At 42.3% G+C, this 144,179-nt stretch overlaps 2 protein-coding genes across 2 annotated transcripts in view; both read left to right on the forward strand.

Moving 5' to 3' along the window:
- Window positions 1-27,407: 27,407 nt before the first annotated feature.
- FAM20C (FAM20C golgi associated secretory pathway kinase) lies at window positions 27,408-107,029 on the forward strand. The gene is made up of 10 exons (XM_039493241.1): window positions 27,408-29,076; window positions 31,510-31,688; window positions 43,712-43,790; window positions 89,419-89,511; window positions 92,666-92,781; window positions 102,036-102,216; window positions 102,871-102,980; window positions 103,735-103,816; window positions 104,649-104,708; window positions 105,907-107,029. The coding sequence occupies exons 1-10, from the start codon at window positions 28,520-28,522 to the stop codon at window positions 106,157-106,159; spliced, it is 1,710 nt and encodes a 569-aa protein (XP_039349175.1). The 5' UTR covers window positions 27,408-28,519; the 3' UTR covers window positions 106,160-107,029.
- A 35,560-nt stretch (window positions 107,030-142,589) lies between these two features.
- The window catches only part of FOXL3 (forkhead box L3), a 3,439-nt gene continuing 1,849 nt past the window's right edge, over window positions 142,590-144,179 (forward strand). Inside the window, exons 1-3 of the mRNA XM_039492717.1 lie at window positions 142,590-142,678; window positions 142,816-142,944; window positions 143,863-144,031. Of these exons, the coding sequence (XP_039348651.1) occupies window positions 142,838-142,944; window positions 143,863-144,031 (276 nt within the window). The 5' untranslated portion in view covers window positions 142,590-142,678; window positions 142,816-142,837. The remainder of the gene's footprint in view (window positions 142,679-142,815; window positions 142,945-143,862; window positions 144,032-144,179) is intronic.

The raw sequence follows: 144,179 nt of genomic DNA on the forward strand, positions 1-144,179 counted from the left end.
CTGTTTCACTCTAAATGTGCCAGGCAGTGTAACAGCAACGTATCATTACACAGACCATGAACCGTTCAGACCATTGACAAGTTGTGACAACTGCACCAAACCTTCTGAGAGTGTAAATATAGCTAGCTTGCTACCCCTGTGAGTTTGCTCTGTTGCCACAGAGGTGTTATCAAAATTGCAACAAAGGTCAGTCCACGTATCATGAAAGTTGCCCACTATGCTTCTAAAATAAGAAAGGGGAGTAGTACACACACACACACTGCTCATGAATATAAACAGAGTCTATATTCTGAGATTTTGAAATGTGCTTTGGTTCCCAGTTGGGTTGAAAAGTCGAAGTCTCAGTGTTTTTCACAAAATGAAATATTCTAAAAATATTTTGTTTCACCCTTATTGAAACATTTTTGTTCCACTTTATTGCTTTGACATTTTAATACAATACAATATTAAAGATGATCAAATGGAAATGAAGTATTCTGATCTAACGGAAACTAATTTCTTGCCAAATTTTTGATGAAATCCCTGTTCCTGTGAAATAATTATTTTTAGTCAAATCAGCATTTTCTGACAGAAAACTGTTTAAAAGTTTTCAACTAGCTCTAAATATGAGTAATGGGCTCAGAATCTGGCTGATTAGTTTTAATTATAGTTGGTGAATCATAGAATATCAGGGCTGGAAGGGACCCCAGGAGGTCATCTAGTCCAGTACCCCTGCTCAAAGCAGCACCAGTCCCCAACTAGCCCCCTCAAGGATTAAGATCACAGCCCTGGGTTTAGCAGGCCAATGCTCAAACCACTGAGCTATCCCTCCCCCCATGCCTTCATCATTTCTGGGTTTGTAACCTGGCCTTCCTAATTTGCTCTGTACTGACACTGGGCTTACTGGGTTTTTCACTGGAAAAAACAAAAACAAAAGAAAAAAACTAGTACAGTTTTCTTAGGGGGAGCTTCCCAGATTCCCCACATTTTCCTTACACATCCTTACTGGTGTCCTGATGGGGTTTTCAGCCCACAAGCTGTAGGAATCTGGACACAGCTACCCTCAGAGCCCACCAGGGTAGAGCTTTCAGCCTCAACAACTGCGTGTTGAGTTTTTTTGTAAATTAGAAAAACTGAAGCCAAACTGGGTGGATTGAGGTGGTTGTATGATGAGTGGGACTGGAGAAAGAACATCAGGCGTCAGGAGGAACCAAATTCGGTTTGACACATGGAGATCAGGAATGCAAGCTGGTGGCCAGGCGGCCAATTCTGCCTGCCTCATCACTTATTGCTAACAAAACAGAGGTGGTTGTGGTCTCTCACAAATTAAACAACTTTTTTTTTTAGATGAAATCTAAGTAAAACAACGTGTGCAGGCCTTTCGCCTGTAGTGAGAGCCATTGTATGGCTAGGTATGCAGGGGTAGGCCAAAGAATTCCATCTCCCTTGGAATCTCAATCACTTAATCCCTGTTCCTTTCTTGCACCCCACATGGGTTCTAGGTAGAGCTGACTGGAAAATGTTCTGCAGGCAATTCTGACATTTCAAAATTGGGTTTGGGGTTGAATTAGAAGAAGTCAAAATTTCCCAGAATCTGAATTCCAAACATTTTTTATTCCAAAACAGCAAAACATTTCATTTCACTAACGTTGAAACATTATTATAGTATATAAAATATTACTCTAAATGTAATGAATCAAAATGATAAAGTCAAAATGAAACATTTTTTACCACTCCAGGCCCCTGCCCCTTCCCCCACAGCCCACCCCCGTCCCGCCTCTTCCTGCCCCAGGTCTGGCCCCCATCCCACCCCTTCTCTCAAGCCCCCACCCTCACCCTGCCTCTTCCCACCCATTTCTGCCCCTTCCCCTGAATGCACCCCATCACCACAAGTCCCCCACCCCTCCAATACCTCCTGCATGCTGCTGAACAGCTGATCATGGCGGGCGGGAGGCACGGGGTAGGGGAGAGTGGGAGCTGGCTGCTGGTGGGCCTGGAGCATCCATGGAGTCGGCACCTATGTTTTTTACTTTATCCCAACAGAATGTTTCAACATGATCAAAACAATGTGTTTTGCCATTATTTAAAAAAAAATGACTAAGTCAAAACAATTTGTTTCAATTTTCTTACCAAAAATTTCATTGAAATCAATATGTTTACGTAAAGAATTTTGATTTTGACTGCATTTTCCAAGGGAAAACTGTTCAGGCAACACAGCCTGGGAGTTTCCCCAAGAAATTCTGGGGAAATTATTCAGAATTCTTCCCAGGAACTGCATGGCCTGTGTCTCCATGTACCTTCTAATTTTCCCAAATGCAGTTGTCTGGCTCTAAATCAAAGTGCCTTTGGGTACTTGAAAAAGATATATAAAATAAACCATGTTACAGAAAATAGCAATTGTGCAGAGGTAGTAACTTCATATGGACCAACAATACCATTAGGGTTCTTACTGCATGGCCTTAGTAACTCATGTGCATCAGCCACTTTGACGTGATATACTTCCCCCACTCCCAAAGAGCATTCTCATATTATGCAGTGTCAATAATCTCCATGTTTAACTGTCCTCAAGGCTTCATTTGCTGCATACTGCAATAACTCTTTTCCAGAGTTATTGTTATCGATAAATGGGTCAACTTCTCTCTGGGCTGAGCACTTTTTCTCTGGAGGATGTATTGTTTCCATTTTTATGCATCACCTGTATGCATTTATCTGAAATCACAACACAAAGAACACATGCAAAGAGGTAATGAAATAAAAACATGTAGTATGGGATACATTGGGTACAAAGCTAAACTCCAGTCCTGCAAGGTGGTAAGCACTCAGACCCCAATCCAGCAAAGCTCTTCAACACTTGCTTACTTTTAAGCATGAGTAGTTTCATTGAAACTAACAGGACCATTCGCATACGCAAGTGCTTGCTGGATTGGGGCTGTCATATCTTATTGACAAACAAACCAGTTTTAGGATAAACCCTTTATCAAGAATGGAGACCATGTGCAAAAATAAGGTAACGACACTTCCTGCTGCTCTCTGGCTGCAGCCTCGCACTGTCCTGTTCTGGGCTCTTTTGTTTCTGCCCCAGCAGGAAGAGTGGTATCTCTCCACTCCATAGCACAGGGGCCAACTCTCAACACCTTGCAAGATCGAGTCCTCAGAGTATAAGGGTCCCATGTAATCGCATTTGACATTAATCGACCAACTGTAAGTAATGCAGCATTTAGACTGTTCTTCCATCCATAAGGCAACCATTATAATTACAGCAAGCATAGCTACCACCCACCACTATTTCTCCTTTAAGGGGCCCTTTAAGAACTCACAAAGTGTCCAGTTGCCTTCTCAGCCCACAATGCTTTAATTCAGTCTTTACCAGGCTGGCAACAGAGATTCAAAAACAGAACTCAAGAGTCCCAAACAAATACAAAGTCTTTCATCAGCTCCAGCTCCACACAGTCTCCTGGGCTTCCCTAGCTTATTGCCAGGCTTTCTGCCTCTGCAGTCTCAGCTGCTTCTCTCAACCACCCACCCCATCCTGCAACTTCCTGCTACCTTTAATACTGGAGTACCTGACTCCCCTCAGGTAGGTCTCATCTTGTAATCAGGGTTGGCTTAGACCCAGGTTCTCCAGCCCAAGGGCAAGCCATCCTGTTCAGTGGCCCTAGGTCTGGATAATCCTGCCTGACTCTGTCCACCATGCCTCAGCCATTTCATCTAAGTCCCTTCTCAAAGCCTCCTCTTTAAGCTTTCATATAAGCTTTGGCTGCAATCAAAACAACTAATACAAACTTACCAAAAAAAAAAAGGGAAGTTGGAATCGCCAAGATGAATACACTAGCCTCCCACATTACTCTGTTTTCACATTGTCCTCTCTGTCATCCCACCCCTTCCTTATCTTTTACATGCATTGTTATCTCCTCCTGCTATACCAGCATCTGGATAGTAAACTTTTGGACAGGGGAAACTGCTGTTACTTGTGCTTTGAAACTCAATGCACATCTATGGAGTTATACAAAAAAATAATAGAGACCCCTGAGAAGTCATATTCCTTCCTCCATATATAGAGTTTACATTAAGGACAGGATTTCAGCTTCAACATCTCCATGACCTGAGGAACAGTACTCTTGATATATTGAACTTTTGACTCAACCTCTGAGCAAAGGGAGAGCACTGACACAGGATAACAGAGCCATTATCAGAGATAATGTTGTATCTCAGCATTAGCTGCTGCAATCACCACTCCTACAATTGCTCCTAAAACACAGTCCATTTCAAGATGTTGACAGAAATCGACTCATGTGGACACATCTCAGAGTGCATGTGAAATTAACCAGTCTCCGTTGTATATTCCCTAAAACACAGCTTTGGAAGGTACAAAAATGGCACTCCTTTGGGAATGCATCAGACAATTCAGATTGGTGAATTCACTTACATAGAAGAAGTAGTGGCCTTTTGAGGTTTCTAAGTAATGTAACTGGAATACAGGAAAAGTGGGACGAAAAGTGTCCCATTCTGCATGTGCATAAAATTACTCACTTTAGTAAGTCTGTTGAATGGGCAAAATTATACTCTTATAAGTAGTGCAGAAGTGTTAGCTGAACTGGGCTCTAAGCCAGATCATGGTACACTATTTTCCTCATTAAAACTTTCCTAACTGAAATAGGGTGATAGAATCATTGAATGGAAAAGAGAAGAAGGGACATTTCCAGAAATACAGAGCATGTACATAATGTGGTATGTCTTATACTACAATATTACTTATGACTGCCAACCTTTATCTGGAGATGGGAATTCAAATATACAATGTCGCAGCTGTGAATGAGTGGTCCTCAGATATCCTACTTGCAATAAATGTGAATATGCCCAAATTAGGAGACTATAATCTTTTTTGACATCATTAATGGCATGCTTGTTTTTCGCAAATGATCCTCAAATACTATTGGTGGCCAAATACTTTTTTTTTTTTTTAAATATTTTGCCTCTTTTTCTGTATTGTCCAGAAAAAACTGAAAAAAATAGGAAATACTTTTAAAACTTTTCACAAATGTTTGCCACAAATAATTGCTGTTCCACAGAGAGTTGGCAAACATTTAATTGTAAATATTCAATATTTGCATTGTCATTGATTAGTTACACAAATCAAATGGTATGGTTTCTGTTCCCTCATATACATCATTTGAAATCCACATCGGTTTGGGTTATGTACATAAGTCATGCAGTGTTGTTTCTGTCCCCTGGTTGGATGATTTATTTAACTAGCCAATAATAATATGAATTTGATTAATTTGAATCAATATGAATTTGAAATGAGATCTTTAAGTGTAAAATTCACAGTTTGCAATTTGTACTGCGGTTAGTTAGCTGTATGATTCATGATACATGTATATGGCTTGCTTCTGCCAAGAGAAATTAATGGGATTACTCTTGTGCTTAAAGTTAAGCATATTTTTAAGCACTTTGCTGGATTGGTTGTTCAATGAATACATGAGCACAAGAGTTTAAAACTAGTTTGTCATGTGCATTCACCGAAGTAAAGCTTGTTTTCTAGAATATATGTGGAAAAAAACATAGGAGTAGAAAACTTATCCAAACAAAATTCATTGGAAAATTCAAATGCATATTAAAAGCAATATTCTTGTACCACTTACTCAGGTCTGTCAAATCAATTTCCTTGACTTTGCAGTGGTAATCTATACTAGGTTGTATTACTAAACTACAGATACCAGCTGGATAAACATTTTCTATATGGCAGTGCCTATTGGAAGGCTCCTCTATAAGGCAGTTCCTATGCAAAGTAGGTTTTGCTCATTTAATTTTAGTCATAATACATTTTTGAATCATGTCTACTCTGAACAGTGTTGTGTCAGTGATGCAATACTAGCTTTTCTGCAAGGCACATGTTCTTTGAAAAGAACATAGAAGGAAAGAGAACAGACAGGAAAAGGTTTAGACTGCTGCAGCCTTGGTTTTGCAGTGCGTGGTAATTACACTGAAGAATGCATGACTCACTTTGCTGCACTCCCGTGTGTTGCTAAAGTAGAGGTTTAGCATACTAGACAAATGATGAAAGATATAGTATTGGTTTCTCCAACATGGCCCATCACCGCACATTCGTGGTGTTTCAAAGGTCTTTTTTTAGCACTCTATCCTAAGGAAAAATGTGGGGGGTTTGTTTTGGTATTTTTTTTAAGCCAGAGTAACCTACTGAATCAAAATATACTATACTGAAATTACAGCATACACATAAATGGACTCCTCTAAAAACAGTATTTTGGATTATTTGGCAAAACCTGTTTCCTAAGAATTGTTTCGGAATGTGTGCGCAATATTCTTAAATGGAAACAAGATCATATTAACACTGTGTTGAACACTACAACAGAAATGTGACATGGAAAGTAAAGCCAAGGCTTTGTATTAGGAGATGGGCAAGCGGAGAAAATGTTTTTATTGCAACAACTTACAAATACCAATTGTCAGGATGGCTTACATAAAAGACACACAGCTGCTGCACAGAGGGTAAACACATTGGAAGATGTACAATTTGGGATAACACTTTAATTAACCTCTTAGGCCCAAATCCTTCTCTTGGTTGCACTGCTGTTAATCTGGAGTTATGCAGCGCCGTGGAATTACTCTGAATTTATTCTGGTGTTAACTGAGAATAGAATTTGGCCTTTAACCGTATTGCTGGATTGCTGTACTGTAGTGATTTATAAACAGGACAGAGTGTGAACTAGTGATTAAGGCAGGGGACTAGCAATCAGGAGTTTGAGTTTGCCAGTGACTTGCTGTGTAACCCTGACCAAGTGACTTAACTTCTTTGTCTCTCAATTTCCCCACATGTAAAATAGGTATAGAAATTCTTACCTCCCTGAAAGGGTTAGGGTGAGAATTAGTAGTATTACACATTTTCAGATTAGAAAGAAAGACTATGTTATAGAAGTGTCCGTAAAAGGGATTTTTACAGATCACTGCAGTAAGAGTGACTGAACATGAAGAGAGTGCTTAAAGTGCTATCAGAATTTCTACTTGTGAAACTTACTGTTCAGTTCACAGCTCCACTCAACGAGCCTGTGAATTTCCAGCCGTAGAGACGTGTTTAATCTGCATATACTAACCAAGCATTACTTTGTATCTGCTCTTTACTCTGTTTAAAGGCTAGCATGGTGCTTGCAAGTGGTTATTTTTGAACTCTTTTCTATATACAGTACAGCTGTTGTAGTTCTGATTTCCAAGCAAAAGCAAAGTAGTCAGTTATTGTCCAGACTTGTACACGGACTAAGCATCGAGTAACACTGCTCTGTGTGTATGTATACTGCACATTTGTGTAGATAAGCAGATGATATGATTAAATATGCAATTTTAAAAATGTTCAAGCGCATTTGAAAGGCCAGTCTATTATTTATTTTAATTTATTTTATTTATTTGGATTTATAAACATTAGGGGCAAGGCTGTGAAACTCTTATCTATACTGAAGAGCAGCTACTCACACAAGAGGTCCCGCTAGCTTCACTGATTTGAGTAAGGGTTTCTTAATTGGGCTCTAAACAGGACACGTGTCCATATACTCTAGGGATGCTGGACATAGCTTTAAAGTGCACATATCAAGAGAACACTGACATAAATGAACTGCAGAAATACCAGGGCACTATGGCCTCTCTTATTGTAATTTATTCTCTCAGCTCTCCTATATATACACTACATATTGTACTAATTTTACAAACAGAAGTACAGAGAAATTAAGTGACATTGACATGGTCACCCAGGCATGGCAGAGCTGGAATTAAACCCAGGAATTCCAGATGTCTAGCTGCACACTTTGACTGCTGGCACACCCTCTTTCCTGTAATTTTACTACTGGTAGTCAGTAGATAGGCCTTCCAGACCTACAGCATATTCTTAACTTATTGCAATACCGATATTCTGATTTATCTCCAATGTCATTTAGAGCTTTAACTTTCATGGGAGATTATTGCTGAAGAAATATGGTTTGCATATGTTCATGCTGGAAAGCTGTTTCTCGCTACATCAGGGACTCTGTGTGTGTGTGTGTGTGTGTGTGTGTGTGAAAGAGAGAGAGAGAGAGAATCAAGAAGACTAAGTAGACGTACAACTTGGGTCCCATATATACTGCCAATGTGCATATTCAACATATAGGGCAAATTCTCTGACTTTTAGCATATGGAGTTACAGCAGCTGGAGAATTGGGTTTATAGCAGTCAGAATATCTAACTGCCCCTTGAGTGCTAGGGCCTGAAGAGAAAAGTTGTGGATAAAATAATTTTCCAGAGATCATTCCATTAATTAGAATGAAGAACATTTTGCCGTCCCTCCTGCTTTTCTAAGCTGCAGTCCTTTCTCCTCTCTTTCTCCTTCTTCCTTCTGTTTCTCAGCCCTTCTGGTTATCAGGTTCCAGCAAGTGAAGGACTACATTACTTTAGACAGTGCCTACCCTGTTGTACTAACTGAAGTGTGATAACAACCCTAACCAGCTGCTCACAGTTGCTATGAATGAGTGAGGGACAAAATGCTGCTGCCGATGAACATGATCTCAATACATTTCAGATAGGAAAAGAAGCTGCCACTAAACCAGGGAATGCAAAGGGCCAGCGTTTTCCCCTTGGGTGCAGCCATTTGCACTTCAGTACCTTATAATGCTCGTACCCCCTCACAGCTGTTTTAAAAAGTGCTCATCTCCAGGAATAAACCAAAACATTTGGTTATGCACAGAGGGTCTTTGGCTCTTTTCGTTGAAGTTCTTTAAGAGAAAAGGGTCCTGGGACTCAGAAGATCTGGTGACCACTATATTCCCGTTTTGTCCCAGGTTTATAATATAAAAGCAGGTGGGCAATCGTGTAAGTTCTGTGATATTTGTGCTGATTCCATAATGTGTCCACCCTGGGGTACCTCTGTGCATCTGTCAGGCACCTGCTACACCTGTTGTATGCAGTTTCCTAGGTCAATGCTACACTCTGTGCACTGAGCTTCAGTGGGAATTGCACATTTGGAGCAGTTGCAGAATTGGCTCTGTCGGCTCTAATTCTCATGCCAATGCCCATCTTCTTTTCCTGGGTCCACAGAGTCCAGGAAGCTATTGGCAGGAAAGTTGCTACAGCCTTTACACAATGCCATGTGGCTAGGGGACTGGAGGAGCTGTACCTTGATGGAACCTCTGCCACCGGCCCTACCCCTTCCCTCTCTTGGACAGCCTCCAACCTACCTTCATCCAATCCTTAAGTACTACTGCCGCGAGAACCTCCCAAATCCTATCCTAATACCAAGGAACACTTTGCATTGTTCTGTATGGTTTCACTCCCCAGAGGGAGCCCTTAGCTGCAGGTCCTGAGGGCACAGTCCGAGGGCAGTGGGGGCTGGAGACCTCTCACTGCTGCCCCAGGGCAGGCTGCACTAACTGGAGGAGGCAGAGCGAGATCCCCTGCAGGCTCCAGGCAATGTCCGGCACAACCCTCCAGCTCGCCCAGGGCAGCTCAGCAGCGCCTGTACCAGCCCTTTCCCGCAGGCAAACAGAAGAGACCAGCACCCGAAGCGTGACTACACTGCCTGCAGGCTCCAGCCCCAGGGTGCCCCCCGCACGGCCCGGGATAACCAGTGCACCCAGAGCAGCTGCAGGGCATCTAGGAGCTGCCCCAACCTGGAGCCACGTTCCAGCTCAAATAACAATAGCACTGAAGCTGCAGCACCACAGGTGGCAACATGGGCTAAATGCTCAAGTACATGCCCAAGAGTCCCACGTGCTGCAGCTTTCCTGCAAGCTGGATCATTAATCAACACTAGCTCAGGTACGTCTACACTTGCTGTAGTCACACATCTGATTGTAGTGTAGACTTAGACCCGGTCTACACCTAAAACTTAGGTCAACTTAGCTATGTCACTTGGGGCTGTGAACAATTTTGCACCCAGAGCAATGCAGTTAGGTTGATTGAGCCCACACACAAACACAACCAGGTTGACAGGAGAATCCTTCTGTCAAACCAGCTATTGCCTCTCTGAGAGGTGGATAACTACTTAGATGGAAAAAACCCTTCTGTTAACGCATGGAGTGTTTACACTACAGCACTGTTGCACTGCCATAGCTGTGCTGCTGTACAATAGACATATTTTTACTCTAAAGGCATGTTTACACTTATCTCCAGAGTGATCGATGCACCGGGGGTCGATTTATCATGTCTAGTGAAGATGCGATAAATCAACGGCTGAGCGCTCTCCCGTCGACTCTCGTACTCCACTGGAGCAAGAAGCGTAGGCGAAGTTGACGTGGGAGCAGAGCAGTCGATTTACTGCACTGAAGACACCACGGTAAGTAGATCTAAGTATGTCAACTTCAGCTACGTTATTTTCATAGCTGAAGTTGCGTAACTTAAACCGACTTAGCTCGCCCCCAGTGTAGACCAGGCCTAAGATACCAGATACAGTATGGAACCTTTAATTCTCTCCTATTTTAAGGAACCACAGGCAATATATGAAAAAATAGAATAGGAAGTACAAAGCCAGTGTTTGCTGTCGACCATGTGCACTTATGCAAATGATACTCAAAGCTAGCATCTCATATTCTTTGTTCTTCCCTTGTGTCTTTAATTAGTCATGTCCTTTATTTTCATGATCTCATTATAAAACGTTTTGTACTTTTAATTTATTTCTCTCCATGTCCTTTTGTTCCTTCTTTGATGTTTATCCTTTTAATGCTTCTTTCCAAATGCTTTCTTTTTAACCTTCCCAGTTTTGATTTGCTGTCTTTGAAGCATTTTAGTATTTGCTACCTCTTTCCTCCACGTGTTATTATTTTGATTGATGATTTATTTATTATGTGCAATGAGGTAGCAATCAGGGCCCCACTGATTTAGTATCACATACTATTATAATAATACATAGTATTAAATACTAAAAATACACCTATTACAAAATAGATGATTTTTAAAATTATGATAATTTCCGCTTCATTTTCTACAGTACTTGTTGTATTCATGAGAGCGTTTCTTTATGATGGTCAGAATGTAACACTGGTCCTTATGGGTTCAAGCCAATAGAAAATATTTGTGACCTCACCTAGTGTGAAGGTTACAGAAGCTCTGAAGAACATTGATCTTTGCTTTTAAGGCTCGATTCTGCAAGCAATCGAGCCTTCGTGTGACGTGTAGAACACCCTCAACTCCCACTACCTGCAATGGGGATGAGGGAACCCAGCAATCTCACAGTGATGCTCTGCACCTTGCAACATCAATCCCTACAAGCAAAGGCTCATTATTATTAATTACCGTATTATGATCATTGAATTGTATTATCCTAGTGCCTAGGAGCCCAGGACTGGACCTGGATCCCACTGCACTAGGTGCTGTACAAGCACTGAACAAAAAGACACTTCCTGCCCCAGAGAGTTTACAATCCAAGTACAGTAACTCCTCACTTAACATTGTAGCTATGTTCCTGAAAAATGCAACTGTAAGTGAAACGATGTTAAATGAATCCAATTTTCCCATAAGATTTATTGTAAATGCGGGGGGTTAGGTTCCAAGGAAATTTGGGGGAGGCAGACAAAAGGCATTATACTGTACAGTACTGTACTGTGGTGGGGAAGTGCCCCTGGCTTACCCCTGGGGCTCAGGGCTGGGGGTGCACGGTCTGGGAGGGAGTTAGGGTGTGGGAGGGCGCTCAGGCATAGGCGCCAACTTTCTCCAGTGCCAGTGGGAGCTCGCGCCCCCTCCGCCCCTGGCCCCGCACTGACTCCACCCTGCCCCCGCCCCCATTCCAACCCCTTTCCCAAAGTCCCCGCCCCAACTCCGCCCCCTCCCTGCCCCTATTGGATCCCTTCCACAAATCCCTGCCCTGGCCCTGCCTCTTCCCCCAGCACACCATGTTCCCCCTTCCTCTCCCCTCCCTCCCTGCCCCGCGAAACACCTGTGGAGGGGCAGGGTCTGGGAGGGAGTTAGGGTGCGGGAGGGCACTCAGGGTGGGGGTGCGGGAGGAGTCTCAGGGCTGGGGCAGGCAGGAGGTGCAGAGCACTTCCCTGGGGCAGCTCCTGTTTGGTGCAGGGGGTGTGCAGGTGGCTCTGCGCAGCATGGCACTGCCCCCATGGCCGTGATTCGGGGAGCTGCCCTCTCCCCAGCAGGTAGGGCCACCCGGAACGCAGGGGCTTTAGGGGCTGCAGGGCTTCTCTCCGGCTGGCTTTGAAGGGGAAAGCGCTGCTTCTCTCCGGCCACTGGCTGCGCGGCTGCCCCTGCTCTTCCTGAGTCCTCCAGCCCGTGGTTGCAGGGCCACATTCCAAAAGAGGCTTTAAAGCTGCAGGCCAGGGCCCCGGGGCCCCCTTAGCCCAGGGCCCTGCAGCCCCTGAGTTCCGGGTGGCCCTGCCTGCTGGGGGAAGGGATAGTAGCTTCCCTGCTCCCTCCCTCCCAGAAAGCCCTAAGCGCCGCCAAACAGCTGTTTGGCAGCGGGGGAAGCACTGGGAGGGAGGGGGAGGAGGCAGAGAAGGGGAACTTGTGCAATGCTCCCTTGTAAAGTCAGCCAAATGACGTTATAAGAAGCCTTGCACAACTTTAAACGAGTATGTTCCCTAATGGAGCAGCAACACAACTTCGAAACAACGTTAAGTGGGAGGACCTTAAGTGAGGAGTTACTGTATAAGAGAAGAGAGAAAAGATGGATACAGACAGCCCAACAAGGGAGTACAAGGAAACAATGAGACGACATTGGTCAGCACGCTAGGCAGTGGCTTCGGCATATCAGCAGCTTAACCGTTGTCAGGTTTTTTGTAGGCATCACTTGAAGGGTGAGTTTTAAGGAGGGATGTACACTTCCGGGTTTCTCATTAACTTCAGCGAGCTTTGGCTCAGGCCCTTAGTTACTCAGTAGCAGAAATCAATTTTCTTCTGCACCAGGGTCCATTGCAGGGCCAGAATATGGTGATATACAGAAAGAAAAGTGCTGTTACTAAATGACCGAGCCCGTTTGGATCTATACACTCCAACCAGTAGCCAGTTTTAATGGAGAATTAGTAGGTGCCTTGAATTTTCTTAGCCAAGCCATTTACTCCTGCTTAATAATGCAAAGCTTTGAAAGAAACAAAATTAAACCATACACTTGGCAGGTGGCTTTCATCTCCTTCAGACCTACATGCACCTAACTGTTAAGACTGTTTTTTTTGTTTTTTAGCTTGGTTGAAATATTGAATCATTCAGCACATAGGCACTGACTCTGTGGGTGTTCCAGGGCTGGAGCACCCATTGAAAAAAATTAGTGGGTGCTTGGCACCCACTGGCAGCCAGCTGTCCCCCCTCCTCCCTCCAGTGCCTCCTGCCCACCGGTGGCCCCGCTGATCAACTCCTCCCCCTCCTTCCCAGCGCCTTCCGCCCACCACGGTCAGCAGTTCCACGGCATGCAGGAGGTGCTGGGAGGGAGGGGGAGGAGGAGGGATGGGGTGTGCTCAAGGGAGGGGGCAGAACTGGGTGGGAACAGATGGGGTGGGGCGGGGCCTGAGGCTGAGCAGGGGGCGGAGGTTGAGTACCCCTGGAGAAAGGAAGCAGCCAGGCCATTGATTCAGCGTTCATCCTTTTAGTGATATTTTATGCTGTCAGTCAGGAAAAGCTATATACTGCATGGCCAACATTTACTTCTACCTTCCAGTCAGTGAAGGGAGACAAGGCAAATAATCGGCACAGGCAGCGCTCCTTCTTGAGTCAAACAGACCTGTCATTCAGACATCCATAACTGAGGCTATGGCTACACTACAGAGCTTACGGTGGTGCAGCTACGCCATGGTAGCGCTGCTAGGGCAGATGCTCTCAGCCGATGGGAAAGAGCTCTCTCGTCGACTTAATCACTCCAGGCCCATGAGCAGCAGTAGCTATGTCAGCGGGAGAGTTGGCCACACCGGCACTTCGGTCTGTGGAACTTACATCGCTCAGGAGGATGGCTGATTCACACCCCTGAGCGACATAACTTATACCCACGTAAGCTGCTGCGCGTACATAGCCTCGGTCACCTCACCACGCTGGGAAACTGCCTCAGAATGCTCAGCATGCTGGTCTGCTGTCACTGGCATAGAAAGCACTATGGCTGGGCGGAGGCCAGGTCTCCACTTTAAAGGCGTAGCATGGCCCCAAAAGGGAGAGGATTAGTGTCTATGGCTGAAGAGGAGTCTGAGTATTCAAATGGAGAAGAGATTGGAAGCAAGGCATTAAAAAAGCAAACATGGTGGCTGTTATTTAGCATTGATCAGTATCGCCTGTGTCACCCATGTGCCAAAGGGCCCACTAAGAACTAACCCCAAGGGGTGGTAATTGTTGCAGGAGTGCTCTGTGCCTGTATATATGTAAACAGTTAACAGATAAGGTGCCAATAGGTGCAATTCAAGAACATGTAGCATAGCTCCTGGGTTTTGCAGGGCCAGTAAAACTTATTATGCACTGCAAATGGCTTCCTCTAGCACCTCTTTACACCAGTGCTTAACACCGACTCCCGAAAGGGCAATGTGAAGTGAAACTGGTTCTTTCCTCTTCTGAAGGGCTCCACTCCTAAGCAAAAGCTAGGCCCCTGCAGAAAACCACCAACCAAACATACAATGCTAGATTCTGCCAGCCCTTGTGCAGGTGCATAGTGGGTAGGGACGCGAGGGTATAAGGAGCATCCACCCCACACTGGCTACACAAGAGCCAGACAGAAGTCTAGTCAATGTGCTCTACTCATCAGCAGAGCAGACCAAGCATTCAGGGGAAAGCATACAGCACCCCATTAAGATGGATAGCAGTATGTGCATGTCTACTAAGCAATGGAGAGCTGAAGATGCATTTTGTGGGGCTCCCCACTGCAGGCTTTCTGCATAACCTACTCTGTGAAGAGAGAGAGAAAGGAGACAGATGGACACACACGTCCATAGGACAACTATTCCGGTGACTCAATATTGCACAATAATAAGTGTATTGTGCCCAGGAAATACATTAGCAGCAGAAGAAACAGCGTCAACGCTGTATTGTATTTATACATGTTGCAACCATGCTCAAGAGGGCCCAGCTGAGATCAGGGTTGCATCACGGTAGGCACTTATCTAGTTAATTTTACTTGAGCTGCCTAAATATTTTCAAACATATGAGCTGAGCTGGTCTGTGCCTGTTCTACATGGTTTCCACTGAGAAAGGGCAGACATCAGAAGAGACAGAGCATTAATTCAAACGATAATAGGAAAAACTTTACAAGGAGAGAATTCAATTCATCTCAATAACAAGAAAGTCTGTATTTCTCAGGACGGCACCTCAAATGGACAATACTTGACTCCTGTGGGCTTGGCTTCCTTGTGCAAAGGCCACGACATTTTGTCAGGAAATGAAAAGAACAAAGGAATTGAGGGGGACTGGTCGATAAACTCCTTAGCTGCATTACACAGAAATATTTGTGCCGTCCCTGACTCATAATATTGCAGTGAAATCAGTGAATCATTGCAGTGATTGCAGTCTTAGTGCGGGGTAGGTGGGAATCTGACTTTTTTTTTTTTTTTTGCCAAAGGTCACCCACCACGCAGGTCTATTTACCCTGAAGCGTACATTACACCTGGAGGACCCAGAACAAAGCACAGTTGATATTATCTTCTTTGGTTTCATAATAACCATGGAAACCCCTTAAAAAAAAAGTTACCTAGATCATTAAAGACTTGGGGAGGGGCAAAGCATGCACTAGAAACCACTTTCACTTTGTATTTTTAATGTTCATGTTTGCTGCCCACCCCAGAGTTATAGCTTTGCACATTTCTTGGCAACTGCTCAACATTTTTATTTTCTGACAGAAAAGGGAAGGGTCAAACTGTTTTCACCATGGACCCAAAGTACTCATGGTAAGGTATATAGGCAGGGTACATATATTACCAATTATTATTATTATTATTATAGCAAGTGCCAAGAAGGCCCAACTTAGACCAAGGCCCATTGTGTTTAGCCATTGTACAAACGTAGTAAGAGACAGTCCCTGCCACGAACAGCTTGCACTCTAAAGAGACAGGGTAGACAACAAAAGTATTATTATTCTCATTTTATAGATGGAGAACCAAGGTGCAGAGAGGTTAAGTGACTTGACCAAGGTTCCACACAAAGTCTGTGGCAGAACCAGGGACTGAACCAGATCTCCTAAATTCCAATCTAGTGACTTAACCATCAGGCCACCTCTCCTTCATCACAGCACATCTTCCACAATGAAAACCATATACAGTGTCTCCTCGCAATAAAGCATGCACCATGTATAGACATAACAAGGAAAAGATTCAAGAACTTTATGCAGTAAAGGCTCACGTAAAACATCATATCAACAACTCAAGAAATAAAATACTATTAGGACCTGGAATATGATGACCCCCCTCCCTCCAAAAAGCAATACAAAGCTGGACACACTGACAATAAAATGAATAAACTTTCTAAAAATCACATCCCATTCACAGTGAGGTAGAGTCTAAGATTTGGGCCTTGAACCTACTCCCATTAAAATTCAACAGCAACACTCCCATCGAATCAATGAGAGCAGGGCCAGGCCACCAATGGGCATATCTTAACACAGGTCATAATGGTTTTATTCAGAGATCAAAGGAGAATTCTTTTTACAAAAAATATCGTGCAGGCATGGATTAGAATTTGTGCCTTTACCAGCTGTTTCTGGATTACAATGGTATGAGGATCTACCCACCAGAACAACAGAAAGGACCAGGCTGAAGCAAAGGGTGGGAGGGAATGCATCAGAAAGGAAACTTTATTTAACACAGGTTTGGGTTTTGCTCTTATAATTATTTACTTTGAGGGAGTTGGAGAGTGGGCATTGCAAGTTGTTGTACTGTATTAAAAAACTGTTTTTATTGGCATCCCTTGTTTAGAGTAATTGTTCGAGGGGAAAAAAATCATTTTTGAGTTCAAATGTCCTTTGCAGGCAGCTGCCTTCAAAATCCTTTTTTCCAGATGGACAGTGGACTCAATGGAATTGCCTGCCCAGAGAACTGATCAGAAAACTGAAAATAATAAACGATGTCATCATTTTGTTCTGATTAAAATTGCCCACCCAGTTCTATCAGTCAGTAACAATAGCTCTCCAATAAGACTATATGGACCCCATTCAGCGAAGCACTTAAGCACATGATCAGCTTTAAGCATGTGAGTAGTGCCTCTGAAGTCAATATTAAGCACAGCTTCAGTATTTTCCTGAATCAGTATCATAAGAACATAAGAACATAAGAATGGCCGTACCGGGTCAGACCAAAGGTCCATCTAGCCCAGTATCTGTCTACCGACAGTGGCCAATGCCAGGTGCCCCAGAGGGAGTGAACCTAACAGGCAATGATCAAGTGATCTCTCTCCTGCCATCCATCTCCATCCTCTGACGAACAGAGGCTAGGGACACCATTCTTACCCATCCTAGCTAATAGCCATTTATGGACTTAGCCACCATGAATTTATCCAGTTCCCTTTTAAACATTGTTATAGTCCTAGCCTTCACAACCTCCTCAGGTAAGGAGTTCCACAAGTTGACTGTGCGCTGCGTGAAGAAGAACTTCCTTTTATTTGTTTTAAACCTGCTGCCTATTAATTTCATTTGGTGACCCCTAGTTCTTGTATTATGGAAATAAGTAAATAACTTTTCCTTATCCACTTTCTCAACATCACTCATGATTTTATATACCTCTATCATATCCCCTCTTAGTCTCCTCTTTTCCAAGCTGAAGAGTCCTAGCCTCTTTAATTTTTCCTCGTATGGGACCCTCTCCAAACCCCTAATCATTTTAGTTGCCCTTTTCTGAACCTTTTCTAGTGCTAGAATATCTTTTTTGAGGTGAGGAGACAACATCTGTACACATCTGTATATCTGTACAACTGTATGTATAGTTGGGGTTATTTTTTCCAATGTGCATTACTTTACATTTATCCATATGTTCACTCTAAGACCCCAGTCTTAGAAACTTTTGTGAACATAAGTAGTCTCACTGAATTTATTGGGAGTACTACTCTGGTTAAAATTATATGAATACATATTTGCATGATTGGGGATAAAGACAGGAGAAGGGTTGTAGGACTGTACCACTCATTTTATATTCCAGGCTGTGACACTCTTCATATGATACTGTGAATTTCTTTCAATGTAATAAAATATTTTTGACTTCTTGTTGACTGAATTTTCAGGCAACCTGTAAAATCTGAAGATGAGAAAGACTCGAGATAAGGAGTCAAAACATCCATAAGAAACCAAAACTGCACAGCAACAAAAGGGGAAAAAGCTTGAGGGAATATAGAGATTGCTCAATGAACAAATAAACTACCCTTCAATATTTAGGCAGCTCAAGTAAAATTAACTAGATAAGTGAGTACCATGATGCAACCCTGATCTCAACTGGGACCTCTTGAGCATGGTTGCAACATGTATAAATACAATATAGCGTTGACGCTGTTTCTTCTACTGCTAATGTATTTCCTGGGCACAATACACTTATTATTGTGCAATATTGAGTCACCGGAATAGTTGTCCTATGGACGTGTGTGTCCATCTGTCTCCTTTCTCTCTCTCTTCACAGAGTAGGTTATGCAGAAAGCCTGCAGTGAGGAGCCCCACAAAATGCATCTTCACCTTTCCATTGCTTAGTAGACATGCACATACTGCTACCCATCTTAATTGGGTGCAGTATGCTTTTCCCCGAATGCTTGGTCTGCTCTGCTGATGAGTTGTATGTGTGTATATCTATATATTCTGATTTAACATAAGGACACAATCTCTCCAGGCATAAACTGACGTAGCTCCATTGACGTCAATCAAGCTGCAAAAATGATTCTGTGTGTAATGTACTGAGCTATATTTTGTAATTTATATACATACACACATATGCTATGGTTTGAGTTTAGAATGTTTCAAGAAAGTCCACAAGGAATGCAATAGATATGATTTCACACCTTTTTATAGGAATCAATTTTAATATAGCAGGATGTAATTGTGATCATTCAAATTGCGTACACTATTATGTCAGCCATGTCAAGATAATTTGTTTTGACTTGGTTTAAAATAATCTTTTTTTAGATAATAACACATTTTCCTAACAGACAATCTTCTATATGACATCCTATTACTTAAGACGTGAAGTTTTCAAACCTACTGCTTTATAGCAATATATAAGATTACTGCTACACGAGAATGAATAGAGGAAATGTGCATACCTGCATAGTCCAAATCAAATTGCTTTAGAAACAACAATAACAGGTCTTGTTTTCTTACAGCCAGCCAATTCTTTGTTCTGCTCAAGACAAGAATGAAACATTCTAGGCCAGATCCTCAGCTGGTGTAATTAGACCACTGAAACCACTGCCAATTTACAGCAGCTGGAGAGCTAACCCTATCTCTGCAATTGTGACAGTTGTTCAGTAATAAATAAACAGGCAAGAGGGGTCTGTTTCACTGACCCAGTCAAGCAAATGGATTTTCTGGGTCCCATTTTCCAACGGTTTCTAAATTTGCACATACAGTTTAGGTCATACAAAACATTTGCACACATACATAAAAGAAAGTGTATATTCGAAATGAGAATGTGCCGTAGTTTGAAGATTTGGGCCCCCTGAAATCAATCAAAGTCAGTGATGTGTTCCCATAATGGGCTAAACTTTGCCTGGTATTGTGACATTGAGACAGGGCAGCCCGGCTTCACTTATAACAATGAAAGCCTATCATATGTCACTCCTTTCATTACTATTTAGCTCAGGCTCCCAGCTCAATGCACCTGCAATCAACCTTAGCAAACCCATTAGGGGAAAGGGATGACTAGCCAGGCAGTGTATTTGATTTTCTGGGAGATTTGGACATGATGGCAGAAAATATAAAGCATCTAACTAGGTCCTATGCTGAAAGGCAATGAAAATGATGCCTTGGGTATGTTTGCTTTACTATTAAGCATACAAGAACTGCAAACTTTTGAAGCTCATCTTCCATAAACAAGCCAGTAATCAGGATTATTATAAGGGTGCATGTTTGGGATCTTGTTTTTGAAAACCAGGAGACTGATGGTTCAAACACAAACCTTAAAAATGCTTAGCTTATAGTGGAGCAGCCCAACATGCAATCCCCATTTTATGCTTGTGTTACCTGCTGTTGGGTGTGTTAATAAAAATAGACACAGGACATAGCAGTGTGTCTTCACAAAAGGGAGCAGCAACGAAGAACTGAGTGAGCAGTCTGGTCCTTGTTTGGGGAGGGAGAGCATCCGTTCATCTGCATCCTAGTTTTGTAAATGACACTACCAGCAGAAGAGACTCTGCAAGCAACATCAGATCTGCAGAACTTTCAGCACCAGAAGGTACTTCCTGCAACCATGTTCATGTTGCTGCAAACCTTATTTTCCAGTAACAACAACAAGAACAAAATGTTGATGGAAAATTTTCAACCAGGCTTAGTTTACAATCTGCCCCACTGTGTTTGAACTTTACATGACAAGGTTGTAAAGAAGCCAGCAGAAAACAAAACAGGCCTGATCCTCAAAGGTATTTAGGCACCTAATTCCAATTGAAACCAATGGGAGTTAGGGGCCTAAATACCTTTGAGGATCTGGGCCTTAGTGACGCAGTATGTGTCCTCACAAAAAACTGTGCTTAATTAAGTTACCAAATTAAACTGTCATGTATTGCAGTCCTCCTCATAGCTCAGTAATGCAAGCAGATAAATGAGATAGATCAAGATTCCACTTAGACTTTATCAGCAACTGTTAATTCATGCTCAGAAGAAAGGAGGAAGAAATGCTATGATTTATGAAGATGATGGCCCCCTGAATTTCAGTGTGCTTATACAGCACTGTGAAACTAAAGCCAGCACATTTTTTTAAAAAAGATGCTCCGTGTTCATTCATGACACATGATACAAAACGTATCATATGCAAATCAATCGCACATTGTGATGATAGCTATTTCATGTGAAATTTCAATACAAATCAAACAATACTTCACAGAACGCAGAGGACTTGCATTTGTTGTGATAGCCAAAAAAATCAAATGAACATAATGGAAGGGACTTCAGTTCATTGAAATGATCTGCATGCAATAATGTATTAATGTCATAATATTCCATTAAGAGCTCATTATTTCCTTGTTTACATAATGCTAGGAATTATCAAGGGTAATGTTCATCCAACAAGCAACACAGCAGAAATGAAGAGCTGCTGGCCCTGTACTGCAGTCTCGGAGTTTAGATAAGGGGAAACATTTACATTTTTTTACTGAGCTCTACGCCTCCAAAATAAAAACAAAAACCAGAAAACCAAGCAACCCCACAACAAACAATCTTAACTAATTTCTGAACCGATCTAAGCTTGGTAGTATTATACCGGCCCTATGACTGTACAGGACATAGACCCGCTCGTTTGAGCAAAGCCTGTTTGATGCACCAGTTTGAATGGGAGAAAATAGTAAATGCAATCTTTAGTTTTCTGTCAGCCCCATAGGGACAGGTATGGCAAATGCTTGGAATGCAAACATAAACCAAAATCATCCCTAGCCCTACACCCACACATGGCAGTGAGGGAGTGTAAGCAGCCCCTTAATCCCCTACATGAGCTCCACACCCAGGAGGTTCCAGCTGAACCATTACTCTACCCCCTAGGCATGTGGGGCAGGAAGGCTGTTTCCCCACTGCATTGGAACCTGCTGGACAAATAGCCCACAGCAAGGAGTTAGGCCAGGGATTTTTGGCTCCATCCCCTTGCAGTACAATTTAGCTGGTGCAGAGGGGGATTTATGTACTGCTGGCATAGATCATTAACAGCCTACCTGAGTATCAACAGATCACACTGGAGTAAGAAAAGTGACAGGGAGAGAACTGCGACTCAGAGAGTCACAAGTCCCCACTCGGTCTGCTCCTGAGGCCAGGGACGGCTCCAGGCCCCAGCACGCCAAGCGCGTGCTTGGGGCGGCAAGCCACTGGGGGTGCTCTGCCGGTCGCCGCGAGGAGGTCCGCGGGAGGTCCTCCGAAGGCAGCCTGCCTGCCGTGCTTGGGGCGGCAAAATGCCTAGAGCCGCCCCTGCCTGAGGCAGCGCAGCTTTGGACTGCCCTTTACTCAGAGCAAAAGCCATAGAGTATTTGCTGGTCAAGCCACTCGCCAGTCCTGTTTATTTAGTGGATAACCGTTTTGGTGGATATATCAATCCACGGCAGCCATCCATCTTGAAAGGCGAAGGTGTAAGCACCAAAGCAGCTCAGTTACTGTGTGCCACGCTGCAGCATCATGAGTGGCTAAAAAGACCAATTCTCGAGCAATAGTCCTTACCACAGATAATGTAGGCATAAGGCGCAGAGCCAGAGGATGAAGCCAGCTCGTGACATGTACTTGAGACCTGCTGTGCTTTCCTCTTTGCTCGCCTCTCTCTCAGCCACATCTCTTCAGCTCTTTTAACTCCCTGGTGCAGCACAACCCTTCAGTGTGGCCCGTTGGTAGCTGCATCTTCCCAGCTTGTGATATCCAGCTTTTCAAGTCCCTATTGCAAATGTTCTTGAATCTGAGCCTAGGTTGGCCCATTGGCCTGGGAACATCCTGAAATTCTCCATACAAGAGATCCATATCCGTATCATCCATCCAGTGCATTGACTAAGCCAACGGAGAGGTCTGTCTTTAAGAATAGTGGTTAGACTTGGCAATTTTGCTTTCTCAAGTACTTTGGTGTCAGAACTTTGGGTTCCCGCTTGATATTTAGAATACGATGAAGCAAGTGGGTGTGGAAGGTGCTTAGACTTCTCTTGTGCATGCCGTAGGCAGTCCAAGTCTGGCCACCATACTGCAGCATGCTCAGAATACACATCTGGTAGACCCGTAACTTTGTGTTCAGTGTTAGTTTGCTGTTATTCCACACTTTTGGTCAGTTGTCCAAATGCGGTGGCTGCCTTTCCAATCCAAGAATTAAGCTCATCATCTAGAGATAAGTTATCTGATACAGATGATCCCAGATAGCATAACTTGTGCATAACTTTTAGCAAGGTGCTAGCTATTAAAACTTCCGGTTCTGTCCACGCAATTTGTGCCATAATCATGGTCTTCTTTGAAGTGATGGTTAGTCCAAATTAATTACAAGTGTAAAGCTATTACAAAGTTGCCAGAGTTCCTCTGCACTTTGTGCAACAAGCAGTGCATTGTTGGCAACAAGAAGTTCTCTTAGCATCAGGTATTTAACTTCACTTTTTTGGTCTTAGATGTACAATACTTAAGAGTTTTTCATTTGATCTCATATGGAGATGTACACCCTCGGCACTAGATGAAAAAGCATGACAAAGCAGCAGAGAGAAGAATAAACCAAAGGCTGTTGGTGGCAAAATACATCCTTGTTTGATAACACTGTGGATTTCAAAGCTGTCACGTTGATCACCATCATACTGTACTGTTGGCCTCATGTCATCATGGACGAATTGAATCAGATTGAGAAGGATTTGGAGGCAACCAGTTCTCTCTAGCAAATGGGAGAAGCCCTTTCTGCTGGCCATGTCTGATCTATGAAGGCCATGTAGAGCAGTTTTATTTGTTCTTGATATTTTTCTTGCAGTTGCCTTAGGGCTAGTCTACACTTACCTGCCGGGTCGACGCGGTGAGTTCGACTTCTCGGAGTTCGAACTATCGCGTCTAATCTAGACGCGATAGTTCGAACTCCCCGCGCGCTCCGGTCGACTCCGGTACTCCACCACTGCAAAGGGCGGTGGCGGAGTCGACCTTGGAGCTGCGGACTTTGATCCCGCGGCGTCTGGACGGGTAAGTAGTTCGAACTAGGGTACTTCGAGTTCAGCTACGCTATTCACGTAGCTGAACTTGCGTACCCTAGTTCGACCCCCGCTCTTAGTGTAGACCTGCCCTTAGTGCAAAGACTATGTCAATAATTGATCTACAAGCATGGAAGCCACATTGAGTCTCTGGATATACACATTCAGCAAGAACTTGTTGGCTTTTGAGAATGACGTGGGCAAATGCCTTGTGAGTAACACAAAGGAGATGGGTCCTCTGTGGATATATAGGGTTCTAAATATCAAAGCCGGGAAACACGGAGAATTCCTTGACTTTTTTATACATTTTTTTCCATGGAATAAAGACACCAATTAAAGATCTCTTTTGGACGGCACTGCCCAGTCATCCCAAATATGAAAGACCTGATCATGAGAGGCACAGAGCAGTTCAAAGGAAAAATGAGTGTGCTCAGCGCCTATAGACTACAAAAGGTAAAGGTGAAGGAGAGCACGTAGAATGGGGTCATGAACCAAGAGGAAGTAATAGGTTCCCAAAAGGTCAGATGAGGCTGAGAAGGGGATGATGTCAGGGAGTGTGGATATCCTCCTTCCCACACAAGAATAGTCCATGACATATAGGAGAAGTGAGTGAGATAAACAGGTGCGATCAGCATTTCCTTGTTCTTGAGGGCAGGATTCCCTGGTGTCCTTTACTCTACATCAGCACTAGCAGAAGCAGAGGATAAGCTACAACCATAAGGGAACTCATTCATAGTCTGTTTAAAGAACCCGACGTCTCTGTTCTTATTCAGACCCATTAAAAGCACCCACATTTAATGAAGAGACTGTTGTCCATTATGGGAAATCTCTTAAAGCAATTAGCAATGGACTTAGTAAACTATAACCCTGTTGCAAGTTCCAAAAAAAAAAAGCTTCAAAGTAGAGGATGCTTCTGTTGGTGACAATATTGCTATCTCTGTGGATCTGATCCAATAAACACATACATGGGTGTAATTTCAGGCATGTGGAATCTCACATAAACCATTACAGAAATGGGGTCTGTAACTGAGTGACTCCGCAAAGAAAGGTGAGGAGAGAATTAAAACAATTCTCTTTTATTAATGACTCCAGGGAACTTTGGCTCTGGCAAGATTAGACTGAAATCAAGGAGTGCTGGAGACCTCAGTATTCATTTTAAAAATTGAGTCTAGCCCTTTCCTTTTTCTGTGGATTAAACCTCAAAATGGCAACGGGTCACTTGAAAAGCTTGTCCATTGAAGAGCAAAATACCCATGAAGGGGGATGATGACCCTTCTAAGGGTCATGCGAAAGGGGAGCCCAATGAGGCATCTATGGCCTATAGGGCACTGGTGCCTTTATGAGCATTCTAATGCCTCAAAGAGTCTTCTGGCACCTTAAAGACTAACAGGTGTATTGGAGCATAAGCTTTTGTGGGTGAACACCCACTTTATCTGACAAAGTGGGTATTCAAGAAGTGGGTATTCACCCACGAAAGCTTATGCTCCAAACCATCTGTTAGTCTTTAAGGCGCCACAGGACTCTTTGTTGCTTTTTACAGATCCAGACTAACACGGCGACCCCTCTCATTCTAATGTCTGTGGGCTACGGAGGTTGGAGATGTCAGGGTGCTGAAGAATCTGTTACAGCTCATGGTGGAGCAAAGGGAGGAAGGGAATCTTCACTCCCCACAACCCTCTGCATGGTTACACTTACAAGAAACACAACCCTTTGGAAATATGGATATTCATATTTAGAGGTCGAGACAGCTCAGTTACCCTAACTCTCCTGCCATCTTCCCCCAGACCACTTTAGTTATGCATGGGCTACAAATCACCATTTGCCCGTTTTGAAACACGATTTTCCATGATGATCTCAGAGTGGTAGACTCCACAGCCATGTTTAAAAATATCATGGAAGGACTATGACTAAGCAGATCTAAAAGCAAATTCTTGGAGCTATATCCTGGTAGGTAAGTACTATTTCTCCCATTTGATGGATGGCTAAATGAAGCATTTAGAGGTGTACATGCTTTGCCCAACATCTCTAACAAATCAGTTGCAGAGTTCAGGAAATCCAATTCTCAATGGGAATTTTGCCTGAATAAGGAGAGCAGGATGTGCTCCAGAATGTATATCCTGTTCGTATTGTGCTTGCAGTGTCAAAAAAAACAAAATACTTCTTTACAAACTGATAATGCCCAATTCCCAGCATGAGTTCAATAAGCTTTACTTCAATAAGATTTACTGTAAGACTTATCTGCCCTTGCCCGCATTTGATAGAAATTTGGAGGCCTATCTACCAAAGATTATGCTCCACACTCCACACACAGAGTGCGAAGTTGTCAAGGTACTGATTGCTATATGGCAGCACGGCATTAAAAAATGTTCTGTGCAAATGATGGTTCCAATTCTGCAAGGCAGTCCCCGTGGATGGACCACTGCACCCACCCCAAGCTGCATTGAAGTCAGTAAGGTTTTGTAGGAGCACAAAGGCACACCTGCGTTGAACAGCTTGCAGGAGCAGGGCCTTGCACTTTTCAGAGTCATTTACAGTTCTCCAGTGTGGCGATGTTATAAGAGCAGAGATATATGTTTAATGCAAGCACAAGGCACGGTAATATATCTTGATGGCTTAACCATCTAATAATGAGGGTTCAGAGTCTGATGCATTTGTAGCACTCATTACATGTCAAAATAAATCAATAGATACAGCTTTTATGTGTTCCTGTGTAAAGATAGCAAGTAGTGGATATGAGTGTTTTAGCTTATTACTGTTATTCATTACTTTTCAGTATGACAAGGAGCCTTCAGCCAATATCAAGGCCCTGTGGTGCAACACCAGTAAGAGACAGCCCCTGCCCCAAAGACAAGACAAATGGAGTATGATTATCCCCACTTTACTGATGGAGAACTGAGGCAAAAAGAGATTAAAGACCCAGATCCGCCAAGGTATTTAAGCTAACTCCTAATTTCAATGGATTTAAGTGCCTAAATGCCTTGGGGGAATCTGGGCCCCAGTGACTTGGCCAAGGACAAGCATGAAATCTGTGGCAGAGCCATGAGCTGAAACCAAATCTTCCAAGTCTCAATCCTATCCTTCCCCTCTAATTTACCTTATTAGAAACTCTTGGTCAGTTTTCAGAATCTCTCCTGGATGGAGGACAATACTGGTAACCTAATCGCCTTTTCCATTAAGCTATGTTGTAAGCATGTGCAGCGAATGTAACCAAAGGGATGGATTCTTATACTGCAGCACCTTTAAAGATTGCTACAGCCCAGAGGATCCAGATTCAAAATAAAGATCATTCATCTGTTTCTTAGGAGGAACAGAAGCGGAGCTTTACATTTCGACCTTGTTATAGAAGGGGGAGGTAGGGAGGAGAGGGAAAGAAGCAGTTTTGCTTGAGAAAATGCTCTCTCCCCTCCAGACAATGACATAGCAAAATTCATGTTCCTGAGTCTAGGCAGCCAGACTGTACTAATACTTTGCAATGCTATTAGCATAGATTCCCCCTCTCTCCCCCCCCAAAAAACCTTTGAGAAACAGACGCCCTCTCCTTGCCCCAGTTGGAGCTGCAGTAGAAGCGGGGTGGGAGGGGAGGGAAGAAAGAAAAGCTTGTGGTTGAGGCTTTCCTGTTACTATCATTGTAACGTTTATTTAGCCAATCTCTTAACTATGACGTCTGGATTCATGGCATGCTCATAATATTTAACACACCCACTGAAGGCTGGAGCTGCAGCGCTCTGAGTCCAACCAGTCTAAAGCAGTCAGTGTAGCTGAAAGGGGTTTCCACTCTGCACCTGCCAAAGATCTCCCTCTCTCTTTCTCTCTCGCTGGCTTTATTTTCTCTCCCTCTCTTTCTCTGCCTCTCCCTTTCTCTCTCTTTCTCTCCCAAGGCAGATCTGTTTGACCCAGCAGAGATCAAAGACGGCACCTCCCTCGCTAAGAAGAACCGCTACTGATTTGTGCTAGTTTCTTTCCTCGAATCTCTCTCCTTTTTCGTGCCATATTTAAGCTTTACGTTGCAGTAGTGCCATCAGACAGTTTTGCAACCAAAAAAAAAAAAAAACCAACCAAAAAACAAAAAAACACGGAACCTCAGCTTGGATCCAGCAACCACCCTGATTTGATCCTAGTTGAACATTTCTCTCTCCCAAGCACTGGATGCGATGGATGAAGAATCTGGAAACTGTCTGAGAAAATCATTTTCCAGCCAATGTTTTTAAACAGTCTCGCGGAGGAGAGAGAGAGAGTGTGTGTGTCTCTCTGCTGCATCACTGGTCAATTTCAAAGGATGGGAGGAAGCGTTTCCAGCACATCTAAATATTATGGATGATTTTTGCTTCTCCTGAAAGCCTTTTATTTTTAATAGGTGTTGTTATTATCATTATTACCTCCTCCCCTTTCTGTCTTTTTTTTTCTTACCCAATCAGAGCTTCAGATGTTGGTGTCTCTTCAATAATCCCTTTTCTTTACCGTTGTGATCCCTGTAGTAATAAACAAAAAAAAATAAGAACAATTGGACAGATGGGTTTATAAATTGAACTGCGGTTGGCTTTTGTTTTTCCTACTGATTTTTAAAGACTCGCTTTTGTTTTTTGTTGGTGGTTTGTTGTTTTTTTTGCTCAGTACTTGATGAGACTCAGACGCGAGGTCCGACTGCTTTTAGAATATTTATTTCGAACAGCCGATGGAGATAAACTTTATCCACTTGCTCGTTCGCAGTTGTTCTCTCCCCGCTCAGAAACAAACAAGCTTTTTCCGTGAAAGAGCTCCTTTAAATATTTAAATCGCCTCCCCTCCCGTATCGTTTTCCTGGACCATGAAGATGATCTTAGTCCGAAAATTCCGGGTGCTGATCCTGATGGTGTTCCTGATCGCCTGCACGATGCATATCATGATTGATCTGTTACCAAAGCTGGAGAAGCGAGCTGCGAGGACCGAGGGCAAGACGGGCTGCTCGTGTTCTCACCCCCCGAGCGAGGAGGCTCAGGGCTGGGGGAAGCAGAGGACGAAGGGCGGCTCGGAAGCGGGCTGGCCTAACAAGCACACGCTGCGGATCCTGCAGGATTTCAGCAGCGACCCCAGCTCCAACCTCACCTCCCACTCGCGGGAGAAGCTCCTCGGGACCTCGGAGAAAGCCGAAGCGTTTAAGAGGCTGGAACAAAATGGCATAAGCCGGGAGCTGGGGCATAAGCCGCTCATCCAAGATGGGAGTCTGGACGCGCAGCCCGTGGGGAAGGGGCACTCCAGACTCGCGGCGCTCTTCGAGCAGCCCCTCTACAAAATCGCCACCCCGGAGCTGGCCGAGGAGGATGTCTTGTTTAACGTCAATAGCGACATCCGATTTAACCCGAAAGCGGCCGAGAACCAGGACTGGTGAGTAGAGCGGGGCTGGTACAGTGACCAGATGGCCCGAGTTTATAGGGACAGTCCTGATTTGGGGGGTCTTCTTCTTATATAGGCTCCTATTACCCCCCACCCCTGTCCTGATTTTTCACATTTGCTGTCTGGTCACCCCGGGGCTGAGGGGACTCCACGCTGTGGGTCCCCAGCGGGCTGTCATTGAAAGCAAAGGGGATGTGAAGCCATCGGCTTCGCTGGGCGCAGGATCAGGCCCCGAGGCTAGGCACAGCAAGGCTAAAGTCTGCAGCGCTGCAGAGCATGGTTTCTCCCCAGCAGCAGAGTAGTTGGGTTATGTTCATGTGGCATTACCCTGAGACTGGGGATGGTATGATCCTGCCTTGGGTTGGGGAGAGGTAACTTCTCACTTGGCTCAGAGTAAAGCCACTGATGCAACAGCCACTGGTGTGGCAAGTGGATCTGGGCTCTTCCTTTCAATTACAATACCTTCAAAATATACTGTTTGTGTGAAGGAAACAGAGGCTGCTTCTTGCACACAGCGTTTGAAATGGCAATGCAGTTCACTTACATTCCAGTGTCAAAATGCTCTGCCTGGATGCAAAATTATAAGTGACAAAAGCAGCTGCTGTACAGTAGCTGATGTGTATGTTAAGACTACTGAGTACTTTTAAAAAAACAATAGACCACATTTATTACATATAATTTAAGACACACTATTGTTTCTTATTAAAACCCTGAGGAGGGTAGAAATAGCATTATAAGTAGAAAATGGAGACTATTTGCAGTGTTATGTTGTAGGTTTTGAAATATGTCAAAGCCAGTAGCTGGAAATAAAATTCATATTTGTTTTGTGTCTGTAAAGAAATATAGGTTCTAACAGGTCATTTACAAGACAGCTATTTCAGATTAAATGAAAGCTTCAGTGATATAATTCAGGTGTCACAAATGAGATAAGAAAATAACATGTTTAAAGTGGGCTGGTTATTTCCCCCCAAAACTAACAAAAGAAAGAACGCAAGACAGAGCAGTAAAATATTAACTTCTCTCAGAAGCAGAGAGATTGACTTCAAAGATCATAAAACTGTCCACAGTATACAGATATAAATGGGATTTCAACCTTCAGGATCTGACTTGTGACACAACATTTTCTGCTCTGAATTATTTTTTGACATTCTAAAGCCCAGTGCTTCTGTCCTTAACTTTTAATGCATTTGGTTTCATCTATAAATTCTCTTCCCCACTGGTATATAAGAAATGCTTAGAAACTTGAATGGCTGAAAAATCAAAAGGCATGTCTCTAATACAACAGCACCCTCTTTCAAACACAGTGACTCTGTAATGTTTAAACAGCTTTAGTGTGCCATGCAAAAGCTCTGATAAGCAGGGGAGCAACCAGCCTGGATTTGAATCTTTAACAATATAGTGTAAATGGTTTCATTTTCAACCTCAAGTTTATATGAATCACAGAGGCCCTCAATGTATCATAATTAAAATCAAACTTAAAATGCACTAGCTTAGAAAACTTCCAATTTCTCTGGAAAATCTCTGTCACCAGCATATGACAATAATGTATGGAATATACTCTAGAGATGGCTAAAGGTACAATTGACCCCTTCAGTCAAGACATGTGATAGCAATGTGAACTCCAATATAACTGCTGCTCTGCTTGTTATTGCTCCCAAGGTTTAAATAATTAAAAACAAATTTAGCAGTTAACATTAATTCATAACATTCTTTGCTAGGACAATAGCTTAAAGCTAAGCAAGCTTTCTTGCAGACATGGGAAATAGAATTTGCATCTAGGAAGTAGTCAAAAGTCATTTCACTTCCTTTGATACCCTTGGAATAATAAGATCAAAAAAGGAATATGAAGTATAATATCTGAATGTAACAACATGATTATCAAATAATTTCAGGACATGTTCATTGTTAGATAAAGATTTGGGATAACGTTTATATTTTTGTCTCAAACTTGTTCAAGTTGTTTTCAACAACTCTACAATAATAAAAACAACACTGGGTTGGTTTTTTTAACATTGTACTCTGGATTAAAAAATAAAATATACTGCATCTACCTCGAATTCAACCAACACTCTTTTGGAGTTTTAGGGCAGTGCAATATAACACCAAGTCTGATCTAATGTCTATTAGAGTCAATGGGAGCTTTGCCACTGACTTTAATGGCCTTTGGATCAAGCACTAATAATTTAGGTCACAACTCTGCTCTCATTGAGGTCAATGGCAAAGCTCCCAATGGCTTCACTGGAAGTGGAAGCAGGCCCTTAATCCACATCAGGGACAAACTGAAGCCCTTCTCCCACATCTATATTGTTTGCTTTTCACATCATTGCATTTTGAAGCCCTCTTTTAAGTTGCTTTGTGGAGAACTGGCAGATAAAAAAATAATAATACTTTCTCTCTCTCTCTCTCTCTTTTTCTTTGTGATAGGCAAAATGAAGGTAACGAAGATGATGAATTTTTACCCACCGCAGAAACAGCTGTAGATTCCTACCCAAACTGGTTAAAATTCCACATTGGTATTAATCGATATGAGTTGTATTCCAGACACAATCCTGCAATTGAGGCTTTGCTACAGGACCTGGTCTCCCAGAAGATAACCAGTGTTGGTAGGTTCAGATACATATCTTTGTTTTATGACTATTTACTTACTCAAGACCTCATTGCTGTTTTAATATTAATGAGTATTTTCCATTACTTATACTTGATGTTCCTAAAACATTGCTTCCTGGCTACATTTGTCTGCACTTATTTTCCTTGTTAAATATAAAAGAGGCTTCATAAAGATATCTTGCCAGTTCTGTGTTGCATGAATATTTGAGAAGCCGTTTGTATTGGCATGGATGCTAGCAAGATTCTAGCTGCAAAACATATTAGACCAGATTCATCCCTGAGGTAAACCTATTGACTTCTGAGGTACAGTTACAACTCGGCTGAATATTGCTCATTAAACTGTAAAAAAACAAGTTGAATTTTTCAAAAGTCTGATTTTTTTTATTTGAATTTTCTCAACAAAGAGTTTGGTGTTTAAAAAAAATCCTGAAGGGGGTCAGGGAGTGGGATGAAGAGCAACATCGTCACCTGCAGAAGGTGTTTAAAGAATGAAGCAACACAGTGCAGTGTCTCTATAGCTCTTGCCAATCTGCCTTGTGCTCCAGTACTGCTATAGCTTTAAGGGCTGGAGCTGCAGTGTTTGTACATCCAGATCTACACTGATTTCAAAAGACAGTGAAACAAGCATCAGGGTAGCAGGATGGGGTCCATAGTTCAACTCTGTTTGTTCTGTTTATAAACCCATGATTGCGATGATACTGTGTTGACCATTCAGTACATTTAATGGTCTGGAACACATGGAAATATTTGCTATGGGGTTGATTAGTGATAGGTTTAGGTGCTCTTGAATATGGCTTTATAGTTACCAACAAAAGAAAACAAAACAGGGTCCTGACATTCTAAACCAGTTAATGTAATTTTATTCTGGTGGCTGATAATTGTCCAGTTGTTTTAGGCACATAAAAATGAGGCAATTTCTATTAAACACCAGCTTCCTAAGTACTCTTCACCTTTTCACAATGATGAAATAGTAGAAGCTCTACAAAACTGCTGATAATCTGTATTTCCACTGCTGGATTAGGTCACTGGGCTTTGACCCTGCAATCTTATTCAGTAAAAACTTCCATTGGCTTTAATGGGAATTTTGCCCCAGTAAATCGGCATCACTGGGCCTACTGGTTACATTTTCCATCCTGTGAACCATAGTTTTCTCTGAACAGTACTAGGATTAAGTGGGATTCTTGATCAGAAAGGAGGGATCGATTTAGTTAGTCAAGACAGCAGGAGCCAGGATTTGGGGAATGCTACATGGATGAAATTCAACTTTATGCAGAGAGACACTCCAAAGCTTTACGTGGAACTTAAATCATGCTTAGGCCTCATGCTCTGCTTAGAGGGGAATTTCACCCAAAGAGAGCAATTTTCAAACCATGTTGCCTTAACAGGATGTCCAGACCAATGTACTGAATGATCAAATTGACTGTAAGGTGCATAAATAAATGCCATTTGTATGAGCCTGTGTGCTGGTTTTCTGCCCCGCCTCTGGACTGAGATGCTTTATTAAGGAGCCCAGGTTTGAGAATCGTGCCGTATATATTCCATCTTTAGATAACACCTAACATAATAGAAATAGCAGTCACTCTCTTTAGATAATACCGAATGCTTTTCATCTTCCTGCAGTCTAGGCCTCGGGATAACAAGGATAATTTACAGTGGAACATGTTCTAGGTGATTTTCACTGCCTGGTCTTTGTGGGGAACGACAATCCCCTTTCCTGACCCACTCACCCAGTCAGGAATGATGTACAGAATATTCATCTTGCAATTGGATTGGGGAGTAGGGACAGCTCCTTACTATGCTGATTTTAAAGGCACTCCTCACTTATCCATCAGGAGATGGAAAAGAAAGAGATATAAGCTGGGTCCCCTCCTATCCCTCCCACACCCTGGCGAGTGGTGGTATCACTTCCGTGATCTATCACCTTGCACAGCTTCAGGGCAACAATTTTGCTTAACCCCAGGTCCTTTAAGACTTTGCATCTGAAACGCTTGACCAGCCGTGTTTGATTTGCTGTAAGAGCACCATGCAGCTCTCAAAATGCATTTGGACTAAAGTGGCCACTGCTGAATATACTGCACTGCTGAATGGTGTAGCTTCACAATTTACTGAACTATATATTTTTCTCCGAGATCTAAATATAGTATATGTTGCTTATGCAGAGGAAAACCATGGCTTGCAGCATGCTCAGATGTGACCATAATGTAATGTTTTTCAAATAGACGATGTAAGAAAATCTTTCTCAGTTTGTCATAGAGAGTGTGTTGGCTTGTGATTGAAGGAGGGGAATGAGAATCAGAAATATTAGAGTTTACTTCTGTCCCAGCCACTGACTTGCTCTGTACTCTTGGGCATGTTGCTTAATATCTCTCTGCCTCAGTTACCTATCAGCAAAATTATTATAAAAATTATGAGTGAAAAATCCCAGCCCCAATGAAGCCAATAGAAATTTTGCCATTGACTTCACTGGGGCCTTGATTTCACTTTATATGTCTTACAGATGTCGTGTAAGGCTTTAATTAACTAAAGCTTTGCTAGGGCTTTGAGATCCTCTGGGGAAAAGTGCTACAGATGCACAAAACCAGATTTATTATATTTTGTGCTGCATATGGGATATTCTGTTATATGCTTGTACAGTGTTTTGCACAATGAGCTTGGGGCCTCGAGATGTTGCTGCAATAAAATACTAAATATGAGTAATTTACACCAAGGATGCCTTGCAATTCGGATATACAAAAATACTAAACAATGCATCTCATTAGACAATGTTCCTTAACCAAAGACGTGCAGATTCTGTCTGAAAAAAATAGGTAAAGATCAGTTCCTAGGAATGAACTCAAGCTAGCCCTTTAAAGTGAGCTTATAAAAATCAAGGGGTCCAATCCTGGCTACAGTTGGAGGGTTGCCTGCACCAAGATGGTAGGATCTGGCCCAAACCATTGGCAACCAAGCCATGTTTGTTCCTCTGGTAACAGGGTTATAGCAAGGTTTGAAGAAAGAAAGAACCTTATTTTATATTATTAATATTTGTAGAGTGGAGTATGTTTTGCTTTACACTGCAAATTCTTAGGGCTTTTATTATTATTATATTGACACCTGCCCACTTTTCACTTTTTGTGCATAGAAGCAGTAAGGACTCGAAAGCTTTTGAATGGATGAATAAAGTCTGACATGTATTATCAAAGGACACATGAATGATCACTGCATTGTTTCACATGATTCTGCACATTTGCCAAGTTAATTTGCATGGTTCCTTTGGTGGTTTGGTTTTGAAAGGCAGCTATGAAGATGACTACCAGGTTAAAAGTGTAAAACAAATTGAAATCTTCATAGTGCCTGAGAATCATCATTTTCTTTTGACATTCGGTGCAATTAAATATATAGAATCCTAGAAGTTAGATGGAAAAGACCTATTAGCTTATCCAATCCTTTTAGTGCAAGGAATCTTGTCTACAGCAGGTTTTCTAATATTTTGATATGTTATATATAGGTTTTAATAGGCTTATGTGGTTTTGATATGCAGGCTTTGATACTGTTTGCAACCTGAACCGTAGCTAAATTGCCTTCTTAGCCAAGTCAGATGTATCTGCTTAATTTTATTATTAATTGGAAAGTGTCATGTCCAAATAGACAGCTCTGGAACAATCAAAACTGCTTGCAAGATTCTGTAACCCATCCAGTTACCTTAAAATGAAAATGGTGAGAGAAGCAATTACTGCTTAGTTCACAAGAGCAGAGAGCATCAAGGTGACATTTCCTGGAGGTTAAAGTTTAAATGGAACAAATCCATTGATGATGCCACTATGGAAAATTTAATATGAACATTACATCTAGTTCCCACAGTGACACCCAGAGGTGGCCTTGAAAAGGACAGGGTTAAGAATAGCTTTAAGCCAAGTATCAGTATGTGTTTTCTATTTATTCTGTTCAGTGCAAAGGGGCTGATCCTGTTCTCATGTAATCCAAAGCAAAACTTCTGATGACTTAAAAGGGAGCAGGACTGGAGCCTAAACATTAATATTTTCTATTGAATATTGAAACCCAATTTTCAGAAAAGGTGGATGCACATATGCATGCCGAACGGCACACCTGCTTTGCATGGAGAATTACCATAACATCCTGTACAAATTACTGTAATTAGCCATTCTCCTGCACATTTATGCATGTGCATAATCACAGCAGCAGCACGAGCAGTTTAACTAGAAGCATTGTATGGCATAGAGCAGTTAGATGCATGCGTTCAGTAACTGTGGGCCTGATCCTTCTCCCATTAAAGTCAACAGGAGTTTTGCCATTGGCTTGCATGTCAGCAAAACAGGCTTCTGTGTGTGGGTTGTTTTTTTTTAAATTTCCTGGTTGAAAGGCCTTGGGAACATTACCTGATTCAGTTGATTTCTAAAGCCTATGATGCATTCAATTTGTGCAGGCAATAATTAGAAAGCTAGAGCACAAAATTACTGATGTGGTAGATAAATGGTACAATTAACGAAGGTAGACATTGGCTAAACAGAAAACTAAAAGACAGTGCTATGAATACTGAACCTAGATCCTGGCTCTCAGTAAAATGATAAATATCTTGTCAAAAGGCAAGGAAAGAATGTGTGAAAAACATGATGAAATGTAGCACCACTGATTTACTTTATAAGAAAACAATGAATCTGCCAAGAATCAGCAGATTGATTAAATTTACAGGCCTGAATGGGGTTGTGGGGGGGACTTAAAATGTACAACAAAGACTTTGGATGTTTTAACAGATATCTCCGCCTTTTAAAACTGCTTTTATCATCTTGAAGGCCTTTAAAAACAAGTCAGCAGCAGTGGCTGAGCAAGAACAAGTTAAGAAATGATTGAGGCTTGAATTTCTTTTGAAATTTGTTCCTTTTTACAGTTTGTGTGGAAACAAGCATCTAGGTCAGGGGTCGGCAACTTTTCAGAAGTGCTGTGCCGAGTCTTCATGTATTCACTCTGATTTAAGGTTTCGCGTGCCGGTAATACATTTTAACGGTTTTAGAAGGTCTCTTTCTATAAGTCTATAATATATAAGTAAAGTATTGTTGTATGTAAAGTAAATAAGGTTTTTAAAATGTTTAAGAAGCTTCATTTAAAATTAAATTAAAATGCAGAGCCCGCCAGATCAGTGGCCAGGACCCTGGCAGTGTGAACGCCACTGAAAATCAGCTTGCGTGCCGCCTTTGGCACGCGTGCCGTAGGTTGCCTACCCCTGATCTAGGTTGTGCAGACTATTATCTGCTAGCGAGGTTGAGGTGTTGGTGTTAAATTTAGGTCTGATTTACAAAGTTGGAATCTATATCTGGATTTAAACTTTCCCTTATTCAGTTATTATCACACCGCGAGTTTTAGCTCAGTCCCACCTCTCTCATATATCGGCAGCATAAGTACATGGAATATTGTATGTCAGACACAGGCAAAAGAAAGGAAGTTCAGACTTAATGCTAGCACTCTGTCCTTTATCTCTTCCTGATGGTGTTGCAAAAGACTATGAGGAATATATTAACTTGATATTCAGGGCCCTGCCACTCCCATTGTTAATAAAAATGATGATTATTATTTATAACACCACCAATAGTGCACACTCTACAAAGACAAGTGCCCTTACCGAAGAGCTTACGATCTAAATGTATTGGAAGGATGAGGGCTGGGTTGCAACAACATCCAGGAAATTACATACTAGGTCACACCAGGGGTTCATCCAGTCCAATGTCCTGTCTCGGACAGCAGTCAGTACAAGATGCTTTAGAGGATGGTGCAAGAAACCACATATGGACAGCTATAAAAACATGACTGAGTGATCATGGTGCCATACATCTCATAAGTTCCATAGAGGGTTTCATTATTTGAACACTTCGCAAAGGGGAGGTGTAGGGTTTGCAGAAAACATGGACATGTGTTTTCAAGAGGGACTAGGTGGGGGAGAAGTTGGAGGTATGACTGACTAGGAACCCCCGGGGCACATGGGAGAAGGACGACAGGTGAGCATGGGGGAAGATCATTACATACTTAATCCAAAGCCCAGAAGAATGAGTAGAAAGACGCTCTTGGACTTCAGTGGCCTTTGGACCAGGCCCTCAATCCCCAAATGTCCCTGGTAAAGTTAACCCCACTGAGGATTTGTTCCAAAGCCTCTTGAAATTTGGAAATCAGGCTGTAAAATTCTTGCAGTACCTTAGATGAAAGAGGATGTTAAAGCTGGAGTATATTAACCTTTAGTTTCCAATTTCTTTCTTTGACAAGTTGAATTGCCTAAAGATTAAAGGGAGTCTTTGTACTGGAATTTACTTTTACCATTATATAAACATGTCCAAGAATTGTTGGACGAGAGTTGACTCAAGATGTACTATATGGTGTCAGCAAGTTTTTAAGAACTTTTCCAGAGCTGCTCATCGTCTGTAACATAAAGGCATATTCCAACACTTTTTAAAATGTGGATTATGACCCTGGCTGGAAAACACCTTTGGAGTCAGAACAGCCCTAAGGCCATCTTAGAAATGTCTTAGTATGCTGATCATAGACGTGACAGGCTGTAATGGCTTAGTGTCATTATGTGCTCTTCTCTGAATACTGTATGTTCTAATCCTGTGTATTATAAATCCTTATGAAATTTTTATTTGGGTAGCAGCTGAAGTCTCAAGGGCATCTCCAAACAAGCAAACAAGGCTTTAGAACATGATTGGATTCTTATTCCTTGGCATAATATAAAGGGAAACATGTCTGAACTGAGAAACATAAGTGGAAAGTGGAATGTTCCTTGTCTGATTCATATATGCCAGAAGATGAAAAGAAGCTGAGCAAGCAGCCTTGTTATTAGAGGGAGGAGGAAAATCTCTAGGCCTAATGTTCAGATAGTCTCCATGAATGTGAGCCCTGCTTTAGACATGCACTACCACATAGGCCTATGCAAATCAAGGTTTTTGCATGCACCCAATCCCAGATATTAAGTACACATGTCACTGTCTGCAGGGTCAAGACCTTAGATTGAAAGCACATTGGATTCAGACCATACCTCTTTCTCATCTGCGACGTGTCATGCACAACTCCGGCACTGTATAATTCATGTTAACGATCCTCACTTTTGCATATGTAGGTAGGCACCTGTATGTACGGGGGAAGTCGCATCTTACGCGGGGGTTAGGTTCTGAGGTCAGTGCGTAAGGCGAAAATTGCATATAGTCAAACGCTCATTGAGTGGAATGGCGGGCGGAATTGCCCGCACTACAGGTACAGTATTTAAATTATTGTTTTTCTCTTTTTTGTTTGTTTGTTTTGCTGAGCGCATATAGTTAAAATCACGTAAGTTAAATGTGCCTATGATGCGACTCCAGCCTTTGGGTTAAAATGGTTGGGAGCCATAGTCAGGGACACTGTGGAGCTGCATAGCTCCTGCTGAAGTGCCTGGGCAGATTGTTCCCCGGCAAGGCACAATGCCTCTAGAAGCCAAGGGGGAGTGCGGTTGCTGTGCCACCCTCAGTCAGTGTGTAGCATGTGTCCCCCCACCCTGCACTGCAGGGGGCCAGTTGGGAGGCATGAAGTCCTACATCTAAACTCAGCAGTGGCACAAAACTCCAGCAGTCCTTGTGCTCCAGAGTGCTACTGCAACCAATTCTGCTTGTGCAGACAATAATGTGTGGGTGAGTATGACAAGGCCAGAGGGAACCTTTAATCTTCTCACCTTGCACCCTCAAACAAAGGATGGACCAGTTTTTTCGGTCTGGAAATCAGGCCTCGCATGTGTAACAAATCAGAGCAATTTTTCATGAACCTTTCATAAAGTTTTCCCCTTTCTTGTTGCCAAAGTCATTGGCCGCAGAGGTTGCTAGCCAAATAACAATCTCTTGTGCTGCTTTAACATGCTGTGCATCCTAGTAAACTTAGAGTATTCCAAGCTGTGTGTTTAGAAATTGCTGTGAGGGAATCTCCTTTTTTTCCTCCATCTCTACATCCTTTTGGTCTTGAACAATCTCCCTTTCCCAGTCAATATGGGCTTTCCCACTCAGGTGGCTGCATAACTCCTAATGGTTGTATCAGGTCCAGGTCATGCCATGTGTAGAACCCTGACTTTTTGTAAAATGGGAGTATTCTGTTGAAATGGTGCAAAATCGGCTTTATGTGGAGGGATATGAAACTAGACCCTGCTTTTCAAACACTGATTCTGCTTTGGGCATAACATTCCCATATTGCAGCATTTCCCAAACTGGGATGCCGCTTGTGTAGGGAAAGCCCCTGGTGAGCTGGGCTGATTTGTTTACCTGCCGCATCTGCAGGTCAGGCCAATCGTGGCTCCCACTAGCCACGGTTCGCCGCTCCAGGCCAATGGGAGCTGCTGGAAGCGGCGGCCAGTATGTCCCCCAGCCCGCAACACTTCCAGCAGCTCCCATTGGCCTGGAGCAGCGAACCGCGGCCAGTGGGAGCCACGATTGGCCGGACCTGAGGATGTGGCAGGTAAACAAACCGGCCTGGTCCACCAGGGGCTTTCCCTACACAAGCGGCGTCCCAAGTTTGGGAAACACTGCCATATTGTATTTGATGACTTTTCCACAGCCTCTTTTGGCTGGGGACTTTTTATCTGTACTGCATTACATTCAGTCAATTACATATTTTTTTAAAATAAAGTTTGGAACAAATGTTGTTTATTTGCAAATATGTGGCTCTATTGTGCCATTAATTTATAAACAGAAATCCTCATTAAAGTCAACAGGAAGTTTTGCTTAATTGATGGCTCAACACTGCTCCTTGAATAAGTCTACATCCTACAAGAATGACTTGGACAAAACTCTCATTGATTGTAATGGAAGTGGAGAGTGAACAGGACTGCGGGAATTGGCCCCACATTTGTACGTTTAGCAAGTGAATGGAAAAAAGACCAATTTTGAAAACTTTAGCGACAAGGGTCAGCTCCTCAGCTGGTGTAAATCAGGGCAACTTCACAGGTGGCAAGGGAGCCACACTGAGTTACAGCAGCCGAGGATCTAAGCTTAAGGATGCAATTCTGATCTCTGTTGCTCAAAGCGACACTATGAGTGTCAATGGAGACTAGGGTGACCAGATGTCCCAATTTTATAGGTACAGTCCCAATATTTGGGCTTTTTTTTATATGGACTCCTATTACCCCCCAATCTCCTGTCCCGATTTTTCACATTTGGTGTCTGGCCAACCTAATGGAGACATTCTGGATTTAAACCGATATACGGGACACTAGAACTTGGCCAATGAGAGTCACAATGTTGGCCCCATTCTGTGTCCTTTACACTATTCTGGCAGTGCAATGTGATGGAAGGCTAGCTTAAACTGCCATCTGGGAACTCCTGGGTAGTGTAAAGGTGGAGTAGTTAATTATACACCCCATGCTCTTGACCACTCAGTATAGCTGACAATCTAGGTGTGTAGCAGAGCTGTTGCCAGAGTAAGCTGTGCTACAGTGATCCTGAGACGTTACTGATAGCACATACTACAGCAGCCTGGGGTTGCTCTAATTTATGCTAGGGGCTGAACTGGCTCTAGTTGCCTCCAGAATTCAGGGTGTTTGTGGCTGGAAAACCATCTATACCTCCCCCACTTCCCTTCAGGTGTCCATGAGGCTCTCACCTACTCTGTGCAGCAGAGTGAGCCTAATATATGAAAACCACATGTTTCTGGTCTACCTGTTCAGTGTGAGTTGTTTAATGCCCCTTAATTTCTAATTATTTATTTGTTCCATTGGGATAGCCGAGTAATGCAGTAGGAGGCAGGGGTCAGCAAAATAGCAACGCAGGAGGGATTTTCTTCCAGAAGAAGAGTAATTAAACTGACCAGATTTGCATAGCATTTTGTTGCAAAAAATATCTGGATTACAAGCGCTGAAAGCGAGCTGGTGACCCATCAGTAATAAGGCCCAGAGAGGAGTAATTAACAGGACGTGTAACTAATGGTATTGGTTAGGGAAAGCAAATGTAGACATTAGACAGGTCAAATAAGGCCAGCTCTAAGGCAAAATTTATGAAAAAGATAACATGACATTTTACATAGTTCTTAAATTTATACCTTTTTTGTCTGATTTCTAAAGAAGGGGATTATCTGATCATTCAGAGGAAGCATTAAAAAGGACTAAATTGCCCACACTGAGATGACTGACATGACCATCACTGCACAATGCAGAAGTGAATTAAAGAGCTTGGGTGTAGGTCATTTCATTTACTCGAAGTGTTCTTGACTGGTGGAAGAGAGCAGATGGTCTGCTGAAGCATATATTTACCTCCCTTGACTAACCATATCATCAGATAAGATGTAGTCTTTGAGAACTCTTTTACTCGTGTAATGCGTGGTTTTTTTTAAGTGACATGTTTTTTTCCACTTATACAAAAAATGTATCAATCCAGGTTTAAAAACACCATCATCTGACTGTTAAAGTGATATTGTACAAATGGTGCAGTTGCTAGGAATAAACGTCAGTCTTACAGTAATTCACCATCAGCTGGTGTTTGAGAGTCAAGCAAAAATGATCTACAGTGTGCAGCATGAGCCAAATTTCAGGGCATGGCTACACTTGCAGATGTAGAGCACTTTGAGTTAAACCAGCCTTTGTAGAGCGCAGTAGGGAAAGCGCTGCAATCTGTCCACACTGACAGCTGACAGCACACTGAGGTGGCCACATTAGCAGCTCTTGCAATGGCCACAGAGAGCAGTGCATTGTGGTAGCTATCCCAGCATGCAACTGGCTGCAATGTGCTTTTCAAATGGGGAGGGGTGGGATGGAGTGTGACAAGGAGTGTGTTGTGTGTATGTGAGAGGAGAGAGAGTGGGTTGGGGTGGGGGGCTGAGAGCATGTCAGCATGCTGTCTTGTAAGTTCAGACAGCAGCAGACCGCCTCTCCCCGCCCCCACCTCTCTCTCTCACACACAGCATTCCACAGCAATGGTTGCTTTGTCTCGGAGCAGATAAGCATGCCGGCTGTCAGAAACGGAGCTTTCAAAGGGCATAGCCACATTCCTGCAGTGATTCTAAAACAATGACAAGAGTGACCACTTGACTTAAGGGGATTAGGGGACGTTTCTGGAGGCTGATCAGAGTGCAGTAAAGCAACACCTCGTTCACACTGATGCCCAGGCATTTCAGCCAACGTTGCACCAAGCGTTAGATCTTATCACCGAGGTGGAGTACCAGGAGCGCTCTAGCCCTGGAGTCAGATTGCTCTATGTGCCTTGCCAGTGTGAATGGGTAGTGAGCTAAGGCACCCGAGGCTGCTTTTATGCGCTCTAACTCGCAGTGTAGCTAAGCCCTCAGACATTACTCATTCCTTACTCAAAGCTTCCATTGAAGTCACCTCTCACTTATGTACATATCACCTAATGCAGGGCCTGATCCGTAGCCCACTGAAGTCAATGCATGGATATCCACTGACTTCAATGGCTGTGGATCATGCCCATGGAGAATATAAAAGATATATATACATATTGCTCAGGAATAATAAATACTTTAATCACAGCATAGTATTGGAGTTGCGATTGGCATCTTTTCGTGCCTTTAATTAAAGGCTGGCTGCTACTCACCCGTTTGTACAGCCAAGGTTCTGGTGTTCTCTAAGACACATCCAATCTCTTCTTCCCTCATGCACTCTTTTTGTGGTTGCAAGTTGAAAGAACATAGGGATTGGGGGAAGTGAGACTGTAGGGACCTGTATCTACACACGCTTAGCATTCAGAACTCCCACTGAAGCCAGTGGTGTTTCTGCACTTGTAGGATCAGGCCAACAGTGGAAAAGCTGATGCAGGATGCAGGACTCCCTTTCTACTCCAGTTCAGTCAGTGTGAGCAGCTACTCTAGACTGCATTTCCCCTACTCATCCACTAATTAAGTCTTTATCCCTGTTTAGGAGTGCCCTATACACATATATGTGGATGTTCAGACACCACAACGATGCGTGCAATGTAAAAGCTTAGCTAGAGAGAGATGTGCTATTTCAGTGTAAGATTGCTGACTGTAGGTAGAAATGTACGCTGTGATTTTAAACGGTTTTACTTTTCTCCCACAGCAATGAAATCAGGAGGCACCCAACTAAAACTCATCATGACATTCCAAAATTACGGACAAGCGTTGTTTAAACCAATGAAGTAAGTAAGAAATGTTTCGCTCCGTTTTAAAGCTGATTTACACAGCCGTGGCATGTTACCCTCTTGACAGCTGTTAAAAGATCACTCATCGTGTCTTCTAAGGTTGTGGTGCTTAGTTATCTAAGCTTCCCACTGAATGTAAATTGTAGGCATGTTAAGAAGAGGAGGCATGTTAAGGCATGAGGAACTTCAACATTCTTAGAGCCTGATCCACATGAAGTCAATAGGAGTCTTTGCATTGACTACAATGGGGTTTGGATTAGATCCTTAAATGACACCAGGTATATTGTGGTTTTATGTGAGATGTCATGCACACTGTTCTCTGTGAATTCTTTGACTCACAAAAATACAAGATGTGCTCAAAGTTCCTTTCTTATGTGGATCTTTATTCAAAACACACTGGCTCCGATATTTTGCAGTTTGTGTTGCATCACTTATTTTGGAAATGTTACCAGCAAGAGAGCGAGTTTTGGCCAGGTTTTCAGAATAGATTTATTAGAGAGGAAGACATAAATAGTGTTTGTTTGATGAATTATAATTTCATCCTTTGATTTATTGCTGTTGGTATTAGAGGTGCACTCTACTGTTTGCTAAGGCTGTATTGTAGCTGTGAAAATGAGGTTCTTTGAGAAGCAGGAGTGAGGAGAAAAGACTTGGCTGGAACAGGAATGATTTTACTCTCACTTACACCCGTGTAAAGCAGGAGTAATGCCACTGAGGTCAGTGGAGTTGCACAGGTGTAAAACTGATGTGAGTGAGCTCTGAATCAGGCCCTATATGTTTGTATTATAATAATGAAAATCATTGTGTGCTTAGTGTACAGGGTTTAGTAAAATCACTTGAGGTTGCAGAATGTTTAATGAAGCTACTTATTCTGTGTCAGTGGTATTACTGGAATAATAAACTCATTTCCTTTCTTTGTTCCCCCTATAAGGAAGTTCACTTAATTTCCTTTAAGGTGGTCTGTAAAGGAATAAAGCAGCACAGAATATGTGGTCTTCAGTATGTTTGTGTTTTATATTGTACATGTAAACAGGAAGGATGGTCCAGTGGGCAGGGGGTTAGCTTGACACCTGGGTTCAATTTCCTGCTTTGCTACTGACTTCCTATGTGACCTGGGCACGTCAGTTACTATCGCTGTGCCTCTATTCCCCATTTGTAACATGGTGATAATAAAGGGAGGTACCTTACTTCTCAGGGATATTGTGAGAATAAATGCATTAGAGACTGTGAAATGCTCAGATACTATAGTAACAGAAGCCATACAAGTGCCTACAATAGATCAGGCCTCATATGGACTTCAGAAGGAACATCAATCTCCTTGTTCATGTGTGTCCTGAGATCTATGAAGAAATCCCCAAGATCTCAGATCATCCACAGAACCTCAAAGTGTTTGTGCAAAGGCCCAGTGGTCCCACGTTATTCCCAAATTCCTCCCATTCAGGCTGGCTTCCTCTGGATTCACATTCTTCTTGTATCAGAGGGGTAGCCGTGTTAGTCTGGATCTGTAAAAGCAGCAAAGAGTCTTGTGGCACCTTATAGACTAACAGACGTTTGGGAGCATGAGCTTTCGTGGGTGAATACCCACTTCGTCGGATGCATGTCTTCTTCTTGGTTCCTCTTGTGCAGCTGGGAGGCTGAGATCTCTGAGAGGGAATCTACATAAAATGATGTAGACAAGTCTGAAGGGAAATGTTGCCAAAGCATGTCCTAAATGGACCATTCCAAAACCACTGGAACTATAAAAGCAATGCTCAGAGCATCGGTTTGGATGATACCACTGAGGCTCTACTCCTCCCCCTACTCCCTTCCCAACACATTTTATCACTATTCCAAATAATTTCTGACCCTCCTGGGAAATTTCTGAGAACACGACAGGGCCTAGCAGTCTTTAATTATTAGGTAAAAGAGTGATGGCCTTGGTGGCTTTCCACATGGTACAAGATTCCTCTTGTCTCCATTTACTTAGATGCAGATATTTTAAATCATTATCATTGCTGCGACATTGTAGCTCTGGGAATGCTAATGAGGTTAAATCAAAAGTTTACCGTGTGTACTGCTTTATATACACCACTGGCAAGATGATGGATGGCAATGGATGTATAACCAGTTTCCTATATAGAAGCAATTATTGCCATCCACGGGCACGAAAGCAGAAAACAACTATGTCTTAATCATCCCTTCAACTTGATTTTGAGGGTGTTAAAATGCTATTTTCTAACTGATTTTGCATTAAATACATGTTTAGAAAAAGAACCACTGCAGCATTCTACAACTGTGTTCCCAAATACTCCATCTTACAGTGGCAACACAACTGTATTTCACATGATTGCTGTAGAATACTTTAGTTTTCTTATTAAGGACATTTGCGAGTATTTGTTTTCATTACGAACAGGAAGCCAGATCCTAAGCTGGTGCAAATCAATATACAGTAAAAGCTGTTTTATCTGGCACGTTGGAGGAATGGGGGGTGCTGGTATGTGAAAAATGCCAGTTAACTAAGAGGGAGGGAGTTTGGGTGCAGGAGTGTGTGTGTGTGGGGGGGGTGTCTGATCCAATGGCCGCTCACCTCGGGTGGATCCCCACAAGCGGTGACCTGTCCCGGCTGTTCCTAAGCGGAGGCATGGGCAGGCAGCTCTGAGCACTGCCTGAGCCTTTGCCCGCGGGTGCTGCCCCCTGAAATTCCCACTGGCCGTGGTTCCCAACCAATGGGAGCTGTGTTGCTAGCACCTGGGGCAGGACAGGGGCAGTGTGCAGAGCCGCCTGCCGCACCTCCGCCTAGGAGCAGCCAGGACAGGTCGCCGCTTGTGGGGAGCCGCCCAAGGTGAGTGGCCCCGGATCCGGCACCCCGCACCCCCTTCAGTGCCTCACGCCCCTTCCCGCACCCAAACTCCCTCACAGAGCCTGCACTCCACACCCCCTGCCACACCCCAACCCCCTGCTGGCCCCGTGCCAACTGGATTATAAACTGGAATTTCACTGAAGATCAGAAATGCCAGTTTATAGAGCTTTTTGTTGGTGAAGTGCTGGTAAAACAGCTTTTACTGTAGCTCCATTGAGTTCAATGGGACTATATCAATTTCCCACACTTTATGATCTATTTCCCATGAATTGTTTGGTGAGATATACAGAGTGATTTCCTTCCATGGAACTGAACATCCTAAAACTTTAAAAATACAGGCTGTTAAATCTACAGGACTTCCCATGGAAGGGCCTTATCCAGCAGAAAGGAGCCTTCTCTAAATTTAAGCTGTTCCCTCTTTTGAGGGGATATCACTTTTGGTTCAGGGTTCATGTCTGACTCCTTCCCAGGCAAGGTGTCATATGTAGGGCCCTACCAAATTCATGGTCTATTTGGGTCAATTTCATGGTCATAGGATTTTAAAAATAGCAAATTTCATGATGTCAGCTATTTAAATCTGAAATGTCATGGTGTTGTAATTGTAGGGGCCCTGACCCAAAAAGGAGTTGTTGGGTAGTCACAAGGTTATTGTAGAGGGGGTTGCGGTACTGCAGCCCTTACTTCTGCACTGCTGCTGGCGGCAGTGCTGCCTGCAGAGCTGAGCCGCTGGAGAGTGGCATCTGCTGTCCAGGAGCCCAGCGCTGATGGCAGAGCTGCCACTAGCAGCAGCGCAGAAGTAAGGATGGCAGGTATGGTATTGCCACCCTTACTTCTGCGCTGCTGCTGCTGGTGGGGTGCTGTCCTCAGAGATGGGCTCCCGGCTATCAAGTCAGCGCAGAAGTGAGGGTTGCAATACCGTGACCCCCTTAAAATAACCTTGTGACCCCTCTGCAACTCCCTTTTGGGTCAGGACCCCCAATTTGAGAAACGCTGGTCTCCCTCGTGAAATCTGTATAGCATATGGTAAAAGCACACAAAAGACCAGATTTCACGGTCCATGACTTGTTTTTCATGGCCGGTGATTTGGTAGAGCCCTTGTCATATGGCAATGATACTCATGTGGATAATGTCAAAGGATGTCCTACATGTTCTTAGGGCATCATCAGTGCTAATGCAATGGGTAAGTTCCTCCCTACCTTAGTCACAGCCAGAGAAGACCTTTAAAGGAATCTTATGGACCACAAAACAAGTCCCTGACTCTCAGCTCTGGGATCGGCAAGCTGAAGAGGCTTTCACTTTGATAGTCAGGAAAGTGACCTGCATCATGGGCCCCTGCACTCTTCTTTCATAATTGTGATACAAGCCACATGACTGCATTCCACCGATCAACACGTAGGAGTATGCACTACACAAGATGTCCCATAGATCATCCAGGACCATTTCCTCTTCTGTTTCTGGAGATGTGCACAGTAGCTATTCTAGCCTTTAGGAGATCCTGTGGGATGCATATTCCCAGCAGCAGAGATGGAACATGGGAAGGACTAGTGATGTGTTTGTCTCCATCTGAGTGGATATGCCTTTCCCTATGAACAACCATGCTTCTAGCCCAGTCTGAACAGCAGTTAAATAATGTAGCATTTCTTGCCTATGAATAAATACTATGGCCTCAATTCAGCTGTCAAATAAAGGGGTGGAGACAATGAGAGTTGCAACTCTGTCTTTGAAGTTTGTACTGAACTACTCTTTAACATACCAGAGGGGGTTGGAACCAGCAGGATATTGAGCTTGATTCCCAAAGAAAATTCATGATCAAAAGTGTCCCAATCTGTCTATTATTCTAGTCGGTTTAAAGCTAAATCCCTTGTTTCTGCAGGGCTCAGATTCAGGTAGTGCAGGAGGGAACCGCCCCCTGTCCGCACTTGATTCCATTTGTAATATCGGCGAACCCTTCTTGACACACGTAGACCTGCTCAGTATTCTGCAGAGTTGCAGTGATATTGGTGCAAATGGGGTGGAATGAGGAGATCATGCTAACTCTTTACTAATGCAGGGAGATATCTATTAACTCAATGGCTATTCCCTAGCACTTCAGAGATGGTTTCTGCAGCAGTGTTACAGTGAAATGTAACTGGCAAGTTGTTCTAACTCCTGGAGAACTCATGAGCAGGCCTTGGTTAGTTTGCATTTCACAGCTGCCCAATCCTTTGTTGATTACCTCTCTAAAGTGAGCCAGCTCATGAAAGAATCCTTCAGCACAGCCAGTATTTGGAAATGGAGAAACCAGAATCTCTTCTTGGCATCCCCTGTGCTAAATGTTTGACATTGCCTCACAAATCTTGTACCATCCGGGTCATTTATTCAGGCAAGCAGAGCAAAATCAGGAAAGCGGAGTTTAATTGTCAGGAGAATGTCACTGTGATAACTAAAGCCTGATCATCTACCATTATTTTATTTATTTGAGCTCTGCATCTTCCACTGTGAAATAATTCCACATAAAGGGTTCCAAGGTGAGCCATTTCTATTTAAAAATCCCATAGCCCAAAGTAAGTTCCATAGCTAATTGCAAAGGAATCTTAGAAGTCACAGAAATGAATCACAGAGCTTGCAAACTTAAAGGAAGCTTGAATGTACTTGCAATGTGTCTAACAGTTAATATGTAACTTTGTTCTGCCTGTTACAACTGTATTGTACTATATTACTGTCGTCATCACAAAACCCCAAAACCGCACCAACCCTAAAGCTCCTTCCTGTTACTATATTAGCTTTGTAAACAAAATGTATCCAGATGCCCAGCAATGTCTCAAGTCAAGATTCCTTATTTCACTTATTCAGAGAGAAAGAGAGAGAGAGAGAGAGCGGTCATAAATTTAAAAGGCTTTTGGCTTATCTGGCTAAAAACTATCCTATTTTTTATATTTTTATTTATTTTCTCTTTGCTTTTGTTAACTGGGGGAGTAACACAGCTGGCTTAGCAACAAAATACATTTTTTTTTCCTCTTGGAGGCTTTTTTTTTTTGGAAGGGTGAAAGCCTGCTCCATCGAAGTCAATGGCAAAATTCCCAGGTAGAACTGAACATAAAATATCTTTTCTGGAGTTTTTTGGAGCCATCCTATAGAATTTAATAGAGAATTATATCTCTCTATACAATTTTACAGGCTGTTTCTAAAACACCTATACAAAGGGCACCATTCACTATGAAATCTGTGAATTTTAGAATAATGTCAGTAGATCCCTATTTGTTTCATCCAGAGAAATGCCCCTGAAATCGGTGAAGTCACTCTGGATTTAAACTGGGATGAAACCAGAATCTTATTCCAGATTTACAGTGGTTTAAGGAGGTTAAAATTAAGACTTACATGCTTTTTGCACATATTTTTCTTATAAGTGCATTATTTTTGTAAGTACCAATACAGGATAGATAAAAGGTGCATCATTTTTCATCTGTAAAAGATTGTAGCTAATCAGTGTCCATTACTCCCATTTTTTTTTCAGGTGCAAGAATTTTATTATTATTAATTATTTACTTATTCCAATTTAACACCTTAAAAACAGGATTTGTCTTTACTGGAAAAATGTGTCATGTTAGAGACCTGTCAAGAAACATATTTTAACTAGCACTTTAGTTAATACCGTGCATTTTCTCATCTTTGACAAGCTCTAAGTATCCTTGCAGATATTATCTGTAACAACAGATGAAATAAAATGATGGCAGTTCCCACAGAATGAAAAAATAGCCAGGCAGAAAAAAATAAAATAAAATAAAATAAATACATTCCCATCTCATATTCCTTAAAAAGGCTACCTTCTCAGACCTCCTCAAATTCCTTTCAAAGGGAGGGGCTTTGCACCATAGTTTGAAGATCACTAAATTTGGGCTATTTCAGACCAAGGTAGTAGGGAAATGAATATCGTTTTAGTTGGCAAAGGACAGCTATTTTACTGGCTTTTAAGTTGCATACTTTTACAAATGAACAATTAGCAGCATTTTTTAAATTTCTCTTTGATTTGCCTTTTGAGAGTGCTATACAAATACTGCATTTTAGGATAGTGGCATTATATAGGACATAAAACCGCTCTAATAGAAACAACTGTTAATTGCTTTAATTTTCTACAATTATGTCCAGATTTTGAAGTTGTAGTGTGACTACTTACCTGTGAAATACAGCCTCTAGGCCTGATTATGATTTCATTTACACTGGTGTTACTCTACTGACTTCAGTGGCATTATTTCTGATTCGCACAGGCATACGTGAACTTTGGAATCAGGGCCAATTGTCTATACACACTGCATGATTAGTTTGCCTTAGTACATTGCATATATTGCTGTTTTGAGGAAATACATTTTGCAAACCTCTTGGGTTTCAGCTGGCGGGCATCAAAACCATGCTGTTACAGGGTGTGCACAAGGGTGGGCAAGCCCCACCATAATCGTCGGAGGTACAGAACTCCTCCGGCCCTGGGGCCAAGGTGGTGGGAGGGAGAGGAGAGAGCGAGCTCCTCCCGGGGCCCGGGCTGTGGGTGGGGGGAGAGTGAGCTCTTCCCAGCCTGAAGCTGTGGCAGGGGAACAGAACATGCCCCTCCAAAAGGGGTCAAATTTAAATTCCTGCGCAGTATTGTTAGAAGTCAACATAGCAATTAAATCAAATTGCAGCTACAGAAGTGAGATATGCGTAGCTGCTATTCTATCTGCCTATCAGGATGATCACTTTGGCAGATTGGAATCCATTGCATAAAGCCCTACTAAGCAATCCATGGTCTAGGCACAACCAAAACCACTCTGCTTGGTGAATCAGCTCGAAGCAATTTTTACTGTGGTTGTCACTGCAGAAATCTAGCACCTTGTAAGGGGCTGTTATTTCAGACATATGGAGTGACAAACTGAAACAAAGGGTGAAACTAATAATGACACTATTCAGCTCTTACCTGCCTGCTTAGAATATACAGGCATCACATCTCACAAAATTATGAAAAGGAAACACCTCGTTTTGGGTATGCAAGTATCAGTCAATAAACAGACATTCCAAGGGCCCCATACATGAGTTACTGACTCTTTAGGGAGAAATCCTGCTGTTCTTACCTCTCCAATCCCTCCTGGGACTTTTGTCTGACAGCCAGATTCTGCTCTCACTTGCACCAGTGTAAATCTGGAGAAAGCTGAGAGCGTTATGCCAAATTTACACTGGTACAAGTGGGATGTGACTATGACTTTGAGTAAGGACAGCAGGATTTGGCCTCTAGCTTATATATTCTCCAGCGCATGTAGTAGCATGAAACAGAACTCCTACCTAAACATCTCACATACTGCGTGTTAAGTTACTTTCGCTCCCTATCGTATCTTCATCAGACTGTACTTGTTCCATAGAAAACATCATCTCAATACAAATTTTAAATGGATTTAGAAATCATTAGGGGGCCCAATCTAAGGACCATTGAAGTCAACTGGAGAATTTCCAATATTTTCAATGAAATTTTGAAGTGGGCCCAAACTGTTAGCCCTGTTCAGACGAAATTCCTCGATAGCACGGGGTTCTCAAACTGGGGGGGTCGTGAGGTTATTACATGGGGGGTCACGAGCTGTCAGCCTCCACCCCAAACCCCGCTTCGCATCTAGCTTTTATAATGGTGTTAAATATATTTAAAAGTGTTTTTAATTTATAAGGGGGGCTGCACTTAGAGGCTTGCTATTTGAAAGGGGTCACCAGTACAAAAGTTTGAGAACCACTGCTCTATAGCATTGCAAATAGGAATGCAATCTCCTCCATATTGCCCATTCAGTGTATTCCATCCTTGCCATGGAGATTCACCTCTGGAAATGAAAGTCTTGGCTGGCGTCTAGACCCATTCAGTCATAGTGCAATTTGTTCTAAGATTTTTAGAAATATCATTAGATATTTACTCCCATGTAAACATTTTCATACTCAAGGTAACTTAGAGGAGGATTATTCCGTGCAGTGAGATGAGTTTCAAGAAAACATCCCTGATGTTTATTTATTATTGTAGTATCATCAGGGTGTAATACCAAGATTCATCCGTTCTTTTTGATCATCTTTAGAAAGGGTTTTCATTGAAATGTTCTCAGGTGGAGGAATGATGTCACAGCACATATATTTTCTGTTATGAGTGGTAGTCATAGAACTGTAGCACCTAGAGGTTCTAAGTGAGATCATTGGTTAAGATCCACTTGGCAAGATCAGAACTGGACCATTTCACTTGGCTGGTGGCCATGACAAGGAAAATAAGGAACACCTTTTCCTGTCTCTCCACACCTGCAATATTGTGCTCAACCCATGGTGGCGTTATTCAGGATTATCCTATGGGTCATTCCAGCCGACGGTTGTAACAATCATTCAAGACATGTGTTTTCAGCAAATTGATTGTTTTCTGTTGAACATTAGCAACTTCTTTCTCTTGCGTCTTGCTTCCTTTGGCAACGCTTTCTGTATAATGAGCACTTCTTGACAAAGGTGAGTGTAATGGCAGACAGCATGAGGTAGCAGTGAGAAGTTGGGGACTTAGGCATCTCTGCAACTTGTTCAGGTGGCAGAATTAATAGCATCTGCAGAGTCAAAGATGGAATGTGCCTGTGTGAAGAGTGTACCTGCATGCAAGCCTTTTACTTCTTCTTCTTCTTGTTAATTATTTATTCTTTGTATTATCGTAGCACCTAGGAACCCTAGTCTTAGACCGGGATCCCTTGCATTTGAGTGGGATGTTCTGGGGTTACAAATGTTTATGTCCCCCTGATAAGCACTTCCTTTTCTAACTCTCTGCTCTCCAAATTCACAAGGATTTATAGGACACAGGATTAGAATGTATATGTGTCCACAAACCGATGGTCTTGTCCCCCCACCCCCGTGGATATCAACGTCTTTCCAAAATGATCTGTCCTGAAATGGGCCTCATACAGTGGCTACAACAAATGTGAGGTTCTCCCTAGCCTCTCCAGCAGGCTTGGAAAGATCTGTTAATGCTCCAGGAACACTACAACATCTGTTTTGTGCTCTTGTCTAACTAAGGCATTTATAGAGCACCAGTCACCACAGTATCTAGGCGCTGACAGTACCTGCTTGCCTTCTGGGTTGTAACTAAATGGGTAGCCTTGTTTTACACTGGTAGCATGACTTTGGCTTTTTTAGGACTCCATTGGTTAGCTCTCTCCATCATAGGTGTTTGTAGACTCTAATTAATTAGTCTTTGGGAATGAAGAGGTAATGGTGTTTGCTGTTTGCTTTGCTTGTTGCTTTGAATGACAGTTTACTGTCAGGGATTAGATCCTGATTCACTAACTAATGCCATGTTGTTACTAGGGTTGCCAACTCCCCAGGATTGGCCTGGAGTCTCCAGGAATTAAAGACTAATCTTTAATTAAAGAGTATGTCATGTGATTAAATCTCCAGGAATACGTCCAACCAAAATTGGCAGCCCTAGTCGTTACTCCATGAAAGAACCACCGTCAGTATTTCATTTCAAGCAAGCAAATTCTGCATATTAATAATATCTATTTCTTAGCATTGCCATCACACTTTACAAAGACGATAAGCATTATTATCCCCATTTTATCTATGGGGTGAAATGACTTGCCCAAGGTTACCCAGCAGGCCAGTGGTAGTGCTGGGAATAGAACGCCCGTCTCCTGTCTTGTGCTCTATCTACTAGGCCACACTGCGTCCACAATTCATACCGATGTGCAGGCAATCCTCATGGTGCAGAGCTTGCTGGTGCAGGCACCCTTGCTGGGAGTCCACAAATTCACTATCCCCGTCTCCATCCTCTCCCTTCATGCAATAGAACTGCATTGATTCTGCTGCATCTGGGACCTTCCACTGCTGTAGAGGAGGGGAATAGGGCAGGAGTGGGGGGGCAGGAGAGGGTTGGGAATCTGGTTCTTGGAACTGTTTATTTTAGCTTCATGTTTGTTCCTTAAACGTCCATCTTCCATAACTCATTTCCCATTTCTGCATATTTATTTAGTAGCAGTCAGCATCCCGCGTGTGGCTTTTCAAAAGAAAAGGGAATAAATAACAATGGGTGAAGCAGGGATGACAAGGCAGCATCTATAGTTTCTGGAGACCTGGGTCCAAATCTGCCAAAGGTCAAGAGCCAGATGAGTTTACTTGACACAGTCCCACACTGGCTAGTGACACAAAAACCAACCTGCAATTGTGGCATGAGTGGTAGCTTCCGCTCAGGAGAGACCCAGATCTGAAATAAGAGGGTGATGCAGGTCAAGACAGAAGGGCTTTGACAGAGCTGAGAAGCTTATGAGAGCTTGCACAGTGCCTGCCCAAATTATGCTGCCAATGACTCACACAACAAAAAAAAGTGCATTTAATAATCGCACTAAGTAATGTGTTAAAATATACCTTTAAGACTCTCTGGACAGTCCTGTCATGTCAAGTGTCTATCTCAATAATGATAGTACAATTTTGCTTACAATTTTCCAGCCTATGATCATAGAATCATAGAATATCAGGGTTGGAAGGGACCTCAGGTGGTCATCTAGTCCAACCCCCTGTTCAAAGCAGGACTAATCCCCAACTAAATCATCGCAGCCAGGGGTTTGTCAATGATAATGTTCTGCATGTGGGTGTGTAAAACTGAGAAGGCCTGAAAAACTAATTTGCATGCAAGAATAAAAAAGAAGCCCTAAATAAAGTTTCTGTGTGTGCATATGAACAGTTGTAAATAAATGCATTCATTCGTGCTGTATGAATGGTAAAATATCTTACACTGGCACTTAAGCCAGATAGTATTCACAGAAGTAGAATCAAGATGATCCTCTGTCAGCTTATAAAACCTCTTTGTAAATCTTGCTAATCTGTGGTCCAGCTTCCAACTGCAATGGTAGATATCTGGCCAGTGAAATGCTAAGGAGATGAGTGAGAGAGGACATATATAAAAGTTGGCAGAAATACTGACTTTGTCAATATATTTGCTTTTATTTTGGACCTATTTGCTATGCTACCCCCAAAACAAAAAAGGAGATGAAAATGCTATATTAATTCTCTCATTTAGAGGCAAATCTAATCATGATTATATTTTCTTTTGTTTGTAGTTGTTTGGTTTTGTTGTAATACTGTGATGTGATGCAAGGTAATAAAATTTCACATCCAGCTTATCATTATTGTCATATTATCCAATCATTAGCCTCCCACGTCCAAAAGGAAACATATTCTATTGTCATTTACATTATTGTGTACGGAATACCATATGATTTGGCTAAGCCTTTTGGATAAGGATTCTTTTTGATCTGATTCTTTAGAGCTTTATTCACCAGAAAGTCTGATTCCTGTCATTTAAGCCACAGAGTTTACATAGACTTTCAGACTTCAATTATGTTTAGGAACCAAATGTTTCTCAGTACACTCTCATTAAGCTGAAGATTTAAGTTTTGGCAACTCCACCAAAAAGGAGGCCACGTTTTCTCTAATACCCAGATATAGAAGGAAGATCCAAGTGATGCCATGATGACGTTTCAACAGAGCATGCTCAGAGAGAGAAACTGTGCTGTCAGTCTTCTCTGTTCTGATGCTTAGCTGTGCCTCCCACTATCAGGGATCTTTCTTCTCTGGAATAAAGGGGCCTCATTCTCTGTTATGCTAAGGCTCTTGTATGGGACCCTGTCAATGTAAAGCAGAGGGCAGAAGGAGCCCCTGCAAAGAATGCCCCCAGCACAGAGGGGTGCAGATGGCACAGAGCTGACTAGGGTTGCCAGATGTCCAATTTTCAACCAGAATGTCCAGTCAAAAAGGGACCCTGGTGGCTCCGGTCAGCTGTTAAAAGTCTGGTCGGTGGTGCAGTGGGAATAGGGCAGGCTCCCTGCCTGCCTTGGCTCTGTGTGGCTCCCGGAAGCAGCGGCATGGCCCCCTCTGGCTCCTAGACATAGGGGCAGCCAAGGGGCTTCGAGCATGACCCCCGCCCCAAGTGCCACCTCCGCCGCTCCATTGGCCAGGAACTGCGGCCAGTGGGAGATGTGGGGGTCATACCTGCAGACGGGGCAGCATGCAGAGCCACCCGGCTGCACCTCTGTGTAGCAGCCAGAGGCGAAACATGCTGCTGCTTCCAGAAGCTACCTGAGCTAAGCACCACCTGGAGCCTGCACCTCCACCTGCACCCCAGCACCCTGATCCCCCTCCACCCTCAACCCCCCCAGGTCCCAGCCTGGATCACCTTCCTGTACCCCAAACCCCTCATCCCCAGGCCCACCCCAAAGCCCGCACCACTAGCCGGAGCCCTCCACCCCGCCTCCCACACACCGACCTCCTGCCCCAACCCAGAGCCCCCTCCTGGACCCCAAATCCCTCCCGCACTGGACCCCACACCCCCAGCTGGAGCCCTCACTCCCTCCCGCACCTCAATCCCTTGAGCCAGCCCGCTGAAAATGAGTGGGTGAGGGAGAGTGAAGGGGGATGGAGGAGAGAGGGGAGGGCAAGTGACGGAGGAAGGGTGGATGGAGTGAGCGGGGGTGGGACCTCAGAGAAGAGGCAGGGCCTCGGAGATGGAGCGGGATCCACGAGGAGGGGAAGGGCAGGGGTGGAGCAAGGGTGTTCGTTTTTGTACAAGTATAAAGTTGCCACCCTAGAGCTGGCATAAGGCTCCAGACCATCCCTGTTTCCAGTCCAAGATGTAGGGGGAGAAATAGGGATGTGCTGTGTGCAAGTTGAGGGTGTGGCAAGAGTGCACTGCATTATAGCTATTCTCTATTGCACAGGGCTCACAGAGGGACCTCGTAAGCAGAGCATCATTTAGAGCAGCCCTGAGGGCTAACATGCATGGCCCTGCACAGCCCCAGAATTCAGGGAGCACAAAGAGATCTTAAAACCATTTTTACTCCTACTCTTTCCACCATCCTTGCCCCAAGCACAGGAATGCAGTAACTAAGAATCTGGCCCCAAATGTGCCCTAGTTGCCCTGCCTGACATAGCCTTCACTGACTAAAGAATTCTCAGTACTTTTGCTCAGCTTGTGTCTTAGCCTCAGAGAGCCAGGCCTTTGGGTTTCAGGTTGGAGCTATCCTACCATGTGTTTTAACACCTAGCCGCTCCTTCTGTACTATTGTGGCACTCTTTACATCAGAGCCTTGCTTTGTTGGCAGGCAGAAGAAGGTGCAAAGTCTGTGCACTTACTGTTACAGTACTATGGGCCTGATTCTCCTCTCATACCGGTGTAAAGCGGGAGTAACTCCATAAGCATGTTTACAGCCCATGTTTCTGTGCTGTTAGAGACGCAGGGCTCTGTGCAGAAGAGATGGCTCTTGCAATGTATTCTGGCTTCCGATTCAAATCCATGCTCTTCTGGCACCCATTAGAGTGTCTGACAACTTGTGAGCAGGCACAATGCCATCCAAACAGATGGGCATGAATGTATTGGCTGCCAAGAAACCGTTCATGTTCATCTGGTGTGGGTAATGAGGGCAGAACGTCTAGCTGTGACTGTCCAAATGGCTGTCCATCTTGAGGTTATATCTCTTTAGTTACACAGGGAGAGGAGCGGAAGGAAATAAGGACACCTTAAATCCAGTTTGGACACAGAGTACATTGGGGTTATTTATTTCATTTTTTCCTTTGGCAGTATAGCTGGCACTGTAGTGCTAAGCATATAATTTCAGGCACAGGCACAATAACGTTTTACAAACATCAGTTAAAAATGTCCTATAACCAATCTGAATGGTTTGTAAACTAAATAAAATAGAGGTTCGGGTATTGTCTTTAATCCATCAGCTCTTTATTCAGGGAGAACATTTTAGCTTTCATGGTCACAAAATGTTTGTCTCCCGCAGTTGATTCCCTGCTCTAGACAGAAGTAATAAATCATGGGGCTTTCTAGCTAATCCAACTAGAGAGAGAGTACAGGACTGTCCCTTTAAGAGATTGGGTGACTGCCCATGCTAGGAAGTGCAGCTGGCTGGATCCAGGTGTAGCACATGCAATTTCAGTGTGATCTCTGAATAAGCAGCAATAAAGGAACCTCCTGGGTTGTGTGTCTGTGCTAGCTGTGTCCAAGTCTAGTATCACACCAGAGACATTACAGAGAGCGTCTCTGCCTCTATCCCTACCCTCCTGTGGGCATGTTTTTTAAACTGTCACCACACCCTCCCCGCTATCTGTCTCCCTCTCCACTGAGGAAAGCTGATTTTTCCTCTTCCACACCCTATAGGGAGGAGTCTTTTACGAGGGATTCCCTCCCCTAGGAAATGAGTTTCCCTTTATTTTTCCTGGGTGTTTTGCACTGAAAAAGGGTTAGTGCTTGGATTAGAATTAGATGTTTCTCTCACGATGCATTAATCCAGAGCAGCTCTGCACTTGCTTTCAGCCAGAGGCATAGCTGCCTTCCATTTTGATGCCCAATGGATTGGAGACCATCCAGGGGGCTCCTTGAGAACAGCGGCACAGCAGTGTTTAAAGGCTTCGCTGCCTCAGTGCCTGCAAGCAAGTTAGGGAAAGTGAGGAAAACACTCTCAGTGGGACCTGTCAAAGACAACCACCAGAACAGCTTCTTAGCTCAGTTACTCTCATAAGAACATAAGAATGGCCCTACTGGGTCAGACCAAATGTCCATCTAACCCAGTATCCTGTCCTCCAACAGTGGCCAATGGCAGGTGCCCCAGAGGGAGTGAACCTAACAGGTAATGATCAAGTGATCTCTCTCCTGCCATCCAGCTCCACCCTCTGACAAACAGAAGCTCGGGACACCATTCCTTACCCATCCTGGCTAACAGCCATTAATGGACTCTCATGCATTGTGTGCTCTCCATGCTGACTCACAGCTCACTAATTGGCTTTCATCCCGTCAGGAGGGGTTGGGGAGGAAGGAACTTCTTGTGGTTGTGGGCCTGGACTCTATGGTTCCTTTGAACCTCGGAGTCTATGTTTGCACTACACCACAGGTCCCTCTCAGATTGGCACGTCCTTTGGACCAAAGAAGCTCATAAAGAGGGCAGAGCTGGTAAGCAAACCTTTTATAGCCCTTCACTTCTGCCACATTCATTTCCAGGCAGCCTCTATACAAACATGATTTCGTGCCTCTGGAAATATATACGTATCCATTACCCTGAGGTTGGTGAAAAACTCTTTTTTTCATCGTCTTTTCATCTCATCTTATCGCCTGAGATAAGGGTTTAGATCTGTGAGCAATAAGGGTTCCAGCTACACTAGAACATTGGCTCTGTGTAAGCATGGTTGTTCAACACAATTAGTAATAACCATACTGAGCTCTTCTATAGTGTTTTGACTCAGCAGCTTTCAATGTGCTTGACACAGGAGCTAAGTACAATTATCTCCATTTTACACATGAGACGCAGAGAGTCATCCAGCAAGCCAGGTCACCTGAGTTCCAGGCTAGTGCTCTGTCCTGTCAGTTTTAACATGGAATGGTCCTGCCTCTGGACAGGAAAAGCCCACCTAAAAGTATTTTTTTCCTAAAAGTTGTTTATAAAATGGTTTGCTTCTGTCCACCCAGATTGGACCAAATTGCATAAAACACTGTCTAAATGTGCACGGTATCATCGTGTAGAACTGAAATGAAAGGGCCAGATTCTCCTTTCATCTACAGCAGTGTGAATCCAGAGTGACTCTATTGACCTCAAGTTTTATACCAATGTAGCTGGGAAACGAACTTGCTTCATACCTCTGCCTCGTAGCCTTGAATGTCTCGTAAGTCAGAGAACACCAGAGTTGTAGCTCTACCTTATTTCCCTTCCCTGCCTTTGCTTTTTGAGGACATTCAGTACAGTCATTCAATGGCTGTATATGGGGTTGCCGTCAGGGTCTAAAAATAGAACCTCTGCTACCTGCTTGTCCACAAATATCATAGCCTCCAGAAAGGCTTTCCCAGTCGAGAGGCCTCCAATACGGATAATACAGTGGTGTCAATTAGCCGATATAGCCAGTCACCTATCAGTTGTTAGCTAGTGCTTTACCAAGATTTGCATCATCCGTTGTTGTCCCAGTGCTTCTCCTATGGCTACATTGCAGCATCTGTCAGGGGAAGAGCCCTGCCCGGTGTACAAGGTGGCATTCGTATGACAGGCAGTTCTGAGGAGCAAGAATATTTGGCATGTCTTGTTCCTTTTATTCAGCTCATATTACTTCACCCACAATGCACCATGTACCACATTCCCCCTGCCCCTGTGGTTTCAGATTGAATAGATTAACCCTGTCACTTTACACCTTCCTGGTGTCCTATTTTGCTGAATTAACTTTTAAAAATAAAATAAAAGAATCCTTTGTTAGGTAAGGAGGGGGCCAAAACAAGCCCCAGTATTCCAGGCACATTTGGGTTGAAGATCTCAGCCCTAGATGAGTCTAAGTTACTCACCACCACTGGATGCAGGGACTCTTTGTCGTGGCGGCAGCCCGGGGCTCCTTTAAAGGTCCCCACTGCATTTGGGTTAGGAGGGAGAAGAATTGGGGACAGACTTAACTGAGCATATCCAAGTGGGAAAAAGGAAGGGGCTGGACCAGGTGGGACCACTGACCCACCATGTGCACCAAGGGGTGAGGGAGGGTATTTATACCCTGCAGGGACTCTCTCTGGATAGCTCAATATTTGGTACCTGCGTTATCAAGGGACGATGGGATATACCTCTCCAGCTGAGGAGTGGAGATATTTTTGGCTGATATTAAGGAGGCAACTGTTAACTATCTGGAAACCCAGTGAGGGGGTAAGCAGACAAGCTAATTGCTGGCACTTCCTTTTGGTAGGTGTCCAGTGCAGGTACTTGTTATAGTAGCAGGTACTCGTCGTTTCCTGACAAACAGGAGCTGGAAGTGGATTTAAGGGGATTTCATCCCCTAAGAATACTGGTCTCCCAATCTCTGGTACAGCTGAGAGACAATCCCTTACTTTTTGTCGAGTCCCTCTTAACCCTCGTATGAGGGGACTGTGGTGGGGTCCCAGCAATTAAAGCACATCGGTTGCCACTTGTCTTTCATCCTGCATGGCCATGACAAAGGTTGTATCTGGATGCTGCCTTTAGATTTGTTTTCTTTATATCTATATCTATATATAACCCTACTAAACTTTATATATATAAAAACAAATCTAAAGGCAGATAGATAGATAGATAGATAGATAGATAGATAGATAGATAGATAGATAGATAGATAGATAGGAGGGTTCTATCTATCTATCTAAGTGTACTGCTGTTGTATTTATTAGCTTCTCTATCCCCAGAAAAAGAATCATCCATTTAAAAAAAGGAAATTATGTTACATTTGGTTCTTCATAGCAATGTGTCATTATATCTCAATACCTGCTGGCCTGCAAGGTATTTTGTGTTACAAAAATCCATTTTAATATCTGTGAATGTGTGGTAGGAATTTTCTGGCATTCTGAGCTCTAAGGAATTAAATACAACAGTCCTCAATTTCAAAAACTGCTCTCACGGCAAGGAATATGAATCCAACAACAGGAGCCGGATTTTAATTAGCTTGCTTTTGAAAGATTCTATAGAAATCTAAAATGACTTTGTAGGGTGAAAAAAAGCCCCTAGTTTTATCCGCGAAGAGGCTTTAATTCTGGTGAATAAAGTAAGTGGTGGCTGTAATAATAAAAGATTCGCCCCTCCCTCCCCCGAACGTGGCTGTTCCTTCAGCCATAGCCTGCTGGGAGTTGATCCTGTAGCAGTGAGATGTTTCAGTTCATCAGACTTTATACGTGGCAATTGATGAACCAGGTGGTGACTAGAATTTGTGCTTCTGTTAGGTTAGCTGTTAAAAATGAGACCACCTGAATTCCTTTTCAATGTGACCTTCTCTAGCTGGTCATGCACTGTGTTTTCTTTGTGATCTGATCTGATTTTAAGGCCAACCAAAAGGCTAACAGTGCTTTAAAACACAATAATACCTATTCCCTCACTCTGCTGCTTTTTTATGAAGAGACTCAAAAGCTTTGCAGGCATTTCTACATCTGGCTTAGTTGTTGGTTAAATGTATCCTCAGGGAGGACTGGAAAATATTACTTCTCTTGTTTAGAAGAGAAGTAAATGAGTCACTTTTTCCAAAATTGTTTTCAAGGAAAGGGATATCAGAAGTTGTTTGTATTGTGCAGTTGATATTACACTAGATCTCATGTGTATTTTAAAATTTTACAACATTACAAAAGGGAGTCAGATTAAGCAGAGCAACAAGAAAGACTCTAAACATTATCATTATCATTGCTCTGGTGAGGGAATGAAAATTTATAGCTACATAATATCTTTACAGTCTGCCCTGAATAAGGGGCTAGTCATAAATGCACCAATCCAGGGCCAGAAAAGGGTGAAAACTGTGACTGTGATATTTCCACCCCAGCTCCACCCTTTAATTTGCAGAGGGAGCAGATTAGTTCAGATACTTCTGATAAACCCTTTTTTCCCACTGCATACCCAGACAGGTACCCCGGCAGGTGAGCTGGAGGGTAGTGGAGCCAGGGCTTCTCCCTCTCCTTGCACCTGTTTACCCCTTCTCTGCCTACATGCTCATAGGAGGCAGGAGGATAGGAGGAGCAGCCCCTTTCTCTCCATCATGGTCAAAGTTGTGATCTGAGCAGGATCGTTACTCCCCTTTCAGTCACCTACACGGCTGAATATAAAGGCTGTGACATTTTCCTTTTGGCCTGGTCTACACTGGGGGGGGGTCGAACTAAGGTACGCGAATTCAGCTACGCGAATAGCGTAGCTGAAGTCGAACTACCTTAGTTCGAACTGCCTACCTGTCCAGATGCCGCGGGATCAAAGTCCGCGGCTCCCCCGTCGACTCTGCCACCGCCGTTCGCGGTGGTGGAGTTCCGGAGTCGACGGGAGCACATTCGGAGTTCAAACTATCGCATCTAGATTAGACGCGATAGTTCGAACTCCGAGAAGTCGAACTCTCCGCGTCGACCCGGCGGGTAAGTATAGACCTACCCTTTGAAAATGATGGAAGGATTTCAACAGGAGCTATATGGAAAGCCAAGTTGATAACATCTGTTACATTCACTCACAGACAACCTGGTAAGATTGGGCCCGATCCAGCAAAAAAAAATATGCAGATGTAATCCACTCCACCTGCCTGAAGCCCAAGTTTTTGGACTCCATGTGGATGGAGTGCAGAAGAGGAGAAATCTACCCACTCAAACCCAGGACCAGGATGTGGGTCTAATGTACAGCTCCTCTTCCCCCTCCTGACCCATCCCCAATGTGGCCTGCCATGCTGATCTACAAACGGCCAGTGGAAAGACCTATTCTTCAGTATGTAAAGGGTGTGTAGGAATGTCTGTCTGATCATTTAGTGAATGGAGCCATGAACAGGTCCTGTGCCGGGATTAAGTACTGTAGAGGGCCAGCTGTCCCCACCCAGATAAATGTCATCATAGGCAAGATCTGAAAGATTTAACCAGCAGTAATATAAGCAAGGAGCTAGTGTAACTCAGAATTCCAAATGGTGCTCGAATGGAACCAAATAGCTTGTTTTTAGCCAATCAATCCAAACACATCTTCAGCCAAGTGTTAACGCTTTCATCTTGCCATGTCATTGGAGAAAAGAAAAAGGAGTTGCTGGTATTTTTAAAAGATCTAATTGTATAGTAAAACTAAATAAAAGGCGATTAAAAAATTACACCTGAAATTCAACACTCATGTTTCTGAATGTCCTCTTTGCTATATAAAAATATTTCAGTCATGCCCTTATCTATTCAGTGGGTTAATATTGAAATATTTTAAAATACCAGAGGCTTTATGCTGAGAAAAAATAGATTTTAAAAATATTTGCACAGGTAAGCTTGAAAATTAAAGTTTTTTAAAACTATGATTATTCTGCTCCTTCTTGCATAACCACAAATTTTAAATAATTATTTTTAAATTGATTTTTTTTCAAATTGACCATAACAAGCTAGATAAATCTCTTCAGAAATAATTTTCCACCTAGCTGAAGAAATTAGCTATTCCCTTCTCCCTCCCACCTAGAAGCAGCATTAGAATGGTTACCTAGATACCCTGCTTGTAAAGGATGTGGATGCTGAAGCAATTTAAATAGTGTGATTTGTCATCTAAATGCAGACATCATTAGCAAAGCGCTATTTAGCTGGAGCCTTGTCAGCTGAACACTGATAACTTTTCTCAGTGTTGAAGAGAGAGATTTATTTTAACCAACTTATGGGAGAATGTTGCTTGCCTGGGGTGAAATTCTACAGAGATGTCTGGCACAAGGACTGTGCATTCCTTATGTCCTCATTTATGACCTACTATGAGGACTATTGTGGGATTTAAGGCTTTATAGGTCTCCGGGGGGCTGTACAGTGCTGAATTTCACCCGATATTGCCAAGCTTCAGCATGCAAAAATCATGGGTCAGCCCCCCAAAATTCATGAGATTGTGTTACAAATCATGAGAATTTTTTTTAATACATTTTTGGTTCTTTTTGTTCACCTTCTGGTTCTGAGCCTTTAGAGTGCATTAGCTTTGTGTTTTCAAGATTTTCTCTTCAGCCATGAGGGCTAGAAACTTACTTAAGAAAGAAAGCGGAGATTCTCATGCAGTTTCTTCATTTCAGCCAGTGGGGCTGTAAGGAACTCATCAAATATCACAAGACTCATGATGACTTTGCAACAGTTGGCAGTACTGATGTTTCCCCTCAAGTCAATGGCATGTTTCCCATTAAGTCAATGGCATTATTTGTGTGAGAAAGGCAAGTATGATTTTGCCCTTAATTTTCGGGGAGAGGGGTCTTGTATTTTATTTATTTATTTATTTTGTAACTTACGATGCTTTTTCTTCCTGCTCTCAGTTTATCTTTTGGCCTCTGAATGTTTAAAATGGCAGGCACTTCAGAACAGATTACTAATGAGATCACCTAAGAGTAGGGTTGTGAGCTAGGTTGATGAAACTACATCATTGTACTGAAATTCACTGTAGTTTATGTTTTACGGTGAAAAATAGAAAATGGCCACTTCCTCTGCTGAATGCTGTAGAACGTACTCTGTTAGGTAAGAAGGCAGTATTACTGCTTAGCATGGAATCCAGCTGTTTGGCATTGTTAAGATGGCTGCTCTGCTCAGGGGTGGTAAGCAAGTGTATCTGAGGCTCAACAAAAAGATATTCTTCCAATTATCAGATTCCTTTTGATGGCCAAATTGCATATAGCAGACTGGCTCAGGGCCTGATCCAGAGCCCACTGAAGTCAGTATAAATCTTTCCAGTGGTTTCAGTGGACTTTGGCGGAAGTTCACTCAATGCCTGATCTGACAAATCACCAGTCTCGGCTAGAGTAGGACCCAAATGGAGCTTGCACCCCAAATCCTAGCTAACCATGAATCCCCCAGATGCATTCTGGGATCACCACCATTAAGTAACTGCCAATTATAAATTTGTGAGCATCCTTCTCCGCAGATTTGCTCCAGGATCATATATGGGAGGCCTGCTTTTAAATCAAGCACAGTACCAAAATATTCTGCTGAGCTATGGTAAAACTCTCTTTTCCCTTTAGTTTTAATTGGTGTTACAAAATAGTTTATGGTTCTTGTCATTAGTATTCCCAATTGGCAAGACCAACAATTTATTTCAAGCTCAGATGTTTCTACTGATTAGCGACACCAGTGGGACATACTGCTCAATCTATCAACATGGGTTATTTTTCTGTTCTGGATGGGCAAGGATTCTTGTGCAGTTGAATTAGAAAGTGTCTTATCACAACGTTTGTTGCTACAAATCTAGTGAAACGGAGATATTTTCATGATAGTAATTAAATTCCTTCAGTGACATGCAGTATATTATATGAAAGACTCCAGTGTAATGAATATATTTATCTTCCAGGAAATCTACAATATTTTCTAGCCATTTGTAGGACTCCATCTATAAATAATGCAAAGCATGCTGTGCTGCTTTTCAGTTCTTCCTAGGATATTATGCTATTAAAAATCCCAGGGTTCTTTCTGCTACACACACACAGCAGGTAAAAAGAATGTTCATGTGATGAACAGTGACAGAAACAGCATCAGCTAATACATAAAGCTTCAATTCAATGAAATACAATGAAATTGTTTGCAATAATTATAGCGAGGAATGAGACTGGCATTCAACTTAATACATGGTGGTTCAAATCTAAATTGTGATCCATCAAAGAGGGCATTGAATTTATAAACCTAGTACTGGGATTTGGAGTGGTAAAATAAACAGAGATGTTTATTTATATCTTAAACCAAACATTTCTCTGCTCCCCCTACAACATCGCAAATACATACACTTGATAGCCATGTTAGCCAGTACATCTGGGTTATATACACACCACATTAATAGGTATTATGCATATGATATTAATATATATGTGTTGGGTATGCGTGCTAAATAGTAGTATGCTTATTCTTGCTCACTTATGCTAAGGTATATATTTCACAATGCTCCAGGATAAGTATAGCTCAGCACTTGGCTGAAGCAAGTACAAAAACTGTCAGAAGCTAGATGGATGAGTGTTATGAAACAAAGGTACAATGTGGTACCAGGAAATAAGGTAAGATATATGAGTGCTTTGTAGTAGGGAATATCATTCCCCTTAATGTTTGAAATTTTATATTCCAATTAGGGTGACCAGATGTCCTGATTTTATAGGGACAGTCCTGATTTTGGGGTCTTTTTCTTATATAGGCTCCTATTACCCCCCACCCCCGTCCTGATTTTTCACAGTTGCTGTCTGGTAGCCATAATTCCAGTGAAAGATGGGAGAGTACAGGGAAGCACCAAAGATAAAGCTGGCACAAGTTAAACGTAAACTTTAAGGGATGTGAACGTGGTCTGTAACTTGTAAACGGCCATGCGATCAAAGATGGCTAGTTTAAGGGGGCAGTTGGGAAGCACATCTTCTGTGTAAGGTAAACTGACCATGCTGCATGACTCCACTTCTCGGGAAGGGCTGCCACATTGCTTTCTCTTTAGACAATACATTTACTTGGTACTTGGCCTCTTGGTCATTTTTAATATTGACCAGCAAGCATAGTCGGTTAGTTGGCTGTACCTTTTAGTCAATGGCCATGATAAGAATGAAACTTTGGTTGTACCGTTTTTGAATTAAATGGTCGTGATGAGTTAATTACAGACGTATTTGTTTCTTTGTTTAGGAACACATCCTGTAATTGAAATCCCCCGCCCCTCATTAACAACATACAATGTTTTTTTCAGAACAGAATTGCTAATTTTTGCAGTGTGAAGAAGACAAAGATCATCCAACACAAAGACAAAGTTGAGTCCTGAATATCTTACTTGTTAGATAGGAGTGCACTGTACGTTAGAAAGGAACTGAGTGTCTATCATACACAAGCATTACTTACACATGAGCAGAGTTTATATGCATGTGGCAAATAGAAAGCAAATGAATTATGTACCTACAAGAGGAAAAAATTATCAACCTATTTATGGGATGATCAATTTTGCATTAGAATTGACAGTTATTTTTAGTTCAGTAATATTACAGTAGCTGCATTTATAAAGAAGCAACACTCTTCTTCTATGGCACCGTAGACATTGGCTTCATGGGTGCTCTGGAGCTGGAACACCCACGGAAAAAAATAGTGGGTGCTCAGCATCCACCAGCAGCCCCACAGATCAGCTTCTCCCCCTACCCCCACCCCCTCGCCCACCAACAGGCCCTGCTGATCAGCTCCTCCCCCCTCTCTTCCAGAACCTCCCGCCTGCAGTGATCAGCTGTTCAGCAGTGTGCAGGAGCTGCTGGAGGTGAGGAGGAGGAGAGGGGATAGGAAGAGACAGGAGAGGGGGTAGGGAGGGGTGGGAGTTTGGGGGAAGGGGTGAAGTGGGGGCAGGACTTGGGGCAGAGTGGGGGTCCAACACCCCCCGAAAATTCAGAAAGTTGGTGCCTCTGTTTGGCACCCTCATACAAAACAATTCCCTGAGATTTCTTGGTGTCGCCATTTTCAAAATCCAGGGTAACATTCTGTCTATTTCCTGTGAGCACATGAATTCTGACCATCATTTGGCTGCATAGTTATTCTTGTGCAAGGGAGTTGTGGATCAGTGATCTGCTTAAAACCCTCACAAGGCAGGTAAATATATGCATGTGCCTTATTTATTCCATCCCCAAGGTAGAGTGATTTACTTGGATGCTGTGTGAAGAGCACTTTGACCAGTTTTGCCAACCTGGATGCACTTATTCTGGTTGTTAGTGGACCACACCCACTTTTGGGAAGTTTGCCTCTTTTTCCTATCTGTCAGTACTAGATGTGTGTTTTTGTAACAGACCAATTTTTGTAGCTTGAGTGGAATGTAACTAGTGCATAAGCCCTGTGTCGATCCTTCGCTCAGAGGTGACAAAATGGGATTTCGACTACCTCCTTAAATTTCACTGTTGCTTCAAAGAGTTTCTGCTGGATTTCGCAGAATGACTCAAAAAGCCGTAATGACTTGCTGCTTTAAAGAAAAGGTCTCTGATTTTTCATCTTTACTTTTATGATTAAAATCAATTACTTCAGTCACTGGCTCTTTGATGCCTTTTTCAGAACGAGGTATCAAAAACAATACAAACGCAGATGTAACACGTAGTCATTATCACTAATGATGCATTGTAGCTAACTTCCGCTTCCAAATGGAAAAGCACAAGGGCAAGGAAAACAATCAGAAGCATAAAATTAAAAGGCAAAAGTAAATAATGTAGTATGACCAAGTCTTTGGAAATGCATATTGTGCAGCAATAATCATTTGTTTCAGCAGGGAGTCTCCATCCCTCTAGCAAGTAACTTGTTTTGCAAGCACCGTCTGCCTTTTCAGGGATTTGAAACAATGTCTTAATTAAACTTGATGAAACTATATCACATTAACCATTAGAAAAAACTCTGCTCTGATTTGTAGAGGCAACTCGCATTTTAGTCAATAGGAGCTGTGTGCGCATATCTAAGGGCAGAATTTAGCCTATAGGGCTCCGTTAAAAATAGATGCGTTATTTGCCCAGCTTATCATACTGTTACAAAGGAAATCTGATTTTGGAAAAAGTTTCAAGACTCACCATAAGGTGGGATAGAAAGGTTATGTCTGGAAATGTTACCTTAAAAGATCTTCACAGTAGATAAAAATGAGTGGAAATCAATAGGAAGCATTTTGTTCAGATACACTAATTCACACTGGACTGCACAGTTTAAGAAATAACTTTATTGAAAGGGAGTTTCTAGAGATTGACCCTTTGGTGCCATCACTCTGGAGCCCTTGCTGTCAAACTATAAAGGGGCTTGAATTAGTGCATAACAGCCAGGAGTCTTGGCTCCCACCACTGCACCGTGCAGCACTATTCTTTTCTATTCTATATTGGTTCTTATACTGCCCTCATCACTGTCGTATCTGAGCGCCTTCCAGTAGGGCACTGAGCAATGTGACTAACATCTATCATGTGAGCTTCATTCTCTCTTTCTCATCCTCTCCACAGAAGAAGAATTGTAAATGCAGCTTACTGGTTTGTTTTGGTAGGGTTGTGTTTTGTGAGTTTGTTTTTTTAATGTATACATGGCTCTGTGTTTATTTTTAGAGAAGGGAGGTTGAAGAAGTGCATCTTGCCTTTGGAGCAGAAGATGACAAAGTCCTTGGTGCCACATTCCCAGACCAAGCTTTGGGATTGACAGTGGCAACTTAGATTAAATACCACTATTGCTTTCTGAAGGTTTTACTGTTGGCTCAGCAGATCTCTCACTCCATTGGAAGAGTCTGGGTCAGCTATTAAAATCAAGTGATCTTGGATTTCCCATTAGTTATGTCCGTAGAATGCACTGGGTGGTCATTCTTCAGCTAGGATCAAAAGCTTTAATGGAGATGGAAGGACCTGGCAGGCAATGCAATCAAGGAGAAATTGACAGAGAAAGGTGTGTGAATTGATCAGCGGGGCCTGGGAGAGGGACCAAAGACTTACAAGGCCCCAGGGTGTAGGTAGCAGGTGAAGAAGGGGTCAAGACCTCTGAAAGGGTGGATGATAATATGCAGTGGATAATTTGCTCAATGAGTTTAGCCTCTTTTTCTATTTGCAGTTTGTCAGCAAGCAGATTACAGCTTTGTCGAGTTCGTTATTGAAAAATTATCTGCCATATAATTTCCCTGAATAAACCTCGGCCTGTTAGAGTGAACATGAGCAATTTGTGGTGAGATCTTGGTGTTCAGAATTTGAAATGTGATGGTTAGTTCTGACTGGAGCAGGTCACATGGTATCATTCCAGTCTCCGGACTGGATGAGCATAATCCCTAGAACCAGGTGTCCAATGCAAGTAATCAGAATTATGATCTTATAATTCACTTTCCAAGAAAGTTTTCTGATATTTGCTGAAATTTCATTGCTTCCTTGTATATCCTTGCCAGCAAATTCATTGGCAAGAATGTGCCTGGAAAGCAAAACATCCAGAGCCAATTCAATGTCTTATTAAAACAAATATTCATGCTAAAATTAAGCTATTCACCCAGCTCTATTGGAATTAGCCTGGGCAGCTGGTAGTTCCCTCCTATCGGGGGACACAGAAGGAGGATATTGGAGTGACCTGTTAGAAGTAATGCAAACATCATTCGAGGATTTTTTTTTTTTTGTCCACAGATCTCAACCTTAAAAATGCTAAGGGCCAGATGGGTTGTGAGACAGGGCCGAGGTTCCCGTATTAATTATTATATGAGACTCAATTCACCCCTTCTTGTTTATATTTCACTTTAAGGGCATCCAGCCTGATGGTTACTAGAGTCTAATAATTATTTATGCAAGGACCAAATTTAGGCTAGACACTTTATATAGATATGCCATGGTCCCTGCCTTATCATAGTGTCTGATCAAAGGCATAGGGCCAGATCTGAATGGTATTTATATAGTGTTTAATATCATGTGTAGTTTTGTTGACTTAAACAAGTGCCTGATCCAAAGCCTACTGATATAAATGGGCAACTTTCCATTGACTTCAATTGACATTAGATCAGGTGCTGTGCTAGTGTGTAAAGGATTGGATCCTAATTTAAGACATGGCTCTAAAAGAGCCTGATCCAGTGCTCCTTGAACTCAGAGGGAGGCATTCCACTGACTTCAAGAGGTGTTGCATCAGAACCAGCGAAATAATAATAAATATTCGGGGCGAGGAACAAGGACGGATAGGGATTACAGTATTAAAATCAGATGATCATTCAATTTTGTTATGTGCATATTTTGGTAGGTCCATTAAATGTACTATAAAAATATGAGGATAACTCACTAGATGTGGATGTCAGGGATCAAGAACTCCTGTGGGTTTCACATATATATGACACTGTACTGTAAATGAGTTGCATATTTTAGAGACATTTTAATAAAACTTAAATATTCTAGGAGTGGCCAAACATACACAGTTACTGAAAATCAGTGCATATCATAAATCAGCTTAATAAAAAATTGTTGGTAACAATGGTATTTCATGTATTTCACTTAAATGTGTTTTACTGCACAACTTTCATAAACTTTTCTTTCTTTTCTTTTGCATCCTACTTTTGTGAGCTACTTCAGTTGGCCTTAACATGTACTTATCTTCATTTTACAAAACAATCTACAGTATAGCACTTTAATTTAAAATTGGCCTAAACTGTTTTAAAACCAGCACACCTGAGTCAAATTTTACATTTACGAAGTTCAATCATTTCAGTGTAAGTATTTCCTTTCCCTCCCCCACCCTTCTTAAGCTTTGCTTGAGGTCTAGGTATAGACATTTTGTGATCCATGGAGCATGAATAAATATACTACTGTGCACTTTGAGAACGGTAGTTCACTGAACACATTCTCACTGGATGGCAGATATTTATATAAAATAGCAATCGCCTCAAGAGTTACTGCTGAAATAAAGAAAGAAAGAGATTATTTCATTCTACCTAGTGTTGTTCAGCATAGTTATTCTGGCATCCTACTGCACTTTATTCTTTATAGGGTAAGATTTTAAAGGGTTTCAATAGTTTTACCACTGACTTCAATGGGGGTAAAATTAGGCTAACACTGAGCACTTTTTTAATATCCAATCCAATTAGGGTCTGTCTAATAAGGAAAGTATTGTAGCTCCTTAAAATCTTCTCCATCTTCACAATCAGTTGGCTAATGAAAGCAATGTCCACTAACTAGGATTAAACGTAGAGAGCCATCCTATTCATAGATTCCAAGGCCGGAAGGGCCCATTGTGATAATCTAGTCTGACCTCCTGTTTTATACGGGCCACAGAACTTCCCCAAAATAATTCCTAGAGCAGATCTTTTAGTAAAACATTTAAAAATTCTCCAGTGACCCTTGGGAAATTGCTCTGTTTGATGAGCTAGGAAAACATTAACTCCCTGCACCCCGGCTGCAGCCTTCAGAGAAGTCACATCATGCCCTGGAAATGCGAAGGAGGGCAGTGTTACCAATACTGCCTGAATTTCTCTGGGGGTGAATAAAGCTTCCCCGTAAAGCAAGGGCCCTTGCAGGTACAGGGAGATGGGGAGGCTAGCAGAGGGCGATCCAGCCATTTATCCAGAGAATAGGAAACTGAATGAATCTTTATGTACACTTTCCAGTCTAATTTGTGAGTAATGTGGTGCTCCTGATTTACAGTACAGGCTAGCAGTGGCGTTTGTGGTAGCCTGAAACAGAGAGGATGTGGGGCGAGATTTTCAACAGCACGTTACACCCGGATCCTTAAAGGTGTCTAGGCACCTAAATACCTCTGAGGATCTGGACTTAAATGATTTAGGAGTGCAAGTCCATTGGAAGTTTTGGGCTCCTAAATCAGTAATGTTCAGAATGACAAATTAGTGATGTCATAATACTCCCAAACATGTAACACTTTGAACAGAATGGCTTAGCCATGGTAGATGATGTGTGTTACCATCCATTAAACAAACCCCAGCAGATTAACAGCTCAATAGTGCTTTCTTTTCAATAGCAGTAGATGGCCCAGGCACATACAAGTCTTTAAAGCTCTACGGATGTTTCATCTTTCTGCTGAGATACAGCCTGAGTTAGAGGCAGCCCACACAAAGACAGGAGACGCAATGAAGTAAATGGGGGCATTAATCTACATTCCTCATTTAGGCAAAACTCCCAGTGGAAGAAATGGAAGTTTGCCCTGAGTCACAGCGTGAGTCAAAAGCACAGAAAAGGTTAGATACCCTTCGCAGAGATCACATCTGCTGCCAGGCAGAAGAGCGGCAATGGTACCGCAGACCTAAAGTAACCATAAAAAGAGGGCGGTGGAACAGTTTGTTTTATTAGAGTAATGAAATATCATACCATATCAAAGCAATTCTCATTTCTTTTGTAACCACCAGGGAGTCTGAAACAGGCAATTACATCTTCTTTCCAGCTCAGAGAGGCATATCACCCTTTGCCACACATTAAAGCATGTTAATAAAGCAAGTTCAAGGGTGTGTGTACTTTATTGGGCAATCACACCTCTGAAGAATTAGAAACGCTTAGCCCTAGGGAGCGATTATCTTGCAGGCCCGCTCTCATCTATGGCATAATTATTCAAGATTTTTCTGGATTTTGTACAAAGACAATCTTGAAAGAAAACTTGCAGTTCTGTAAGGGTGAAATTCTCCCCGGGCAGATGACCAGCACAAGGATTGTGAGCTACTCAAGTCCCATGTAAGCCCTATTTGAGGATTTAAAGAGGACTTAAGCAAGTGCCAACATGGCTTAGAGGATGGAATACTGGAGTGGGACTCAAAAGATCTGGTTTCTATTTCTTGCTGTTGCTTATTGGGTAACTTTGGGTGAGTCACTCTCCCGCCTCAGTTTCCCCATCTGTAAAATGGGGATAACAATACTGACCTCCTCTGTAAAGCACTTTGAACTCTATAGCTAAAAAGCACTACACAAGAGGTAGGTATTACTAGTAAGTGGTAAATAAACCTTGGGTAGGCATTCTGCAGAAAGGAGAACTGTTATTGTATATCACTAGAGTCCACTCTATAGTCAGTATATACATACTGTAGTTCCACACTTAATTCATAACATATATATTTGCAAAATCTTAGGCACTTGGCTTTTGTCAGAATAAATAACATGGCTCAGTAAAACACAATTATCAGCTAGTCCTGCAATGGGAGACTGTAAATACAGAGCACTGCACTCACCTAGGGGCCTGCCTTATTCTGTTTTGCAGAATGCTCAGCTGCTTGGAACTCACTGGGAATGGGAACATTCCTGGCACAGTTGTGGATATATGGTTGGCCGATGATGGAGGTACCGTTTAGTAGGAGAGATGGATATTGTGCTACTAAACCATTTCACAACCAGGATCTCAGGGTCTTTTTATTATTGATTGATTGATTTTGCAATGCTACCATAAAATGTAATGGTGAGATTGCAGGTTACAGCTAACAGAGACGGAAATCTGTTCTTATTAGATCTTAGAATTACAAGCACTTCATTTAATATATAGAGAAAGAGACAGAGTGAGGAAGAAATTCTGACTTTGAGCTACATTTTGAAATACACCCCAAAAGCTAAAAGAACGAGGAGTACTCATGGCACCTTAGGCCTGGTCTACACTGGGTGGGGGGTCGAACTAAGGTACGTGACTTCAGCTACATGAATAGCATAGCTGAAGTCGAACTACTTTAGTTCGACTGACTTACCCGTCCTGACACCGCGGGATCGAAGTCCGCAGCTCCCCCGTCGACTCTGCGGTGGTGGAGTTCCGGAGTCGACGGGAGCGCGTCCGGAGTTCGAACTATCGCGTCTAGATTAGACGCAATAGTTCGAACTCCGAGAAGTCGAACTCTCCGCGTCGACCCGGCGGGTAAGTATGGACCTACCCTTAGAGTACTAAGGTGTCTCTAAGAGTCTCTAAGGTGCCACAAGTACTCCTCGTTCTTTTAGCGTTTGGGGACTCCTTGTTCTTTTTGCTGATACAGACTAACACGGCTACCACTCTGAAACCCCAAAAGCTATGGCCAATAGGAGCAGTACAGAGTGTAAATACTGTGACCCACTTCAACTTCCTCCAACACTTGTTTAATGTAACTTCTATGTGTCAGGCTGCAGAGGAGTTTGCTTGATCTTATCAGTTAGGGCTAGTGTCCGTGTCCCTGTGCTACATCCTATTCATCCATGGTGTCTACGTGTCTCTGGCGCTCAGAGGGCAGTGGAGAGATATTATGGGCCGCAGTGGTAATGCGTATCCCTCATGGAGAAAACATGAGAAGAACTGAAACACAGAGATATTAAGGACTCAGGTCTGCCATGAGTAAACTCATCTAGCAAATCTAGCCAGGATTTGACGCCTCTTTATAGCCAAATTCTCCTCACCTTACTTACCCAAGCAGTCATAGTAAATAACATTGCAAACGAGGAGTTTTGTGTGCACTTAATTATTCTGAAGTTGCTGAGTATTTGGGTATATGTTGTTCTGTGTCGACTCACTGCACAAAAACCTGAATGAAATCTAAATGGTGAAATCCTGGCAAATATATCACTGACTTTCATGGGTTTGCAGGATTTCACCCAAAATATTTGGTACCATGAATAAGAGAAGAAACCATAAAGAACGAGGAGTACTTGTGGCACCTTAGAGACTAACAAATTTATTTGGGCATAAGCTTTCATGGGCTAAAACCCACTTCATCGGATGCCTGCAGTGGAAAGCATGATGATCTTGAAGTCCAGGCACTGAACCAGGCATCGGGAGCTCTAGGTTCTGGCTCTGCCAAAATCTGCTTGTGTGACTTTAGTCAAGTCACCTATGGCTTGATTTTGCAAAGTACTGAGCGTTGTAGCCAGATCCAACAAAACTCTGAAGCATGTGCTTAATTGTAAGGAACATGGTTAGACACATTGACTACTCAGGTGCTTAAAGTTAAGTATGAGCTTAAGTGATTTGCTAGATGAGTTTACTCATGGCAGACCTGAGTCCTTAATATCTCTGTGTTTCAGTTCTTCACCTGTAAAATAAGAATAACACTTTCCCGTCTCACAGAGGCATTATGAGGATAAATTCATTAATATTTGTGGTGCTGTAAGACACCAAGTGGTAGGAGCTACATTAAGAACTTGATTAATAGGTTGACAGACATTATATATCTGATTTTCAGTTCATCATATTCATAACATATTCAAAAGGTCTTTTTTTTTTTGGCAATATATGTGGAAATAGAAGTAGTTCTCTTCAAACCTGGAGTATCTGTGGCACGTGCATTGTACTGCAAAAATCAAAATATCTGCCCCTTTTTGTCAAAGGAAACTTGAGCTATTTGGTGTTCCTAATTCGTTTAATGTTATTGTTCCTTTAAGTCTTTACCCCTGAGTGACCCCAGACACAGTACATATTATACAACATTCTCTGTGCTGAAGGACAGCTTAAACCTCTGATTTTATAGGTGTTTTTCTTCCATCCATGCCAGAGCACTATAAATGTTTAAATATTCAAACCCCTTCTTTGTACAAAATACTCTATATTTCCTTCTCTGAAGGAAATCTGAAACTGCAAGAGCACAAACTAAGCTTATGTTTGCATTGGCAATTTTTTGCAAAGCACTTTTTTTGCAGCTGTATCATTTTTCATGTTTGCTGTTTATTGTGACTAGGGCCTCCAAGGAGATGGGGTGTGTGAGAGAGAAATGACAGACTTCATGGGCTAGTCATGGCAAAAATGCACACACCACCATCTTCATAAAATGAAAGCATCTAAAAGAGGAAGTCAATTATATAGGCAAAAAGATTTGCATGTGTTACAATTTCCTAATGCAGATGCATTAAATAGATGCACAGAATATCATTGCAGCCCCCCGTTAATGCTCTCTTCTGCTTATTTAATTGCTACGGGACTCTTTTCTCCCTGCTGTGGCAACAACATTGACCATATTAATGTGGTTACAGAGAACTGTTTTGTAGTGCTGTCAAGTGCCTCTTAATCTTCCTACTCCTGTATGTGAAGCCAGGTTTCTATCTCGAAGATTCATCAAATGTTATTTCTGGATTAAGGTTTTTCTTATTCACAAAGTAAATTAGTGACAGGAGCTTCCCAGCACTTGTCTTTCTTTTCATACCACGAGTCCTTCATTTTCATACAAGCACTGCGGTTTATAGCTGATGGCTAGGAATCCTTTGTTTCTAACGTGCATAGCCAGTTAGCCTATGTGGCTTTGATACCCACTTGATCCTCTTCCCTCCACCCATCTAAAAAAGAAAGAATTTACAGTAAATCACTATATATACACCCTTTTGTCTGTAATAGCACACACAATGTAAGTGTGTACATGTAACCTTCTGGTAAGTGTGTTATGCATCACCCTCTGCGCCTGCTGCAAGGAAGATTTGTTTCAGCTCTCATCCTGAGAGTTTAGCTCAAGCTGTAGAGTCTCATGCTTGTCGCACTATAGGTCCCCAGTGTTGACCAAGAAGTAATAATTAATTACTTAACCAATTAATGTGTAGGGGTGTATGAGGGTGTGAATTGTTAATAGCAGCTATTAAGAACATAAAAATGGCCATACTGGGTCAGATCAATGGTCCATCCAGCCCAGTATCCCATCTTCCAACAGCAGCCAGTGCCAGATGCTTCAAAGGGAAAAACAGGGCAATTATCAGTGATCCATCTCTTGTTATCTAGTCCCAGCTTCTGGTAGTCAGAGGCTTAGGAAAGCCCAGCGCATGGGGTTGCATCCCTGATCATATTGCTAATAGCCACTGATGGACCTATCCTCCATGAACGTGCCTAATTCTTTTTTGAACCCAATAAAACTTTAGGCACTCGTAACATCCCCTGACAATGAGTTCCACAGGTTGACTGCACATTGTGTGAAGAAGTACTTCCTTTTGTTTGTTTTAAATCTGCTGCCTAATAATTTCATTGAGTGACCCCTGGAATAAATAACACTTCTTTATTCACTTTCTGCACACCATTCATGATTTTATAGACCTCTATCATATCCCCCCTCAGCTGTCCCTTTTCCAAGCTGAACAGTCCCAGTCTTTTTAATCTCTCCTAATATGGAAGCTGTTCCATACCTTTAATCATTTTTCTTACCCTTCTCTGTACCTTTTCCATTTCTAATATATCTTTTTTTAGAACTTCACTCAGTATTCAAGATGTTTACTGTCTTATTATCTATCCCTTTCCTAATGGTTCATAACATTCTATTAGCTTTTATGACTGCCGCTGCTCATTGAGCAGATGTTTTCAGAGAACTATCCACAATGACTCCAAGATCTCTTTCTTGAGTGGTAACAGCTAATTTAGACCCCATCATTTTATATGTTTGGATTATATTTTCCATTATGTGTTACTTTACATTTATCAACATTGAATGTCATCTGCCATTTTGATGCCCAATCACCCGGTTTTGTGGGATCCCTTTGGAACTCTTTGCAGTTTGCTTTGGATTTAACTATCTTGAGTAATTTTGTATTGTCTGCAAACTTTGCCACCTCACTGTTTACCCCCTTTTCCAGATTATATATGAATATGTTGAACAGCACTCATCTCAGCAGATCCCTGGGGGACACTGCTATTTACCTCTCTCCTTTCTGTTGACTGAAAATTTATTCCTACTCTTTGTTTCCTGTCTTTTAACCAGTTACTGATCCATGAGAGGACCTCCCCTCTTATCCCATGACAGCTTACTTTGCTTAAGAGCCTTTGGTGAGGGACCTGGTCAAAGACTTTCTGAAAGTCAAGTACACTGTATACACTGGATCTCCCTTATCCACGTTTGTTGACTCCCTCAAATAATTGTAATAGATTGGTGAGGCATGATTTGCCTTTATAAAAGTTGTGTTGACTCATCACCAACAAATCATGTTAATCTATGTGTCTGATCATTCTGTTCTTTACTATAGTTTCAACCAATTTTCCTGGTACTAAAGTTGGGCTTACCAGCTTGCAATTGCCAGGATTACCTCTGGAGCCTTTTAAAAAAAAAATTGGCATCACATTAGCTGTCGTCTGATCATTTGGTACAGAAGCTGATTTAAGCAGTAGGTTACATACCACTGTTACTAGTTATGCAATTTCATATTTGGGTTCCCGCAGGACTCTTGGGTGAATACCATCTGGGACAGTTTGTCAGATTTATCATTTAAAAAGAATAGCTTAGGTGTGGGAATCTCCCTCACATCCTCTGCAGTGAAGACCGATGCAAAGAATTATTTAGCTTCTCCGCAATGGCCTTATCTTCCTAGAGTGCTCCTTTAGTACCTCAATCATCCAGTGGCCCCAACGATTGTTTGGCAGGCTTCCTGCTTCTGATGTACGTTTGGTTTTTTCCTGTTAGTTTTTGAGTCTTTTACTAGTTGCTCTTCAAATTATTTTTTGGTCTGACTAATTATTCTTTTACACTCGGCTTGCCAGAGTTTGTGCTCCTTTCTATTTTCTTGAGTATGAGTTGACTTCCAATTTTTAAGAGGATGCCATTTTACCTCCAATCAACTATTTTACTCTGTTGTTTAGGCCTGGTGGCATATTTTTGGCTCCTCTTACTCTTTTCTTTAAATTTGAGGTATACATTTATTTTGAGCCTCTGTTATGGTGTTTGTATATAATGATGCCTAATTCTAAGCAGACGTATGCATGTACATTTGCTATACAGGTCTGTCGCATCTTACGCGCATTTAACATGTGTGATTTCAGCTTTACGCAGTCGGCAAAAACAAAAAACAAAAAAAGAGAAAGATAATTTAAATACTGTTTCTGTCGTGCGGGCGATTCCGCCCGCCAATCAACTCAATGTAATTTTCACTATACGCGGTTTTCGCTTTACGCACTAACCGCGGAACGGAACCCCCGCGTAAGATGAGACTCGCCTGTACATGCTACATATACAACAAGATCGAATACTCTGTATTCTCTGGTAGTTCCAACCATTTATGTATGGAACACAGAGAGCAATATGGGAGGAAGGGTGGAGTAGGCAAACATGAAAATAGAGATACACTAATGAGGGGAAAGTCATAGGGACCTTTTACAAGTGAGGAAAACCACCTCTATTATGGTATTTTATATATGTTTAAATAAATACAAAATAGTAATTTAAAAAAGCATAGGACCAAATATTGCTGTCAGTCATACCCGTACTCCACAGAGTTGCGCTGGTGTAATAATAACCCAGAGCAGAATCTAGCCCATGACATTGGAAAAATTCACCTCATCTCAACTGTTTAAACTTGCATGCGAGGTTAAACACTGTAGGCCTGACTGGTAGCTTTGAAATATTTGCTGCAGAAAAGAAGAGTGGTATAGACAAAGTCTAAGAAATGATCCTACTTGTCTGATCTCATTATGTTAGAAGCTACCACAGAATGCAGAGTATTTGATCTTGTGGTACACGTAGTGTACACAGCAAATGTACGCATATACATCTGCTTAGAGTTAGGTATCATTATATTCCATTCCTTTTTCTGTAATTATTTAGTGTGGCTTACATTGTTTGTATCTAATTTTGTTTTGTATCCTTTTTAGTTGGTTTCTCAATAAAAAAAAAGCTGTGAATTTAAAATCTCCCTCTCCTGTCAATATATTTTCCATCAAGCTAACTTTTTGTTTTAGCTTTGAAATCTTGTAGGTGTGGCATTGGTGTGTCAAGTGGGTTCCAGAAAGAATGAGAATGAAATATTGTCCAACTCATGCCAAAAATATGATAGATCTGTTCGACATCTTCTCTAATGTGCTTACACTAGTACTAATATTTTGCCATTGCTTTTCTCATGAGGAAGTGCAGCTGCTTGTTTGGCAGATCTTGAAATAGAATTGCATTTTCCAAACTGGTCAAACTTCATGCTTCTTATTCCAATGAAAAATTCCCTTCCTGTTCTGTGCCTCTGAAAGCAAGACAGAATGGCTGTAAAAACTGCTCCATCTCACGGAATTATCTTCTGCTTTAATGACTCTTTCTTTGATAAACTATATAGGGTTTTAGACTAGAGCCGGTATGCCAAACTAGGTCCCTAACTTTATACCCAACACAATCCCAATAAAGTCAATGGGATGGACAGGGTATAAACCAGGGAAGGATTGGGCCCCAAATCCAGAACATTACAAGAGAAAATAAAAATCTCATGCCTGGAAAAATGTACATCTGTAAAGACCCTCTTAAATTTTTTTCGGATGTTTTATTGGGGATCCTTAAATAACATTACGTAGCTTTTCTGACATTGAAACATGTGAGTAACCCTGACTGTACATGCAGTTATATTTTATAGGGTTTTGCAATCAAGGTTAGTAACTTGTGTTCTATGCAGCATGACATTTGTATTTTTTCTCTTTTTTCACCCCTTTTGGGTAGGATTTGAGTAACATTTTATTACCATTGGCCTGAGGAGGTATGGGTATTGCAAAACCTCCTGGGATGCGTTTTGGTTTTGCATACCCAAATCAGGGTTTGTTTGCATCTGGATTCCATATTATCCAAACCACTAAAGTTTGGAGAGAAGGAGGTGTTAAAATAAATGGTCCTCGCTTTGTGCCATTTCTAATATTTTTGTAATGTTGTTCTAATGAACCAAACAAAAAACCCCAGTGGATTAATATGTATACAGGCCAGCCAGTATGCACAGCTCTGCACAATAGCTGAACTGTTGCTAAAGAGTCAGTGGAACCCCTAGTCTGAAATGTTTGCAGCCTGCAAGGAGTTGAGCGTGGTGGCAATAGGAACTGATGGTATTCAGCACCTTGAAAGATCAAGTTCAAAGATTATGAAGCACAGAACACAAGCAGAGAACCAGATGGGCCTCAGATAGAACACTTCAGAGAACAGGTTCTTTTGAAAGTTTGGCAAGCATCTGTTGAGATGTTCTGCCCTGAGTACAAGGCAGTATGAAAGATGGCACAAAGTCTGCAAAAGAGAATCAAGAAGGAAGCATTGGTGGAATAAGGAGAGCAACATGGGAAGGCGAATGGGGCAGGCAGACATGAAGATAGAGATGTACTAAGGGGGAAAGTAATGGAGACCTTTGAAAATGAGGAAAAGCTTGAACTTAACATGGTAGAAGAGTGGAGCCAGCATGTGCATTCAGGAAGGAAGACCTATTGGGCAAAGCAGTGGGAAAGGAAAAATAACCTCAGCTACTGCATTTTAGATGGTGCAGTGGACAATTCATGGTTTGTTTGTTTTTCTTCTGTATATAACAATAGGTTTCAGAGTAGCAGCTGTGTTGTGGCACCTTAGAGGCTAACAAATTTATTTGAGCATAAGCTTTCGTGGGCTACAGCTCACTTCTTCAGATGCATAGAATGGATATGTTCCAGTCTATGCATCCGAAGAAGTGGGCTGTAGCCCACGAAAGCTTATGTTCAGATAAATTTGTTATTCTCTAAGGTGCCACAAGTACTCCTGTTCTTTATATAACAATAGGATTTCTATATACAGTGTTCTCTCTCTCCTTAGCTGGACACCATTCATCTGACTGCAATTCTGCTATCCATGTTAAGTTAGCTGGTCTTTGGGCATGTGCTGTTGTCAAGCTTTCCTTTTCTGTATACTGTAAAAAGAAAATAAAGAGGCCCACATGCAGTAGCATGGTCTTGGAATTTATCCTTTTTAGCCGTTTGTTATTTATTCCTAGACTGTTGCAACCCTGTGTGAATTTCTGCCTTTCTGCCATGGTAAATATTCTTCCATTTTTCTAATAATGAAACTGTAGTGAGATGAGAGAAGTGCAAACATCTTGCAAAAATCCATATTGTCATTTGGACGAGAGCAGTTGAGTGGGCCAAACATCCTTTCTGTAGCACATTAAATTGCATGTCTTTGCATTCCGGGATTGGCCGCTCATTTTCGGGACCATATTCTGTTCTTGTAAACAGCTCGGATAGTCCCTAGGAGTGCTCTTTGTAACAGAATGCTTTGATAAAGCCAAAGCTATCAGCTGCCAAGATTCCATAAGGAGCTGGAAATAGGCGCCAGATATCTTTGCTACTGTAGATGTCAATGCATTAGCAACATCATTTATCTTCCTAAAGACATACTAAGCCCCTAAAATGTATTATAAAATTAAGTGGCATTTTTTCCACCTGCTCTAGCTGATGCCAAATGCTGATAGAAAGCTCTCCCTAGTGATATGACTCTGCATGCAAAATTTAAGTGCCCTACTAAGGACTGCAGCTGCCTCAGAGACATCCTTTTTTCTATCGGCTGCCTCCTTCACTTAGAATAATAAGCTTTAGATTATCTTGGGGCACTTTAGATTCCAGTGCTGCACAATCCAATTTGACATAACAACAAGAAAAAGAAAAAGCAAGAAACAAAGAAACGAAAAAGAAAAAAAGGCAAGCCAGCACTGGACTTCCATTCTGTTTCGTCAGCTAGTCAGAAGAATAAGTTCATCAAAAATGGTTAGTAAAACAGCAAGCTAGTACTAAGTAGCATATTTTAGTACTATATTAATTGTATTTGATCATTGTATTTATTTATTGTATTTATGTTATGCCAAAGTGTCTTCAGCTAAGAGGAAACGAGATTTGAGCATCTTAAATATTTCACCGAGAATGGGAATAGACATATCAAAGGAGCATCGCTTTTCAAAAAGAGAACAATAACAAGTGATACCTGTGGGTACATCCTGATAATCTCCAATTATCTGTTAGAAAGCCCAAACTACTTTCTTATCCATGTTCATTGGCCTGTTAAGTCTCTTACTGGTCCTGCTGCTGTAGAATTAACACTGCTCCTCCCCAAACAATCCCATTCTCTGCTGCCAAAATACTTGTTGTTATGTGTATTGTGGTAATATCCAGTCAGGACAAGGGGCCCATCGTGCTAGATGGTGTACAACAGCTAGACATAGTCCCTGCCCTTAAGAGCTCAGATTCTCATCTGAAACCAGAGTATGACATTCAAAAGGAGATAGACACCTGTTCGCTGTACTCAGCCACTGAGCCGTACCGATACCTTGTGGATGTATGCTGTTGTAATCCACTGGTCCTCTGTAATCCTTTTAGTTTATTCTGCTGATTCCTGTTGGGTGTACCTTTAAAAAAAAAGTAGGAAGTATGGCCTCCTTAAAAAGAAATGGCCTCTGAATCCATAATAATAAACCGACAAGTCCTTTGATTAGTTTGATTAGTTAAAATACAGTTGTTTGGATACAAACATGCTTCTGGAATGTCTCTGACTTGTCAGCAAACTGTGTATGTCCTTATATATATCAGTAATATCTAACTTGCTTTTTGACTGCTATGCATATGATTTAAAACTTACCGCAGTCTGTGCTGAAGAAGTATGACATCTAGATGGAATTCTGTTGAGTGGTGAGGAGGAACCCACAGGCATGCTGCATTTTAGTACTACTGATAACAGGCAGACGTTGGAGAGAGGTCTTGGAAGCTAGCCTTAGATTACTAGGCTAAAGACTTAGTTTTTATAGACACTTTCTCTGAAAAACACCAATGAACCAGAGGCGGCTTTAAGATCTTAATGTGTGGATAAGTTTCATGAATTGCCAATAATGAACAGGAAACAATGAACATTGCAGTTAAGGTATAAAATTATGAACCAAAAAAAGAGTATGCTAACATTTTTTTAGTTTGGGAGGATTAGCAAATATTTTCACCCATAAATTGTCATGTCAAATGTCAAAATGTTCTTGAACAACAAATCACGTGGTAATAATAATAATAGAAATGGAGTCAGCTCTCCATGATTATCCCAGAAAGCATTCATTAATTTGAATGGTTTTAGTTATTCCTTTCTTTAGCGTGAATTGCTAGGTCAGATCATGGATAAAGCTCATCTTATGTAAAACCATATGTGTTCCCATTAATTTAAAATTCCACTTTTTGCTTTGTTCTTCTTTTTCTCCCAGTTATGTTCAGGATTTTCAGTGGCTTTTGGTTTTTCATGATAGTTCTTGTTTCTCCTCTACAAATGTTGCTAGTTCTGATTTGTCTTCTACTAGTGTTGTAATTCATTTGGTCTAGTGCCATTGAACAAATTTTAGCTGTATGCAGTATGAGCAGAACTCCAGCTGTCTCTCCTCCAGAACTTCCCATTCGGTCATTATAGAAATCTGTCAAATCTTCCCCCAAAGTGAGGAGTACTGGATTCCAACTGTTTGCAAAATAGGAAGACCAGCCAGAAATTCTCTCCCATCTTCCGCAACGAGTAGATCCTGAAATAGTGGATGGTATGCGATTTTATTGCTTGCACTGAGCAGCTCCTGTCGTTATCCTTAATTTATTATCAGTCAAAGGTCTAAACGTCTGTAGAGGTCTTACCTTCTTGGTCTGTTTGCTCAAATATCTAATTGCTTTTGTCATTGTATGAGCTAGTCTTTGTTCAATAACCATCACTTAATAAACCAGAAACAATAGCCTTTTTTCATTTCTTTTACAATGAAATTCTGCTTTAAAACATGCTACAGGAGGGATTAAGTCAAGTGTGGTTTCATGTAATATTGTAATTGACCTGGAATGGATTCAAAAATCAGGACTCCTTTCCCAACACTTTACTTAGAGATTGGGCGACAAATTAAGATCTCATTTACAATTATCTAAAGCCAGAGTAAATCCATAGGGCTAAACGAGGTCTGATCAGTGTAATTGAGAGCTGAATTTGATCCTTTGACTCTACACTTGTACAAATCCAAATAGAATTTGGCCCAGAGAATTCTTATCTAACCACGCCGCCAGATAATAGTCACGCTGGTTTGGGATTTGAATTGTTGGTAAAATAAATTCATATATAAATAATACAAACTTGAATAAGGAGAATATTTAAATTGTGGGCGCCTGTTGATGTTTCGTGCCTTTGTAACACAGATAAACACAGTCCCTGGGGAACTGACCATTGGTTCTTCAGAAAGCATTGTCAAAAAACGGTGCCAGGTGCAAGTGGCCTTTTAAATTCTGTAGCGTACCTAGTGTCATGCACATCGCACCTCTTACTCCTTTCTCTAGAGACATAGAGTGGCATCCAGCTCATTGATGGCTGAGGAGTTGTCAACAAACCTTTCAGTTGCTAGTGTGTACTGCAATTAGCTGTAAACAGGCGTTTAAATAAAATTGAGGGATATCAAAGTCAGCCCAAGAGGATGTTTACAATATGAATTGTAGTCATTTCCTTCGTAAGTATCAGTAGTCAGTTCCTACCACGGGACATTACAATAAGTCGCCAGAGATGAAGGCTTCGGGATGCCAGGTGGGTTCTAGCTTGGGATCAGGCCCCAAAGGATGCTCGGGTTTTCTAATTCCTTTCAAGCTAAGGTCAATAAAGTACTAGTAGGTCACTAGAGAATGCTAGGATCTTGTGGGGAAGTCTGATGCTAGGGAGGGCACTGAAGTCATTTGAAGACCCTGCTGAGGTTGTTTGGGAGAGGAGTTTCATTCTTGAGTGGGCTCTTCTATGCCTGCCCCAACTTGGCTCTGCATCGGTTTGCAGAAATTCTGGGACTTGAAAAATCTTCCTTCTGATTTATATTGAATCAGGGCCCAATACAAAAAGTACCCAATGTTTATTTCTGTGAAAATACAGGAACAGAATATGCATGCTGGTCACTTCTGCTGATCGGATTTTTTTCTGTAGGTGAGCTGGACTGGCAACAGGACTTTAAATAATTAGTGTCTGTCGTTTATTTTTGCCATCAAGTCAAGATTTAAAAGGTCTGGGTAACCCTTGTGTCCAGACTTAGCCATGAGTTCAGTGTCCTGTCCATCGTTTGGGCATTTCCATGAGTGTCTTGCTCAGTGGTGAGCAACCTGCGTCCCATGGGCCACCGCTTCCCGCAGTTCCCATTGGCCAGGAACAGTGAACTGCGGCCACTGGGAGCTGCGGGTGTCTGTGCCTGCAGATGGTCAATGTAAACAAACTGACTCACAGCCCGCCAGTGGATTACCCTGACGGGCCGCAGGATGCCCACCACTGGTCTTGCTCCTCTACATATCCAAGATCACGGCTTTTAGGATGGTGCATTGCCATTTGAAAATGTATAACGACAGAACAGAAACCCATATAAACAAGCTTAAGCCTCCAGGAAAAAAAAATACTGATTCTACAATTAATCATGTCCATTACCTTTGCCTGGAGCTTCAGGGAGCTAACAGAAAAGTGAAATTTGTGAGAATATACTATTCCTGCAGCTATGTAATGAGCTGATTGCCCCATATGTCAGATATGCAGCAGTAAGAAACGATGATGGTTTTCTGTGGATAGTTGCACTTTCAGGATTAAGATCTACCCTTTATTTGGGACTTATTTTCTCAGTCAAGATTGTTTTTTTTTAAAGGAACAACCATGATATGTTTAATCTCTCTAGAAGATAAAAAGCAGATGGTACTGATTAGCTAATTATTAATATTTTCTAAAGCTTATCAGCTGCTTTGAGTGTCTGGTGTAAGCTTTGCAAAATACTGGAGATGTGTCTTTTTCTCTTTCCATTAGTTACCATTTATTAAAATCAGAAAAAAATAAACAATCAAAATCCTTTTCTGCTCAATAGAAATATATTAATTTCCTTTTCCCAAAATTTACAGACAAAACTCATTTCTCTAGTACTGAGGTTACAACATACACTTGATATGGAACAGTACAATGAGGCTGCAGCTAACCTAGCTGTTTTGTCTTTATTATATACTGTTCCATAAGCCAACTCAACTTTATTCGTCCCTGTGGCTATTTCACCTTTTCCCTTGTTCCTATCTGGAAAACATTCGTTTTATTTTGTCCTGGTCTCACTTCTAGCTTCTATCCTTTACTGCCTTTTTGCAACAACAGGAGCAAATGGAGAGCGGTGATTGCTTATTTGATTGCCACGCTGCAGCACTTCTGCTGAGCAGGGGACCACATGTGTGAAAATTACGATTGCAGTGCTAGTATTGTACCCGCAGTAGGCATGCTTATGGCCCACAAATAGCCACAATTTGAACTACACGAGACATGAAAATAAATATGTTGATGGTCTCTACGTGTCTGCAGTTATGCTTCATTTAAGGCATGGACTTCTTTGTACTGTACAAACACTGTAGAAAGAAAAACAATGCCTATAAATAGGGCAGTTTTCTTGGGATGAAATTCACCCCAAGCAGATGGCCTACAGAAGATCTATGCAACACTTAAGTCACATTTAAGTCCTCCAAATAGGGTATAAGTAGAACTTAACTGAGGCATAGGTCTTGTGCTGGTCAACTGCACAGGGTGAATTTCATCCCCTGGCCAATTCCTGGACCCACTGAAGTTAATGCAAAACTCCCATTGGCTTCACAGGGATCAAAGATTGCCCCTATGTTACATGTAATGATCTTTCCATTTTTAGCAGAGTTTGATGTTTGAGCTTTATCTTTGGATTTAAAAAAACAGTTTTTATTTGTGCTTAAAATGTAGGAATAACAAATTCTTGACACTCCTCTGGAGCACAGTCTTGTTAATGTTCTTGGAAATGTGACATATGTCATTGCAGGCAAACTGGAATGGTTCCATTTCTTCTGAAATGAAGAAAACATGTCATTGTTGGGTCCAAGTAATACAAAAGGAGAGTCATATTTTAGATAGCAGCTCCACAACTGCCAAAGATGAAAGCGAAATTTTATTACTTTTGGAAATTTTATAATTACAGTTAATGATAATGTAATGAAATGACATTCTCTTCACTGCTATCACTAATGAAATGTTTGAGTAATAAAACAGATCTTGTTAAATAGAGCGAGCATCTTGAGTGGAACAGCACTTGTGACAGCAGCCTTCATGCAGGAGGATAGGCTTGGAATTCAGAATTTTGTTACAGAAGTAAGAAAGATCAAATTAATGTCTGGTGAATAATTCACACATGAAGTATTTTTAAGGGCCTTCGATTAAGCAACCAATACTGAACTCTCGAATAAAGGGCTTGATTTTTGATCATTGCTCATTATAAATACTAACCCTTATTTGTCATGTCTGTTTTTCTTTGCAGGCAAACCAGAGAACAGGAAACCCCACCTGACTTTTTTTATTTCTCAGACTATGAAAGGCATAATGCTGAAATAGCAGCATTTCATTTGGACAGGTAAGTAAAACGAAATAATATTTAAAAGAAAAAATAAATGTGATGTGTATTTTATTCCAAACCCTCCTGCCTGGCAAAAATTTAGTTACTTTAAAAATAGAAAATAACATAAAAAGGGCGAGCAATCTACATGAAGAAATGAATGGAACAGAATGAAACTAGGGAACAATAACTAGAAACAAAGGTTTACTTTGGGAGGAAGATACCTGAAAAAAGTAATGGTCAAAATGAATTAGAGGCAATATTAAAGAGAAGCTTCTAATGCTACACATGACAATGTGATCTTGAGTTGCATATGGAGAGGGTCTCATGGCATGGGTGATACATGGCATTGGTATGACTGAACCTGTCCTACTTCACTTAGTTCTAGGCACATGAATATGAGATAGATATTGATAAACAAGAGAGCACTCAGAGAAGAGTAAAATAAATGATGAACAGAGAGGGGAGAAGGGATGATGGTTTCATAGGGTTGGGGTTGGGACCGGCTGCTGAAGGCCATTGTGCACAAAGTTTAGAGTTAGGGTCATAGCTAGGCACACAGTTACAATGAGGAATGGGGCCCATAGGTTGGTCTAGGACAGGATTAGGGCTGGACCCTGATGGAGCCATCTGTGTGTCCAGGATAGCCTTTGGAATGGAGCTCATTTAGCCTCCAGAGCAGAGATTATGGGTGGGTTTTACTGGTAATCTAGGATTACAGTTAGAGACCATGGAATTTTCTGGATTAGGATTAGGGTTGCAGTTTCTTGCACATCCTGGGTTAGGGCCAGAGTTGGTAGCCATAAAATGTTCTTGCCTAGGGGTAGGGTGAAAGTCTCTTGGACAATGCATAATAGAGTTAGGGTAGCAACCTGTAGGAAATCCTGGGAAAGGGTTTCAGTTGGCTCCCATGAGACACACCAGGTTAGAGTTAAAGTTCAGGTATGAGTGACAGTCGGAGCTAGGATGATGGTTTGAGACCATTTGGATACCATAGTTTACACTAGGATTGAGACCGCGGGACTGTTCTGGGCCAGAGTCGGGGTTGGAGCCCATCGGACATCTCAGATTAGGGTAATGATTGGAGCCAGTTCGGCTTCCAGATCAAGATTTTGGGTTGGACCTCTTGGACTTCCAGGCCTCAGATAAAGGTTGAGGCCCATAAAATTTCAACATACAGGGTTGGGTTTGTGCCAATAGGGATTCTAGAGTTATGGCTAGGGTTAGGATCAGGGCCTGGGCCTGTAGGGCTTCCTGGCCTGGGGTTTGAGTCAGGGCTGGTAGAGCGTTGGGTTTGGGGCTGGTAGAGCTATCTATCCTAGGGTTAGGGTTGCAATATATAGGGCTTCCTGGGCTAAGATTATGGTAGTGGATGGTAGGGATTAGGGACAGATTGAGGGCCATAAGGTTTCCAGGCATAAGGTTAGGGTTGGGGGCAGTAACGCTTCTCCAACTAGATACAGGATTGGGACTCACAGGGCTCCCAGACCTTGGATCTGGTGGGCTACCCAGCCTAGGGTAGGATTGGGGCTGATACAGTTCTCTGACCTAGTATAATGGTTAAGTCTCATTTCACTTCTCAACCTAGGGTTTGCATTGGGTCCCCAGGCCTTCCCAGTCTAGAATCATGGTTGGGGTCCCTAGAACTCCCTGCTCTAAGGATAGAGTTGAGATCCATAGGGCACCCTAGTCTAAGTTTAGGTTTGGGGCCCCGAGGCATATGTCTACACTGCACCTCCCAGCCCAGTAGACACATTTGCATTAGTGGTGTTCACACTAACAAGCCAAAAGTAGCAGTGGAGATGTTAAGTATTAGAGGGGTAGCCGTGTTAGTCTGGATCTGTAAAAGCAGCAAAGAGTCCTGTGGCACCTATTAGACTAACAGATGTATTGGAGCATGAGCTTTCATGGGTGAATACCCACTTCGTCGGATGCATGTAGTCAGTGGGGATGTTGCATCCCGGTGGAGGCTTGAGCCACCAAAGCTCAAGCCCACCTACACCCTGGAGCTAAGCTTGGGTGGCTAGTCTGAGCCTCCACCAGTGTTGCGATGTCCATATAACTATTTTTAATGCACTAGCAAGAGCCCTGCTAGCACAGGTCTGTCTACCAGGTCAGGAAGCTTGCTCTAAGCTGCAGTGTAGACATACCATAAGACTAATTAACCTAGGGTTAGGATTGGTGCCCGTAGGACTCTTCTTTTAGGGATCCCCAGCCTAGTGTAAAACATGGGGTCTGTAGAGCTCCCCAGTTTAGAGTTAGGGCCTGTAGGGCTTTCCAGGTTAGGGTTGAGGCCCACAGTGCTTTCCTTTCTTGGGTTAGGATTGATGCCCCTAGGACTCTCTATTTAGGATTAGGTTTGGGGCCCTTAGGAATACCCAGCCTGATGTAAGAGTTGGAGCCTGTGTAGCATTGGGGCTGGGGCCTATAGGCCTCCTTGGCTTAGGGTTAGGTTTGGGGCCCTTAGGGCTACCCAGACAAGGGTTAGAGTTGGGGCCTTTGGGGCCTTTCTGGATATCCTGGAATGAGAGTAATAGGTTCCAATGGAAGACATTGGAACCCCGTGTCTTGAGTCACTCAAAACAGGAGTGAAAAAGCAATGGATAACGTCCTTTAGGAAACAATCCTGCATTGGTGAGGAGCTGGACTGGACTAGCAAACCGGTCTCTTGTATCTTAGATTTCTAGGATTTTACATTGCTTAATTTTTTCATGAAACATTGCATGCCCATATTTTTAATCGTCTAGTGATTCTGCTTGGATCACTTGATCATTACCAGTTCTGTTCATTCCTTCTGAAGCACCTGGCATTGGCTACTGTCAGAAGACAGAATACTGGGCTAGATGGACCTTTGGTCTGACCCAGTATGGCCGTTCTTATGCTTTATACAATAAGGCTAAATCGGGACTTGTAACAAAGTAGGTTTAACATTACATCTTGAGCACATATACTATGCACCATGGATGATCTGATTTAAATTTGATGGGGCTCTTTGAAATATGAAGGCCACAGAAAAATTTAGATGGTGCCTTCTGGGTATAATGTACTTCTTTAGTTTGCATCACAATTATGTTTTTAGAGGCAGGAATTATCAGAGGTTTTTTCGTTGTTGTTGTTGTTGTTGTTGTTTAAAGAATCTTAAAAGTAAACTGCCCCTTTATTTCACTTCCAGGATCCTAGATTTTCGTCGTGTTCCACCTGTTGCAGGTAGATTGGTTAATATGACCAGAGAAATTAGGGATGTTACTCGTGACAAGAAACTGTGGAGGACATTTTTCATTTCACCAGGTAGTTTTATGCATTACATTGCCCTCTTCCTATGTCACAAGGGAGACACCTATGGTTTAATTGTAATATGAAGTCTCTTTTTATATACCTTTAAATCAAAACAAATATGGTTTGTTGGGGAGCTATTGGATCAGGTCAAGCTCTATTGACAGCAAACAATTTATTGTATTGAACTGAGTCCCTTTTTTCAGTGTTGTTGTAGCAGAGCTGATCCCAGGATACAAAAGACACAAGGTGGGTGAGGTAATATCTGTTATAGGACCAACTTCTGTTGATGGAAGGTACAACCTTGCAAGCTATACAGAGCTCTTCTTCAGATCTCTGCTTCCTTCCCCAGAAAGTTTGTACCTTCTGCCAAGAGAAGTTGGTCCAGTAAAGGACATGACCTCACCCACATTGTCCCTTTTGCCATTCACAAATAATCCAATGAGTTTGATTTGTGTGTATTTGTTTGTTAATGCAAATTATTCAACAAGTGTTTTATGTAAAGCATTTTCATCAGTTACTTGCAGATTACTGAAAACAACTATCCCTTAGCACATTTATTATTCATGCTTGGCTATTGGTTGCTATGTGATTGATCACCACTATAGGTTACATGCTATTGTTTCTGCTCCCTGATTGGATGGCTGAAACTTTTATATATGGGAGGGGAACTGAATAAATCATCTCGGTCCCAAACATTCTCATGGACACATACTTACATTGGTATCAATAACAAGGCAGTGTGACCCTTGACCAATTATGTACGAAGGACACTCCTTCCAGGTGAAATTTAGCTGTGTTCCAAAGGCTACCACAGGCCTATGCAGAGTGTAAGTCCCATTTATATCCTCAGAACAGGGTTTAATTGTGACCTACCTGGTGCATAGCCCTTGTTCTGGCCCTCTGAACCAGGGAGAGTATTAACCTCCATAAACATTCTTGTAAATAATAAAATTGCACATTGAGGATAGCCAATAAAAGGGGTTGTGAATATCATTGCAGTGAACCTGTGGGTGTTATTCGCAGTATGATCCTGAATGCTTTCTTCAGTATTTGCCCAGCTCTAGTAGCCTCATAAAATGCAACATTTGAATTTTCAAAGGCTCATTCTGAAGAGTTTAATAATCCACACACCCCATAGGGCTACTCTCTATGCAAACGCAGAGTTAAAAGCATGTGCTTAATTCCCATTGACTTTACCGTTAAGTGATGTTGCATGATGTGCCGTGTGCTTAAGTGTTTTCCTGAATTGGGTCTACGGGACTTGCCTAAGGTGATTCAGGAAATCTCTGACAGAGCTGAGAATTGACCCCAGGTTTCTTGAGTCCCCGTCCCAAGTCTTAATCACAAGAGAATCCTTCCTCTCAATTTCCATGAACATAATCGTTACATGCCTGCATCAGATGAAAACCATAACCCTCCATTTTGGGTTTTCATTACAAAAATAGCTGTTTATTGTGTATGCCACACTTCTGCCCATAAAATCACCTATAGAGTCATTTGTGATGTGTACATTTTGAGATCATGATTTATTTTCAGCATTGTTGTATGCACATTTTTAACATGCTATTATTTATAGCAGTAACTTCACTTGGCAAATAAATTGCATAACTGCAAAAAGTTAAATCTGCCCTCACGTTTTGAGTGTCCATTTTTACATATACAACTAATTGACCGTGCTCACAAACCAAGGTATGCAGCCAATTTGTGTACACGCACAGGAATGTGGGTACTCCAGTCAAGCACTTGAGTGAGTAATGTGAATTTTCATGCACAAAATATATGTACAATTGCTGCAATCAATTATGGATGCAAATACTGTGGGCAAAATTTAGAGATAAGACTTAGGCTGAAAATCTGGTGGATAATGTTAAGTTAATGTAGTTTGTTTTGCTCACTTGAGATGTTAACCACTGTATTCCCATGCTTGTCAGCAAGATTTGAAAGTGTATGGTCCTTTGTTTTTTGGATTTTCCAATTTACATTTCAAGGTTTTAAGGGAAACCTTGTGTGATTTCTGAAAGTAGAATCATAAAACAATGCTAAAATAAATGAGCAGTTTAAAGCAACTGAAACAACAAAATTCAGAGATAAGACTGTGAGTTAAGATAAAGTTCTTTATCTCATCATGATACAATTTTAGACATTCAAAATAATCTTTTATCCACCTCTATTTATGTGATTCAGATAAATCCAATTAAAATATTTGATTAACTGTGAATCAGGCTTTGCTGGAGAATAAAATGCTTAACCTGTGTGTTTTTGCATTATAGATTTTCTAAATCAATATACCTTCCTTATAGCATGTTGGTGAATTGCAGAGCCATTCTCTGCAAATCCTTAGTTTAATTAGCCAGACTCACATTACTGTAAGAACAGCCTGCATCTTGTTTCTCATACTTGTCCTTAAAAGGCATTAATTAATTAATGTGGGGTCCAGAAGTAATAAAGGTCCTAAATTAAGCACTGTTGGACAAATCCAGGGACTTAACATCCAGCCCCAATAGCCTATTTGAAAGGCTCCCACTGATTTCAGTGCTAGCTTCACAAGTGGGAATCCTCAGCTATCAACCGGGACTAACTCAACCCAGTAGCTGAAGGAGGGTCTATAGGTCTGATAGACCCCTGCTGCAGGATTCATGATGTGGTGAAACATCTGACCATATCAAAGCCAGCCCTCAGCTTCCCCAATTAGAATTTCCCCTGTTCTCAGGAGGTACCTCTACAGAAGCGTAGGTGGGGGCTTGCTTGCCTGTAGAAGATTCTCCTCTGCCGTATTTTGTGCTAAACTGGCTAGATTCAGTACATACAATACGAACATAATAAGAATCCACAAAATACTTCACATCTCTCTGTGTCACACTGAGCTCTCAAGATCTCCATGGGATTCCCCCCGTAGCTGAATGTTAGAGACAGTATGTTGTCTCTGCAGCTCTGTCCCAGTGCATGGGGAAAGGTCAAGGCTGTGGAGACACATATTGTCTCCTCCATAAGCATAACTTCCCACGCACACCCCTGAAAGTCAATGCAGCAGTAAGTGGCATTAATTTTGCACAGAGCCCCCACGAGACTAGGAAACTACCCCTTACTGGGGAATCTAGGGTGACCAGATAGCAAGTGTGAAAAATCGGGACAGGGGGTGGGGGGTAATAGGTGCCTATTTTGGAGAGAGCTCCAAAAATTGGGACTGTCCCTATAAAATCAAGACATCTGGTCACCTTAGGGGAATCCCTGGCTGCATGGATCTAATGGACCCCCAGTTCCGGCATGCTGTAGGGGTGTGGAGAGAGCCACATGAAGAGGCACAGACCCTCAAATGGCCTTGTGCATCTAACGATCACTCCAAGAGGTGTTAGGGCCAAATTCTCAGCTTGTTCTATGATGTGTGGAGTGTGCAAACCTCATCCCAGCATTGGAACAATTTGGGGAAAGAACCTCACAGGGTTTCCATGCCCGAGGCCACCTCCTACTGTTGTCCCTTGGGACAGAGCTATCTGGCCCTCCTATGCCAATAACTGGCAGGCAGCTCTTGTTTGGAACTACACATCAGGGAAGCATTCATTCTTATGCTGAGAAATGTAAACCCCTGAAATCGGACAGCAGTAGGGTCAGTCAATACATTATACTGCTTTCCAAGAGAAAGCACATTGCAGAAAAAGTGCACTTGCAGGCAGTTTGGACTAAACGTGAGACATGGAAATAGACGAGTAATCATTTAAATTAATTTGACATCCTTTGCAGCAGGGGAGGCTATGGAAACTCTAGTACTCTTACAAATGAATAGTAACTTACTAGCAAAAAGAAAGAAGGTGGGTGAGGTAATATCTTTGATTGGACCCACTTCTGTTGGTGAGAGAGACAAGCTTTCGAGCTTACGCACATGTCTTCTTACGGTAGCAAAAAGAGACTTAATGTCAGCCATAGTTTTAGGAATAATTGAGGCAGCAGTTTAAAGAAATCCATGTTACACAGCTGGTAAGCACTAGTGCTTTCATTCAGAGTAACCAATTCCAGGGGATTGTGGATGGGGTTTTTTCCCCAGCAAACAATAGCAAATCTGGGTCTGTTATTATTCTGAGCAGGTAAATTAAAGATCTTTTCATGTGCTGCTGTAGTAAGCATTCAGGATTATATCCTTTTTCTAGACTTGATTGCAAAGAGATCGCTAAATGCACAGTATTAAAAGTAACACTACTTTCAGTGAAATAAAGGTACTGCCAAGTCATTTGATTGTAAAGCATCTTGAAATGTTTCTTTTCTACCTGAGCAGAATTATTGTTCCGGTAACGTTATAAAAGCCACAAGATGAATGCATAGATGCACGGACACATTTTGAATTTTAATTGTAAAAATCAGGCTGAGCCTTCATACTCCTATTTTTCTATCATTTGATTATGATTACAAGGCAGTTTGTCAAAACCCACAAATCTTGTCAATTCATATTCAAAAGCCTTAAGTACGGGACAAATGTACTGCAGTATCGCTTTGGGCGCCTCAAAAAGTTGCTGCTCATGTTCTTTATTTAATGAAATGGAAGTTTACACATTGATACATGACACAGCAGAAATGTTTCAGTGCATCCACCCATCTGAAACATCCCCTCCCTTCCCAGGATGCCAATGCTGATGCACCCCACCACCCTTTGCACTAGGAGAGTGCAAGCAGCTTGCACCAGAGTTGCATCCTTTGCAGATGTATTGTGCTCCCCCTGTGGCTGCATCCCAACACAATATATTAAAAAACAAATACTGCCCTGGGTCCTCACAGGGGGCTCCTGTTAATGTCCTGTATAATCATAGGAAGGTGGGATTTGTCCATAAATGTGTCATGTGAGAATGCAGATGATCTACTTTTATCTAAAAGGAACTTTTTTTAAAAAAACCTATTTGAATTTATCTTAATGGGGCTTGTGGATTATTACAAATATTCGGCATCCGTGTTTTTGAATTATTTTTTTTTAAGAAATCCTTTTGAAGAATGCTATTCAGAGCGATATACCCCCATAATAATACAACCTCGCCTCAATCCCTGCATGCAGGAAGTGGTAGAAATATTTTTAATGGCAAAATGCCCATTCAGAAGAGATTTGCACAACGCATTTCTCTCATTTCAATGATGCTAAAATGTGAGCTTCAGTGCCAGAATCCTGCAGTCCCCTGCGCAAGCCTTTAGAAGCCAGTGGGACTATGGGCCGCAAGTCTAGGCCAACAGAGCATGCAATTGGTGGCAGTAAAGGCCTTGTTATTGACTGTAACTGATCACCAAGAAATACTCTTGTGGGTTTGCTTCAGATTTGTTGTCCTAACAACAGGACATATCCTGCCATCCTTCAATGCGTGGGATGACCATTGAAGTCAATGGGAGTTCTGTGTAAAAATCAATAGCTGGATATGCCCCAATAAGAACAATGATTGATTGGAAAGCACAGTGCAGCCAGCACGTCTCGTGTTAGCTCTGTCATCCCATGCAGCAGTTGATGTGATTGTGGTGATATGCCAGAAACTTTGCTATGGATTTATTTAGATACTACTATGTGATGAATGCCAAATTATTATTCCCGGTTGCTTGCACTAACAATATGGAAAGCTGCTGACTGCATTCAAGTCATACTCTCATTCATCCTGCAGTACAAAGTGCGGTATTTGATGTGATTCCCTTCTAAAAAAGGCAAATATGACAGCAGGCAAGTGTCATTGTTGTGTCTTTTGCTCTTTACAAAACAGTTATGGTTCAGGATAGCGGATGATAAGTTTCCTCCCTCCAGGTGTAAGCAGATTCATGTAGACTTTAAAGAGAAAGTATCTCAAACTATCGAGACAAATATCAGTGGATTATCCACATCAGCAAATGAACAGGCAGCGCTGGCACTCGACTAAATGAAAACATGGGGGCACTCTTACAAGTGTGGGGCAACACACAGTTGTGCTGACGCAGGAGCAGACACAGAAGCGGTGCTAGGCCACTGGGGTCCCTAAGCAGGACTCTTTCTGGGGGGCCCTGGCCCCTCCCCCTAAAACACTAATTGTATTATTTCCTCAAACCAATAAATAGACCAACACAACACAACACTTGTTAAAAAGTCCACATTAAATAAAATGAAGGGTATTTGGGGGGCAATACTACAGCAGGGCCCACTTAATCTGCTTGGGGCCCTAAGCAATTGCATAGTCTGCTTATGCCTAGCACCACCCCTGAGAGCGCAGACCCAATTCTGACTTCCCGTGTGCCAAGGGTCTGCCCATTCCCTGCTCCTGCCCTCCGCACTCCATGCCCACCGGTACAGGATGGGGAGTAGTAGCTAGAGGGTGGCTGTTCTTCCCACTGCACTGCCCCCTTCAATATGGGGGAAGGCAGGGGGAGTCTCTTTATGTCTCCTCATTCCCCTCTTTTCTCCTGCAGCACGGATCAGAATCTGATCCTGTGTGTGATTTTGTGCAGATCTTCTTTTGTGTTTAGCCTGGTGTCTGTTGCAATAGTTTGTCTAGATTAATTTCTTTCAAAGGCATAATCTCAAATGTTTCTCCTCAGGAGTTATTAGCTAACAGTACCACTGCCTAGTACAATGTGATAATCCAGTTTCCTAGTAAACTGCAGCTTACCATAGCATTCAGCCAATGTTCAGCCCACATCCCTCTTTATTATGGATTATGAAAAAAATTCAGATGGAAGCATGAACCCCTCCTGATTTAACAGTCGTGATCAAAGGCAAAGCTTCAGTGCATATGTAGCCTTGTGGAAAACTGCAGCCAGACTAGCGCTACAGTGGCAGTTTGGAGAAGAGCCTTAAGAGAGAAAATAAAACCCTCTACACAATTTAGACTGTGGATCCTGATGTTGTGGCCTATAGTAGTTTATTTTTAAGCTAAATTTTAGGATAGATAGATAGATAGATAGATAGATAGATAGATAGATAGATAGATAGAGCTGTATTCCTATGCAATGTGAAAGATATTTTCCAAAGATGCCAGTGTATAGATATGCATTACAGGACTGTTTCAAATTATTTAAAGGCTAAATTGAGTGTTATTCCTGTTTATCAGCCAAGGATGTGGTTATTTCTGAGTTACAGGAAATCTCCTGAAGTTATTATTTTTATCCTGAAATTGTTAAGGCAATGCTCACATTTTAAATGAAAGGAAAAACTATTTTTTTTAAAAGGGAGGGTGCTCAAATTGCCATAAGATTTTTATTATTATTTCAAGTTCAAAAATATCTTTTTGGCTCTTCTTTCCCCCTATGATCATTTCTCCTTTTCATTTTTTTTTTTTTTTTTTGCTTTTACTGTTTTATGTCTCTCTCCCTCTCTTTCTACTGGTCAAAAAGGCTTTGCCCTCAGGATAAACTTAATATATATTTGTTTACATTGTGTTTCAGAACCAAATCAGAAGGGACTTAGCCAATGTACATAAACATTGAGGACCCGATATATGACAATTAGGGAATTGTTCTTGTACCCTCATTGACTAATAATGGCTGCCAGCCTATCAGAGTACAGGGATTTGCATGATATGTGGCCGCTGAGTAATAACCATAGGGATAATGCACAAATCAGATGCCCACAACCAAAATGCATGGAAACGAGGAAAAACTGTTAAGTAATAATCCATCAACCCTGCACTCTGATTGTTTGAGACAATTTCATGGTAATCAGTCTGTTCTCTAAATAATAGACCTGAGCAATTCCAATCAGTAAAGGAATCATCACAAGCTTACTGCACTTTCATAGTCTCCTGAATTTAAAAGTATGTTCAGCCTTACTTTACAAAAGGACACATCAGCATTATTGTAGCTTCATCATCTGTCTGAGGGAGTGTCCTCTTTAAACATGCAATGTGGTCCTTGACAGTACAGTGCTAGCATTCTTCCTCCCTACCTTTTCTCCTCATTGCATCACCTACCTTATGTCCGCACACTATTCTGTTTCCACCTTGGATGCTTTCTTTTGCTACGGGGTTAGATCATGCCATTGGCACAGAGCTCCAACGAAATGGTTATGCAGAGCTGCACCACCGCAGAGCAAGCTCCAGGAGGCATTTGGCCTCGGAGACCTTGAACTGTCCTATTGCATTAGGGGGAAAGGAACTAACCACACTCCTTTACACGGAGCTGCCTGTGCAGACAGCAGGTTCTGAAGGCCACGTGTGTTTGAGCCACGGCTTCACCCATCCCTGCCCCATTGTCAGTGAGTTGCTCCCTAGGAAGAGCAACTCTGCCACCAGCGGTGCTACGCTGGCCTTGCGGTGAGCTGTACTAAGAGTGGAGCTTCTTACTCCTTATCCCTGTGGCACAGTAGCGTAAGGAGAGGACACGATCTTGCACAACTTATATTTTACACATTTGGGCAAAGCAAATGTTTAAAGCCCTGTAGTAAAACAGCAATAATAGGAACATCACTCTGTTTTTCTTGCTAATAATCTGGGTTTCTTTGGTGGGGTAAAGTACTCATCCTTCAGCCTTCTAGTGTATTCCCTTGGGAAGTGGATTATGGCACTCCTAGTACAACTCAAATCTGTGATGGTAGTTGTGAGATTTTAAAGTACTAGACCCTGTAAAATATGATAAGTTGCTGTTGAGGCATTCTGTTTGTTGGCTAATGGAATAATGCAGCATGCAGAGAGGAAATTTAAGGTATCTATTGCCAAAGCTAGCTCTGTGATTCCCTGGAAAATTGGGTATGTATCACAAACAATTCTCCCTTGTAAAAATGAAAACATCTTATACCAAAAAATGCTGTCAGTGTTGAAAGAAATGAGACAGAATTTTAAAAAGTGACTATTGATTTTGAATACCTTAATTTCTAGGTTCCCAACTTGAGACATATCAAAGGGACCTGATTTCCAGAAAGTGCTGAGCAAACTCTTAGCAATATTGGTTATTATCTAATGTTCAGGTACTGTATTTGGGGGAACTATGTTAAATCTAGAGCTTACCGTCAGTGTCTGTAGGGACTAATATTGCTCAAAAGGCATATTGAAGTTGGAAAAGTGTAGAGGAAACTATTTTTTATTTTACATAAATTGGAAATTTTCACAGAGGGCCTGATCCAGACCCCCCTCCAAACCACTGAAATCAATAGCAACCTTTCCATTGACTTCAGTGGACACTGGATCAGCTCATTGAAGGCAATGGAAAGACTACCACAGCCATCAGTGGGCTTTGAGTCAAGATCGTATATTTGTTCATGGTTGTTTGTGTATTTCTGTGTGTTTTACCGACTCTAAAACACTAATAAAAGAGAAAGTTTTCAGATGTTTCCCTTCCTTTGTCAGCAAACAACATCTGTTTCTATGGCGAGTGCTCATACTACTGCTCAACCGAGCATGCTCTTTGCGGAAAACCAGATCAGATCGAAGGTTCTCTCGCTGCTTTCCTACCTGACCTGTCTTTAGCTAAAAGGAAAACCTGGAGAAATCCATGGCGGCGCTCCTACCATAAACGCAAGAAAGCAGAGTGAGTAGTGGAGAAGAAAAGGGATTTCCAGCAGCAGAGCTAATGTATTGCTGGGTAGAATATAAGCAGTGATTAATTAAAAAAATAAACACAAATTCTGCAGAGGTCTAATCCAAAACCCATCGAAGTCAGTGGGAGCCTTTTCATTGCCTTCAGTGGGCATTAAATCAGGCCCCTAGACAATGATGTACTTGGAAAAAAATAAATATTTAGAATCTGGAAGAAACACCTGATCCTTGAATGGGCTTCAGTGGCACTATACCCATGTCTAAAGACAAGCACTTGCATAAGTCTTTTCAGGATCAAGGCCTGTATCTGTGTCCAGTAGTGAACCAGTCAGTCCTAGACAAGTCTTGAGTAGTTTAGATATCTGACTTTGTAATTACTTAGAAGGCACACCTGATCTCCTAATTTTTGGATCTGGGAACAGATATTTTCTTTAAACTCATGATTCTTCTAGAAATTCTAGAAAATTTACCTTAATTCATCAGGCACAATCTTTATCAGAATTTGTATTGCTTAAAACAGCCTGTAGAGTTGGTTGTACATGTGCTAATCCTAACCCACTGCAGTACAACTAAATCCTTGAAAGGCTTTGTTATACCGAGTAACTTTTAGATCGGATATAAACAATCAACAATATCTCTTTTCCAGATGGGAAGTGGATCCGGATTATTGTGAAGAAGTTAAACAAACACCACCCTATGACAGTGGGACCAGAATTTTGGATATAATGGATATGACAATTTTTGATTTTCTAATGGGTATGTTTCAGATCTTTTAAAATTAAATGCAGTGTTTAATTATAGTAAGAACCAGTTCTCCATACAGTGTTTTGTATAGGTCAGCAATTTTCTGATGCACACCTAGAATTGCACAAATACTTGTATGTGCAATTTGGGTAATTGTGAAATATTGCACATTTATTTGGACATATTTGCATCAGTGCAGATTAAAAGAACAAAGATTTATAGAACTATATTGTAAATAAGCACAATGATTAATGTCCTTTTTGACAGTCAAATGAAATGTTCTTCATGGAAATGCAGAGCCTCTACAACACAGTTTACAGTGAATGTCATTCTGTTGTAATGGATGCTTTCTATATGTACATGTCCAGGCTGTATATTATTGGTAGATCTCTGAACACTTGTGTGCTAGTGCGTAAGGTGTGGTAGATAAACAGAGGACTATTGATTCTGAATCAGGAAAGATGGAGAATACACCACAAACAGTATTTTTTCTATGTGCAACCCATTCAGAAATAAAATACTTACAAACACTGGACAAGAGTAACATATCCTAGGCCTGCTGTAATGTACTGAACATGGGGCTACAGCTTGAGACCATTTGGAAACTGAAGCCAGAAATATTCTGATCATGGCTGAAATAAGCGGCTTCTGGACTATCTGCCGATTTGCATTCCCAGCAACAAAACTTTAGGAATAACGGTGTAGAGTGGTGTTGTTTTGTTTTATCATTATTATCACTATTATTATGATTATTATTATTCTCTAGGAAACATGGATCGACATCACTATGAAACCTTTGAAAAGTTTGGAAATGAAACATTTATTATCCACTTAGATAATGGAAGAGGGTAAATATGTTAATAATTTTATTGATCAATGGAATAATTTTGGCCAGACTAACTTCATGACAACACAGCTATGGAGATAATTTATACATTTCAGTATAGACATGATTAATCATTAGTGTTACAGCAATGTCTAGAGGCCCTAACCGAAATCAGGGATCCATAGGACTAGATGTTGTACAAACATAGATATGAGACAGCCCTGTATTGAAGAGCTTCTGATATAAATAGGTAAGACAAAGAGTGTGAGAAAGGAAGTATTATTATCCCCATTTCACAGATGGGGAACTGAGCCCAAGAGAATTATATGAATTCTATGAATTACCTGAGCTGTTAGGGGAAGGCTGTGGTTCAGGTGGGACTGAATCCAGATGTCCTGAGCCTCAGTCCTGTTCATTAATCATAAGACTATTCTTCTGCTCTGGTAATATAATTTACCTACATTCAATTTTCCCCAGAATAGTGAATCCCCATCAATTTAAGACACAAACTTTGTTTTGTTCTTTGGCTTGAAAAGGCCTGTTGAGAAAAATGTGAGGCCCTGGTACATCATTTTTGCTGGGGCCCCACCCGCTCCCACTTCACCCACATTTCACCCCAATGACAGAAGTTTGCAGGGGAGGGGAGCTAAGCTCAGGGACTTGATACAATTGTCTCCCTTTTTCCCCATCTTGTCAGTCCTTGATCATGCACCCAATGGCAAAGCTCCCATTGCCTTCACTCATCAGGCCCTATATTCCTAAAGATCTTTTTTTAATTTTCTGGAATGAAAAGATACAGAGGTGGATCAGACATTGAGATACCCTTTGTCATTTCATCCTTTATTTTTCAATAGGTTTGGAAAATATTCCCATGATGAGCTCTCCATATTGGTGCCTTTAAACCAGTGCTGCAGGTATGTTTTATTTTGGTATTTATTCCTAATATGTAATGAGCCCTGTTTTTTTTTTCAGCTGGCAGGACTGAAATGCTCAGGAGTGAGCCATGTGCTGAATAAACCACTCATTTAAGGCACTCTGGGTATTGTTGGGCATCTATTGTTGACCAACACAATCTGTTTGTTTAATTGGTGCTTACAAAGCTGAGGCAGTGACAACAGTCAAATGTGGTGAAAACAGATGCAAAAGAGGTTTTCTGTCTATGGATTTCCCATCTAGATGTGCACCATGCTGAGCTCGATCTAGAAGAGGAGATTTCAGATACAGATTGTACACCACTGTCCATGTACTGTAGTTGCCTGAGAGTTCATATGCATGTCTTTCCAGCTTAATTGTTTTGTGGGTTTTTTTAAATGCTTGCTTATTGGGCACAGAAATCGTCTCTAAATGTTGGTTTTAGTCTTCCATGAAATTTCATTTAAAAGCTATGGGCAGTATGTTCTTGTTAAAAAGTTCTGCACTGATGCTCTTTGGGCACTTAGGAGCCTAAATCCCACTGATTTCAGAGAGAGTTAGGCACCTAAGTCCCTTTTGAAAATGAGACTTGGGTTCTTAAGTCGTTTAAGCACTTTGAAATGTTACTCAAAGTCTTTTTTTCATGTACATACCTCATTTGCATCAGTAGAAAAAGATTTTCAGCAAAACTATTTCAGTTACTACCAGAGCAAACTTCTGATTTCTTCAACTTTTTGTGATTGACAAGTCGCTTTGACCTAAGTAAATTTTGAAAAATGGGACTTAGGTTCCTAACTCACTTGGAGAGTTTTGAAAATTTTACCCTTAATGTCACTGGCCAAGAATTTCAGATGTGACTAGTGATACTGGGTGCCTGAATTTTTGGGTCCCCAACCTGAGAAACTTTAAAGGGGATCGATTTTCAGATGGTGGGTGCTCAGCACTTTCTGAAAATCAGGCCTTTTTTAATACATCTCAAGAGGGCATTTAAAAATTGAGCCACCCAAAACCACTAAAGACTTTTGAAAATGTTGGCCATTCTTTGAGAATATGTGCCCGATATATTACTTATGTACCATGTTTTCTTATGTCAATGTCTTCCACATTATCATGAGAAGGATTATTTCAATTCTGTCTTTTATGCCACATGTAATAAAGTGTAACTCAAATACTGATTTACTCTTTTTCCTTTATTCCTAGAATAAGGAAGTCTACCTATCTGCGATTACAGTTATTAGCCAAGGAGGAATATAAACTCAGTCACTTGATGGAGGAATCATTACTAAAAGATAAAGTTGCACCCATCCTTTACCAGCTACACCTAGAGGCAATGGACAGGAGGCTACGGATTGTTCTCAATGCTGTTAGCGACTGTATAGAAAAAGATGGTTATGTTAATGTGGTTGAAAATGACTTTGACACTGATGTTAACACTATTACAACCAAGAGGTAGTGAAATCACACGACTGCATTTTTACTAGCTAAGTAAAGAAGATAAAAAAAGTCTTGCAAAAGACTGTGTATGCAACTTTGTGAATTCAATGAATTCAAAAATGAGATATAATTGTTCCCAAAGTAGGTAAAGTGTAGACTCTGTGAAGGATTAGTTAATTAAGAAAAATAAGTCTAATGTGATGCTTTTAAATAGTTCCTAAATCAGAATATGAAAAGGTTTGGAAAATATTGAGGTCACTGACAGGTGACGCTAGTCTGGTGGCAAAACACCTCCTACTCTTTTTGTATAGAAAGGAGGCCTTTATTTAATATTTTGTATTTATATATGGTATATCTATGAAAAACCACAGGCACCTACCTACCAAATTTAACAAAAGAGGGACAGCATAATTTTGTGACTCACAATTTATTCTTGGTGACAGTCCACTTAGTATTTTGTGTTAACCCTTTAAGTGCTCTCATTCACTGTACCTACTTTAAATTGAATGCTTTGTTTGTCAACTACTCAGCATTTAAAGGGTTAAGACACGTGAACTTTTTAAAAGCAAAAATAACAGCAGCAACAATAATAAGTACCGTGATTAGCTGGAAGGGGATTTCGATAACTGTGCATTGACAAGAATACTTGAATGTTGGTTTTACAGAGTGATGTAAAATGACAAGTTGTACTATTTATCCATAAGAAAGTAGCAGCTCTGATCTTTCTAGACTATCGTAGTAGGGCTGTTACTTTTCCAACTTTGCTTTTGATAGTTTTGTGTAAATATATACATACATGGGTAAAAGCTGCTTTCGGCAGCTTCTAGGCTTACTTTTGCAGCATTTTTGTGGAATTGTTTGCAATGTGGTAAAAGTGCAATAAAGATATGGCAAATGTGTAGCCGGAGTGTCTAAATGGATTCATTTAAATTGCAAATATATTTCAAAGGAAAAATATACTCTAACTACATATTTGGGAAGTAGATGTTTAATTTGTGATCACATTTTGCAGTTCTAGATAGAGATGGTTGTGCCAGAGCAGACAACTGATGGGTGATATACATTGAAATTCTGCAGCAGCTTTGCTACTGTGTAGGGCGGGCAATTGTGGCATTTAGCTATAGCCCTGAGTACAGGGACATGCAGCTGGTTACTGGCCCGGGAGGAGCTCGGGGAGGTAACATGACTCCTAGAACCACGGTGCTTCCTTGATTTCCCCAGTTCCCTTTGACAAAATGCAGCTGCTTTCCCTTGTGTGCTGGGCTAACTCTGTAGGCTGGTACAGAAGTTTTAACAGAGCCATATCCCCACCTCTTCCCTGCCTACCCTTTGCAGCCAGCCTAGGAGTGCATAGAGGAAGCCGTCCTTGTTCTTCCCAAGCACAAAATGCCAAGAGTCCCCACAAGGGGCAGAAGGCTCTATATCCCCTCCCCTTGGCCCTATGTATATTCAAATCCTTTAATGACTGCTAAGGAGAGTAAACACAGGGTGCACTCTACAGGGTTTATTACTATTGTTATTTTATTCCTTTCCTTCTCTTAATTACCTTTATTCTGAAATAACTGAGAGGTAGACAATGCATTGGTAGGATTTTCCTGGGAGCTGGAGAAGCTGTAGTGTTTGTTGTTAGCTGTGAGACTCCATTTTGAGTCAGGTGGAGGAACCCAATTGGCTAGAACCTGGGGCTAACAGACTATAAAGCCTGCTGCACAGGGAAGGAGCTGCTTTCAGTTACAGAGCTCTGCTTGGTTAGAGCTCTGCCTCAGCTCAGATAGGTTTCTCTAGCATAGGAGCTCAGTTGTGTCAGAAGTCTGCCCTCAGTCCTCATTCTGGCTTGTGAGTTCCGTACACCTCAAGAGTTTAGTTTAGTCTGGGGGGAGTAGTATAGCTGAGAAGATCTCTTCTTCCTCAAAGCGTGGAGTAGCTCAGGAGCCTATTCTGGTTCTGAGAGCTGGCAGATTCCAGTGAAGGGCTTCTGTTAAAAGATTTCTTAGTCACAATAGGGGGAATCTGTAGAAGGATGTTTATTTTATATGAAACTGCTGCTGGTCTGTAAGTTGTTAACAGCCTTCCTATGGGATCTTACACTAAAATTCATTCATCATTCCTATATTTCAATGGACTCCTGACTCTTTACTCTCTGTTTCCTTCCCTACACTTTGACTATCTGGCATGACCATAGTGTGATAATGCTGCAGTTCTGTAATTAACCCAATAAATGCCTTCTTGTGTTTAAAACATTCCCAAAACCTATTACAGTTCCAAAAACCAGAAGTGCTTCCCTTCTGCTTTAACCTTCAGAATAGTGCTACCTTTTTATGATATGTACATCAAAGCCTAGCTGAAAGAAAGGGTAACCCAGGGGCAGGTGGCTAGCTGGAGACTTGGCATCAATTCCCTGCTACCCTACAGGCTTCCTTCTTTTCAGCTAATCATTTAGTCTCTCTGTGTCTTAGTTCCTTATCAGTCAATGGCTGTAACAGCACTGCCCCACCTCCTAAGGGTATTGTGAGGATAAGTACACTACAGATTGTGTGATACTCAGATCAAATGCTCTGGTAACGGAGGGCATGCAAGTACCTCAGCTAGGATCCAGCAAGTTGCTAAGCACCCTCAGCTTTGTTTCAGTGGGAATTGAGGGCACTCATAACTTGAGCTAAAGCACCTTGAAATCAATGGAAAGACTCTTATTAATTAGCTTGAATGGGTTTTGGCTGAGTTCCTTAGTCCATGTCTTACAAGAAGCTCACATCCGTGTGCAGGAGCTCAGGCTAGGAACTAGAATTTTGGACTGTGTGTTAATTTTCATTTCGCTGCTTCTAGGTATCTGTGAGGGGAAACCATCAAATATTGACTTGTTTTGTTTCGACTTTTTGATTTATTTAGTTTTTGTGCATGCACGTGGGGGAGGGGTGTGACTCGAAGCCACCTTTCTGCTACCCTGATGCTCTGGCTCAAAACAGTTCCCCCAGTTGCTCAGAGCAGCCTAAGGAAGACTCAGTGCCATGCTAGGACAGCTCTCTGCCTCATTACTGGTGAGGCAAAGTGGACAGAAGTCTGGGTTCAGGGTCTGTCCCTATCTTTCAACACTGAAAATATGTACTGATCTTTTTCCCATTCAGACAAAATGATTTGCTATGTTGTGGTGAAATCCACATGCAAAGAGCCACCCCAAGGTCTATGAACCACTTAAATCCTGTTTAAAGTCTATTTTGGGGACTTAGCTGGCACATAGGCCTTGTGCTGTCCATTTGCACAGGGTGGGTTTCACCATGGGTGGTCTTGTGTACCTGCTGTTAAGGTTGATGAAGTTATACTGCTCACTGTATGGAGGCTGTTCACCTTCTCAAACATGTGTGACAGCCAGATTAATGCAATGAGATGCAATGGCTCCGAAGGGGCTGTCATTGTTGATTAGGTCAATAATCCATGAACTAAGGAGGATTAACATGATAGAGCAGAACATCTCTTTAGGAGTCCTGCACATCTATCAGGCCAAATATTCACTATAGAAAAAAGTACCTGAATGCAGTTTTACTCAAAATACCATACATTAGGATGTGTAGCTATGTGAAGAATACACCCAAGGAAGCTTCTACAGTCTATCAGGGACATAACATGTTCAGCAAAATGCATGTGGTATTCACAGTAAATATTTGATCAGATACATCATGTGGCTTTTAAAATGCCTACTTGCAAATTTACCTGTCAGCCTGGAACAGTGATGCTGTTTTCTTGAGTAATCAAGATGTGAGAGAGACTTTTTTGTTGTTTGTTTGTTATTTAACCGCAAATAAACGGTTCTAGCGTGAATTAAGAATGAATTTGTTGCATGCTGCCAACCTGGTCAGCACTGGTCAGAGCACGGGGTAGCTAAGATGCCACCTTAAAGGAGCTTGCAACAGCACAAAGTGTTTCTCATGTGAGAAATAAACAATGGCTGGAAATGAGGGAGAACTCCGTAGACTCCTACTGGATGAGCAGGCAAGGGTTGAGCTCAGGTGAGACTTGTTTTATACAAGAGATGGAGGAGTGTCAAATAAACACCATGAGCACTCGCGCTGTTGTGATTGGAGCCCTTCAGGTGTGTTGAGGCCCTCAATTCAAGTCAGTCATTTCTTCAAAGCTAGACACATGCTTAAGAACCTTGCTGAATTGAGGCCTGAATAAGCGTAATTTTTAGCATCCGATTTCCAGGGCTAACACATTTGCAGATTAAAAATGTACTTCCCATGATTTTTTTTCCAATGTTGCCTTAAAATTTAGCGTCCACGAGCACTCCTGCTGGTGCACTTGTTTGCTAGGCAGACACAAACATAGTCTGAACAAATTCATTTTAAAATGTAAAATCAATATAGGAGGAAACTGGGCAAGTTAGCATCAGGGTCTTTGATTTTTTTTTGCCTATTACTTGCAAATAGATCCCGAATCATGTATTTTTACATACAGAAATGTGCCTGTAAGAGTGGCACATTGATAGCCTGCAGCTATGCCATCTCAGGCTGTGGACGTGTCAGATTGGATTAACTATTTGCTTCTGCATTTATATCGCCAAAACACCCATCCAGTGCTCTGGGGACTGTGTGGAAAAATAATAAGCAATTCAGTTTGATAGGTCAAAAGACCTAAAGAACTAAGCTGGGTCAGACCTGGTCAGGGCTTGGTTAGAAGGCCTCCAGGGGAAAACCTACGTGCAAGCTGGCAATGGTGGTGTTGATTTAATAATTGTCACTCTTCCCTCCATTACTGAACCGATATGCCAGCCTGGTGCTAGGGCAGAGGCTGCCAAACTATGGTCTGGGGGCTACTTGCAGGGGTGGCTCCAGGCACCAGCACGCCAAGCATGTGCCTGGGGCGGCAAGCCATGGGGGGCGCTCTGCCGGTCGCCGTGAGGGCGGCAGGCAGGTTGCCTTCGGCAGCATGCCTGCGGAGGGTCAACTGGTCCCGCAGCTTCGGCGGACCTCCCGCAGGCAAGCCGCCGAAGGCAGCCTGCCTGCCGTGCTTGGGGCGGCAAAATACCTAGAGCCGCCCCTGGCCACTTGTGACCACCCAGCTCTCTGAGGACATGCTTTATTGGTTCTTCCTTATTTCCAATTGCTAAATTGCATTAAACTATATTAAATATTTTCCTGTGTTTTTTTTTTCATTCATGCAGCTGGTGTAGTCACCCCATGGATGTTAAGAAATTGTGAATGGTAGGGGAGGCCCACTAGACAGTCTCTGTATTCAAATATATTCCACGTTCTGAAAACGGTTGAGAACACTTGTGCTAAAGGACGAGCAGGCAGCTAGAGGTGCTGTCTTTCAGCCAAGCCTTATTACTGAAACCTTGATTAGCTGTGGGCCGTAAAATTACATTTAATTAACACAATTACATCTAACACAAGAACAGGATTGTTAACCAGTGGGGTCTCTGCTAGAGGTAGACCCAAACTCAAAATCTCAGCCCTGGATCCAGGTTCACATTGGAGTTGGTAGCTTGGGCTGAATCAGAACACCCCAAAAGTTGGAAAGCATCAGATCTGGATTTGAAACCTCCAAGTGTAAGACCATTGTGATCTGGGGGGTTGACTTATAGTTGTGTCTTCGCCACACTCCAGCTAGGACAGGGATATTCTACTTTAGCTAGGTAAGATATTTATTGAGTGATTTATTACATTTATAGAAATGCTAAAAAGGATGCCTACCCAGACACTTGAGGTAACCTTAATGTAGCTTAAAAATACATAGTAAAAGGAGTGCAATTCAAGATAACCCACCACCAGTAAGCCAGGCAATTTAAAAGCTCATAACCACCAGACTGGTGCTGTTTTAATGGTTGCTGCATCTCACTCCAGATGTGGCTGCATGTTGAAGTGGCGGAAGCTCTCGATATATCTGTACAATTCTGTGAAGCATCTGGATATTTGCAAAAGGCTCTATATATCACTTAATATCTACACTCTCTGTGCATCTTCTCAGTCCTTTGTGCATAGTTCGAAGGCTGAATAGTGCATAGTGGACAAAAGATTAATGTTAAAGCTGTCAGCACCACAGAAGATATACAGCTGTGGAAGATCCAAGCAGAAATAAAAACTAGTATGGGAAGCTCATTCTAGGATCTTTATTACAGGCTGATGTGTGAACCAGAAACACAGCTTGAATGTCAGCCTGAGCCCTGGCAGTTAGAAAGGAATCTTGTTTTGACTTGAGCAAATTTACTTGAGTAAATTGAGCAAATTTGATATGCAAGTCATTGATGGAGAATAAATATGGAATACCAAGATGTCAAGTTTCACGGTGTTATTTCTCTAACCTTAGACACACTGCACAGAAGCTAAAAAAAAAGTCTATTTTTTGGTCAGAAATTGGCTTTATGAAATATACTCTCCAGTGGTATTTTCTTTAGAGCCGCCCTGAATGCTAAGGGTTGGATGGTTTAAGTCGTATCCCTGCACCCAGAGTCTCTGCTATTGGGAGAATTTTACAAATAACTAAGATAAGAGTCTCTCGCAGTTAGTCTGTAGAGTGACGTTTGTACCATTCTCCATATGAATGGCCCTTTCTGCTGATTTTAAATAATTCCTTCTTAATCAGTAAAGAAAATGGGAGTTTTATGGAAGCAGGATTAGGCCCAATTTCCTCCTTGACTGCCCATTCACAGATGAATGAGCCCACTGACCTTCTCATGGGCTTCTTAGTTACATGCTTGAAAATTTTATTATTATTTGTCTTCTCTATATAGCTTTGGATATTTATTCTCCTGTTCGCTTCACTGCATTGCACTGGATTGCCGTTTTTAAAGGATGCTTTTTTGGCCTGAATAAGCTTTCCTAAATTCATTATTTATAAATTGAGGCATCCATGGCTGAGTCCCTGCATTGTAATTGCAGCTTCATTTAAAGGATGACAATAGCATTTAGAAGAAATTAGTCGCAACAAGTTTCTATATCTTGATCCTATATGGAAAGGAAGTTACTTTCAGACAAGTTGATTAGATCTCCCTGATAGGCGAAAAAGTCTGTATATAATAAAAAAATTGTGCCCCATAGTACCTTCCAGTGAAGAATCTCAAAGAAATGTCCAGACAGTAATGAAGTGAGACTCTCAAAATCTCTGAGGTGGATAAGTCTTATTAGAACTGGGTGTATCAAAAAAAAGTATCTGATCAATAGATCACTGTATTTCATAAATGATTCATCCAGATCAGAATTTATGGTAACACCACACAGGACAGGCTAAAGACCCAGGGAGAACTACAGGGTCTGTGTGTATCTGACAGCCCCAGTAAAGAATGTCTGTTTGCATTAAGTATGGCACAGGCCTGTCTTCACCATGACAGAGGCTGAAAGCACTATTGGAATGGACTTCTCCCTATGCCCGGCAACCCTAGCAGACCACAGGAAACTACTGCACAGCTTTGGGCTGCTCCACTAGTGCAAAGATGGCCTGAAACTGCTGGGAACCTGAGTGGGATTATTCCAGCATCAGAAGATCGTTGAGCGATGCCAAATAGACTCATATGACATGTTCCTTCCTCTGGCTAGCACGGGGGGACAGCCAGGGGAAAGGACTTGAGGGTGGTGTGTCCCTGAGCTCCAGGGATTCCTGGCTACCTTAATGGCCTTGTAGGGTTGTTGGCAGGCAGCACAAGTTAGTGTAGCCTGTAGGCTTCCTATTGATTTAAGACAGTGAGTGGGAAAAATCCATCTCCCGCAGGCTTTGGAGATGACCTACCACAGCCTAAACTCATTCTGAGATGGGTGGAGACAGGACTGTGGGATCTCCAAGTTCTCACCTGGCCCACTCTTAAATGCGTACTTCTCCCTGATGCACAGGATGCTTCCATGGAAGACAAGACGTGGACTTTCCCTCCATGGCGCTTCCAAATCCTGCCACATCCCTTGTGAATCAGAACAGTCCCAGAGAAGAACAGTAGGATGTTCTCATTTTATGACCTGGTTCAATGCACATTGAGGTTAATGGAAAACCGCCCATTGACTTCAGAGGGCTTTGGATCAGGCCCTCAATGACTGTGAGGATCAGTGAAACAGAGGTTCTTGCATGAGACTTCAGAAAACACATTTCAAATTACCAGATTGAAAATTAAAAGGGTCAATGGTTGTGATATCATTTTATTTGCTCTTGTGTTTGTCTCTCTAGTTACAAGTGCAGAAATAACCCTTTAGCTATTTGTATGGGGTTCAAAGTGTTGCAACAGGTGAGAAATAAATAAAATAGGCATCAAGCAATGAGGCCAAGAAGTCAAAGGAAAAATAAATAAGGCATCAAGTCTTGTGTAGTCTGGAGAGAGAATACAACCCGACTAACAGGCTACTGCATATTTATTAGAGCATTGTACATGTCCTCTCTCTTATTACAGAACCCTAACTCTGACCTGTCATGTTTGATTAGCATTTTAAAAGCTTCAGACATTTATTTATCTGGTCTGCACCTTTTGCGCCAGAAAATGGATAATTCAGACATTCAGTGCAGAGGACTCATGGGTATGTTTCCTGTCTATTAACATCCCACGGCAGCATGACCGCTTAGTCATTATGCATTCATCTATTTTGCGATAAATTGTGGTGAATTGACTGATTAGCCACCATTACTACCAGACAACACACTTCTTGTTTATCTGTCAGTTGTTCAGCAGCCAAACTCCTCTGCAGTGGACCCTGGAGTGGTCTAAGTCAATATTACACAGCTTGGTGTAGGCCACGCTGGGGTATTATTCACATCTCTTGGGTCCACTGTTCAGTCCTCAGCCTTCTACTCTAAGCTGCAGCCACCCAAGAAGTAATGAGCTTCCAGCATAACAAGGGGTATAACTGTGCCCCTCTACAAAGCTTGATTCAAATAATTTGAAATAATGAAACCATTGGTAATAAAACTAGAATATATATATTTTAAATAGCAACATCCTTTACATTAAGCAAACTAGAGTTAATTTTAAAAAAAAACAAAAACCTAGAGAGATCTGCTTTTTTAAAAAGCAAGATCTTTAGTGCCACTTATCGAAACCTTTCCCTCCATGCCACACCCTCCCCCTGCGTCACTGCAGCAGTGATAGGACTCATTAATTTAATATTCATCATGCATTTTGCCTGCTTGGAGGATGGACCAGAAGAGGCTTATCATACCAGAGCATGCAACTGTGCTCCATGCTCTTCATTGCCTCTCATCACTTCTGAGTGATGTCTGGCCTCATCTTCACAGCCCTGAATATGCAAGGTTGGAATGGTCTCAAAGGCTATTCTTTCCTCCATGGCCAGACTTTATACCATAGATAGGGGCAAGGAGACCAACTGTCCCATAGGAGGGACTCTTTGGGAGCAGACACACGTTGCTCTTGACTGACATCCCTGAGGGGTGACGTTCACTAACACCAGAGACCACTGTGTGCCCAGGTCTCATTAAGCCATTAAAAAGCCAATATTTGCCACCCATTACTGTACACTTGCCACTGATATCTCCAATTATAGGGGGAAACGGTGGTTAGCTCACATACCATCATGTCTGTTAGCTAATGCTGATTTTATAACTGTAGAATATGGCATAAGAACCTTCTTGCCTCCCCCCAATAACAGAACTAAAATATGAGGTGGCATTGTTTTCCTGGAAGTGTGCCACAAAAGAGACGCCACTGAACTGAGTAGCTAACATGAGATCAGAGACCTCGCTGGAGGTTGATGATAGAAGCTATGCTGAGCTGCACTGGCTGAGGAGCTGGCTTATCTTTGGAAAGAGTGCATGTGGTCCTTTCCTCAAGTATATGGTGCTCTAGGGATGGGCCCACTAGAAGTACTGAGAGGGATGAGAAGAGCTGAATGAGGAGTTCCTGATTTGGGGTGTGTTGGTCAGAAGCACAGGGCGCTGAACCTGAATGGGCACAGCTGTGTGACGCGCTCTCCAACACCAACTGGAAAAGTGGATTTGCAGCCCCCCAGAAGACAAGCCCAAAAGTGAGAGGTTTAAAAAGTTAAAATCTATGTTGTGTGTTGCCAGATGGTTTGGGGCAGAGAGGACTGTGCTTGACACAGCTGCTCGGTGGCGCTGGAACACTTTTAATAGTGGGGATGCTGAAAGCCTTTTACCTCATGCCCCATCCAAGCCCCCCCCCATCCCTCAAAGTTGGGGCTGGGAGCAGGGCTATGTCTCTGGAAGGGGGGGACCCGGACAGGGGCAAAGGGGCCAAGCCTGGGGGCGGGCACGGGGTCAGGAACGGAGCCCCGGGCACAGGGCCAGTGGCCAGGACCCTGGTAGTGGAGCCCCGTGAGTGGGGGGCAGAACCCCGGGAGTGGGGTGTGGGGCCAGAAGCTGTGCCCAGGGCCAGCGGCTGGGGAGCAGGACCAGAGCCCCCAGGTGCAGGGCTGGGAACGGAGGGTCAGGCATGGAGCCCCAGGCATGGGTCCAGTGGCCAGGGAGCAGGGCGCAGAGCCAGAAACCCACATAAAACCTGGGGGGTGCTGCAGCACCCCTAGTTCCTGCATCTATGCTGCTGGGCCTGACACTGGCAGGTCATGCTTCCACCTGCACAGTTCAGTCAGGAGGGACAGAAAGCCCCTACATGCACCTTTTCTAAGCCTAGGATTAAAGTAACGAGCCCTATTGCCGTGGTGGTGAGAGGGGTCACAGAACTAGGTGTGGGGAGCAGCGAGCACTGGCGCTTGGGCCTATGCGCTAATATTTCAGGCAATAAACAAACAAACATAGATGCAACACGGGGCGGGGGGGGGGGGAAGGGGACTCTGTGCCAACGTGTCACCAGGGCTCTTACACTCAGCCTATCAGAATGCAAGATCTCCTAATGGCATTTTATCATGTTAATTACATTTGAAAATAACATCTTTGGGGAACGTTCTGTGCTAGCTAGGAAAAACCAAGATGATGACTTAGATCTCTCAAGAGCAAACCAAGCTCTTTTCCTTACATGCCAGGATCGTGTTTGTGTCCCAGATATTAGTGCCGATGTTGATCTATGTCAAGTGTGCTCATTGCTGCCATGCTGATCTCAGCTTGATGTAACAAATCATGACATGGCAAAATGTGTTTGGAACTGCCCCCAGCAGCATCTCATCTTGATGTAGCAATGATAGAGGGGATCTTCCCTAAATTCCTCCTATTGTGTTTCACAAAGCTGCCATCCTTAAATGTTTTTGTTCTCTCTATTGCAGAATTTATAACCCTTAAGAAATTGGGAGTTTCATTTTCTCCTGGCCTTGAAAATGTGTTCTAATTTATGGGATAAGATGTGTGGTAATTGAGTTCACAACTGAATGCCAAGTCTTTTCTTATCCCCTGGGGTTTTCCTGGGAACTAGACATATATCCCAATATGTTTCAAGTAAAAATAATGAATGAATAAATAAATAAATACATGAATAACAGCATGCTTCATTTTGTCTATTTCATGGAGAGAGCGAGGAAGCTAATTTTTAAGTATCAGGAATGTGCTCATTATGCAAAAACAGCAAAGCAGATGCAAATATTCATAATAAATATATTGGAAATCTTGTTTTAGCTCCTAGAGGACAAATGCAACAGCAAAATTGGGTATGATTATAATTTTTCTTCCGCCTCCGATGGTATCTTCTTATTTGAATATATATCTGCTTGATCTGGCTGTATCTAGAAAGTATGAAGTCTATTGTGCTTGGAAAAACAAAATATTAAAGCTACATTCTTTGACACTTGAAATTTGGAGGCTGATCCAAAACCCATTGAAGTCAATGGAAAGGCTCCATTGATTTCAAAAGGCTTTGGATCAAACCCTAAATTTATTGCTGATCTCATGACCATCAGCTGCTGAGTGTGTGATTTTTGTCAGTTACATTTTACACTTTTGTAGCACTTTCCATCTGAGGGCCTCAAAGTAGATGACAAGGGGCCTGGGACATTATATAAATAGGGCTATTCATCATTACCGCCATTTAATCAAGACTAAAATGATGCATTGATAATTGGATATCTTCATAATGATTGCACAGTGCCTAAAGCACCAGATAGGGTCCTTTCATACATTGAAATAGATCAGATAAGTATTCTACTGTGGAGAAAGATGTCAATCTTTAATTTCAGCATGAATAACGGTGAAAATAAGGGTTGCTCATGATGGAGTCATTCCATGTGCATAGCAAGTGTTTGTAAATGAAAAAACAAATCAGTCATTTACACTCTTCTGAAAAATGCTGAAGGACTCAAAGCTGTGCAAATCACTTCAGTATAAACAAAGATCCTGGCTATGTCCATGACTACCTCTTTACCTGGCAGTTTTAATTCATCCCCCGGCCCTCGCCCCAACTCCAATATTGAAAATATAAAGAGCTAGAGTACAGGTGGGGACATAAGATTGAAACTGCAACGGTGGATAGGAGGGAATGTCAGAAAGATCAGGAAAATGCATGGAATGCAATCCAGGTCTCCACTTCCTGCTCAAGAGGAGGCGGATCCATGGAGGGTCTTGCAGTGGGTGCTCAGCAGTACAGCTGGACCTCCCAAAAACGATCATTCCACAATCCATTTTTATCTCTTATTTTTTATTAAATGGTGTTTGATTTTGCTAAATCCCATCTGGCCACTAAGCCCCTCCAAACTGGCGTGAACCTCTCTGAAAGCAGAACTCAACATGAAAATGAAGAATGAAAGTCAAACGTCAAAATTGTCAATGAAAAAGTGGAAAAACAAAGGTTCATCAGAAAATGTCAAGACTATTTACAAAAATGTCCAGTTTCATAAAATGAGCATTGGCCTGCTAAAGCCAGGGTTGTGAGCTCAATCCTTGAGGGGGCCATTTAGGGATCTGGGGAAAGAAAAAAACAACCCCCCCCCAAAAAAAACTATCAGGGACAGTACTTGGTCCTGCTAGTGAAGGCAGGGGACTGGATTCAATGACCTTTCAAGGTCCCTTCCAGTTCTATGAGATAGGTATAGCTCCATATTAATTTATTTAAATAGCCACGTCATTACAATTTTTTTCTTCAAATGTCAAATTTCAACCAGTTCTGCTCAGCTAGTTATTCTATTCTAGTCTGTTCTATTCAGGTTCTTATACTGCCTTGTCACTGTAGTATCCAAACACCTTCCAGTAATGCATGAAGCGATGTGACTAACATCTGTCTTGTGTGGCTCGCTCTCTCTCTTATCCTCTCCCTAAGGGGAAAATTATGTGTGCAGTGAAGTGTTTTATTTTGTTAGAATTTTGTTTGGGGGATTTTTTTAAGTGTACACATTATACTAGAGAAGGAAGGGTCACAAAAGTGCCCCTTGCACTGGGAGCAGAAGGTAATGATATTTGCTGTGGTCTTTAGTTCCTGTGCAAGTTCATTCCACAGACTCAGTCAGACTGGCCCCTGAGAAGGCTTTGCCTCCTGTGCTGCGCTTATGTTAGAAAGTTTCATTTTGCCAGAAAAGCTGAGTTGTCGACTCCGGTCTTCAGTGGCACTATGACAATGTGCACCAGATGAAGATCTGCGAGTCAGAATCAATGAAAAACAACTTTGCATTGCAGTTTCCCGCTTGGCCAAGATTTTTCAGACGTGCACATACATGTAATCTGAAGCCAGGGTTTCTTCTAGACTCTTTTTGCAGTAACAGGAACAAATCGCTCTCTGTCAGACACACGAATACATAATGACATATGCAGCCATGGTATCAGTAAAATTGTCCAGGAATTCCTTATTCCTGGATATTTTTTTAGGAATACAAATGTGAAAAGATAACAACAACAAAAGATAAATAAAAATATACTCATTCAAGCTAAAAGCCAGCAAAACAAGCTTTGGCATGACACAGCGTGCACAAGAAAGGCCTGCCTAACTGAGAGCTACAAGAGGTAGTTAGATCCTGGTGATGTACCTGGTAAAAGAACCTGAAGAGGAGCATTAATTCATTATATGAATGCAAGAGCCTGCTTAAGCTGGTTGCTGTGCTTAGCAGAGCACTCTATATACAAAAAAGAAGAAAAAATGTCAATTGTGCCTTTACTACAGTGGCATTTTTCTCTCTATAAGCAAGACTTTTGCAATCTCATTCATCCTCTCAGACATGTCAAAGGAAAGGTCCCTCACTCCCTCTGCTTGCCAATGTTTAATGACCTACTTTTTTGTATAGTACAATGGTCTTAAAGGCACTATAATGAATAAAGGCCAGAGTGAAGTCATCTTCTTCCAGACCCAGAGACGACTGCTTAGATAAGAGTATAGTGTGACACTTGAGTCTTACTGAGGTCTACAAATTCAGAGTCTTCTCAGAAGCCCCTGAGACCCGTGAAAGGAATGCAAACATCTGCAGCATTTCATTGGATCTAGCAGTCTGTGAAGAGAAGCATCCACTTTGTCCAATAATATGTTTAAAGGTTTGGGTCAAATCTTATGTGCCGTTACATTCTTATATGCTGGACCAAATTCTACCCTGGCATACATTTGTGCAAGTCTGTTCTCCTCACAGGTATGCATGTGGGTGGAGCTTGTCACAATGGGAGGAGCATGCTCACAAGTATCAGAACAAGAATTTGGTTCCTTACCAAAGGCAGGAGGAGAGGATAGTGCTGTTTAAATCATTGTTCTGTTGGAGATTACAGGAGGTCATTTCTCGTTTGCATTTTTCCGATTTACCAGGAGTTTGATGGAAAAAAAGGAAACGCTAAGAATGGAGAATGTGACATTAATTTGAACAAAAGCAAGATGACCTAAGTTTTCAGTTAAATAGCCTGTGTGAGAGATATTCTCCAACTGGGCTAAACAGAGCTTTATCCATAAGTAGGACAGAATATTGCCAGAAGGGAGCATGAAGGAGAGAGAGAGGAAATGGAAAGGGCTGTAATCTAAAATTGGCACATAAAACTAGCTGGAAAATGCTATTTTGTGGGCACTGGGACATCAGAATAAGGAAGACATAACAGGAAACCAAAAGAAGGCAGGGGAGATATTTATCAGTGATCAGCAAAAGGGGTACCTCAATTTGTTAAGTGCAAACTCTCTTTTGATCTGGGTCTCCTATATGATGTATATGATGTGCCAGATAACGATTTGGCTTTGCTAGAAATCCATGTGCTTACCCCAACCCAAACAATATTGAAAAGTGATTGACCATTACCAAAGCTTTTTCTGGTATCTTGAATGGAACCAGACTGACCGGGAATGAGCATCACTGAACAATGGGCTGGGAGCCAGGACCTCTAAAGTTTTGGGGGTCATGATGGATAATCAGCATGAACAGGGGAATCTTGAGTAGGAGTGGAGAGGTTATTTTACCGGTGCGACCGCCATTGGAATACTGCCTCTCCAGTTCTGGTGCTCACAATTCAGGAAGGATATTGATAAATTGGAGGGGGTTCAGAGAAGAGTTGCAAGAATAATTAAATGATTAGAAAACATGCCTTATAGTGATAGACTCAAGGAGCTCCATCTATTTAGCTTAACAAAGAGACGGTTAAGGGGTGATTACAGTCTGTAAGTACCTACATGGGGAACAAATATTTAATAATGGGTTCTTCAATATAGCAGAGAAAGATATAACATGATCCAACGGCTAGAAGTTGAAGCTAGACAAATTCAGACTAGAATTAAGGTGTACATTTTTAATAGTGAGAGCAATTAACTATTGAAACAATTTCCCACATGTTGTGTTGACTTCTCCAACGCTGACAATTTTAAAATCAAGATTGGATGTTTTATCTAAAAAATCTGCTCTAGGAATTACTTTGGGGAAGTTCTCTGGCTTGTGCTATACAGTGGTCAAACTAGGTGATCACAGGGTTCCCTTCTGGCCTTGGAATCTATGCGTCTATGAGTTCTAATGCCAGCACTCACCCCTACTCCCTCTCTGGCCTTGTCACTTGAAACTTCTCTGCCTCAGTTTGCTTATCAATGCAATGGGCATTATACTTGCTATGCCTGCCTACCAGGGAAATGGGGAGAAATAATTAGTTAATGCTTGGACAGCACTCTGCAGCTGAGATGCATGATGTGAATGTTAAGAATTGTCACATTGGACACTGAAAATTAAAGTTAATTAAAGCCAACGTTAGCAGGACCCACAAGACCTGAACAGAGCCCAATGAACAAAAGGGAATATCTAATGCAAAAAAGACAGGAGCCCTGTGCCTGGATTCAGACTTTTTAAAATGCATAGGGAGGGGGAACTATCTTGGATGATATCTGAAAGGAGAACAAACAGCTTTCCAACCCAAATACATTCAATCTTCTATTTATCTGCCAGCTTTTGAGGTGGTATGTCATCCTTCGAAATGTGCTGCTCTCCATCAAAGGTTTCTTTCCTTGGAGTTTTCTGTGAGGTCGGAAGGAGTTCGGGAGAACAATTAATAAATATAAATATCCTCAAGCTTGAAAACAGGCCAAGAGCATTGGACCCTTCGAGGGAATGAAGCTGGCTTTCATCGCTAAGCTCCAGACAATGCCGAAGGGTGGGCAGGGAAATGAGCAGAGCGGAAAAAGAGAGCAAGTTCTGGTGTGGAGATTAAACTGGAACCAGATTTTTTTTACACCCAGTGCCTCCAGTTGTCCTCATTTGTGCTGAGATGTGTTCAGGCCTATCTCCCCAACAAAGAAAAGAGGGTTGATTGCAGCTGGGACTGTAAGCCAGTGGAGGAGAACAAGGGGGAAAGAGAACTCACTCTTTGCTCTTCTACATGGCACCTTAGGTCTAGGCACCAATGAGAGTAAAGGGGCGTGCAATCTGCCGCCCCCCGAAATATTAGCCACCACCTTTTCACTGGACCCAGCCGAAGTGGAATGCAAACCCCACAGCTGGGATAGCCTTGCATGAGTGTGTGAAGGTTTACCCTATGTGCCTAACTCCTGTAAACACAACGAATGCAAATAATAAAACACCCCGAGGCCTCCCACAGGACAGAAGTATAACAATACAACCTCCCGATGTACCGATGAGAGCCAATGATATAGAACTAATTATATATTTAAACCCTGGGAGAAAAAAGGAAAGGAACTTCAGGGACTCAAATCTCTCTCGATTAGTAGTTCTCTCCAGCAGTTTGTCTGATTAATGGCTGCACCTCACACTGTGACTGTATAATAGGTGCAGGGAAGGTGCTCTAATAGTACTTCACCACTAATTATGTGGGGGTTGAAACAATGGGGCTCTTTCTTGAAGAGTAAACATCACACACACACACACACACACACACACACACACACACAGAGTTCACATTGATAAGCAGGGCTAAAATTAGGGCTGGTTTGAAGGATCATAGGAACATATCTGATCCAGGGTGGTTTACCCCATCAGACAGACTTCACATTACAGGGCTGAGTTCAGCAGACATGGTGATAACTATGTGCTGACATCAGCACGGAATTATCATCACAGGGTTCATGACACCGCTCAAGAAAGACACTAGCATTCTGGGAACCGATCCCCAAGGCCTGGATGACAGCAAAGGATTGGCCACTTGCCCATCATGTTGACCCTACACTTCCACTCGAACTCCTTTCCCAAGGCGGATGGTCTGCTGCGTGGGTGGTGTGATGTGATAATGTTTACAACACACCAGGTGGAGCCCAGGTCCTGGTTAGATTGTAGTCCTGTTCCTGACTCTGCTACTGAAAGTGGCCTTGGGTAAATCAGGGTATGTCTTCACTGCAGAGTCCATTCGGGTGATCAGCAGCTAGTCTGGGCACCCGGCTTAGCATAGGCTGGGTGTGAGCAGCCTCCTGCAAAGGGCTACCCAAGTTACAGCCACCTTATTGGTGCTGAATTCCCCTACATGTGTTGCTAGGATGTGGGGGGACATATCCCGCTTTTCTTTTGTTCTCCAGTAAGATGAACTGCTCTATGATTCCTTCATAGGCGATTTGTGGGAGAACTTGTCTATTCTTGGCACTCATCGAAACACAGTGGAGGGCTATCAGCACTCAAGTGAGGTAACCTCGGTCCTCACTACAAAGTGGGCAGGTTACGGGCATGAGTGAAAGCTCACGTGGATTTCAGCCTACAGGCTCTGCCAGACCAGTGGGCCTGGGTTGAAAACACTAGTAAACTCAGATGAGAAGGATTTGTGTGTGGATACAGGAGAAGGTCCAGCTAGAGGCAACACCCGAGTAAGAGGCCAAGTTAACCCTGCATGGAAGACTTATCTATAGACTCTGGCGGGGGAGTTATTCAGAGCTGAGCCTGGCCCAGGGACTGAGGGTGCTGTATTTTGTGCCGCCACTATCCTGGGCAGCTGCTGGGGGCTAGTTTAGCCCTGGGTGCATGTTGGAGCAACTTTGTGATTGGCCATAACTTGTGTCTTGGCTTCAAGAGAACATGTGGGCTATTGCACTGCTGGACAACAGCTGGGACATAGGCATAGCCTGGCCATGCACCCACCCTCCACTCCTTCCTCACCTGGTCAATCCGTACAATGAGATTAATAACACCCACCCACCCATCCACCTTTGTGATGTGCCATTGGATCCTTGGAGGAAAGTTGCTGTAGGGATGCAAAATATATAACTAAATTATGGGGCCAAACATGGTAAATTTTGCCCACTCTTGGTTAACCTACAAAAAACTCATCAATCCCTCTCTGTCTGCTCTCCTTCCAGCCCCCCCTGTTTCTGGTAAGCTCAGAGAATCACATATTCACTGCGAACTAAAGAATGGATTTAAAATTCATTTACCTTATAAAAATATCAAATCTTCTTTTGGAAATGAGTACGGGTGAATTATGAATGACGGCATGCAGCACTGCGAGCCTCTGCTTATCCATTTTTAAAAGCAGCCTTTCACTTCTGATAACACATTTTTTAAACCACTGGACTGAAGTCTATAGTCTATTGCAAAAACAACCATATGTTTGGCTACTGCATTCCCTGCACTGAAGGGATTCCCGGCTGCTTTGGTGAAGTAACTCCTCTCACCATGTCTCTTCCAGCATGGAGATAGGTCTAACAGGTCCAGGCTGAGGTCACCGGAAGTGCAAGAAAAGAACATTATTTTTTTTGCTTGGCATATCATCATAATTTACAAGGAATTAAAGTGTTTTTTGAATCTGAAACTAATAATATCCCAGCAACAGAGCTCCACCAGGTATCCTGAAGCAGACTTGTTAGGCCAGATCATTAGCTGGTGTAAATAGGCTTAAATCCACTGAAGCCAAGGATCTGGCCCTGTACTTCCACTTAATTTTAATTTTCACTCATGCTAATATCCCACATTTCCTCCAAGGATCTCAGATCACTGGTAACTATTTTAACCGTACAGCACCCTTATGAGGTATGTAAGTATTATAGGTGGGGAAACTGAGGCACAGAGAGGTTAAGCAACTTGCCCCAAGATGCACAGAAAATGTGCAGCAGACCTGGGAATGGAACCTAAATCTCATGACTTCCCAGTCAGGTATGCAGCCTTAAACTTTATCCTACTGGTGGGCACATATTACCCTCTAGCGCCTCCTGATGGATCATCACAGTCAATGTAAAAATATCAATGTTTCCAAAGTACAGATAAGAGGGGAGTTAAAAATGTACCAGACTTGAGTTTAGTAGCAAATACATTCAAACTATATGAGCAAGATGGAAAAGTAAATTTCTGATTTATCCCACCTATCCCCTTTTACACAACCATTTTATCTCCCTTTCTTTCTTCAGAGATGTCTGCAGTTTTGTTTTTCAATAATACCATCAGCCTCAATTTTTCCAAGTCATCATCAGTTTCACCTTCATTGCCAGACAGTTGTGTTTGGAACAGCAGCATTTACAAGTCCAGAGGTGAGTTAGAAACAACCTCTGGATGATTCCTGATACGACTGACCAATGGGATCTATGAATGAACCTAGTAATCTGTGGCTGATGGGCTTTAAGGAACTCTGCAAAGATTGGAACCTACTTTTGGCACTAGAATATAAATCCTGATTAGAATTTTGCAAAGAACAAGTTTTGTTTCGCTGGACTTCCCATGGACTATTTGGCCACTTTTCATTTTATGATTTTGCAGCCTGATAAATGTTGTTTTAAGTATATATAAAACGGGCAAGGGGGTTGCATCAAAAACTGGTGAAAATACAAATCTGTGCATGATTTGATTCAAAAGCTACTTTCACCTGGAAACTGGACCCAGCTTTGTTCAAAAAAATTCCCTCACATCTGTGATATTTTCCAACCTGCCCTGTGGAAGGGTTCTAAAAGTGTCAGAAAAATTCTGAGCATTCAAACTCTGGGAGGTAAAAAAATCGCAAGGGGAAAATCTTGGGCATGCAAAATAGTTCAAGATTTAATGCAGTTTAGGGCACTGTGTCTTAAGAAATGTTCACTCAAAAGATACAGAACCTGGCTCTCATTCTAACTAGGAAGTTTTCAAAATAATGCCATTTCCAATCCTCAGCTCCTAACAATATGCCCTTCTGCCCCTGCAAATAAAAAACTCTCTCTCTATACCCCCTCCCCCCATTAATGTTTTGTAATACATAGGCCTCCATTGAATTCTTAGTCAGAGTGCACCATCTAGAGAAGAATAAAGGAATAGCATGACTTTCTCTCAAATCTGGCTGGTCACGCTTATCTTACACCTATCTTAACTACATAACCCAGAACAAGACCTTTTCAGCTTAATAATTGCATTTGAGCAGACAAAAATGGAGCCAGCACTTGCATGCAGATGCTTGGGCTCACTTATTTAATATTCACATTTAGCTCAAACAGCAACCTTTAAGTCAGCAGGGAAGCATTTCCCGCTTTGCCGTGTGACAACTGATGAACCAAACTATTAATCAGTTTATTACTAGGCTATTAGCAAGGGCTACTTTATTAATAAATGTGCTCTTCAGCTGAGGGATAGGTGATGAACTGTGAAATCTTGGACGAAGCTGAGGTCACTTATGAATCGGAAAATACTGCAAGTGCTGGGATGTTTCGAATGTTTAGAACCCAAATGGGCCGATCCAGTTCCCAGACCAAGGACCAAGCAGCCAAGCTGAGCACCGGGGATCTGGATGGAGCGATGAGGAACAATCCTCTCCCTTCTGGCTGTTTTGGTACGACATGTTCTAGGAAGAGATGGGCCCTATCACAAAGATCTGACACAGGGCAAAAAACAGAGAGGGGGGAAAGGACAAAATATACAGGTAAAATGGTGATAGGAATGACAGGGACACAACCATCAGGTGTTAATATCTATCTATAGCCGTCTATTCCTTAACCCTCCAATTATTTATCAAAGTTCCGTCTGATTACTGAAGGGACTCGGCTACTGTCAGAGCACACCGTAATCACGACGAGCAACAGCCTGTTCCCAATCAAAGCAAAACTCCCAAGCAAAATCAGTGACAATCGAGGAGTGGTTTGAAGCTAGACTCCAGAGCCACATCCAGGAAGGATAAAGCCAGAAACTCTTTTTCTGATTTAGTTTAGTGTAATTATTCCAGCCTACAATCAGAACATCGTCTTCCTTCGGCTTATTGGAGGAACAAAATTTCGGAAAGTGAGCAAGCTCTAACAAGTTTCGCCTGCAGCTGTTGTACAGCTCCAAAGAACAGGTTTGGTTTGGTTTGGTTTTGTGATCCCACACATTGTTCATCTGAATTAACCTGAGTTCTCAGCAAGAGGAGCTGTAGTTTGCATGGAGGAGGCATCATTTTGCTACCCCCAAATGGGAGTTCGCCTAATAATAAAAAAGCAATCTGGCTTTTGTGCACAGGGTCAAATCTTGGGCCGCCACACAGCACCTACATTAAATGGACTTTATGCAAAGAAACATTTCCTTAACAGGCCACGGAGCACCAATGCAGCTGCTAATAAAGACCATGAAATGAGCCACAAGACTGCCCCCAAAGTTACCCTCCAGGGTGTGCAGTCTCCCCACTCTGTCTCTCTGGAGCTGAACGAACCACACAGCATTTAGGATCTTCGGTACTTGCAAGAGGGTGGGAGAGGATTTGGCACATGGCAGTTAACAGCAAGAGTGTGCCTCAATGGGCAATGGGGAAAGAGGTGCATAAGCAACCTCAATTCTTCCTCAGTCAGTTCTAGCCATTTCACTCCTCTGAGCACAAACTGTGCCAGCTAGTGACAAGGGCTGGGCTAGTATCGCCAAACTGGGTGAGGAAGGAATGGGGCTTTGGGGCATTTCTTTCCAGTCCAGCACCACTGTACACTTGCATAGGGTTTTGCAGGTTTTGCAGTCCCTGGAACTCTAAGAGGCACAGTCCCTGCTTCAGGCACACCTCCTGGAGCTCTCATTGGGTGGCTGGTCTGCCTCTGCCTCATCCCCAAGGGCATACCAGAGCTCTTAATGGTTGGGAAGGCTGCAGAACATTTTCACAGTGACAGACGCGTGCTGCACAGAGGCAGTTCTGCAAAGTCCTGAATTCTATCCAACGCTGATGCTTGGAAAATGACATGCTGTCAATGACCTCATGTAATTACAAGGCCGCTGATTATTGCATTAGCCACTATTGCGTTAGTCTCATCAAACCGGATTGAGTATTTTGTTTCTTTCAGCTATTTGGCGTGTTTAGGCAGCTCTGCTCCTTCCCATCCCATTAAATAAATAAAACATGGATAATCAATTTTAAATTTCAGATGCTGCCTATTGAATGATTTGCAAATTGCTTTCTTACTGCAGACTGCAGGTATCACTGCAGCCACAGGATCTGTCAGCCAGCCCCCTTTTTCACACTCTAAACTAGCACCATTTCATTTTTCATTACTTTTCATTGCCATTTTATATCAAATTACACCATATACCATTGCACTGGAAAGCTCTACAACTAGTCAAAAAACAATGTAATTGACAGCCTGAAAGAAAGCAGAACCATCTTCCAAAAGTTGTAACATTCTGGCTCATTGCATATGCAAATTGTGTTTAATTGCATATGCAAAATGCATGCATATAACTTGTGCATACAGTTGAAGCAAGTGCATACACAAGTGCATGCACCTATGACCTGCTAGACACCTATCCTTAACAACTGGAAACATGCATATAGTAGGCAGCCTATTTTTAAAATATGAGCCAGAAGACTCATCTTTTCAGCTGGAACTATGGAAATAGAATCATGCAGCTCCGTAAGAACTGTACATTCTAATTAGCAGATTATGTTGTCACTGAATAATAATCTCCTTTTACTAGGTAAATGCTGAGGTGATTATGAGGCCAGACTGTGCTATTAAGGTGCAGGACAGTGGTGGGAGCAGAATTGCACTGTCCTGGGGAAATTTGATGAGGCTCTAAATCTAATCAGATGTATTATTATAATAATGATAACACAGTTATTTTATTTCAACTAAACATCACTGCTAAAGGCCAAAACAAATTCAGCTAAGGGCCTATCTACGTACCTATCTAAGGTATTTATACGCCCCCCATTATTGAAGTATCTGTGCACCTCACAATCTTTAATAGATTCATCATTACAACAGCCTTATGCCATGCTATTATCCCCATTTTACAGATGGAGACCTGAGGCTCAGAGAGGCTGAATGACTTTCCCAAGGTCACACCAAAGCCTCTGTCAGAAAAAGGAACTGAGCACGTGGCTCCCAAATTAGTGTCCTAAACACTGGACTATCCTTCCTACCTCACAAATATAACTGTGTGTGGGGGCTGTGGTTACAACTGGTCGTACCCTGACATGGTTAAAACATGCTTCTGTTTTGCATTGTAGACAGGACCTCTTCTGTGCCTTCGAATAATGCTGAAGCCTTGGCCTGTCTAATCAGTGTTCCCAAATCATCCATTACAACAATAAATAAATTAGGGGATGGAGCCAAGCTGCAAACTTCAGATCTGGATTCCAACAGCCAAAAATATCCAAACACATATAGATTTAATCAAGAACATCTCCCCTCCTAGAGCCTCCCTGAAGGGGAAAAGAGTCATTCTTAATAAATCTCTGGCTCGCCATCCTGTAGCAAGTGAAGAACAAGTTGTGAGACCAGAGACTTATTTAGAAGGAATGTCTCGCCTGATAAACTCACAGGAGATAAGGAAGGACATAAGCCACACAAACTGGATCCAGGTCCGGGTTCTGAACACCCCAAATCTGGGGTTATTTGGCTCCAAGGTTTTTGTTTAGTCTCACTCAAGACAAAGGCCATGTCAAAATTCAGCTCCATGGTCCAAAGTCAAGCAACCCAGTCATTCTAGGATGTTCAGATCCTCGTATCTGATTTGGGCCGAGTTTCAGTGGCAGGAATTACAGAAGGTGACCGAAAATGTTCTCTGTCCAGGCTTAACTGTTGCAAAACAGCTCAGTGGGGCACAAAGGCAGGCTCTATGGCATTCCATACTCCGTTGTTTTTTTCCTGAAGAACAGAACATTGCATACTAACCAGTGACTGTGCAGTATGCCTGTATTAAGCCATGTTACTAACGAATCCTGCTTCCCGAACAGCATAATTCTGTCATAAAGTCAATATTTATCCCTCATAACTACCCATTTACCTCTCACATCTGAGTGATTCCCGAGACTGTTTCTATTACATGCCGCCTCTGAAATGTAACCTGCCTTCAGCAACCTGGAATCCAGAATCAGTTAGAGGCTTTTTCTGCGTTTTGCAAGTAAGCTACATAAATAAGGCCAAGTTCTAACCATTGACAATAATGAGAGCTGCACGTGGAGACTGATTCTGACCTCACTTGTGCCAGTTTTACAGTGGTGGGACTCCACTGATTTGAGTGGGCTCAGGATTAGCCCCATGTGTCTGAGGGCAGAATTTGGCTTTAAGTGCTAAGCAGAATTTGGATGCAGCTGGGCATATCTGAGCTCCTAAAACAGAAGTGTATGAATTTAATCCAACAACTCATTTATGCCAGAAAGCTCAGGTAGACAGGACAATATATAACCAGAACCCTTTTGAATTATGCGGGATTTCAGGAGGAGATAGGGTTCATTTCCTGCTTAACTGGCTATTTCCTTGCTTTCACTACAGCTAATTGGTATGTGAATAATTCTGACTTGTGCAGAGATAAACTGATTTGCTTGCAGAGCTGCAAGAATCAGCGGAGTCAGCGAGTGAATGTTCGGATTCTCTCGTAATCTAGATGTTGCATAGGAAGGAGCAGTGCTGGCAGAGCAGGGCTTCCTGTTCCTGATCTTACAATGAGCCCAGTATTTGGTCCAAGCCCTTTGATTTCTATAAGCTATAGAGATAGAGGGAAATATTCAGGACTATACTCAATTTAATATCAATGGACAGTGCAGGGTGTAATGGTGTGTGCCTTTGAAGACAAATACAATCCTCAGGACTAGGCCTGGGATGATTAAAATTACTCTATAGCAGTAGTTCCAACCTTATCCATACTGTGACTCCATATTACGAGAGAAAAAAGTTTCAGGACCCCCACCCATCTAGCCATAAAGAACAGGAGAGTGGTTACAATCCCCTAAAACCAGTTCATGAGCCCTCTCTGGGTCATAACCCACAAGTAGAGAACCTGTGCTCTATAGCACTGAAAACCAAACTCTGGTAAAGATTATTTGAAATTCTTATTACTGTCAGATTTTGCAATTATATAGAGAGACATTGCTGTTATTTCCTGGGTCAATCTCCTAGAACTGACAGATCTCTAAGTGGCCCCCTCAAGGATTGAATTCACAACCTTGGGTTTAGCAGGCCAATGCTCAAACCACTGAGCTATCCTAACTTCAAGCATTTATCTGCTGCCTGTCATCCTTTCTGAGAAGTCTTTTGTTTGTACATTTTTGGGCCATCTTAGTGGCCTAGTGGTCATGCCTTGTGTTCTAGTGTGTGGGAAGTAAATGGGGCACAAACACTATTTTGCTAGCCATACAGCTTCACACTGTAACAGCTCATGCAGTACTTTGACTTCTTCCACCACCAATGCTGAAGTTTTCAGGTTGCAGCTGTGTAATAACTTTAAAAGGACAGACCATTGCACATTGTACATCTTGGTGGCCTCTATTCACTAATGTTGGCGCTAAATCTTACCTAATCTGGTTCATGAATATCTTCTTTGTGGTAAAAGTGGTAACTTTGTTTCATTGTGATTCAGAGGATCATAATTTTTCTTAAGTTTTGAGTAGACAAAAAAACACTGAGCCCATGAGTCTGTAAAGTTTCCCAAATTATTATTTGTCCAGAAATTTATGCCAGAAACGCATCATTCCTTATTCAATATCCGCTATTCATCATTTCTCATTCCTATGCAAAATGATTCATTCAACAAATCATGGATCCAAAATAAAATCATATGCGCTAGGTGACCAAATAATGGTAAACATTTAACAAACAGTTCATGAACAACCTTGAAAACTACTGCTCTCAACTTTTAGGTGAATACTTGTGAATAATGGAGACCTTAAAAAATCAGGATCAGCTCACAAACAATTCACTAACCCCAAGAAAGTCTAACAAATATTATCGAAGCAACCAGCTCACCCAAAAGCCCCCAACCTGACCCATACAGAACCATTGTAAAAGCAGGTTGGACAGAAAGTACAACTGAATTCGACACTAAGGATGAGAAGGAGATCTTCCACTCTGAAATTAGGAAATGTGACGAGAACTTACCCAGAAGTACCTGAACAGGTCATGCCATGGGTAAGTGGAACGAAGCAGTGCCTCATCCCAACTATCTGGCTTCTAACAGGCATTTTTAAAAAATCCAACTAAAGCTAAGTATCAGAATTATAAACTTCATCTGGTAAACAAAATTTCATATTCTGAAATCTTGAGAAAAATTTTTATTAAAAAGTAGGTGGAAATTAAATAAAATGTTTACAATTTCCCCCCACCATTTTTCAACCAGCTCACATGTAAAGTACAACTGCAATAACAGAAACATAAGCCATAGCCCACAACCTTGCTAAAGACTTGTGAACCATGGAGTACATCAGATACATTAATACTAACAGACCTGTGCTTAATCAAGAGGAAAATTGCAAATCATATTCCCACCATCTATCAGATCCCCCAATAAAGCCTTAGGGAGCAAGGTTTCCAAAAGCAAAAATGGGAATTAGGCTGCCAGCTCCCATTGATTTGCAGTGAATGTCCAACTGCCCTCTGTGGCTTTTAAAATCTTCTCCCAGTCACTAAATGGAACACACGTCCTCACCCATATTCCTGAATGACAGTCAAATTAATGATGGGAACACACTGCAGGAAGCAGAGACTAAATCATATTTTTCTTCAGAAACCCACTAATCATTTCACTAGATGAAAAGAAAGGCTATGCAAGCAGGGAGCGTAAACTTTTTCAAGGAACCATCAGCACCAGCCTCAAAATGCAAAGTTAACAGAGAGTTCTCTGTTGTGAATCACTTTCGTTTGATAGATGGTCAAATACCTGAACGATGATAAATGATTATCTGTAAGTGATTATTCTAATTCAGTGGCACAGAAGAAGGGCTGAAGTGTCTGGCATTGGAAAATTTAATGAGGTGTTCCTGACATACCAGCCCCCAAGTGTTTATTCTGGAAGCAAACCGAGTGCTACAGTTGATACGATTACCAACAAAGGAAACCTGTCCAAAATGAAGAAAACCTCAACAAGCTAACTTTTTCAAGACAAATACAGCAAATCAGATTTAGAGGGCAATGGAGATGGGCTCTGAGATAGGGGATCACCTCTCCTCAAACCACCCTGGCTGGCATAGGCGCTGACTTCCCTGCTTTCACCATGGTGCTCGACACCCCATCTTCTGCCCCCATCCCCACCCCACTCCACCCCTTCCTTGCGTCTCCGCCCCTGCCCTGCCTCTTTCCACCCTTGCCCCAAAGACCCCACCCCAGCTCTGCCCCCTCCCTGCCCCTATTCCAACTCCTTCCCCAAATCCCCGCCCCTACCCCGCCTCCTCCCCTGAGCGTGCCACGGTCCTACTCCTCCCCACTCTCTCCCAGCACGCCACCAAAAATCTGTTTGGTAGCAGCCGGGGTGAAGCACTGGGAAGTAGGCGGAGGAGCTGGGATGTGGTGTGCTTGGGGGGCGGGAGAGGAGGAGGAGGAGGTGGGGTGGGAGGAGCTTGGCTGCAGAGCACCCACTATTTTTTTCCTGTGGGTGCTCCATCCCCGGAGTACCTATGGAGTTGGCGCCTATGCTGGTTGGTAATGGCTAAAAGTTACTACCCTCTGATAGCTGTTCAGTTGATGTAACAGTCTGTCCATTTTAAGGGTCGCTGTGGCCTCTTCTACGTTTAGCTCCTTTGTGGGCAGGCATTCTGGAACTTGTAGTACCCAGGAGGATTACATGATCACGCTGCAGCCTGCTCTGCAGGGAAATGGGAAAGGGTGGGTACAAGGGAGGCCAGGTGACAGGACTGTAGGCTAAAAGGCAGGCCTGTAGCACAGTCAAGGGGGATCAGCATGGAGACAATCCTCCATACTAGCCAGGCTGAGGGCTAGGAAGCAGCCCAGGAAGGGTCTGTGTGGCAGTCACTAGAGGGGAGGTTACAGGGAATTCTGTGGACCACAAAAGGAACTTTTTGTGCCTGTGAGGGTAGGTGACTGAAGTCATTGATCATAGAATATCAGGGTTGGAAGGGACCTCAGGAGGTCATCTAGTCCAACCCCCTGACAGATGTTTGCCCTAGATCACTAAATGGCCCCCTCAAGGATTGAACTCACAATGCTGGGTTTAGTAGACCAATGCTCAAACCACTGAGCTATCCTTTCCCCCAGTGTAGGGGGCTGGCCCACTCAACACTGAAAAATGGAAATCAAAATGTTCCCCTTTCCTCTTTGGCTAGTCTCATGTCCTCGCTACGTTTCTCTCCTCATCTTATCTTATGTATTTTTGGCTCACTGTCAGCCAAATTTCCCTCAGGTGGATCTCTTTGTATGAGCATGCAGCTGGGGTGCAAGCAGAAGGGTATGTGAAAGTTGCCATCTTGACTGACCCCTTGGGGATTGAACCAGGGACTTCCAGAGCAAAAACTAAGATAGCTTGAGCTACAGTGACCTAACATCCAGCTCACCTGTGAATTGGCATAGAGGGAGCCTTGTAACAAAATACTGCTGGGTTAGAAATGCATCTAGCCCTTTCAAAGGAGCTGGCTGGGTGTGTTCTGAATGTGCATACCCAGTTGGTGCATATCAGCAAATGGGTCTGGGTGGTGGCCTTGACCTCAGGGTTAGACACACAAGTCTATTTTAAGTATTCCATGGGGTGAACATACGATGCCTTTGTAATGGACAAGTTAGTTACAGTTTGGGCAGATGCAAGGCAGAGAGCTGCAGGTCTTCAAACAGTCCTCCGCTGGCTGCTAGCCCATCCCCTGCAGTGCAAAAGAGGCAACACCCAGCAGGCCTGGGAATTTAGCTTACTTGGGAGAAAGGCAGGCCGAGGGCTGGAATGCAGATGTGTGGCTTCAAGGAAAAGAGGCAGGCTGAGTCTGGGTAGAGCTCAAGAGCCATCAACCACGCTGTGCCTGTTTGCCTTGCGGCTGATGAGGCAGACGAAGGACATAGATCTGATCATCTGTGACAGAGGTTCTCAAACTGGGGGTCAGGACCCCTCAGGGGGGTCATGAGGTTATTATATTGGGGTCACAAGTTGTCAGCCTCCACCCCAAACCCTGATTTGCCGCCAGCATTTATAATGGTGTTAAATATATTTTCAAGTGTTTTTAATTTATAAAGGGGGTCGCACTCAGAGGCTTGCTATGTGAAAGGGGTCACCAGGACAAAAGTTTGAGAACCACTGGTCTACGATGCTCCCACTTACAACTATGAAACTCCAGGGCACATTAAATGGCCCTGATTATTAGTCTGTCGCTGTGCTGGGTACAGGAGCAGATTGTGGAGGAGGGGCAGTGTTAAGTCACCTTTATGCACACTGTGTTTGGGGGCCAGTTCAGTCCTCCAATGTCACTTAGATCCGCCTTAGGACCATGGGAAGCAGCCAATGGCAGGAGCACAGTGCACTCTGGCCACACCCTCTCCCCACCTGGAACTGGTCCCAGAAACTCCTAAATGCTGGAGTGTGGGAATGGAGCTGGTAGGGTTGCTCTGTCAGTTAGTTCTATGACAGTGGGGGAGCCCCATTACACAGCAGGTATTCCCGCTGCACCCGCTTTATGCCACAAGAGTGTTGTAAATGGTCTTCAGAGCAATGGGGAATCAGCCCCAGTGACTTCAGTGGTGTTACGCCACACTGATGCTGGTTATATAAAGCACAGCACTGGGTCAAATCCGACTCTTATATTCAACAAGAATTAATCGGGCTTAAAGAGAAAGCACTGCACAATTTGTGCCAGTTTCGGCAATTAACAATGCATGAAAAATTGTGCACAAGTGTTATCCAAACTGTTAGTTCTTTCTTTGGATTAATCCTCTCAGCAAAATAACTTAATAAGTAATCGGTGCCTAATTGTGTGATGCCAATTTTAATGCAGACTGAGGCAGTTAGCATCTGGAACTAGTTTCTTGGTCCAAGTCATTAGCTGTGTTTAGTTTAGAAAACAAACATTGCAATAGTAAAGGTCTATATCCAAATAACTCTTCTAATCCTCTGCCTACACATCCACCCCATCCCCACTCATGCATCCAAAGTTTCAAGGGGTTTTCACAGAGTTGGAGCTGGGGGAGGAGAAATGCCACTAAGGCAGCACCCATGCTTTTTGTGCAGCCCTTCCCAGATCTACCACATTTTCATTCCATAAACCCACAGAGTCAAAGTGGTTTGGTCCCATATCACTGGTAATGGGGCTACACCCAAATAACACACCAGTGAATTCTGAATCTTCCTCCCATTGGTCCCTAGAAAACTAAAGAATTTGAGACATCAAGCTCTGATCATAAAACTTCCTTTCTGCATTGGGGGTTCTCACGATGTCCAGCCTGGACAAAATCTTGTCCTGGAAAAAAAATGGAGAAATTGATCACATGCATAGATTCAAAGACCAGAAGTCCAGTGTGGTCACCTATTCTCCTACATAACATAGGTCAGAGAGTTCCCTGAAATAATTCCTATTTGAACTAGAGCCGATTTTTTAGGAAAACATTCAGTCGTGATTTACAAATTGCCAGTGATAGAGAACTCACCCCAAACATCGGATACATCTCTGGGCTGGAATCCTCACCAGTGGCTGATGACAGTTGGATGGATAGGACTGTCCACAACCCTAATGAAGCCTACAGGATAGTTACTTGAGAAAGCTATTGGCCCTGCAAAACAATTTGATTTTGCAGAGATGGTACTGCCCTGCTCAGAGGGAAAATTACCCTGCACAGACACATTTGCCTTCTAGAAGCCCTATCCTCCACCAGCCCTCTGATCTCCAGTGGCACATGAAACAACTGGGGTGCAGGTAAATATGAGCATAGCTGGATTTTGGCTGTTCTAAAATCATTCTCGGCTGCCTGCAAAGTTGAGACACTCCACTCTCTTAATTGTTGGGGAGGGAGGGCAGTCCCAAGTGTAAAGTGGACTGCAGTGTCTGCTGTGCTGTCTTGGCCTGTTGGTGGAAAGAGCCAAGGCCTTAGAGAGGAAGTAGAAGAAGAAGTAGGAGGGATTTGTAATGGGGGAGGAGAGTGAGATTTGTAGGTTGGAAAGGATCTGGAAGTCTCCCAGGAATAATTTAATTGGGTGCTCTCAAAATCTTGAGAAAACTAATATAGTAAACCTACAGCCCATCTCTGTAACTTAGACACAGTGTCACAAATCCTAGCCCAGCCTAAGGGCTAAAGAAGCCTCCACGGTCTTTGAGTCCATAATTCCATGGGAGAAAAGGATGATGATCAGCATAGTGGCAGCTCCTCTGATGCTATCCCCAGCCAGCCCCACTAAAGTTGCTGCATACAGCCCCACCAGAAGCCACAGAGGAGCTGTGTTCTGGAGTGTGCAGGTGCTGCAGATCTGCAGATACCCCTTTATGAGCTCCTCCCATCCTGCCCATTCCCCTGTTGTAACTTCTCTCTGTCGGGGTACTTCAGCATCTATAGTAGGTGGAGGGATTTGAGCCTCTGAAGAGCTACTCCATGGGGAGGAAGCAGGATAATAACAATGTGGAAAACTCAATGCATTTCTGATTACCCTTTCTTGCTCTAGATCAGAAGACTATGTACAAAATGGTGAAGAGAGCAAAGTACATTTAATTAGGAAATCTGAGCCAACTCCAAAGAATATCAACAGGGAACCCAAGGATGCAAATTTCAGTTCAGTGAGGCTCTGCACAAAACAAAGCACAGAACTAAAAGTTAGTTGCTGACAGAAAACATTGAACCAGATAACAAAGGAGATGTGGGAAAATACCCCAGCATTCCTACCTCACGATCAGCCCATAAGCTGCATGTCCGAGGCCAGATCCCTCAGATGGCGTAAATGGGTGCAGCTCCATTTACTTCAGTTAACTCCCAGAGGTGGATCTGCCCATAAATGTCAGAAAATGAGAGATGCTGTGCAGTATTATTCAGATCTTAAAAAAGGTGGAGGCAATACAGAAAAACAGAGAACAAGGAGGTGTCCACAACATGAAACTGTTCTATCACTATCCTTTTCAAAATATCATTGGCATTATTTTCTTAAGATATTTACAATGGGCTAGAATGTGACTCTGGCTACAGGCCCACACAGAGGAGAGAAATCTCCCCTTATATCTGTCCATTCCCCTCATCAAAGCTGGCGGGGAGGGAGAGAAATGGACTAGCAGATCCTTGGCTCCACCCCTCCTACTGAGTGGGCTGAGTTGTACAGGCAGCAAAGAGGGAGAAGTAAGGTACTGTTGGTAATAGACCATGGTCATCAGAGAAGACCTGACTCCAAGTATTATAGTTATTGAGGGTCTTTCCATTGGCTTCAACAGGCTTTTGATTACACCATAAATTTCTACCTGCCCCGCCTCCAGGAGCAAGGAGGAAGCAGGATAAGAATTGTGAGTCAGAGATGTGTGTCTGATTCCCAGTGCCTCCTGGTGGTACAATTTACACATCTCCCCCTTTTCAGGGCTGTGTCTAAAGTCACAATCTCTCTCAACGAATAGACCAAGAACTACCTGTGTAATCTTCTTTCTATTATGATATGTTGCAACAGTCATCAAAAGCAACACTTTATGAAGGGTATCCATTTCAGACATAATTTCCTCAATCTGTGTCAATAACTATAACAAATTTCAAATAATTTTTAACGTCAGTTTAAAAAAATAAGCAAATCTGACATGACATTTTTATCACCTATTGACTATCTCAAATCAAAGGGTTTACAGCATTGCATTCTGGAAAAATACAACTTATGAAAAAAATAGCCTATTAAAATATGATAATGATAATGCCTTGAATGAGTTATAGTTACTCTAGTAAAACTATCATGACTGTGCAGCTGCTAAGACAAAACTATTGTTAACTTGTTTTGCCACAGTAATCATGGCACCTGCTAACTCTGCTATGGCATATTTAGGGGTCTGTCAACATTTCTTTTGTAAACATTATTTTCAAGGATTTTTAACTGAGCCATAAATGTTAACCCAGGAGTGAAATTTAGCATGTAGGGCCTTAAAATACTGTTGAAAAATATTCAACTATTTTGACATACTTGGATTTCAAAAGTAAGTTTACTAGATTTAATTTATGCTCTTTTTGCTCTTCTAGGACTCAAAAATTGATTGCTTTGTTCTTCTATGTTGAGTGAATTTAAACTGGGTGCAATTTGCCACCCCAGAGACTGAAGTCATCTAGCCCACTGTTGGCTCTCAGTAAATAATAAATAATAATAATACTTGTCCACAGAGTAGATACAGAAGAGACAGCAGCAATATCAGTATCTCAACAGGCCTGGCCAACATGCCCTAATTCTGACCACATCTGGAAGTGAGAAGGGAGTCCTTTCTTCTTTCTCTTTGTCCTCGCTCCTGAGATTATCAAAGACGCCAACTATGCTGGTTCTTATTATGGGCCTCTGCAAAATGGACTGAAACCACCCATTCTTTGAATGTAAGGCGTCCCAAACAACCAATTAATGGTAATGACTTTTCAGTCACTACTGACTGGACTAGTTTCAAATTGGCATCCTAGAGGGGAAAGGCCCCTTTCCAAAGCCGAGCCATCTATTATTCTGGGTCATCCGTCACCAAGGTTTTAAAAATGGTTTCCTAGAGTTAGGCTGCCAAGTCCATGTTTAGGCACTGTGACATTTCGGGGTTCATCCAGACTGATAAGGGGTTGTCACCCTGGAGGCTTCCATGCTGCACCTTTGGTTCAGATCCCTGACAGCAGTATCTTGCTCATGAGCACAGTCTCACCCTGACTTCCACCAGCTTCGTTACTCCTTGCAGGGTGATATCATCAGCCCTTCTGGTCCCAAGTCTCCCCAAATCTGTCCTCCCCAAGTTCTTAACTACTAGACACTCAGATTTTTCACCTTTGGTTCATCGCCCCCAAAGGCATGAAACCAGCTCTCCCCCCCACCCCTCCTTTTGGTACACACAATCTACACGGTTGCACTCCAGAGACCTGCATGAGTAAAAATAAACAAAAAGGTTATTTAATAGAAACAACACATATTCAAAGATGAAATAGTAAAAGAAAGCAAACATACAGGTAACACAGAAAACAAGCATGAAGACACAACCTGAGGCTTTACGCTTCTATAGTAGATAAAATCCCTTTTCTTGGACAAGTTACCTATTGCCTTCAAACACTTTCCCAATAATCGCCCCAGCCATACATACAGACCGTCAGCCCCACTGGCACAGTGGTAAACCGTAGCAATAAAAAGGGCTCCTAATGTAATCAGACTAATCAAGTTTTATTACTTTTCCTTAATTCCTTTCTAGCAAACATTACCTATATGAGCAGTAGCCTTTTGATTAAAATAGATTATGTTTTAACTCTTTTTTTAAAATTATGGCTGTTTTCATAATTAAAACCTTATTCAAATGTAAACACTTACTAACAGAAAATACAAAATTGGAACCCAATGGCCGGACTCTCTTCTCTTTTACACTGTCAAAAATCATCAGCGTGAACGGAATTTCATTGAGGTAACTTATATTAGAAGAGAAGAATTGCTACTAAAAGTTGAACTGGGGATTTACTGGTGCCTTAAATCCTTCTTGCCTCACTTGTATGAGAAAACCCACTGAAATTAATGGCCCTGACTCTCTTTGACACTAATGCCTCTTTTCACCCTTCTGGAAGCGAGTGTAAATGAAAATCAGGCCTTATATCTGCTATCCTCTTTGTGCCTGATTCTGCTCCAGTTTAACTCAACAGCAAAAATCCCACTGAATCCTATGCCAGTAGGATCTGGGCCTTTGCTTTAAGGGACTTTTTGGAATCCACATCTCATGCATATGCTGATTGTTATTGTAATTTGAGGTAGGTGTGTTCCTAATTCTACATAACTGCTCTGGCTCATTCTCATATCTCCTCTGAAAACATCTCTGTACTCCATTGCTTCTGCTTCATATTTTCTCCCTCCCTCTGCTATTACATATTGTTATATATACCTGAAAAAGATCATGATTTTACCTCTCAGTATTTACCTCTCTGGTCTGTAAATCTTGATACTCTTAAGAGAAGTCAGTATCTGCTTATTGTTTAATTCCATGAGTGTGAAGTTCATTCCAGTGCTTGGGCAAAATCCTACACACCGCTTAAACTTCACTTTAAGTCTCTCCTTGTCACTTGAGTGAATTTCACCCTAAACGTATTCTTTCACTCAGTAAGGGCTTTGGGGATGTAGTTTATATGAAAGATGCACTAGAAAATAAAGTTGCATTGAAGTGTAATGCTAGCAGTTCTGCGTTTATATTTCCATCCAGGTAACTGTCAGCACACCGATTTGCTTTCTCCCTCCAATGTGCATCTCCTCCTCGAGCTAGTTCTTGGGGAAATAGCCATCTTCAAATCCATGCAATTATCACGTGGCATCCACCTTTTTAGTCCCCCTGGAACGTTGTGTCATGTCTTTGGTTTACGTCACTTGTTGGAAAACACTCCAAAGCATTGAAATACTATTAAATGGTTACTGTATTGGATGCCAACACACAGCGCTATTAGTCTAATTCATCCTCCAGATCAAAGCCCACACAGGCAGCTCTTCTGCCTACAGCTATTTTCCTTTTACTTTCCTGTTTGACAGTAGTCCCTCCGATTCCTCTGTTCTGCTCTCTTTGAATGTACACATTTTTCTCTAGTCATGGAAATATAATTTATATCTATTATAGATTACAGATCAGGGCCAGCATGCATTATTGGCTGGAATGTCTGTTTATTGTATGTTGGGTTCTAAAAATAAACAAATAAATAAAAAGCCACCCTGCTGAGCGGAGAAAGGAGCAGGGGGGAAAAACAGGGGAGGGTGGAGAAACTTTGTTCTCAAAGTTTAATTTACAAGAACAAACCTTGAAGCATGATTCATTAACATCATGTTGTTTGCTTTTGTCACATTGTGTATGTAAAGATGGCAAAACGGCTGGCCCCTCTCCAGCACAGACCACCCAGAGAGCTGGAGCTACTGGCAGTACACACCCAAGTTCAAAGGTTCATGGGAGAACTCACCAATTTAATCAGTTATTAGCTGCCTTTCCTATAAGCAGATTGGATGCAACAACACCGACAAAAGGAATATCTTAACAGACTGGCTGTCTGGGACTGAAGAATTACAAAAACAATCTCCACCCCAACACTGAGGAAGTGTGTGTGTGTGTGTGTGTGTGTGTGTGTGTGTGTGCGAGGCGAGAGAGAGAATGAGGCAGAGGGGAGGGAAAAAGGGAGGAGGGAGCCCAGGCACAGAGAAAGAGAAACATCACTCCATCTCTCTCACTCCACAGGAGCTGAACCAAGAGCAGGAAGATGTTTGATAATACACAGTACCCCTATAACTGTTTTAATTATGATGGGGATGACTATCCAACCTGTAGTTCTGACGAAGAGAAAAAATTCACCAGACCAGCATACAGGTAAGGTTAAGTTTTCAAAGTCTTCCTCTCTCCAGGGAAATTTTCTGCACTGTCAGATAATGGGAATTCCCCCTTGGTAGCCAGCACAGGTATCCTTCCAGGTAGTTTCCTCAAGGCACAGAGAACTGGGGGGAGGAATTTCTTTTTCCCCCTTGAAATAAGTATTTTTTTCTTCCATCCCACCACTCCTTCTTCCCTCACCTCTTCACTTTGGGGAAAGTGAAACTTCTGGCTTTAATGTCCTGGAGTCCTTTGTATCATCATATTTCAGCTGTCCTCTTCTGCACTTTCTAGGGACACTGAGGGAAATTAATCAAATTTGTAAGGTGCTCACTAAGGAAATAAATGTGGATGTCCCCACAACTGAACAAAGATGCACCCTGTGGGTTCATGAATAGGTCTGGAGAAAGAGAACATCTAGTGTCCCTCTAATTAGCCAAGGTGATGAACTTTCCATCCCTGAAGTTATAGGAGGCAGTGGAATGATGGAGTCCCACAGTCTGGTACATTTCACTGGAGCATAATAGTTTAGGGAAACTTTCCTTGAGCGGTTTGAGATTTTGGTTTTTTTTAAATCTAAGCACTGCTTGCTGAGTGAAAGGACAAACAGCCTGACTGGGTTTCAATTGTCTGTAAGTAATGCCTGTGTATCATGCTGTATGGATCAATGAGTGTTAAATAGGGATCTTGCTCTTAGACTAAAGCAAAAGGATTCTAAGCAGACTGGTTGATGTCTGTAAGAGCCATCTCAGGTCAAGGAGGGACCCAACCAAAATGTAGGACAAGAAAGAATTTTATAATTTTCTAAGAATCATACACACATCTATGTATGAGTGAGTGTGAGAGACAGAGGTAGATCCTAGTTATAAAATATACACATACAAGGCAATGGCGTAACACTGAGTTTTCCTTTTTCAGCTACATTGCCCTAATTGCAATGGCCATCCAGCAAAGTCCTTCAAACAAAGTGACCTTGTCTGGCATCTATGATTTTATAATGAAGAAATTTCCTTACTATAGATCAAATCAAAGAGCCTGGCAGAACTCCATCCGACATAACTTATCACTTAACAGTTGTTTTGTAAAGGTAAGCTCAGTAACTATATATTTGCATCCATGCTGTGCGCAACTGAAAATATCTTTATGTAGGAATAGTCTCCCAAAGAACTGTTGGAAAAGAGGGGAAGTGAAACAATTCAGCTACAAGTAATTGTAAATCTCTCTGCAGCCTACAA

The sequence above is a fragment of the Mauremys reevesii genome, linkage group 10 (assembly GCF_016161935.1).
Source record: "Mauremys reevesii isolate NIE-2019 linkage group 10, ASM1616193v1, whole genome shotgun sequence".
Lineage (NCBI taxonomy): Eukaryota > Metazoa > Chordata > Testudines > Geoemydidae > Mauremys > Mauremys reevesii.

Coding starts and splice junctions, on each gene's coding strand:
- FAM20C (XM_039493241.1), top strand. CDS start 28,520: ATGAAGATGATCTTAGTCCGAAAATTCCGGGTGCTGATCCTGATGGTG. Junction 31,689..43,711: donor CCAGAAGATAACCAGTGTTG/GTAGGTTCAGAT, acceptor TTTCTCCCACAG/CAATGAAATCAGGAGGCACC. Junction 103,817..104,648: donor CACTTAGATAATGGAAGAGG/GTAAATATGTTA, acceptor ATTTTTCAATAG/GTTTGGAAAATATTCCCATG.